Raw genomic sequence first — 124,746 nt, forward strand, 5'->3', positions numbered from 1 at the left:
AGCCAGGTGCGGTAACAGGGTCTCATTCCAGTAGTGAGCTTGAGTTACTTCTCTTCAAACACCAACTTACACCACAAGGAAGAAGTAAACCAGGTTGTCAACCTAGAAAAAATGATGGCTGTAGTAGCTGCCTCCTACCAATAAAGAAGAATTGGATCCCTTCTACCTGCAATGACTTTGGCAAGCAAAGGGAAGGACCCCTGGTGAATTTTCTCTCTGCTCCTCCAAGGGGCAGAAGGCATTTCTATTCCCTTTCGTCTTTCAACAGAACAAGATGTGAAGAACCCTTTCCAGTTTCTGCAAAGGAGCATTTTGATTGAAAAACTGGAACCAGCCACATTCAGGAAAACACAATTTTCTTCACGTTTCCTTTTCACATAAAGGATTTGTCTAATCACACGGGTTCTCTTTCCCTCCTTGCTGCATTGGTGTGGTCAGGGCTAGAAGTACTCCGATACTCCACTTCAACTGAAAGGTGGATGTCAAGTGCTGGAAGAAGAACTGTGGCTGTGAGTATAAAGAGGTAATAGGACACAGTCACTGTTTCGGAGAGCTGGTGACTAGTCTGAAGTCCCACAGAGAAAAGAAAGGATTTTGTTTTCTTTTCAAAGGATTACACTGAAAGATAGATGTAAAACACTGCATTCATCCTTTCTCATTTGGTTTTTAACATTTGCTACTCTTTGTTCCAAATTAACTTAAACCATTTAGTAAGCAGATTGATTGAAGAAACACACAATTCTTGAAAGAATTACATACTATTGAAAGAATGAACCAAAATAAGACATGTTTATAGCCCATTGCCAGTTCAAGACAAACACCGCGACTTCACCACCTCAGAGGCAGACTCTTTACAATCTATGCTTAATCTAGGAGTGATAGTGGATTAAACAATAAGGAGCGATTAGCCGAGAAAGATTTTTCCAGGTTGCTTTCTTAGGAAAAGAAATGGATATAACCAAATTGCTACAACTGGTACGAGCTTATGTAATTGCAGTGTCCTCTGGGCGTAGGTATCGCAGAGCAAAATAGATCCACCCTGAGAGTTTCCCAACTCAAACACAGTTGGAGTAGGTACTTGCATATGACTTTATAGCACAACACAAAACATCGCATAAATATTACTTCAGTTACTACAGTGAACAGAGCTCAAATATGGGTAATGGGGAGGACCGAGGCACGCAGCAACAAGGGAGTGGGGGAGGATAAGTTTCTGCGTAAAACGATGGGAAGGATGAGGGTAAGGACTTCTGGCTGGCACTGTCTCTGACAGACTCTCATTTCATTTTGCCTAACTAGCTATAGCAGCCTTTCACAGCTGGCTAAACAACAAGATAAAAATCTATTCAGACTAGTCATTATGACACTATTAATAGCTGATACAAGAGCATACAATGAACACCAGCATAGATATAAGGGCAGTTCAAGTCTCTCTGAAATCAGTATGCGAGTGTTATCTGCAGATCTATTACGGAGACGTATGAAGCTGTTTCCAGATACCAGATTAATAAATGTATCTGTTAAGCCAAACAGTTGCATCCATTCATCACTACACACAACACAACAGCAACCAGAGAGGATGTGATTTTCCTGAACTCAAATACAGCAGCCGTCAGAGAAACCCAACCAAGCAGAACCCTGTTATTTGATAGAGGTCCTGCAAAAGGGCAGCAGGGAAGCAAGGGGGGAGGACCCCAGAGGCAAATACAAGCCATACTGTAATGGATCTCACCATAAAAATAGAGCTCAAATGAATGTAAGCGGTGGTTACAGACTAAAAAAACCCAACAAACTAAATTACCTGGGGGGGTTAGGTCAAAGTTAGGCATACTAAAACCTCTGACTAAAAACTGTATACTAAAAACTAAGCTGTCTCTACTTAGCTGTCACCTAAAAAACAAATTCCTCAAATGCCTTCTCCTGTGTGGCTTTGACGTTTCCCAGATACTCAAATTTTTATCCTGGTAATAGGTGTGTATTTCACACATGAACTCATTCAGGATACAGAAACTGCAAAGTTCCCTAAGGGATGTGATACAAAGAGCTTTATGGGAGCGCTTCATCTGTTAGTCTACTAATGAAGGTGATCTCTACCACTTCTGCAGAAACTAAAACCCTGCAAGAAACAAATTCAAGAGAGAATCCAAATAATACTGTGTTCATAGCCTAGTAGGTAACGAGGGGTGAGAAGTGGTCCCTGCTTTAGAGAATGTGTCCAAGTTTTGGGGGAGAGTGAAAATGAATGTTACTCTCCAAGGAAATCATATTAAGTAGTAGACAGAGTAGAAAGGAAAGCGGTGCCACACCCCAGTTCTAAAATGTGTTGAAAACCATGCTGTGGGAACGTAGTCAGGTGTTTGAATGTCCCTCAGCTACAACTCTCTGTTTCTAAATCTTTACCCAGCAGCTCACGCTGCAAGGCTGAGCACCTCTCAGCAGGACCCGCACGAAGCCTGCTGAGGCAGGGCACAGCTCTGGGTCGGAGCTGGCTGACGTGCCACCGGCAAAGCCGTCCGGCTTCACGGGGTAGGTGTGAAGCGCCTGCGGTCCAGGACACCATATCGGCAGCCTGTCTGTTGGATTGCATGTTACGTACTACAACGAAAGGATCTCAGTCACAGGACACCTAATACAGGATAGCAGAATAGCAGGCTACCTACTGTTTGCCTAGTACAAATATATCTTGTAATGAGAAGCATTGGAAAAACTTAATACTAATAAAGCAGTGGCAGAAGGGCTGGGTGAATGACGCAAAGCCCTTCATCGCTGTGGCCTTCAGAGATAATAAAAAGACACCCCAGCACACCTCACCACTGAGACCACAGGGCATGAATACCATGACACAAGCCCAACTATCAGCAATTCCCTTCCTAGACCCACTGGATGGATGCATCTTTCCTCACCAGGTTCTCCATAACCTTTCCTTTTAGAGGGATTTTTCACCTTCTTAGAGGGACCTATTAATGTTAATTGGACCAATAAAATTGGACCAATTATTCTGCTCTGCTGTCCTTGAAGCATATCTTCCTTCTCCCCCATGAGGTGGTTACAGTATAAAAACTGAGGGGTAGACTTGGAGTACTGGTTTCGTTAGGAAGATGGAGGCGGCAAGTGCTCCCTTTGTGTATGTGGGATTGAGGTTGAGTTATCTGTGCTCACAGCTGGGTCTGAAGTTGGGGTTGTTCCTGGTGTACCAAAGTGAGTTCTAGTTTCTCTCTTTAAACACTGGGGAGGGGGGAGTTTGGGTTGTGCTTGTTAGAGAGGCTTGTTATCTAGTGTAGGGTGTAGGGTGATCTGAGGCTAATTTCATGTACTGTACCTGACGTCTCCCTACCCTGATCCGTTTGGTAAAAATACATCCTTGGGCTAGCTTAAACTTTGGTGTTAGGCTGCCTTGCCTGCCTAATCCCAGCCATAAGGATCCCCAAGCAGCTGAAAGCGTGCAGCCCAAGTGAGCTGTTGGGGAAGCTCACGTGGGAAGTGGGGAACGTCTGTGGCAGGGATTACCTCCATCTGGTAGGAGGCCTTTTTGTTCCGCTTCCTAGCACTTCTGTGGACAGAAACCAGGGAGAAAAATCAATTTTTCTCCTCCTACATCTCGAACGTTATTCCCAGAGGGTCCTACGGCCTGCAAGTTGCCTTCTCTTCCCTGTAAGAAAAGGGCAATGGATCCTTGCTGTAGTCACTTTAAAAAGAAATAATTTTTAAAATAGTATGTTGAATGAAATCTTAACTTTTGCAGGCCTCTGTAAAATATTTAGGTTTGCTTTTAAACTTTGTAAAAAAAACAACCCCTCTTATCTTCTGGCTTGCTGAAGGAGAGCATAAACAACTAATGCTTCAAATAGACAGAGGCACCAGACAGTTACATAAAAACAAACTGTCAGATTCCTGCACGTAGGAGTGTCTGCTCTCCATTCGGTCCTGCCTCTCCATGCCGGTGCCTGGAAGTAAGTCTCCCTGCCCTGAAGCGGGAGCAGCTAGCACAAAATGCCCGAACTGCAACTCGAGTGCTGAAGGCTTTGAGGATGTGGCCTCGGGCTGAAGCAAAGGGCCCTTTGTAATCGGGGTACCAAGTACTTGGGGTCAGACGTAGGAGCAGGAGAGCTACAAAGTTTTAAATCTTTACTATTTCAGGGAACAGCTGGAAAGACCTTGAAGTGGAACTCTAGGGATCAGTGCATACACTCTTATCTTAGAGTTACAAGTATTTCACTTCTTGTAGACCTGAAGAAAGTGGAAAAGTTACGGTGAGGAAAGTATCCTCATGACAATTTTATGCCCTCAGCTCTATCTCCCATTAAATATCTGCCTGCAAGAGCACTCATCATGCTTGGGACCCTTTGATATCAAGGTAGAGGAAATACATATATTAACGCCTGCTAAAATGGTGGGTTTGTGATTAGATTGGTAACGTGCGGGACAGATGGAGCTGGCCTTCCCTCTAAAGAGCTACTCAGCCGTTGAAGGGCCAGGGTTTCTCCCTGAGCTCATTGCATACTCCCAGATGAATGGAGTATGTCCCAGATAACAGGGATTTATGGTGTTCTGGAAGAGCACAATGAACTGTTGCTTTGGGGCAGTTGAAGGAGGTCGATTAACTGAGAACACCCCCAGCTGAGCTCTGAGGTTAAACGGCTAGCCTGCTTTTTTATGAAGTAGAAATGATGCTATACTGAAAATGGCACCTGAAAAAAAAAAGGGTGTGTGTGCAAGGTTTCATTTCAGGGAAATATAGGCAGGGATTTGAAGTGCCCAAGCCAAGGACATCTGCACTGCATTAATTAAATGTCACACTTGGAACCAAATCCACAACGAACAGTTTTTAACCAGAGTTGGTGAAATATCCAGTGAGACAAATGGGTCCAAGGCCGGATTGCCCTTGGTAATCTCGCGTCTCTTGCGTAAGACGGAGGTAAAAATAAAGACCCGTGCGGAGACGCTGGCCATGCTGGCGCTTCCCCGCCCCCAGCATCACCAAGGGCAGATGCGATTCCATCCTCCATCAAATAGCATCGGGCGGCCTGGTCTCTTCGCTAATGCCGTGTAATAGCTCCTCATCCCAAACCCGGGTCGTAATCTCCTTCAGGCAGCTTCCGAGGCGCTTTGTACGCCAAGTCAATTAACTTTATTGGGGAAGGCTTTACCAGAGGATCGAAAGTGACTTCAGTGAAAGGCACGGCACGGCCAGGAATGGGACCCGGCAATAAATAACCCCTAGTAAATGAGCTGGGGCGCTCGGTGTCTCCAGCGACCCCCTCTCTCGCCCGTGGTCCCTCCGAGCCCGACACCCACCCCCTGCCGGCGCGGCGGCCGTCCCTGCCTTTCCCCGAGGGGACACCCGGGTCTCCCCCCTCCCGAGGCCCGGGAGCCCGGCCGGACCCGGCCCTCACCCGTCGGTTTAGGGGAGGCGGGCGGCGGCCGGGCGGCTCTGGGCGATGGAGGGCCGGCGGGACGTGCCGCCCACCGCCTAAGGCGACCAGCGGGCGGCTGTTTCGGCTCCCAGCCCGTTGCGGGTGCCCTTGCTTTTAATCAATTTAATTTTATTTTATGTTATTCCCGTCAGACTCAGCTCTCGGAGGGCGAGACCCGCTAGCGGGGAGCCGTGAAGCGACGCCCCCGCCCGGCAGCAGAGGGCACGCCCCGAGAGCCCGCCCCTCCGCGGGAGGCGCCCCCCGACACCCCAGGCAACGCCGGGCCAGGACGTGCGGGGACTGCGCCTCGGTCCCCCCGCAACACCGGCGGATAGCGGAAGGGGGCCGGGGGGGTCCGGGCAGCTCGAACGGGGGACGCCAGGCGGAGCCCTGGCCGCCGGCGCTGGGTCGGAACACTGCCACTACAGCCGGGGCAGACGGAGGCCCCCCGAGCTGGGGTTTGCCGCCCAGATCTTAGCCCCCCCACCGCTCCTCTGGGCCGTCACAGTACAGCCCCCCCCGCAACCCTCCGGCGCCTGTCCCTTTAAATAGGGGCGGGCCTCTCCCGCACCCTGGATCGCGAGGCCCGCCCCTCCCTGCCTCGCCATTGGTTGTCGCTGGGGGAGAGCGGCCCGCCCCCGCCCGCAGCCATTGGCTAGGGGCGAGGCTGGGGTTCCCGGATGCAGGCACGCTCGGTGGTTATAAAGCGCCGGGGGAAGGCGGGAGCGGACGCAGTTTGAATCGCGGCGGGTCGGGGCAGGTCGGCGCTGTTGTCCGGGTTCCGTGCGTGCGGGACGCTCTTTTCTTCTCTGTTTTCTTCTGCCTGGACCTGCGCGGCACCGCGGCCCGGTTCGCCATGGTGAGGAGCGGCGGGAGCGGGCGGGTGGTGCCGCATCCGGTGTGTGTGGGGGGGTGGAGGTAGCGGCAAGGATGGAGGTGATGGCGGCCGTTGGGAGTGAGGGGAGAGCGCGCGCGGGGGAGGTGGCGCGCGCCGGGTGGCGCGTTACCTGCCGGTAGGCGGGGGGAGGGGGGAGAGAAGCGGGGGGGGTGTCGCACGCGCACTAGTGCCGCCGGGGAGAGGGAGTGGCGGCCGCGCATGCGCGCGGGCAGCGGCCTGTGTAGCGGGCAGTGCGCAGGCGCGTGGCGGCGCGCGTGCCGTCCTGCCGGGGGGGGGGGCGGCGCATGCGCGGGGGGGGCTGGCGCCGCCGGCCCTCGGCAGTATGGCCCCTGTGGTGGTGGTGGCGGGCGTACCGCCAGCTTTGGCACACCTCTGCTCTCTGCTAGGCTGGTGGTAAAGCTGGGAAGGACTCCGGAAAGACCAAGACCAAAGCAGTGTCCCGTTCTCAGCGGGCTGGATTGCAGGTGAGCAGGGACTGGGGCATGAGTTGGCTGCCTATCTCTTGGTTGGTTGTACCTTGTGAAACCTGCACAGTCTGCTGTCTGTCTGTTGTCCAGAACGGTGTAAGGATCTGTTCAGTCCTTGAGTGTGTTAATGTCTGGGTTGACTATTTTTAGACCTTTTGCATGTCTGTGCGGGAGGGGAGAGAATTCCCTTGTGGCTGTTGCTGCTGCTTGTGGTTAGAATTGTGAAGTTGCTGATGTGAACTTGGCATACAGCGTCCTTACTTGGATTCTTCAGTATTGAAATGTAGTCTGGTACTGGTTGTGTGTGTGCCACTGGGATTCTGTTGCCTGGCATGTGGTTAAGAGTAGTGGCTTTCTTTTTCTGTCTCTGTCGTCACAGCCTGTTCTTACTTCTGTTATTTTCCAGTTCCCTGTTGGCCGCATCCACAGACATCTGAAGTCGAGGACTACCAGCCATGGGCGTGTAGGAGCCACAGCTGCTGTGTATAGTGCTGCAATCCTGGAGTACTTGACAGCTGAGGTAAAGCTCCTGCAAGGGTTGCTAGCAAATTGGTCAGCTCTGAAACAGCGTAATGACCAGAGCTTACTGTATTTTGCCAGTTTGGACTGAGCTGTGAACTCTTCCCTTGCTTTGAGCCAGTTTTAAGTGCGTGCATCACCAGGAGACTGTGAAATATGCATGGGACCCCTTGCTCTGCATTTTGTGCAGATCTAATAGCTGTGACTTAAAGGAAAGATGGAATTATGAAGTATTTTATAAAATGTGCCATTACAGCATGTCATATCTGTTGTTAAACACTTACTCTGTTTTGGGGGAAAACTAAATGCAGAGCTCCAAAGGAGGAAGCCTTTCAAAGGAGACATTGTTTGCTTGTCTTGGTGTCTTTAACAGTGTATCTGGTGTAGAGAATAACATAGCTAAGACCATGCAATTGGTCTCACTTGACTTGTGTAACTGTTTAAAAATGATCTTGTCCTCAGGTTCTTGAGCTGGCGGGAAATGCATCCAAAGACTTGAAGGTGAAGCGTATCACTCCCCGTCACTTGCAGCTTGCAATTAGAGGAGATGAAGAATTGGACTCTCTCATTAAGGCAACAATTGCTGGTGGTGGTATGTAAATTGCTTGATAACTGTTTGTGATGGGTTGGGTGGCAAGAATCTGATAGACTAGAGGTTGCTTAATGCCATCATTTTATTTGAAGTGCAAAGTTTAGGAAAAATGTTGATGAGAAATAACATGGTCTTAATTGTTGCTCTTTCTTAGGTGTAATACCACATATCCACAAGTCTCTCATTGGAAAGAAAGGACAACAGAAAACTGTCTAAAGGATACCAGGATTCCTTGTTATCTCAGGACTCAAGTACTTAATTGTCCAGTGTTGGTGATTCCAGTGGACTGTATCTGTGAAACACGATTTTGCCTTTTTGTAACTTTGAGAAACTAAAGCTCCCTTGAGCTTTCTAACAAACCAAATTTCTGCATTGAAGTCTTAACCGTATTTAAGTGTTACCATGGCTTCAAAGAAGCTATTGTATTTGTAGTGGGTTTTGATTGAGCTGACTGTTTTTAGATTGGTTTAAGTAAAGGAAATGTTTGGGTTTGTACAGACTTTTCATCCACTAGAGTGGAAATATCCAATAAATGTTATATGAAGACTGATTGTCTCTTGTCCACTCACTGAAAAATACTTGGTTGATGCAAGAACATGCCACTGACAGTCCTGCTGCCGGCTGCGCTGGGGCTACCTGGAAGCAGTCCTAGGATACTGTGCTTGGTGAACACCATCAAGTGAAGTGGCGCATAGGTCTTATCCTGTAAAGTTATGTTCATGCAGTGTGACAGGCACCTTTAGCAGGGCATGTGTGAGGCTGGTGCTATTTAAGGCCACTTTTCCTTGATGTCAGCCTTCACGGAGGGGAGGGATCTATTGTGGAGGAGGAAGAAGGTCACTTGAATGGATGTTGAAAATTGGCAACTTCACTTGACTTTCTGTGTGGTAGAGCCTGACCCCCTCACTTTTTTTTTTTTCTTGTAAAAGGCCATGGAGAGATGCTGATAAAGGCAGGGGCTGTACTGCAGCAGCCTCCATAGGATGTGGGGTTTGAGGAAGAGTGTCAAACCTGTGTCAGACAGCAGCCAAATAGCACTGTCTTGGTTTGGCTGTGGGCTTTTCCTGTGCTGACTGCAGGGCTCTGACCTGGAAAGCACTTGCCCTATGGTGATGGGAGGCCGACCTACACAAGTGGAGCATAAGGATGGGAGTGTTGACGTTACAGTTTCAACTTCTGCCATGTGGCTGCTGATTAATGGGGCTTACGGCCACAGTGCTTTAGCTGTGCTTCTGCTCTCCATAAGTTGATTCCCTCTAGCGAAGGGCTGCCCCTTGCTGGGGTTTGGAAAGCCTCAGCCTCTTGGTGTGCAGAGGGGGGTCTCCAGCTTGGGCCCTGTGGTGGGGCAGCAAGTGCCAGGCCTTCCAGAGCTGCTCCCCTGGCAGTGGAATACATCAAATGAAGACACTCCTGCATTGAACAGGCCCCTGTGCTCCCACAACCCCTGTCAGGTCTCTGCTACAGCCGGAAGGCGCTGACCCAGATGGTGAATGTTGGCCAGGCCTCCATTACCTGTGCTCCTCCTTGGGAGCTGCGGCAGCACCTGACTGCTCGCTTCCCAGTGCTGCAGCTCTTAGCAGAAGCTAATTGATGTCGCTAATTATAGCGAGTAGTTACAAGGTGCTAAAAAGTACCTCAAAGCACAATTAACGTACCATAAATGACACCGCCTGGGCTCCGCGGCAGTCCGGGCCAGCGCGGCGCTCGCCGGGCCGCAGTGCCGGCTCCCTCGGGCCGCTGACGGGCGAGCGGAGGCGCTCCCGGCCGGGAGGAGCCTGGCGCTGGCCGGGCCCTTACCGGGGCGGCCGCCGGAGCCCCGAGGCCGACGGTGGGGCGGGCGGGGCGCCCGGGGCCCGGGCGGCGGCGCATGCGCGGCGGCGCCCCGGAAGCAGGCGGCGGGCCGGGCTGGCTGCCGGGGCCGAGCGCCGCGCTGGGGCTGCGGGTACCGGCGGCACGGTGGGATGAGCCCTGCGGAGTGAGGGGAGCCCCCGTCCGCCCTCCTGCCCGCTCCGCTCCTCTCTCTGCCCCTCTCCCCCCTCCCCGGCTCCGCTCTGGCTTCAGGCCCCTTCTCTCTGCGCTGCGGCGGGCGGAGGCGGCGGAAGGAGAAGCCGATGGAGGGGAACCGGGACGAGGCCGAGAAGTGCATCGGGATCGCGCGGGAGGCGCTGGAGGCCGGCAACCGCGACCGCGCCCTCCGCTTCCTCGGCAAGGCCCAGAAGCTCTACCCGACCGAGACGGCCCGAGGTGAAGCCCGGCCCCCTCCCCGTCGGCCCCGCTGCTGCGGCCGCCCCTCCTCCCCTCTCCCCGAGACCCGGGGGACGGTGGGGCCTGCGGGCGGCGGGGTCTCCTCACGGCGGGGCGGCCGTTAGCCCTAGGCGCTGAGGCGAGGGGCGCCCAGTGCTGCCCCCGCAGCAGCGCGGGCCCCCGGCGGTGTGCGGGGCTGGGCTGGCAGGAGAGACCGGAGCGAGGGCTGAAGTGCCTCGGAGGAGCGCTTAGGGCCAGGTGGATCTCCCCCGAGGCGGCAGGCGGTGGGGGGTAGTGGGGCTGCCTCGCTCCTCGCCAACGGGCTTCGCTCTGGGCCAGCCCAGCTCCCCGCCTGCACTTCCCCCCGCCCTTTAGCCGCCTATATGTAAGCGTAGCCGCACAGACCAGGCTTAGACCCGATTAGCAGCAGGACACCTCGGGCCGAGGCAGGCTGGGTTGGCTTCTCCTCTGTCGCTGTGAATTAGCCCTGGCTAGCAGCCTGCAATGAGAGCTGCTGCTCCCGGCTGGGCCGTGTCCTCGTCCGCTGGCTTACTTGTGGTTTGGGGTTTTCTTGGTTTCCTCTCCCTTTTGGTTGTACAGCAGCTACGCAGGAATTGCAGATGGGTTTAACTTTCCTGGAGAAAACGCTGGGACAAGTGGCTACCCCTATGACTTGATTGGCTCTTTAGACACTTCTGTGCTAGAACTTGAAAAATAATTAGGGTCTTTCTAGCAAAAGGTGTTTAAAATTTTTTTTTTTTTTTAAAGCAACAATAGTAAGGCTTCAGTGTAGCAGAACTGTTACCTTTCTTGGAGTCTTTCTGTCACACAGTGTCAGAAGTCGGCTCGAAATACATTTGAACCCAACAGTGACTTGTCGCGTTCCTTTGGTTCTCGCTTGCATTGTCTATGCCATGGAAGGAATAGGAGGGCTCTGTACTGGCTTACAGGCCTCAATATTTACCATTTTTGGAACATGACTTTGGGGTGAAGTCCTGACTGGAAGTGTTCTGTGCTGTATTTTATACTGTAGTGAAGCCTTTAGTCAGGTGAGCAGATTCAGTGAATGTTTTCCATCCTCTCTTATCTCCTGTCTGTTTTTTATCTGCAAACAATAAACGAAGGTCCCATCAGTGCTATTCTTTTTTATAGTATGTAGTGCTTTTGGGTGTCTGGTTTGTTGTTTTTTTTCCCTGCAAGACAGAATGGAAGTTGCTGGTAAATCACTTGGAAGAAGGTAGCCATTGCTTTGGATCAAGAATGTGGCACTGTTTATATTCTTGCCACGTTAGATACCTCCCTGAAATAAAAACAAGAAGTTTGCCATATTCCCCTAGATTTCTGTGGCTTAAGAGGATGACACACATGAAAATATTTTTAGCTTTTGGGGAGCTGTGTTGGTCAATAGGAAAGAAAGCCTGAGGGTTTCGATTCGGCTTCTTCCACCAAAGAGAGTGAATAGCTTTGCCTGCTTCACATAGCTTATTACCGTCTTATACCTCCAAGATAAGAGTTACAGTAGCTCTCAGGAGAAAGGGAAAAAAAAAAAGAAAAACGAAAGATACCTCCATCTGATCTATGTTTTGAGTGTTTGGGTTTTTTTTTTTAAGTAGGACTGCTACTGCATAACCACCATTGTAAAGTACTCAGTGCAAGAAATAGACGGCTAATTAGGCTATTGTCTGTAGGACACTTGTTTTAGCCGCTGTGGAAATTAGCAAAGTGTGTCACAAATGAGGTGCAGATCTGGTGAAAAGAAGATGGTCTTGTGTTTATGGCAGTGGACTGTAATCTGGGGAACTGTGCAATGAAACTAACTACTTCACAGAATTTCTCTGTGATGTTAAATAGGTCACTTTACTCGGTTTCCATTAGTGATGGCTAATTGTTTGTACTTCGTTTTTCAGGTATTCAGCTTGAAACAAGGGCCTGATTTGTGGAACTGGTGGGCAGTTAAACCTCCATCTGAAGCTAATGAGAATTGCAGGTGTCCTAATACCACTGAAAAAAATCAGGCCCTAGGCCCGATTTGAACTAGGTACTTAGAAATTAGGGGGCTCTGTAAACTTGTAATGTTTCTGTGCTTCAGTTTTCTAGCTGTGGAGGCTGGTAATTCTTTTCAACTCATCCCATTTCCTCCCAAAACAACACTCAATTAATTGAATTTAACTTTTTTTTTCTTTAAGTTTGTGGCACTTAAATAGCCCTGTTAAAAGTGCAGTAAGCTGCAAGGACACAGAATGTCCTGTTTTCAGGACAGGAACTGGAAGGTGTGCAATAAATTAGAACTGGAATTTTACGCTGATGAAGAACCAGTGAAATTACTGCTTCATTATCTCATTGTCATCTTTTACATATATTGAGCGAGGGGTCCACTTGGAAAAAAACCACCTTGGTAATTCATTCGATAATTAAAAATGCGTCATAGCACACACCCAAGAGAAAGAAACAGTTACGGTTTCGTGAGCTCTCTTAGTTCTAACACAAATTCTTATTTTACAGTCATAATGTGTTGGATTTATGTGGTGATAGGACAACATGGTGCAGCCCCAGTTGTTGCTGTGCTCGCTGATTTTCTCTTCAGGGTATGTCTTAGAAGGTAGTTCATACCAACTTGTCGCCGGAGTCACCTATGCTTCATAGGTTTTATCTTTAGTATCATTTTGGGAACAATTGCCCACCATTTCACAAATGATGTTCTGTCAGTGATAAAAGCAATGCGAACGGTAGCGCTGAATCTTTTACTGATGGGAGCTTCCTCCTCCCCATGTTATAGCGGATTGTAAATGGACAGGGGGCAGGTTTTAACTATTGTCTCTAAAACAATACTATGTGTGGTTTGGTTTTGGCGACATTTACATTTAAAGTGCATTCAGCACTAGTTCAGTCATCAGTGAAGTTCAGTTTTGCTAAACGAAGCTTCTGCCTGAAATACGCTGACTGCAGCAGTGCTATTTTAAGGCTTTACTGGTGTGAAATATAAGGTCAGTGCTCATTTAATGATACTTAGCTAATGACTTCATAGTAGCCGTGTTCATGTTGATGTCACTCTCTGCTAGAAAATTGTTTTACTTCCAGCTGTTCAAAATATTGTTTGATTATGAGTTTTACTAATGATTCATCTTGCAACTGAATGGAAACTAATTGCTTCTCTGGGGAAGATTTGTAAGAGTGGATTTAAAGATAACAAAGGACAAGATCTTTTCAAATTTAGGTGTCATTCTTTTTGGAGTTGAAGGCAGAAAATGACATTAAGGACAGCTTATTTTTTTTCAGTGCTTCTTAGGAATTTCTTGCACTGTTTCTGATGCTGCCTGTAAAAATGAACTTTTCATGAGTATGTAAGGTTAGGTTTTTAGGGTGTTGTGTTAGTATGAGATCTGAATTCAACAGTTCTTCCATTAGTGGAAATGGGGGTCATGTTCAATGCATAATGGAATCAAATGCAGTGCAAGGATCTCTCATTCAGCAGCAGGTAACAGTACACACCCTTGGAGATAAGATTCGTTGTCTTACCTGATAAAAAAATAAGTCTTTGGTTCGTTATATGTCCTGTTTAAAATATCTGTATGCACAGCAAAAGATTTCTTCGATACACTGTTAGTATTACAGTTCTGACAGCTGGTTTTACCACCAGCAGTTCATGGAAGAGTCAAAGTTGTTTCTGAATATCTGAACTGTATCTTTTATTTGAAGGAAATAATGAGCCCAGACCCTTTGCGTAGTTTTCTTTTTCAATGTAGAATAATAGCATGTTTGTATTTGCTGTGTCCTGCCATCTTAAGAAGTTAACAGTTACGGATTTGAATTTTTAATTTTTTTTTCTTTGCAAGTGTCCTGCACTGTCTTCTCAGCAGTGCAGCTCCATTATGGGGATGGGAGGTCTGGGAAGGTGATTAGGCAGTAGAAATGTTGAAAGTATAGTGCAGCCAAACCGATTCATGAAAAGACTTATCAGCTAAGGTAGCTGTGAAAGAGACACTGGGTGTTAAAAATGCAAACTGTTGTCTACACCTGCATTTCTACCATTATTGCTACTACTGGTTTTGCACAAGCGTTAGTGCAGGGATGGGGGAATTTCTAGAGCAGTACCAATATAAAGGCAGGATTTGCAAAACTGTCAAGTAAGCATTATTTCTAGAGGGTAAAGTCAGGGTCGTATGTTCAATTGGATCTCACAGGATACCATTATTAAATATCTAATGTCACAGAAGAGAAAAAGAATAATCTTGTTTTCTGTTATCACTTGTCCAGAGCATGTTTGGACCAAAGATGCTTCGTTCTGAGGGCACTATCTCTTCAAATCTCTGTTCTTGATTGGTTCTTAGCCTACAGGCACACTCACCTTGTTGGTGTTATTACTTCATTTACCTCATAACTTTGGATGATACTAGAATAAACTGTTGCAAATATTTGGATATATGCTTCAGCTATAATCCGTAGTGCAGCTATAGCTCTCCTGTTTTCAAGAACTTAATTTCATTTGTAGTGAAAGCATCCTCTCAGTATACAACTCAGTATGTAAATGTTAGCCTTTTCTTTATTTCTGCGGTAAAAAGCCAGATCTGATCAATTGATGAATCTTGCTGAGCCAGGCACAAGCACAGGACCGGCACTGGAGTCAGCTGACTTTCTCGTTCAGGCCAAGCATAGCTCTTCATCTGCAGTACTTCAGACTGCTTTGGCCAGTTGATGAATTAATGAATAAAAGCAAATACTGCAGAGTTTTAGGAAGCACATCTTATGGAAGTGGTTCTTCTCCTTTTAAACAAAGCTCCGCTTTGTTTTCTTTCCTGTGCTTCTCTGAGATACAAGCTATGGATGTGTAGGATCCCAGTTTTTTGCTTCTCTAAGAGAAACGCTAGTCAGAAGAGAAGTTTTTTTATTAGATTTAGGAGAAAATCCTTCAGGCTTCTTTTCACTAGCTTCTAGAAGAAAACGTTTGTAATAGCAAAGCTGTAACGTGCTTTCACAGTGAGTGGGATGTTTTTTGGGGGGGAATTTTTATTAGGGTATTTTTTTGTGCAGGTAGTAACTTGGTTGTTTATGAAACAAATTTGGCCTGTGTAGTTTGGCATCTTGCTTTGAAAGGATCTCTTTTCAGGAATGACAGACTATTTAATAATCTTTGATCCACATTACGCTTCATGTGCAGTCCCTTAAGTTAGAATGGTACTGTTTCTGATTTATTGGTAAGACAGATACCCCCAAAATACAGGCTTATATCCAGAAAGAAAAAGAAAACTTAGCGTCTGATGATTTATTGAAATTGCTGAATTTGAGATATGTTCGGACATGGAAGGAAAGAGGATTTCAAGATCTAGTAAAAGCGTGCTTGTTTTCAAGATCCAGGTCTCAAGAGTGGGATGTAGTTGTCTGGTCCTGACTTACCTGTGGCATTTAACAGTAGTTTGAATTTCGGCTGGTATTGCCTGGAAGAGGTATATAGAGCATCAGTGTTTGGCCACTAATGGCTCAGGTTACAAATATCTATGTACTGTAGCAACTGAAATGTGCTGGAGATGGGCTTGGTCTCTGTGTGGAATAATTTGCAGGTTCTTTGGAGTGTTAGGTTAGTTCCTCTTGTCTATTTACGGTTGCTTATTCTGATGTTTCGCCTGCAAAGAATGGGTTCGGTGCCTCTAAAAACCATTTAGAAATGAAGGACAAATTCTCTTCAGTATCAAATTACCTTGGCAGAGGTGAGTCCAGCTGCTAATTCTGAAACACTTTTCTATAGTTTTGCCATGAAAAGGAGTTGCAAGACTGTCTTCAGAAACATTTGTGCTACGAAGTGGTGATCAATAAGGAAGGAGGATGTAGCAGCTAGTCTCTTACAATGTGGTGCTCCCATTTAAGGTACTTGAGAGCCCCGACTTAATCACTAATGCCTATAATGATACTATGATATACTGTTGTTTTATAGTTTTGTTGGAAGCTATTATGAAGAATGGAAGTACAGCTGGGGGAGGCGCTTACTGCCGAAAACCAGCCAGTAGCAATGATCAAAGTAAGCCCAATAGCACGAAGGAGGGCAATGCATCTGCTGCAGGTGAAAGTGGAAAAGGCTACACTAAAGACCAAATGGAAGGAGTATTCAGGTATGGCCTTGTTTAAATACATAATTGCTTTTCATTCTGTTTATTATGTACTTATGCTTTCAGCTCTAGCATCTAAAGAAGCAACAGAAAATTCAAGGTTAGCTGAGAGGGGTTACTTGTACTGAACTGCGACTAAAAGGAAGTGGAGAGTTTTGTTGTGTTTAAACATGGTATGAGACATGCTCACTTTCCATGAGAAAGTTTATACTCGTCTTTATATAAAGTAACCTTGATGGTTTAAAAAGAAAATACTCAAAATAGTTATTAAACAGATCTCATGTTAAATGGAAGAAGTGATGAAAATTCTATAGAACAACTTGCAGCACAGTGTTTCTATTCATAAATATTTTTATACTCATGATATCTTGAGTTACATGCTTGCTCTTAAAGTTTATCTTCAAGCTAATCTTGTTGTACAGGCTGGTTTTAGACCAGTGTTAAAACAATTTCATTCTGGAAGTACAGGTATCTGAGAAGAACTGAAGCATGTAGTCCAAGTTGCATTATAAACTCTGTCTGAACTTCCTGTAGCACGATAGTATTAAGATGGGGTGACATCAGGAAAGGAGGATGTGCAAAAAGAAACAAAGATCAATAAAAATATCTTTTTGAGGCGAGTAATTCTTAAGTCACGTTATCGTAACACACTTTTTTGCTGTAGGAGTGAGAAAAATATTGTTGGATATGTGCCCTGATTTCTGCTGAAGAAATATGGATACAGCCACTCTAAAATTGCACACCTCATAACCTACCTGTATTTTCATATAAGCTGAGCCCAGGTATTTTCAAGGGACCTCAAAGAAGGGAAATCAAGAGGTCCTTGTCTCGTAGTTTGTGTAAATTGTATGAACTGTTGTGCAAAACAGAAATTTGTGTGTGATTTTTTTTTTGTGTGTGTGTGTGAAATGTGTGTTGCTCTTGATATTATCTTGGGATCTTTTCCTGAAGTTCAATAATCTGTTCAGCTGTGCTAACGGTGAGGAAAAAGCAGCTTTTCTGTGTTGATACAGCAGCTCTGCATTCAGGCAGGTAAGCAGCAGCATCTCTGGCCTGGTTATCCTCTTGGTGTTGCTATTTAGTAGAGCTTTTCATTTACCATCATCTCTACTTAATTAATGTTGTTGCCCTTCATGATACATCTAAAGTAAAACCGGAATAAGCATGTACATTTTTGGCCAGCTTGAAACATGAGCTGTTAAAATGAATGCACGGTGCCTGTGTGTGCGCACGTGTGAGACAAAATATCCAGAAAGAAGTCCTCTGTAAAATGAGGCTTAGATCAAATTAAGACAGGTAACACATGTAGCAGCAGAAAGCTGCTACAAGGAAGGCTGTATTTCTGCCAGTATTCGCTCACCCGTGACGTGCCATTCTGAGCTGCAGTCTGCTATCACATCAGGCTCCCTGCAAGTTTGTTGGGCTTTTTTTGTTTGTTTCATGAGAAAGTAATGTCGCCTACTTTTTTCTGAGTAAAATGACGTCGTAGAGCCAGCTTTTCTCCATGGTATGCTTTCATGGTATCGGACATTCTTTTCTTGAAGGGATTCGCTAGATACCAGGTAAAATTAATCCAGTTTGTTGAGATCGGAGGCAGAATTAGGGGTATTCACAGAAGTTGCATACTGAGGATAATCTTGATGCAACATTGCTTCTTAGTACCTATCCTAACAATCTGCTTTGTGAATATAAAATCCAGGTTTTTTAAAAGTACCCAGATTTTTGCAAATAAGCAATTGTAATAGCTTGTAGAACAACCCATGTTTGTTTGTATTTCATATATCACTTAGAAAAATCAGCTGTTAAAACAATATCTTGACCTTGGCTTGAGTGGTGTCACCATCCTTTGGTATAGCAGTTTATAAATCTATGGAGAGAGACTCAATTTTGGTTTAGGTGTGCGGTAATCAACAGAGCAAGTCCTCAGTTCTTGTTGGAAGTTTTGAAAAGTTTGTGATGTTGTCAGTTAGAAAATTTGTGGCTAAGAATGAAAAAAACGTGTGTGCCTTGCCAAGGAGAACAGGATTAAATATAAACAGTGGGCTAAAACTTAATGGAAAAATATAACATGCTCAGTGATGATATCTGAGGGAAAGCTCATGTTTAAACTGCAGTGAGAATGAGCTTTCGAGTTGGAAACATGACAGGCTGCATATGTTATTGCTTCAATCAGGCCCCAGACTTTCCCAATTAAATGAAACACACGCCTCTGGGGAGGGTATTCTTCGGAGAGTAGAGCTTGTCACCACTGTATGCTTCTGTTGTACCACAGTGGGATGGCTTTTGGACCTTTGAGTTGGTTAAAGAAATGCTGCATGAAAAGAGGTGGTTTTAAATAGTGTTTCATGCCTGATTTTTAATTCTTTTTCCTGTAAGGAAAAAAGCTTTGCTACCTTCTAGATAGCAAGGTAGCAAAATCTTCAATTTTTAATAAATTCTGAATCTTAACATGAATTTGACTCCGTCAAACTCAATTTTTTCTGTGCTTATGATTTGAAAGGTGGTCATTATCCTCAGGTATTCTTCCCTCTAGGTTTTTTTGGTTCTGTATTAGTAATTGAAGATAGACTGCGGGAAAGCATTCCTGATTTAACTACACATGCCATTTCCAGCCCTTTTTTATAAGCTGTAGTGAGCAGTCAGACAGGGGGACTCACTCTGAGCTCTCTGACTTGGATTACTTATTAGTATTCCTGGAGTTGTCCTGCTATCTTGAATTTGCTTGTGACAATAGATTTAAGAATCATAGTGAAGGGACACTTGGAGCAGTATACTAATTTAACTGCATTAATTTTCATCAGGGTTACTCTAGTAATGTTGGCAGCCATGAGTACAAACAAGCAGCTCTGTGCTGTTTTTATTTTTCCCACATACACAGGGGACACTGTTCACTAGCAAGCTACAATAACACTTGTGTAGAGCGTTACATGAGCTTGCAAACAAGTTGGTCGACAGGGAGAAGCATAAGATGCAATGCCTTTCCACTGAGTGCCTAAGTGCTGGCTGATGCTCTGTTCTTTGTGGGAGCGATGCTCACTGTTTCAGTGTGACAGTTTGAAGCTTGAGATATCCAAAAGCACTTTGCTACTTTCGAATTGAAATGCTTTGAAAGTACCATCTGTAGTACATGCATATTTTTCTTAATGATGCTTATCTTGTCACTGAGGGCTGGATCAAATTGCCTTAACGCTTTAGGTGACCTGCATATCAGAGATATTGACAGGAGACTAGCAGAAATATGTTAGGACCCACAGTAGACTTAAGTCTTTTTAAAGCAAGTGCCCTAGAAGTCTCTAGGCAATTGAAAGCTGTCTAAGCAATGTCAACTTAAGACAAGTGCATGGGAATCATGTACTGGATTAAAAAAGGGAGAATTTTGCTATTGGATTCTGTGGTCTTTGCTTTAAAGCAATTCCTTCACTGCTTGATGTAGGGGATGGGCGTTTTTTGCTGAGATAAACACAAAGTATTCGTGTGAGAAAGAAAATTTAAACAATTTTTTCTTCTAGTTCACTTAAAACAACTGAAGAAGAAGTGCTGATCAAAATTAAGTTACTAGAGTTCTTAATTACTTTCAAACAAATTCTGTTCAACATATCTGCCTACTCATACCAACTTCCCTTTGGAAAGGTGTAGTGGACTACTGTGAAATTAAAAAAAAAGAAAAAAGATCATTTGCCTGTTGTGTATTAGTCTTTCTTATTTCTTTTTTATGCTGTGAAGTGTGCATTATCTGTTGTCTGCTACATGATTTAAAAAAACAGTTTTGGAGATACTGATAGGTCATATACTTTATACAGACTCCCTTTAAATGATTGTGAAATTCATATGGTGTCTGATGTCTCTTTTTCAGTAAATAAGCTGGAGCGTATATTCCATATTACCTTTTTGATATCTGAAAGATAACTGCCATGAACAGTAGTATGCTAAAGTTGGATTGCTGTCTTGTGAAAACTGTGGTGGAATACTGCTTTTCCTGCCCTGCCAATGCCTGCTCCTCAGAAGAGAGCACAAGAACAAAATCTTGTATTTTGATCTTTAAGGTAGAACCAAAATGAACTAATAGAGGCATGAGTTCTGTAGGAAGCTTGCAAGGCAGTTAAATGTCATCCAGAAGTGGTCGAGAATAATCAGCAACTTTGAATTCATGGACTAAACCAAAAAATTGCCTCTATGCATTTCATGGATCAAACTAGAAGGAATGCACGTTGCCTGACTGCCTGTTTCCAGGCCTTCTGCTGAGACTTCTGCAAATACAGCAAAAAGAGATATATCGTTACTTTTTTAACATGGGGTCAAGAAGATAATTAACTGAAATTGGAATAATAAGAGCAATCAACATGTGCTAAAATGGAGGGGGGGGGGAAATGAAGCAAAGAAATCAGGGCATGGCTCTAATTAGGCTGCTAGAGCTACTGTGGTTGTTGAAATATCCAGTTGAATGGTTGAGAAAGTCAAGGTGGAAATCACAGTCATAAAGCCTGTCATGGAAAAGTGGCACAGAAGATTTGGTGGACTTTGTCAGAAAGCTCCTGCCTTTAATCTACACTTTTTTCAGCTACAATAAAAGCTTAAACAAAATTTGGATAAAAGTAGGTTGATGCAAACACGGCTTTGAATATTTCATGTAATAGACACAGGAGAAACAAACTGACCAACCAGGTACACCAAGAGCATGGTACTAAGACAAGCACCTTAATGTGTTGTTGAATCTGTCAGTATAACAGAGATCTGAAACTTCTGGTGCACTAATTTCAGAAACTAGGGATATGCTGGTACTAGCTTGAGTTCCTCAAGAACTCTGTGACCTTCTCTTCCCAGTCCAGAGCACTTTTTGCAGACCACACTTATGTCATCCACACTGTGACCAGGACATTCTCGATTCAGATGCAAGATTCCATTTGCATCAGGCCCCCTGCCATCATTGGAAACTTGAACCATGTAGAAATTGGTCTGCATTTTACTGTGTTTTTCTGCACAACTCTGGAATCAGAAGTCAATGTAGCTTCCTCTTGTTCAGTTCTTTGTAGCTCACATTCACTTTGCTGCTCACTGTGCTGCTCAGTTCAGATGACCATTGGGAGAAATAACTGCGTCTCCCATCGCAGGCTTTTGGAGATAGCGATCAAAGTATTTGTCTTTTGGGCCGTCCCTGTGCATGTAGACAGAGGCTTTGGAATGCCTTTTGAAGTACCTAGTCGTACTCAAAACTTCATGATTATGGATCCCTGCAGGTATTTGATAAAGAAATGCAAGCATCTCTGATAGGTTTTGTTAACTTGATAAAAGCTGTTGATGCTGACCTAATCTGAATTGTAGACTTGAAAAGTGAAACAAGCAGCACAGCAGTAGGATCACATCATTTCTTAGTCACAGGAGAACCAGTGGTGGTAGCCCCAGAATTTCTGCAAGTGTGAGCAGACGTTTGAGGACCTGAAGGGCTTCGTTTGCCTTCAGCCGTCAGAGCATGGAGGGGAGCCCAGCGTCAGGCAGAATTGGCTGTTATTGTGATTTGAAGCTGGCTGACCAGTTCTGCTGCAGGTGGCTTGTCAATTGCAAGCTGGGATAGTGGAGCTTTGCAAGTCATGACGAGATACCTCCGTCAACAGATTGTGGATTAATGTAGGCCATCGCTTGCTTTCATGCTGTTTGAGAAGTCTATGCTCTAAAAGTCAGATATTATTTCAGGAACATCCAGCAATGTGCCCTCCTATAACAGCCAGCAAATCTGTTAACCATAAGGACAGTGCCAAGGTGCTGGCAGGGGACTGACAATGCAGCAAGGACATAAATTAGCTAAACAACAGAAATAATTTGATAGTAATTCGGATACAGAAGTGATCCAACCAGGAATGAAAAACACAAGAAGAGCAATTCACAAAAAACAAAACCCTAAACAAATGAAGAGTGAACCGAACTTCAGATATGCCAGAAATAAACAATAAAAAAGCCCAATTCAATACAAAAGGGGCAGTCCATAAGCAAATGATATGTAAATTGCAATTTTAAAAAGAAACATCTGCTGGAATTTACATATGCAAGAAAACTAGCACCGGACAGTACAGTGCCCAAAGTGCAGCAAAACCAACCAAACAACAACTTGAAAAGCAGCTTTCAGAAAGGGAGTTGTTCAGGCTGAGTGCTGCAGGACAGGGGTTTCAGCTGTGGTTAAAAGCTGTAAGTAAGATCAGTGATCAGTTCTTCCACAGCCTCCACTGGTTTTACTCTTAATTTTTCCCATCTTCTGCTGGCCGATGTTGTGTGGCCTGCACTAGGGGACAAGTGGGAAGGGGATGGTTGCTTCCTTCCATCTGTCCTGTGACAAATCTCCACAGGACAGTTCAACGCTCCAGGCAAGGGATTCTGGCAGAGTGAGGATTGTCAGACATCAGTCTACTAGAGACAAGGGGTGAGGAATTATGTCCAAAAAGGCCTGCTTCTTCTGAGGGACAAGGATCAGGTTGGCCTTGGCTTCCAACAGCTCCTGGCAGCTGGAGAGAAATTTCTCATCAGGACAGCAGTAGTTTGGAGGAAGAAGACTTAAGTCTTGGAGAATTTCTGTGCAGAGCCTGTGATCCCCATCTCTTTAAGGTGGAGGAGGGATGTGGTGTGTCCTCCAACAGTGTTTGAGAAGTCTGGTGACTGCACAGCACATGTATGACCTGAGGATCTAGTGGGTTGCCCTGGTGATCCCGTATAGTTTGTCCTGCTATAAACTGACTTACCAGGTTAAGTTTGTGATGTGTTCAAGTTCTGCCTCTCAGGAGTGCACCGCGAATGCTGATAATTTTGTTTAATTGGAAAGCACCTTCTAATTGTCATTGCTTGTCCCATCATCCCCAATACAAAGCTGCTGCAGTACAAATTTTGGTGCAAAACTCGCATGGACTTTGCTGACAGGGGGGAAAAACCAAGCCGTTACCCTGTAATGATTGCCCTGAATTGTGCTCAGCAAGGGACCTCCTGGCAGAAGTCACTAACTCCCTCCTTGCAGGGAACTTTGCATTAACTAGATGCTACCTGCTCACAGTCCAGATGCTTTTTGCCTTGAAGTGGCAAAGCAGTCATATGAAACTGTTGTCTAATGGCAGGGTGTAGCCAGGGCTTCGTAGCACAAGGTCATTGCTGAGAATTCCAGGCTTAGGTATGGGGTTTGGTCCCTGTGCATTTGTATGGTCATTTAATGTATTTTATCTGTAAAGCTTGATCTGCATAATCCAAAGTCCTGCTAAACTCTGCAAAATTGGCATATGTGTATGCGTATTCCACATGACTCACCATGAAGTCACATGCAGTGCTCCCCAGGCTGCCCGGCAGAGAACTTGCAGCTTGTGTTTGCTGCTGAGGTTTGTAAGAGCCAGCGCTGACTTGGTTGAGGCCTGAAGATGACAGGGGGGCTAACCAGCGAGCAGGGGTTATGTATCTCGGCGTTAATCCTGTGCAGTAGTAGCGTAAATCATCCGGAGGATCGGTTACAGGTCTGTTGCAGGCAGTGTAGCTGTGAGTGTGCCCATCCTGACAGGAACACACAAGGGAGAATAAAAGTCAGGGGTGGCGGTCACAAATTCACAAAGGCTTCCTTGTTTGGGACTGGCCGTTTAGCCTAGTGTAGCAGGTCAGGGTATGAGGTTGATGTGATATAAGATGTGCTGGAAATATTACATCATAGCTTCATACGAAATCAGGAATGTTGGAACAGAGATGCTTGTGTATTTGTAGAATTTTTTGTTTAACAAAGCAATCACTAGCAAAGACTTGCTAAGAGAAAGGAGAAATGTGTTGTACCTCCTGTACAAGTGTACCAAAACACTTGTTTCTTGATATATAATAATAGCTCGTTTGTGGACCAGGTTCAGGATAGCTGTTGCATGGAGGGTGACTGCATTCATCCCTTTGGAAGACAAGTGCTGTATGACCCACAAGGCAGGTTTTGCCCTGCACTTTCTCATCAGGAAACAGCTCTGGTTTGATGCACTGGCTCTAAGCAGCAGATCACAGCGTCAGAAGCTGGTGGGTCGTGTGCTGACCTGAATGTCTTCTGGTTGCTACCCACCATTCCTGCTTTTCCCATGAAGGTTTCCCACTGGGCGACTTTCACTGGTTGTGAATGGGGAAAAAACTCTGCAGTGAGTTTTTGAGGGTTAGAAGAACAGGTTGGATTTTCTTGGGTTGTTCTTTCCCCCCCACACATTTTTCTCTTCTCTGCATCCGAGAGTTGTGAAATAAGTGCATATCAGGTCTGCAAAGAAGTAAACTTTCATGGTTGTGGTTTTTTTTTTTTTTTCATGTTTGTTACTTCCATGAGAAATAACCACATGCTGTTGAGGGGAAAAAGTTGTTGAGGATGCACAGTGCTTAAAAACACTTGAACAAACATTTAACACTACAGTTTTAATGCTAATAAAATAACAACATTACTGAATGTTGATGACTCGCTACCTAATTTTATATCAACCGAAGTTCTGAAGAGTCTGGTAAAAACAGATAATTCAGATACTGAATTATTGAAGAGAAGAACTTAGATTGGATGCTGAGATACCCATTTCTTGAAATAAAAGCTTAATTTGACACTATTACACTTTTAAACAAAGCTATCTGTTATTGATACAGTTCATAAGTAATCCAGGTCTTGAGGATAAGGATGAAGGGATCTGTACACTGCCAGATTTTTTTCTTGTACAGATTAACCAACAAAAGTTTCCAGTATTCAGAGTATAATTTAATGTATTTTCTTTCCATTCTTTCTTGATGATGGATTGACTGTGTTTTTTTCAGTTAGTTTTATCAGCGTCCTAACTGGAGCTTATTAAATGTTACTTCAATATAATGACCTATATTTATTTCACAGGATGTTCGTGTTGGCAGCTGCCTGCATACATTCAATTCAGTGCTCTTGTGAGCGTTACACTGAGACTTCCATAAAAGCTCGTGTTATTTGAACACGTGAAATTTGATTTGATCAATCTGTGAACTATGAAGGACCACACACGATGGTGTGGTTGTACTTCTGATCCTAGCATGCCCTTAATTACAAGGTACCCATTTTTCTTTCATGAAAATGCCAAAGGCTTGCTTACCCCCTTTTTTTCCACTGGGCTGCCCTGTGTATGGTCTTTGTAACGCTAAACCCATATTTAAGTAGAGATCTGTGCATTTAAGAGAATGTGGACACAGTTACAGCCATGTGAAGAGACTCACACGAAGCTTTTAAAATATTTATGGATGTATTTCTTGCTCAGACCAGCCCTTTTCTTTTGGTATGCACCAAATGTCAGCGTGCCTCGTTTCTGCAGTGCAACTTTGTGGTTCGGCCTTATTTTTCTAAGTTTCTGAATTCTGACCTAAGTAACTTGGTTTGATTTTAAGGTATATTTACTGGTTTGGTCAGTTCTTCCTGCCCACATAAAATTAATGTTCTCTCCTGTAACTGCTCTTTTTCTTTTCTGAGTATCGTAAAACATACCAAATCATTACATCATTTCCAGATTTTGCTTTTCCTGTCTGGGTGAGACTGCCTACAGGAAGAACATTTCCGAGTTTTCAGAGTTTTAAAAAATGCTATGTTGAACACATGAGATGAGCTGAATCTGTACTTGCTGGAGCTGTTATTGTTTCTTTGAATTTATATAAACACTTACAGAAAGTTTGTTAAGATCCAGGTGCATTCCCAGCAGCAGAGGTATTTTCACATGTCTTATTTCCCTGAAAAGTGAATGCCTGAATGGTGTTATGACTTGACTTCTACTTGTAGAAAGAGAGGTATTGTTTGTTTTGTTTTATGCTGTGCATACCAAAGCACCTTTGCTGTTGACAGTCAAAACAGGCCGTCCTACCCGGTAGCTCTGCAAAGTAAATTTGGAATCTTCATTTTATGCATTAGTAACAGCAATATTCGTCTAATTGGGAATTGCAAACTGAAACCTTTTCTTACAACTGTAGTAGTTCTACAGTAGGAGTAGTAAAATAAATACATGTAGTAAGTAATTTTGGGTACAATAGTTTATTGTGCTCAATAGTGAGTTTATTATGAAAAATGGAAATCTTTGTTTCTAGAGTGGAAATTTTGTTATATTTTATATTGAAAGTGAGAGATGTAATGTATCAGTGCGATGTATTACCTCATTTGCAGCTGTGTTCTAGCAGACTACTTCTACATTGGTTTGTTTACAACATTTTACTTCATTTTCTTTTGCAGTATAAAGAAATGTAAAAATTACTACGAAGTCCTTGGGGTGTCAAAGGATGCAGGTGAAGAAGACCTAAAGAAGGCCTATAGAAAACTTGCTTTGAAATTCCACCCAGACAAAAACCATGCACCTGGAGCAACAGAGGCTTTTAAAAGTAAAAAACCATTTTTACTTAAATTTCTTCTATGATTAAACTTTGTCAGATTAGAAGAACTTCATCTGCATTGGTCACTTGTATTTTTATGAAATTGTCAGTGAGGTGTTTTGTAGCTAATATTAAACTGACATTTTTAGCCAAGAAAATAGTTGACCTTTATTATCTTAACATATACATAGAAGTATAGATAAGTAATGTGGACTTCTGCAGTAGGGTTCAGTTTCAGAGGACTGACTGTAATTTTCAGGTACAGGGAGCGAATGCTTGATCTGTGAAACGCAATTGCACTTTTTTACTGGCTTTTGGCTTAATGTAATCAATTGAATTTTACTATCTTGAGTCTTTACTGTACTTGAGTTTGGAAAAAACGAAGTGATACTTGATAGCAAAATGCATTTTTTACTGAACCACATGCCAGGCTAAGTTACCTTTTCCTTAGAATTCCTTCTATGTGTGTAGTTTTAGTACTTTTTTCACACAGACCCACTTGGGTTCCAACCTGGCCTTATTAATAGTTGTCTTTGACCATTTCTTAGGTAAAACTTACAATCTGACATGACCTTATCTAAGGCTGCCAAGCTTAGCCCTGCACAAGGAAAATTGTTGAGGAAAAGCTTTTTAAAGAAAACTACCCCTTCATCTCAGACACTGGTGAAGAAAAATGTGAATGTGTAAGAAATAATCGTACATAAATAAACAATCTGCTTGTGGTACATCTTTCTTGTTTTTTTTTTCCTGTGCGAGGTTTACATGCAGACATTTGAAAAAATCAATCAGATAAAACTCTTACATCAGGTGAGGGGAAAAAAAAACAAAAAAAAACAAAGTCCTGAGCAAGACTTCTGATGCAGACTTTAAGGGATAATTATAATAAAAACATTAACAATTACAGATGAAAAGTAGATAGAACATAGCAGGAAAGTTGATTGCCAGTGTTTATTTTAATACAGCTATGTGATGGCTTTATCTAAAAAAGATTATATTTTTCAAAAATAGTCTCCAGCCCTATAAATAAAATAATTCTTCCTTGTTAATAGCATTTTAAATAATCTTTACAATGTAAGGAATTATTAATCTTTTATTTAACATTAGCACTTTGTACAAGTTTGATGTCTTTGGCTTAATTTCACTTTCTGTTTTTTAACTAGATGAGTAAATTAACAGAAAATTTTGTAGGGGAATCTTGTTGACTAAGAATTATTTAGTGAAATATAGCATTTTTTCTTGCATCAAAATTATTGTAATCTTTTTGTATGGCTGAGTAAATTTATGATTTAGTTTGCCTACAGAGGTGTCTGATGAGCTTCTAACATCTAGCTGAGAAAAGGAGTTTTGTAATAATAGCTATTATTTCATAATCATGCTTTATTTTAAGGAAAGGTCACATTGGAAAACAGACCTTAAGTTTGATGTTAGGCAAGGTAGTTACTTAGATCTTGAGCTACCTAGTACTATGCTTCTGTTGTGTTAAGCAGTCTCCCTGAGGTTATATTTTACATTAAAAAGTTTATGCAAATATAATCACTTCTAATGTTGTGGAATCTCTTTTACCAGCTTCATCAAAAATCTTTCCTTTGAAACTTTTGACAGTTTTTTTTCATTTTTCATGTCCTTTATTTAAAGAAAATTATATTTGAATCAAATCTGTTGTGAATTACCATCAAATAATCAAAAGCAAATAACAGATAGTCAAAAAAGATTGCTGACCATACCGTGACAGTATGGTGTCTTCACTTTATGTGAGTTGCCCAATTTATGTTTTCCTATTTTCTTAATTGTTGGGAAAATCTAGATTTTTCACTACCAGTTCTATCCTCATGCTGAGTAACAGGAGAACCTTGTAGTAATATTTGGTGTCCGTAGTGTGTCGTGCTCTCAGTGCACATTACCAGGCTTCATTTCTTTGGGTTTTCTCCTCCACTTAAAGGAATTGATAATGATTATTTCTATAAGGGCATCTTAAAAGGCATGTAGCTAAGATTCATTAACTTTTTTTTTTTTAGGTTGGATAATGTTGAAGACATTAATTATGCAAAGCCATAGTCTTATTTGCATGTGTTGAGGTTATAGTGTTGCACCTTTCACGAGCTTTTGATGACTGATGGCTTTTCGACACTGAAAAACGTAATCCCTGTGCCTTGTGTTGGTTGGCTGCAAAAGCAACCTGTTGTTGGAGAGCCCTGGGGGAGAGAGAAGAAAGGAAAGCAGAAGGGGTTTAATGAAGATATGAGTGAGTGAAGACTGTTGATTGAGTGCCAACAGAAATTTTCCTTCCGCCTGCAAGAGGTGTATGTCTGTGGCACAGCTAGGGTCAAAGCTTGTGAAGTCAGCAGAGCTTGTGGTCTTTTCACACTAACTCAATTTTTCCCTTTCTACTGTCAAAATTGAAGTTGTTAATTCGTGATAATGTAGCACAAAAGGGGACAAGCATCCAGGCCAGGCGCTCCTGGCCAAACACTGAGGTCGTATTGGCAACCTTGGGAACACACATGTTCCTGTCATGCATGTGTGTTGTAGCCTTCATGTTACGTCATGCAAAACTTTGTGTTATTAATGTAATCCATAAAATATCTTAAGAAGCCTATAAAAAAAATACATTCACGCTCTTGTAGACAATAAAGGTGATGCATGTGAAGAAATCACCACTTACTAAATGAAACCAAAGAAAACCTACCGAGTCTATGATGTTTTTAAGCTAGGCTGCGAGAGCAAACTGAACTTTGCAATTACCCCACTTCAAAGCTTTCATTGTAATGCCTGATGCTTTTTTTGTAATTACAGTGAGAGAGAACATTTCTATGGGTGTAGGTGTTCCCCTAGAAAAAGGATCATAGCTCTCCTGCCTCCTGTCTAGTTCTACAGGATAAAAGCACCTTTGAATAGTGTTGGTGGGAAACTTTGTGGAAGCTATGTTAAGAAAAGTAGAGATGCTTCTGGACCTTGTTGTGCTATAGCTGGTTTGTAACGTACAGTAAAGGACATAATTCACTGCCTATTCCTGATTTTGAAATTGCAATTTTTCATGCTGGAATAGCTCTTATCTTTCATTTACGGGAGTTGTCTTGTATTCCTTGCTTCAGAAATTGGAAATGCGTATGCTGTGCTGAGTAATCCAGAAAAACGAAAGCAGTATGACCTTACAGGCAGTGAAGAGCAAACATGCAATCACCCTAGCAACGGTAGATTCAACTTCCATAGAGGTTGCGAGGCAGATATTACTCCAGAGGATCTATTCAACATGTTTTTTGGAGGGGCCTTTCCAACAGGTATTTGTATATATGAGTATAATCATCGGGATATGGTGGTACTGCCCAGAGTGGCATTAGAGTTTGTGATATTATGAAACAGTAAAATTACTCCAACCTGCCACAGACCCCAACTCCTTAATCTACATCAGTTTATTTTTCCCCTAAGTGTTGCAAAATCCCCAAAATCTAAGTTCAGTTCTTTGCGGTTACTATGGTGATTCTGCATTACATGAAATAACAAATCAGTTGTCTTAGAGCTTAAAATACTTATTTTAAACAACTTTGAAAGTGTAAGTGATCTTAAACTTGAGTTATTTTATGTGTCATTGGGCAGTACTGTTAAATAGTTTGTGGTTTTGCTTCTGTATTGACCTCTAAATAGTTTGGGGGTTTTTTTTAACATGATTTAAATGTGGATGTTCCTTTCCTTAGGTAGCGTACATTCATTTTCTAATGGTCGTGCTGGCTACAGTCATCCTAATCAGCACCGTCAGAGTGGACACGAGAGGGAGGAAGAGAGGGGTGATGTATGTTTAAGCACCATTGACTTTAAACTGTATATTGTGAAATTTGCTGGTAGTCACTTTCAGTGATGTGGCTGTACAGGAGCTCTGTACTGTAGAGCAGGATTTGTACTTGTTGGTTGCATATTTTAAAACTTTGGCAGGTGGTGGTCTTACTGATTGGTATATAGGTGTGCAAATTTGAGAAAATAATAGCCTGGCTTTCTAAAACTGTTGTTCTGTGTCACTATCTTACTAGTGACTGGTAGGATTAGCCTAAATATGCCACTAATTGTGGTCACTAATCCTTGTCTGCATTTAAAAATTTATTTGGACTGAGGTAAGGATTGGAGTTAAGGCTCAGTATTCATCTCTATGAGTTATATATAGTCCTGTATAATTACATATCACTGTATGGATGAGATCAAATCATGATGTACAATGTAACTGAGTCCAGCTATTCATTTGATAATTGCTTGTGGCTACGTGCTAACCCATGAACTCTTGCAGCTTGAGCACTCTATGAGTACTGTGTATGCATTGGAAAGTTAAGATAACACCACAGTGTTTGCAAGTTTGTATTTATAGATTTCCTAGCAGCTTTTGATGCTTAAAGCAGAAAGTCAGGCTTAGCATTAAATCTTGTCAAATTTACCTGTTTACTTGATGCTGTTGTCTGAGATACCCAAATCTGTTTTGTTCCTTAGGGAGGTTTCTCTATGTTCATTCAGCTGATGCCTATTATTGTGTTGATCCTCGTCTCCTTGTTGAGCCAGTTGATGGTATCTAACCCTCCTTACGCCTTATACCCAAGATCGTAAGTAATACTTGATTACCTTAGCTTAAAACAGAGGGGGGGATGTTGTAATGACCCTCTGCCACTTGAAAGCATTTTAGAGAGCCTTCCATTAGTTGGTCCTTGACTTCCCACGGTGAGGAAAGGGAGGGAAGGTATAGATGAAGCAGAACAAAACTTGAAAGTTAGGTAGTAAGAACATACATGAAAATGTAATGGAGAGAAGAGGTCAGCAATACCTGGAGTTTAGGAGGCCTTCTGATAGAAGGCAGTGGGTCCGTGCAGCATAAGATGTTGTAAAGGTGCTTGCATATCCAGTGTGTTTAATCTCGAATCCTGAAACCTCCTAAGGCTCATTATTCTTTTAGGGGTCACCTGTGCCTGTAGCAAGTGAAGTACTTGAAAGCAGCTTTCTCATCCTTATCTAAGTTTTGAACTAGATGAGGGCTGGGGAAATTGTCTATTCTTTCTTCATTTTAGGTGATGGTAAAATCGTTTATCTTTGTTTTCTCGCAAAGGATTCTACTAGTGGAACTTAGCTGGTTTGTACAGTAGGATATATAAACCTTTCTTCCTTGAGAGAAATAAATAGCTTTAATCAAGCATGCAACCAGCTAGTAGACTTAGCCCACTTGCCAAAACTGTTTTAAAGGTCCTTAGTTCCTTGCAGAGCTCTCAGTCCCACAACAGAAAGGTTTCTTTTCTCTTCTCTTATGTTTCAGAGCTCTTTGTTTCCAGAGTGGGATGTTTTTCGCTTCTGCAACTAAGCTTTTGTGATGCTTATAAACACTGCTCTGCCAAAATATTTGCGCACAATTTTGATTTTTAATCCACAGAATACCAGCAGGAAAATGGATTTTTCAGGGCTCGCAGAAAATGCTTTAGAATGGAGATGCCTGTACTGGGTTACTACAGAATAGTAACCTGTTTTTCTTTCTGTTGAGTTTGAATGTAATTTTCTATTACCAAAGCTTATATTTGACTAAAGAGATACGAAAAACGTGTCTTACTAAAATGGGGGGTTTTTTTCAAGATCAAGGGTTTAAGCAGCAGAAGTTTAATGTTCAGGTAAATGTAGTCATTTTATTCTCTGGCAAATTATACAGCCGTTCATTTCATTACTTGTCTTGAAAGGGCAAATTCAGTGATGTGCTGTTCTTCTGGAATAGAAATATTTACTAAAGGCGTATTTGTGGTGGAAAAAAAAAAAATCAAATAAATATCTGGCCTCTCTCTCTCCCCCTCCCTCCTTTTTTGCAGAAGTACAGGGCAGACCATAAAAATGGAGACAGAAAACTTGCACGTTGTTTATTATGTCAACAAGGACTTTAGAAATGAATACAAAGGAGTGTCACTACAGAAAGTGGAAAAGAGTGTGGAAGAGGATTATGTGTCCAACATTCGTAATAACTGTTGGAAGGAGAGGCAACAAAGTAAGTTTGGTAATGTCCATAATTTCATGAAAGCATGCATTTAATATAAAAAAAAGAAAGCCTGAGACAAGAATCGAGTACTTGTACTACTAAAATATCTCAACGCGAATGCAAGTGTAAGGTTCCCTACTGTTTTCCACTTCTAAAGGCGTCCCCAGTGTCACTTAATTTCTGTGTTTTACTCAGTGACCTAACAACCATCTGCAAATCATCAGCAATTTTAACCTGCTACTCTATTGTCTGTGACCATTTCTCAGAAAATTAAAGACTAAAGCGAATTGATAATGAGAAAGAGATTGCTTTAAGTTCAGGACGAAAGCTAAGAATTCTAATCTTTTCCACATTATTTTATCATGGCAATATCTCATTTCCCTAGGTGCTTTTATATAAACAAACAAATGAATGAAACAAAAGCTTGCATAGTTGTTTCCAGAGAAGGAAAAAATAATCTGCCTTGGACCACAGTACAGACAAACACTGCTTTTCCAGGCGACCAAGGACACACAGCATGTTCTGTAGAACATCACAAGCTGTAAATCAGTGCTGAATCTTTTGCCAGTGCTGAATAATTTTTATCCCTGGACTTGGTACCTTGGCTATATCAGACCTTAAAAACAGGGTCGGTTGTTGGTTTTTTTTTTACTTCACCCTCTATTTTTCCAATCAAATTTGATATTATACAAGGAGCTATTTTCTTGCAGGAGCCTAGAATTCAGTGGTAAAGGATAGGACTAACAAATAGCATCGGCCATCTCCAAATCATCAGCAATTTTAACTTGTTATTCTATTATCTGTGGCCATTTCAAGAGCCTATCATGCTCTGTGAGAACAGCGCTGCTAAAATGTCATCAGTGTTGAAACTGCATGGTTTCAACTCTTCAGCTGGTAAACTTCAGTAATACCTTACTGGTTAAATAATCTGCTCACGAACTGTCAGTAAACTGACCAGAGGCAAATAGCGTGCTCTTCTCTGAGTGAAATCCTGTGCTCCTGCACAACTTCACTCTCTGCAGCCCTGTTGTGCCAAGCCTTCCAGCTGAGATGGCCCTGTAGCATCTCCCGGTTGTAAAAGACAGCCCGGCATCATGGCTAGTCAAACGCCTGAACAGGCAAAGGACTGCACGCATTCATTACAGTTGGCCTGTACACGTACAAATACAAACTGCCTTGCCTGTGCATAGCAGGCCCAATGCTTCCTGGAGGCTTTATGCTCCTTACTCATGAGTACACGTTGCTTCCGCACAAGTACATCTCAACAGTTTTATGAATTGCTCACAGGAAAGAACTGTGGTCAGAAAACTGTGCTGATGGGTCACATATATGCCAGAGAAACACCAGTACTTTGGGGGAAAACATTCAGATTATTGCCCAGAGTACTAGATTTGATCAGAACAATTTTTCCCAGATTTTTCAAATAGAGGAAAACATGAGAAAATTTTGGGGTATAATTCATAAGCAAATATAAAAACTCTTGTATATTTCCAGCTAGGTTGTCCTTTGATCATCTTGAAATGTTTGAATATGTTTACTCTTCGTGAAATGAGTACCTAATTTTTCATCTACAAGTGGTTGCTAGATGAATGATTGGTAGACCTAGAATAAAATAGTTCACAAAAATGATCATGCTTGTTAACAAAAAATTAAAGACAAGATATAATCCATCACAATAAAAAAAGGACATATTATTTGTGTATTTTTCTCAGCGGAGTGTAGATCTGGAAGGATAGTTTTTATTGACCTAGTCATTACGCTTAGATTTACTGGCATGTTACATTTGTGTTCCCGGTAATATATTTACTGTCTAAATACCTTTGAAAAGGTTTGGTTGATATGCAGTTTCCACCTGGCAAGGGAAAGAGGAGGAAAAAATACCTTTCCCATTTTTCAGCATCTGTTCTTGACATGCTTACTTTTTTTAAGCATGAACAGAGTCCTGGACAATGCAGAGAGGCCCACGGTTCCATATATACATATTTACTGGGCAAATGCAATGATTAGACAAACATCTGACCCTAGTATAAAGAAGAGAGATAACCTGAAGGTGGTGACTGTCATGTTGTTTGCTATTTGCAATTTATCATGTTGTGAAAACTACCCAAGCCCCTAATAGATTTTCTCTATTTATAGAAACAGCTGAGTTTGTGGGTTTACAGATTTAAAATGCCTGTTGTCTGTTGGATCTCCTTGACAGTTAAAATCTTGCCAGTGTTGATTGACATTTAAGAATGCCTTGCTAATGCATTTTGAGTTGAAGGGCTGAAAAAGATTTTATAGAATTAAAATGCTCAGCAATGTCAAGCTATTGAACACCAGTATAATTGAGAGAGCTCTTTTATTGACACCTCTGAACACTGGCAGTCTGAAGCAGCATCAGTTGAAGTAATGGGCTTAACATTCAGAATGGATTTTTTGGGTGCAGACAAGACGCTAGAGCTGTCAATAATACGCAGGATCACCGAGTGTGGCCTATAATTGTATTGTTTGATGAGGTCTGACAGAGGGAGTCGGGGAGGGTCGTGTGTTTTTTTTTTAATCAGGTACTGCTGTATGAAATATGAGGGTGTTGGAAGGCTGTTACCGCTCTTGCTGCTGAAAAAGATGAAATGCTTGTGAAGATCCAGCGAAGAGAAGCTGTAGCAGTGCTGTTTAGCTGGTGTCTGTGGGTAGTTAGAATAGAGAGAAGGAAAAAAGGGCGAGGATTAAACCTGAGGTGTTTTGGACAGCTCTGAGAAGGAATGTATCGTGTTCGCTTAACCTGAAAAATCTTTTCTCTTTTTTTCGTTAAAGAAACAGACTTACTTTATGCAGCAAAAGTATATCGAGATGACCGCCTCCGAAAGAAAGCAGACTCCATGCCCATGGACAACTGCAAAGAACTAGAACGGCTGACCAGCCTCTATCGAGGAGGATGAACTACAATTATACGCGTACATCTTTACGTATGCCGTTATCTCTCTTGTAAATTAAGAAGAGATTTAGTTTCACCGTGAATGCTGGAAGAGAGGGGTGGATGTAAAACTCTACTGTGTAGCTGTTTCCAGAAACCTTATGCTGAAATATCATTTAATGGCTTCTTTACCTACTGTGAAATATAGGTAACTTTAATTGTCTAGATTTTACTTCAAAGCTTCTGTGAATTCTTTCAGCAGAGAGAATAGCTCAGAAAGGATGCTATACTTGTAGAGACTTAGTCATAGTGGTTCTCCTCTAACATATTTGCCATGTAAATATCTGTGGAAAGAACACTTTGTGTATATACGAGTTAAATGACTTTCTATTTAAAATCTCAGAAATTTAGTTCCATACAACATTTTGTCTCACTGATGGAATAAATAGTCTGATTACATCACTCCTATTCAGATGTCAAGTGTGTGGAGTTGAAACAAGAATTTTTAATATTTTATCTCTAACTCTATGTAAAATCTTCTAGGTTTACCGGCTTAGAGGAACTTGGTATTTTTAAATATAATGGCATATATTCCTAAATATCTGTTGGGGTATATTGATCTGGTGTAGAGTAGCAGTTAGCTGTTGTAGCTTTTTAGCGTTTCTAAGCAATGCTGAGAAAACTAAGAACTACACTAATTTCTTTTCAAAGTAAATTTTTGCAAATGCTGTACAGACCATTATAGGCATTGCTTTTAGTACTTGCAACAGTTTACAGCAGCTCTACCATTTGGTATTCCAGTAGTAGTAAGTCCATACGTATGGTTAACATGCATCCATAGCTTCCTTCATTTTCACTGGAAAGGTAGAGGAAAACATGCAATAGTAAAATCTTAAAGCTCAAAAAAAAAAAAAAGCAACCTAATTTTTTTTTTTCCTGGGAGGCTTCCATTTTCTTACTATTTTTTTATTTCAGGCTAGGTCCCAACACTGATTCCTCAATGGGCACCACAAGTGGAACAGGGAAATATTGCTAAGGACAAGCTATGTGCCTTTCAACACTTTTGCCAACTATTTAAATGCTTTCCTAGTTTGCAGTGTGCTCCTATGGTCAGAGCCATATCACTTGTCCTGGGGCGGAAGAGCTAGGGTTTGCGTTTCTCTGGACCAGAATATTTGCTGCACCTGACTTCCCAGAAATGAGCAAACGTACCCTTCGGCTCCTACGTACGAGATCATGTAACTCCGTGGCCTGTACGTGGAAACTAGATGTAGCCACACCTGCTGATGCAAAGAGGTGTTTTGAAGCAGCTAAGTACAATGTACTTGAAGTTTATTGAAACGGGATTGAAAATGTTTTTTAGGTTCAGTAGCTGATGTTTTTACATTTTAACAGTGCTATGCAGCGGAATGTTTCTTGTATTTGCGAATGCCAGGTGGCTCGTGATACGGGCGGTACTTTTTGTTTGAGAAAGCTGCTATCTTTGAACAATGCTATCAGTTTATGTGGAGCCAAATTCTCCTCCTAAATTGAAAGTTTAAAGACTTGACTGACTTCATTGGAATTCCTTCTGATCTAGAGCAGGATTTGACTTTAGAAATAAGCTAAATGCTATTGCTCTAAGTGACCCAGAAATCATGTTGCATATATACCTTTTCTAAACTGTCCCACTGGAAATGTCCTCTATTGAATTGGTGTAACATGAGAAGGAGTAGCTGCGGGCTTTTAACTAAGCAGCTAAACCAGCATTCAAGGTGGACATCAAAGCCTGAGGCATGAAGCAGAACTAAAAGTTGCTGACACACAAAAAAAAAAGGTGGGGGGGATGCTGTAGTGGATGTCTTTACTAAGTTTACAGGAAAAGTACTGGAAAGGCACCCAAATGTTTGAAGTTTGCAATAGAAATTTATGGAGAAAATGTGATTCCAAGGATTTTGTAACTGTCCAGAATGTATTGTAATTATACTAATGAAAACAAACTATCAAAGTACATACTGGTACTCCTGTGTCTTCTTAATAGAAGAAAATTGTTCCAAAGGCTTTAACGAGTACTCGGGCCTTCCCATTCACAAATGAGTCTGAGCTTGCAGGTGATCTTTTAGTTACGAGGAAAAAGGATAAATAACGCATTTGTCAAATACCAGAGCAGTGAAGTCGGAGTGAAGAGATGGCATTAGCAAAGCTGCTTACAGTAATCGGGTGGGTTACGTCTGCCCTGCAGTTACTTCTGCTGCAGCCCAGAAGCAGGTGAGTGGAGGGATGCGGTGCTGTCTCGGGCTGGTTAGATTGCTAGCAGTATCTCAGCGAACTGGAATAATGCAGTGGCTGTGTCCTGTGGCAACGCAGACGTCCCAGCAGCTTAAAAATGAGACCTAGGCTGCTGCGTTTCATTGGATTATCTTTTGCAATTGCCATTTTCGAAGAAGGAAACAAATAATATGTTTATACTGGTGGAAAAATGCTACTTAGCCTTTAACGGATTAAATAGATGCACACTTCAAAATATGCAGTAGTATGCAGAAGGATGATGCTATTTCCTGTAGCATAAACATGAACCTGCTCTAAATATGGCCTGCAAACATTCTTTTAATATTCCAAGTGGGTGTTTCTCTCCTCATGCTTGTTCCTTTTTCCTCAAGTCTGAAGGTTTTTTCTTCAGAAATTACATTCCTTCAACAAAATCAAGGAAGATAATCTGCTGGAAAGTTCAGAACAAATCTTCTTAGGAGGAAGATGTTAATTGAAGAGTGTGACGTACTTCAATCTTTTCAGATGACCTTTCCTCAGAAGGTGAAGCTCTCATTAAAATAAGGTATCGGAAACAAAAGGGAAAAACAAAACTGGTTTTGAACAGCCTGACTAAAAATCCCTCAACTTTTCTGCCTACCTAAAATTAGCTTCTTACTCTTTTTATTTAATTCTAAATTAAATACAGGTCATAACCGAAGATAGCACAACCATGGGTTCTTAATTTCTCCTTTAAAAGAGCGAGCAGAACAGTCCTGCAAAAAGTGAAAAATCTTGGTGTGACGCTTTGACATAGCGTAATGAAAAAGGGAGATGATTTGCATCTGCTGAAATACAGCATCAGTATGTGTTCTATTTACGGAGCATCCTGAGTTACCAGTGAGTTCAGTGTTCACATCTGATGAACGTTTCCCTACAAGTTCTCTAACTGTTTAGCTAAAACAAGATTAAACTTGAATTTGCGACTTTTTTTTAAATGGTCTCTCTTTTTTTCCCCACAAGTTTCCAAGAAAAGGTGTAGAAGATTATAGTCACTAAAACGTAACAGATGCATTTAAATAGGCAGCAGAGATTACATACATTTTTAGTATAATTTTGTAACGAGTGCTGTAAAAGGATTAAAATGAGAGCACAAGAATGCGGAGTGGATTTTTTTGAGGTGGTTAGTTCCATAAATTTCATGCATCCCTTAAACAGTTGTTATTCTTTCTTCCTGTAGATCTGTCAAAGACAGCAGAATGAAAATGTGATAGTAAAAGCAAGCATTTTGTGTTTTGTTTTGTTTTGTTTTTTTAAAAAAAAATTGGCTAATACACAAATTGCTGAAGCTGTAACTTTAAAAAGTACTAGCTTCCCAGTTGTCTCAATCTGGTTGATCAAGTGCAGTCAGTTTTACTTGGTCAGAACGATTCAGGGCGACTGTCAGTCAGAAGCCCCGGTGCTGTACCTGCCATCTGCTAAGGGTTCACTCGAGCCATGCAAGCGCCGCTGATCTCTGTGTGCTGCTTTCCCCCTGCCCCTTTGGAAACCACCGGGTAGAGCCTGGAGAAAAAGGTACCGTGTAACAAATGAAAAATTTTGTGCCGTATTTGGCATATTATCGAGATACTTTGGGGAGCAAACAGTACAAATGTAATAAATATAGGAAAGAAATTTCCATTATAAACCCTCCTCCCCATACTTCAGGATAGTTGTGAGACTTCTCAGTCTGGCACGAACGAGGTCTGGGTGTCAGCTTTCTATGGAATTTTAGAAATAATCTTAAAATACAGTGTTTATTTACGATGCTATCCTTCACGGTGAATATACTTTTCCCATCAGTACTAGTTTGCTCTGTGTATAGAAAGGCTGTCATTGGAACTGGAGACAAAATTCCTGTTGGGATGGGGGAGAGAATCGGAAGGGTAAAAGTGAGAAAACTCGTGGGTTGAGATAAAGACGGTTTAATAAGTAAAGCAAAAGCGACGCACACAAGGAATTAATATGAGGACAGGCTGAGAGAGTTGGGGTTGTTGAGCCTGGAGAAGAGAAGGCTCCGGGGAGACACTATTGTGGCCTTCCAGTATCCGAAGGGGGCCTACAGGAAAGATGGGATTTTTTTATCAAGGACATGTACTGATAGGACGAGGGGTAACGGCTTTAAACTGAAAGAGGGGAGATTTAGATATCAGGAAGAAATTCTTCACTGGGAGGGTGGTGAGGCGCTGGCACAGGTCGCCCAGGGAAGTTGTGGATGCCCCATCCCTGGAAGTGTTCAAGGCCAGGCTGGATGGGGCTTTGAACAACCTTCAGAGCGAGTATTTAGGAGAATTTTATAGGGATCTCGCTGGAGGAGGAAAACTAGGACCACCCGGTCCCCGTCCCCCCGCACGCCGCCGGGGTCAGGCCGAGCCGGCGTCCGCCGGCTCGGCCTGACCCCGGCGGCGTGCGGGGGGACGGGGACCGGAGACGAACCGTCGGGACTAACCCGGTGGCGACAAGGAAGTGCTTCCAGGTCCGGGAGGGCGGAGCGCCATCATGTGACAGAGGCTTAAACGGGAAGCGGCGGCGAAGCCGTGCGGGTGGACGCCGAGGGCAGCGCAGGTAGGGTGGGGCGGGCAGCGCCAACCCACACCCACACCCCCCCCGCCCCACGATGGTCTCGACCCCTTCCCGGGGCGGGTGGAGGCGGCCTCTACCATGGCGGCGGGGCGGGGGGGTGGCGGACGGGCCTGAGCGTGACCGGGCGCCCTCTCGTCTCGCAGGCCCGCGGAGGCGGCGGCGGCAGGGCCCCAGCCATGGCCGATGTAAGTTGGGCGGCGGTTGAGCGGCCGTTGGCGGCGGTTGGGCGGCGGTTGAGCGGCTGAGGGGAGGGTCGGGTCGGGGAGGAGGGGGGACGACACCGAGCTCTGGGGCCGGGTGATGGAAGGAAGAGCCGGCCCAGAGCGGCCTGCGGGGCTGCAGCGGGGCCTGTGAGGGGAGCGGGGCGCGGGGAGCCCCCTCGGTGGCTGTGGGGATCAGTAACGTGCCGCCCCTCTCTGCCCCCAGGACCTGAAGAGGTTCCTGTACAAGAAGCTGCCGAGGTAACCGGGGGGCGCGGCGGTGAGGGCCCTGTCGAGGCAAAGGCCGTTCCCTGAAGCCTGCCCGGCCGCTCGGGGAGGGGGGGTTGTTCGCTGCCGGCCCCTTTCGGTGTCCCGGAGGGAGGTGGCTGTCTCGGTGGGGCTGGTTTGGTTGTTGAAGTGAGAGTTCCTCCACATGAAGACAGCGTCAGGTTTTCGCTCGCCCGAGAAGGAGGGAAGTGCGCGCATCGTGTCGTAATGGGTGTAAAAGGCATTCCTCGTGACTCGGTCGCCTAAGCCTTGGTAATTCCCTTTTTGGTAATTGCCGGTTGCCAGCATCGTTAGACAGGCTGAGGTTATGCGCAAATGTGGCGAAACTGGCACTCGTTAAGTGAGGACAATATGCGGAGGCTCTTGCCTGACTACGGAAACTTGATCAGTAGTGTCAGCCAGTCCTCTTTCTGAAGCTGAAAGTTCCCTGCGGTTTTCAGTAGTTTTATTTTGTATTTCTCTTTTTACCGCCCCAAGAGACCGCCTGTACTAAACAGAACAAGCCCCTTTCCGTGAGGTATTAAATTAGTGAAGGTGTCAGTTCTTTCCATATTTTCCTCTTCCCTGCACACTTGTTCAGGAAAAAAAGATCTTTGCTACTAACTATGCTGTTTTTAAAGTGGTGTGTCTCCTTCATTTTTTTGCAGCGTTGAAGGTCTTCATGCTATTGTAGTCTCAGATAGAGATGGTGTGCCTGTTATCAAAGGTAACTTCAGCTTCTCCCTGTGCCCTGCAACCGAAATCCTGATTGAACAGCAGGGGGTGGAAAAGGGCAGTAGAATCTTCTCTGGTTATGCCCAATACCTGAATATCCAAAATCGAAGAATGAAATTAGACTTTCACTTCGAGTTCAGTAGTTGATTATCTCTTAGATTTATCCTTTTGCTTGTGTCCTTAATAATCGTAGGCCACAGAAGGTTTCCTCAGTGTTGGAGAACTGTAGGGTCCTTGTATCTTCAAGTCACTTGTAGGCTGACTGATGCAAAGTAGGACAGAGAGCTTATCAGTATTTTGTTGACTTGGCTGGTCCGTGCTCAGAAGCAATTGCATCCAACTTTTACACACGTTACCTAATTTAGTTTGCCTTTTGGCACTGTAGTTTTTATCATATCTCTGTAGTCCTTGTTTAAGATGTTTTTACGTTTTAAGTACACTAGTTTAAGAATGCAAAGATTAAAGTGCTGCAGATTATTTATTTATTTTTAGTGTCCCAAAGTATTTAAACACCTGGCAGAACTTGCACATCTCCACCTGTTTTCATTTGAGCGACTGTGAGCCAGTAATCAGATCAAAGGCTGGAATTGGCACAAACAGAGAGGGACACACAAAAAACCAACATCAGCATGGGCTGTAAAGGAAAAGTCTGTTTCTTAGGTATGCCAGGGAGGACGCTGGTGTAACGAGCAGCGATCATGTACAAATTATTAATGATGTACTGCTCACGAAGATCGTCCTGTACTTGTTGCAGAAGCATGTGAGATGTGTTACGTGTTCCCCAGCAGCAGATCTGCTTTTGGCACAGCACTAAGCTGGGTAAGGACTTGTGATGCAGTCAGAAATACCATGTAAAGCTAAGAATTTTCTTGTTTTGTTCCAGTTGCCAATGATAATGCTCCAGAACATGCACTGCGACCTGGCTTTCTCTCCACCTTTGCCCTTGCCACAGATCAGGGCAGTAAACTAGGACTTTCCAAAAACAAAAGCATCATCTGCTATTACAATACATACCAGGTGAGTAACTGCAGCATGGTTTGTTCTCAGTGACCTGAGCTGTTCCTACATTACATTGAGGAAGGGAGAGAGGGTTGTTTAAGCTTTGCTGGATTCCTGCTTGGCTGCTGTGGAAGTATTTGTGTTTGTGTTTTGTTTTTTGTTTTTTTTTCTCATGATGCTTAAATGGCTAAGCTAAACTTCTGCACTATTTGTTAACCTGCTCTTATATTTCTGAAAACTGACATTTACTGGTTGAAAATGGTCAAGTTTTCTGACGGGAATTTGCAGTAGGTGCTGCTTATACAGCCTTCGGAGTCCATTATGAAGGGTTTATGTTCTCTTTTACAAACAAGATTTGTTTACACCTAAAGTTAAATAAGCACACGCAGCCTACTTAGCCAGTCTTGCTGCCAGTATGGCTTCGAGGTAAGAAAGCTTTGAGATATTGCACACGTTTTTTACAAACTGGTTATTTGTGTCCTGAAATTCATCATCTACTACGTTTCTGCTCCTTCTAAAGTTCTAGTGGCCTTGAGAGCTTTTTATTGTGACTGCAGTAAACTGCCCAGCTGTTTAGCCTACAGTGTCTGGATTTGTTTGGAAAATAAATGGGCGAATGAGTGAGTTTATACACTGAGTACCTTGCTTTGATTCTCTTGACGCTGTTAGCTTATTGTTATGCTCAAGGTTCCAGTCCCTATTAATGGGAGATACTGCTCTACACGGAGTAGTATTTTAAAACAATAAACCTGCCTGCCCTCTTGTTACCTGCAGAGAGTGTGGTCTCTGTTTGAACTGAGTTCTATTTCTGGTGGATAACACTGCAGAACACGAGAGGGAGGGAAATACCAGGCATTCCACGTGCAGCTCCTGTACTGTGGTGTAATTTCTGTTGGTGTTTTTAACTGTGAATCTTATGAAACAGCTCTGTAGCTCTTGCTCCTGCTTGTCCTTTAAACTGAGGAGGCTGCTTGTTTCTGAAAGAATGTATGTGGCAGAGCTCTGACATCCAACGTGTGTTAGCTGCTGGCTGAACTCTGTTCTCTCTCCTTGCAGGTGGTGCAGTTCAATCGCTTACCTCTGGTAGTAAGTTTCATTGCTAGCAGCAATGCCAATACCGGTATGTCTTCACATGTATTTTAAATACTGCAGTATGTTAAGGCCTAGGTCTTTAAATAATTGACAAGAAATTACTAGAATTTACTTCAAGGTATATAAACTTTGCTCCTGCCATGAGTTTGTCAGCGTATTGTGAAGGGGAGACGGGAAAGGTGTGAGTAAAAATTTACAAGTTTTCAGTGACTTGCTGAAATTGTTACTCTGTTAGAAGCATATTTCTCCTGTGATTAACCTTACCCTTGTTGCATCGGTGTTCACTGCAGGGGCAATGATTGTACTGTACAAACCAGCTGTTTGGTTTCTTTCCATCAGTTCCAAGTTACATTCCACAGTAACATGTGGTTTCATCTTCTCAGTCCTGTAGGGTGGGGGAATCCTTCAGCGAGGCACCTGGCCTTGCTCATGGGGACGTTGGCTAATGAGCGTGAGCAAAAGGGGTTTCATTCTTGCGCAGCTGCTTGTACCTTGGTGGCTGTGGGAAGCAGCAGCGGGGGGAGAGCTGGGCTGCACGGCTGTGCCCCTGTTGGTGCCGGGGCTGCAGGCACCCTCCTTCGGGCTGCTGCCCGCTGTTCCCGGGGAGAGTGAGCTGGGAAGTGTTTTGCGTTTTGGAAAACACTGCCCATGACTTGGGAGGGGAGGGGGCTGCGGGGTTTGGAGAGAGGCTTCTCAGTTATGTTGTTTGATGGGATGTTCTGTCTCTCCTCTCTTTCCAGGGCTGATTGTCAGTCTAGAGAAGGAGCTGACGCCACTCTTTGAAGAACTGAGGCAGGTTGTTGAAGTGTCTTAACCTGATGGTATAGCCGGAGCGCAGCATCCCTCTGCAGCCCAGTGGACAGAAAGATTCAATAATCCTCAGTCAAATAACATGTCTCGGAAGAAATACCACAGCTCCTTAGTATACTAAGTAAGAGTAAATTGTACATAGTACTGAATCTGAAATGATCTACTAGTGTGTTGTAGGCGGATGTTACTTTAGGCCACGCTTCTTGTATTGTGCAGTACTGGAGAGACCACCAAAATAGCTCCCATGGAGTTTAGCTGAGCCCCATCGGCACGATGCTGTTGGCTCAGATGAGCAACCCACAGATCTCTTGCTTTACAGGGAACCGGGCACGCGGCGGGGCATATCCTCAGGCCGGCTACCACGATGTATTGGAAAGCAGATCGGTTGTATAGCGTTATCAAAGATGTGGTTGAAAGAGTGTTGTGATAGCAGGTTTGCTAGCAGTGATGTGTCGGTACAATCAATAAATATCCTGGCTTTCTTACGTGGGTGATACTTTGGCAAGGGAATGCTACTAATCTGGATGTTAGCTGCATCCTGCTTCCACTAAGAAGAAAGCTATTTCTATGAAAGCTGTTGCTTTAGGTGTTTTCCTGATGCCCAGATAAAAGCACCCAAACAGTGTCTCACTTCTTCATGGGTTTTTTGTGTCATATGGTTTGTGAAGATCTCATGTCGCATAGTCTTTGTGTGGGTTTATCACTGGTGACAGTCTCGGCTCATTTACCCTTAGGTTTTCCTAAGTAAACAAATATAAATAAAATACAGTATTTTTAAATGACAGAGCCTGATCCACTCTTCTGTTGCCCCATAATACTCTACATCACATCAGCTCTTCTGTGGAGAGAACAGGTCTCTTAATTGCTTGCAAATGTACAAAATCCAGGAGTTTACAGGCTGAAAACTGGGGTGTCTCTCGATGGGGTGATACAGATACTGGGTTCCGTGCCGATGCAGAGGTTAGTGCCGACTGGCTTCCTATCGCTGGGCATCAATGCCGTGCTCTTTGCTCCCCACCTCGTCCCCTCCCACATGCCCCTTGTGATGACTCTGGTGTAGACTTCCAGCACTAAAACCGAGCACCACTGGTCTAAAGGAGAGCTCTTGGCAGGTCTCTGCCTCAGGCTGGGAAAGGGGCCACCACCGCCCCCTCCCTTATACCTCACCCACCTTCAGTGTCAGGGGAAAACGGTGGTGCTGGAAATAAGGGCTGGGAATACTTGTCTCAAAAGCTCTCACAGAGATTTAAAGACGTCAATCAACCCTTTTCCATTTAAACTGAACTCCTGGCTTGAGCTTTCTGTTGCTGGTCATTACAGAAGCAGCTGGGAACTGAGCCCCAAGGCATCTCCCTGTGTATTTCTGACAAAAAGTGTTGGTGTTCCACCTAGGGCCGACTGTTGCCGTGAGCTTCTGTTCAGCTCACCTGCCTGTGGCTCTGCTTCCTCGGCCAGCCAAGCGCCATTTCTTTTACTGGCTTCAGTTCATGGCACCGTGTGCTGAACTCGCTTCTCACGTTTGTAACGCAGCTTCTTCATGTGAAACAGGGAAGGCTGCTTTTGTGGTTACGCTTCAAGCTTCATCTCCAAGCTGTTTTCAGAGAACAGTGATGCTGTTGGAGAACATCGGCGCGCTCTTCCCATTAACACTGCCTTTATCTCACACAAACTCATCAGAGCTTTAACTAAATGGGAGATGCCAGTTAAACTTCTTTAGGGGAAAAAGGAGGGCAAAGCTTTAATACAGTACAGGAATAAAGACCTTTATAATGACATTTTATTCAGAAAACAGTCTGTATAAAAATATTTACAAATATTTTGAATTTCTAAGTTGAAATAAAATGCTATTCCTATGTCCAAATCTAGATTTTCTTTCTCCTTCTGGCATGTTTTTTCCCCTCCTCCTCTTGTGTTCTCACAGTAAAGGCACCTATTGAGCACTGACCTGCTGCCTGAGCAGTACCCAGCCCTGTGCCCAGCGATTGCATAGCGGGAGAGGTTTGTATACACTGTTTCAGCAGAAACTTGAGCGTTTGCAAGGAGACTGGGGGCCCTCCCTCTTCCCCCACCTCTCCCGGAGGAGCAGGATGGCTCAGGGGCTCTGCCAGGTGGGTCAGCCGTGAGGTCAGGCCAGGCTGGTCTTGGGACCCTCCAGTGTGTCAAATTTTGCTTCCACAATGTAACAATTTTGACTCAGCGCCAAAGTAGTGGGCTTCCACTTCTCAACTCTGTAGCGAGCCACAATGCTGTTACATTTGCATGAGTCTTCCAAAATACAGATGGAAATTCGCATCAGGTCACGTAGAAGATGTATTCTTTTAAACTCTTATTTTGAGTGTACATGGTGCTTTTCTGTTACTGATCATTTAATATAAAGTAAGCAGTGCGTAACTCTAGAACATAGTTCTGGATAAAACCTCATTTTGAGCTCTCTGCTTGAGGGAAAAGTACAAAATCCAGCCCATTTTCAAGGGGTCTTGTAATGCTGCCAACAAATGCTGGTGGCTGCCACGGGCAATGGCTTCTGCAGAGCCCCGTCACCATCCTCAGGGCCCCGTGGCAGCTCTGTCATACAAGCACTAGGAACCAGCTGCCCATTTCTCATAATCCTAGTCTGTAAACAAGCGCGCTTGTATGGCACTGCTCACTGTTACCTATATATGCCGTGAGAAACAACCGTTCTCTTGTAGCCATCACTGCGGTACAAATCTAAACCACACAAAACCATATTTGACCAGAACTAAACATTACTCATCCATCACCTTGAAAAGGGACTCGAAATACTCTCTGGATTGTAACATAGATACTATTTACAAAAAGGTAATTTACCTCTGTCATTTTTCTTTTGGTTTAGAGCCTAAACACATGATACAAAAGAAATATTTAATACTTACAGAAAGGACTGGCTTTAAATAACAGGCTCAAGGTTAGAGAATATGCTGCTAACGGTTAGTTGTGACGGAGCTTACAATAAATTACCGAGAGTGCTCTGAATAACCACAAAAGTTTTAAACAGCCACTACTTCTGTGATTAGTTAACAGGTGTTGAATTCAGCGTGCACTACAGACACACGCCATGCACGTCAAACCCACACTCTGATTTTGCAAACGCCTCTGCACGTGACTCAACAGCTGGAGAGCCCTCAGCTGTAGGAGCTGGTGTGCAGACCTGGACCCACACGCGTGCCCACTGCGGGAAATGGAGACATGTGAAACCGTCCTCTTGTAAGTGGCGCCTTCCCCTTGGCAAAGCGGCAGCTCCTGCCAACAGAGAAGTACTGGCGGTGCCGCTAGGAACTGAGGGTGGCGTTACGCTGCTCCAGCTGCTTCCGTATTTGTGACTAGAACAGAAAGAGACAATCCATTGCTGTTTGTCTGCATGCCTGTGGGTGTGGTTGAGCATGATCAACCCAAATACTGCTATTTTTAAGGAAGTAACACTCTTAAGCCTTTACATTGTCTTCTCATTGCTTCCTTCATGACTCGTCATGTGCGGTCTGTGCTGATGCTCCATAGTGTTTACCATCTACCCAATGACATCCTTAAAGATGGAAGTAATTTCTTCTTTGTAATGCGTATGTGTGTTAAAAGGGCATCCCAAAAATGCTAAAGCAGGTTTGCATGCAGCTACATTATGCAAAAACTGCGTATTCCAATCTAGTTGGCCTGGAAGCCAGAACAAGTACTCCCTTCTTGCAGATAGGGAGAACGGTAGCACTTGGGTGCTACAGAATCAGTTTTATGAGGTTTTACGATGGCAGCACCAAGGGCACTGCTGCCTGAGGTGTACGGCCACGGAACACTGCACGTCAACTTACCAGTTTCCATCGCAGTATTTTAATCCACTCGTCAGCTTCTATTCCGGTTTTTGCGCACAGATAGTACGTCCTTAGTGGGAATACTAAACTGTAAGTAAACAATTAAAACTATTCCTTAATTTGCTACAACAACTTGTAGTTCTTCCTAAAAGTGAACCCAGCTGGCCTGAACCAAGTTGTTTAGACAGAGGAGGCCGTGCTCCCTCCCATTCAGTCAGCGGGAGGGAGGTTAGGCAAGAACGGCTTACAGTCATTCACAGCTCGGGGAGCCGCTGCCCCAGCCCCGTATGGACAACACACCCGCATCTGGGCACAGGAGCGGTTACTGCATGCGCCGTAGCGATGTTTGAGCTGGGAACGGGACCGTACCTAAGTTCCATGGGTTCGGGTGATGATTATACATGCTTCCAGAATTAGGAAAAGAAATGTCCACTACACATAGGCCTACACCATTCGTCCTTGCCAAGAGAAAACCCTTTTGGCAGCAGTAATTTGGCAAAACATTCCAGGACAGAGGTTTGTCTGACAGAAACAGATTCGTGAGTTAGAGGACGATCAGAGTTGCAACCAGCAAGGGAGCTTTCAGAAGCACCCAGTGGTTACATTTCAAGCTTCCCTGGCTATTTTGACATTTCCAGCAAGGTGGAAAAAGCACAGCAACTTACCAGAAACAATTGACTCTTTCCTGGGAATAGTCAAATTGCACAGCTGAGCATTCAGTTAAGTCAAGTGCCCGGATCGGTTCTGTGGCCTTGAAAATAAAATCGTTTTAAAATAGGAACATATGAAAACAGTAGATAATGCTAGTTTGGTTTATCTTCAATGCACCTAGACCTTTATGGGCACACGAGGTTTTTCCAGGCATAGGTGCAATAGCTGTAAGACCGTAAACCCAAACTAGCAAACGTAACGTCAGGACTAATGTGAGATGAATTGAACTGAATATAAAAACACCAGAACAGTCAGTTCAGATCGAGAAAAAACACACAGGCAATGTGTACTGCGGGAAAGCTTGAGCTAGATGCAGACTGCTGAGGGCTTGGTTGATGCACTATAACCTAACTGGCACAGTATCAAATCTGGTATAATTTCCAGCTAAGGTTTACAGAGATATAGGGATGGTTAAAGGTCTTATCAGGCCTAGCCAGCTGTTGGAGATTTAATTAATTCCTAAGTGCTTTAAAAGGATGAAGCTGGGTAGGGAGAAATGTAGAAGCAGAGCTAGAGCAGTGCTTGCTGCAGGAGGGATGAGGCTTGCTGTATGAGCAGTGTGTGTATAGCTGATGCTCTTGGGACAGGCCCAGGAGCGCGCAGGTGCAGGGATGCAGACTGACTGTGTATGGCTACAACACCTCTCCCTTAGGAGTTTTGTTCTGTGTAAACTGTGAGAGTCCTCCTTTGATTCGTTTCACTCGGCCTCACCCTCTTGAGCTCCTTGCAAGGGGCAGCTGAAGTGGAAGAGCAGCTTGCCCTCTGCCCAGGTGGCCTTAGCTATTCTTGTGGTCCCTCATCAGATGCATGGAGGTGCCTGTTGTTCTCTCACCTTTCCTTATGTTTTCCTATGGCTTAGTAGCTGTCAGTTACACACTGCGCTAGAAGAAAGTCACTTATACTGAAGCCTGCTAACAAATGCCATCCCAGGGCCACCAGCAAGTTGCTCGCCTGTAGGTATCTGCAACCACACAGCAACAATAGCAGTGCCAGGAGCTGCTGCCCACAGTCCTGACAGAGACACCTTCTTCACCTGGTAAGTCACAAATGCTGCTCAAATGTTTGGAGAGTTGCCCTTTGAAATCTTATGCTGGAAACTTAACTCAAGTTGGCTTGAACTGAAATGAAAACTGATGGAAGGTGCCATAAATATGTAACTGTTTATAAATGGTAATGTTTGGTAAGAGAGGGCAGTTGTGTATGCTGTTGTGTTAAAACCTGTTGATGCTTGAAATAGGGCTTGGCAGAAGTAAACAGTTTGTCTGTGTCTACAGAGGAACCCGAACTAGAGGTTTTGCAAGGGTGGAGAAACTCTAGAGGTATTTCTTATTTTTACTCAGTTTAAGATTGAATGGAACAGCAACTGTAAGGACAAATTGTTTTTCCTGGATGCAGCAGGTTAACCTATGGCAGAGTGCTAGGAAGGAAGGTATTTTTCAGTGAACAGTTTTCTATGTATAGTGTGCAACCACTTGAAATAAAAGAATGAAATTAAGGAATGCAAAATATACTACTAGTATTTGCAGAAATATTTTAATAGCATTGCTATCTGTTAGGTTGCGTGTCAAAGCTACCAATAAAAACTGATAGCTTAAAATTCATGGTAAACAACTCTGTCTAGTAGGTAAGACTGACAGAGCACAGTAAATGTTTTCTAGCTGTAAAACTTTCTAACCTCCTCTCATTGAAGTCATCAGCAAAACTCTGACTTTATTAGAAAGGTGTCACCCCTCTGACAGCATGGGAAGCTTTAGCTCAGGAAGCTGTGATGCAGACGCGGGAAGCCAGAGAGATGAGGAGGCTGCAGCTGCCTCTGTAGAGGTTTAAAGAGTAGAACTGGTGTTTGCTACTTACTGTCTGATCTTTGAAATACTTAAGTTCATTCCTATGCAGTGTAAACCACCTTGTCTTCCAATTCTGAAAGATCAAGAACAGATGGTAATTGTCTTGTGAGAATTTAGTGGAATGCTTCTTTGGAAGGAAAAACCTTTAAAGCTGTTGACTTGCTCTGGTTTACAGTCATGCTTTGTTGTTGTTGCTCAAAACACAAATGGTTCCTCTCTGCAGGGGAATGCAGGTGGAGCTATTTCAGCTCCACATTGCCTCTAGCTTCTGTGGGTGACTGCAGAGTGAAAGCAAGGAGTAAGAGTTTTCCTTACCTTGACTATTTTGCCTTGTTTTATCAAATATCCTTCCTTTGTACCAAGCTGTGAAGTGAGAAGGAAAGGGATCGGGGTTAGTGACTGAGCTGTGCTTCTATTTCCCACATCTTTGCCTACACCTGTAAGATGAAAGAGTAGCCTGTTTTTGGGGAACCTTCCCGTGGCCGCACGCCTTGTCCTCACTCCCGTGCTCCCCTCACACTCTGGATCCACCACTAGGGTAAACACAGACCTGCACTAGTGCTGAAGGCAATCTCTGAGACCATGTCTCCCTCAGGAAGCTTCTGGCTTGCATCTTCTCAACCAACCACAGCAAAATACTTGCGATTACAGTTTATTTAGTAAAGCTAGTTTGTTGTCTCAGTGCATGTTGTAAACAGAAGTGCCTGGGGTTTACCGGGTAGTGGAATTACCCACAGAAATCACTCTTGAAATGCAAGGCAGCGAGGTGAATGATGTTTTACTTAGGCATTCTCTTCTCTCAAACAGCCGTACGTTCAAGAGGAAAAACCTGTTACATTCAATATGCTTACTGAGAAATTGTTTGTTGAACCGTTTCTCTGCAATGATGAGTGACACTGGGACCTTCTGACTTCTCAGATACTCATTGAAACTCTGTGGTACCGCCCTAATTGTGAGACTGCTGATCTCAGAAAACCAAATTCTTGCCAAGTTAATTACTACTTCCTCTTCAAAAAATACTGCCTTTTTATTGGTCGTATGTGGAAGTCAAGTTCCTTTGGAGGTTACAGTAGAACTCAGCCACGAAGGGCTAGTTGTGAGAGACAGAAGTAATACATATTAATGTAACTCTTTGTCTTTTTCTCCAAAAATATACTATGTCATAAAAAATTTCCTCTCTGTTCTGAGCAATACTGCTCTGGAACAACCACCTGTCTTGCTAGATATGAATTACTAGGGATTTAAAGTCTCTAATTACTGTCCAAGTGAGTCACAGATGTCACAGCAGGTGGTCCAAATGGATATGAAGATGTTCTCTTGTTTCTCACACCAGTAAGGTGTAGCTTTTAACATGACACAGCTTTTTACTGTGCTCAAAATTACTCAGGCTGAGAGGGTGGAGGCTCTTCTGTCGTATCGCTCTATTTTGGGTTTAAGACTGTGTTGGAACACAGCAAACTGTCTTCCTGCTTTAAGGCAAGGTGATTCTAAAATAATAAAATCCAACTATGGAAATGCCAAAAAACCCTTTTGAGTAATGTGCCTATCAGGCTACAGATATTATTAACTTGGTTGTACCACACTTCTGTTTGGGGTTTCCTTTTCCAAATGTGTCCCTGCCTGTCTAGCACATCTTTGAAAATTTTTTTCAAAAGGTCACTTTTTAACTGACCTAGAAAGTCAGAGATGCTCTTTCCTTCCTCCCAGTTGTGAAGGATGCTGTATATTGTGAACTGGGCAAAATAATTCTAACAAGCAAAGACAACTGCAAAAATAATAGTAAGTTATGAATTTATGTCTGTCAGGACTCTTGTTTCCTGTCGTCTAATCCTCATCATCACAGTGAGACAAAACGTGGTAAATCCTGTAGCTTTTACTGTTTTGCTATTTAGTGTATTCCTTCCCTCACCTGTGGGTGGAGAGAGAGACACCACTGGATGTAAAGGATGTTTGGCAAAACAAGGGCTTGCTGTGCAACCCGACATACCTATTGTTGCACAGAGCCTGACGAGTGTTGTCAGAAAGATGTGAGAAGTGTTGTGCTTGTTTTTTGTGGTGTGTTTGGTTTTTTAAAATTCCTGATAATGTTACTGGTAAGATGGCATTCTGAAAGGAAGATAATAGGAGAATGAAAAACTTTTATATGTTCCTTGTTTGGATGGTGAGGCTTACCTAGGTTAGCTGCAGACAATGTTTTGCCAGTGACAGCACTGTAGGTCTCAGTGACAACACCTGTGAAAGGCTTTATTTGTCTTGGGACTGTACCTGGTGAGGTCTGTGTTTGTTTTGCCTTGCTCGGCAAAGACTTCCTGCATTTACGAACCCATAAAAGGATGAATTTATTGGTGTTATTGCATAGTTCACTCCAACAGTCATACTAAACTCGAACCAGGAGAAGCACCCCTTGCACCAGAATATAACTTACTGAAGGAGCATTTGGAACAAGATCACTTTCTGTCCTTCCCGTCTGCATCGCTGTGTGAACTCGGACAGACTCATAAATGGAAGGTTCTTCCACTTTCCGTGGGTAGGGATGCTTCAATACAATTAAGGTTCCTGGAGAGAAAAAGAGCAGGAGTAAGTCACCTGGCAAGACAGTCTTAGAAAATAATTGTCACTAGTTCCCAGTTTGTAGCATGATTAACTTTAGCTCTTATATCTTTTTAATTTTAGGAAAAGGTAATAACCTCCCCAGGATCTCTGCGACACTGCCTGTAAGGGGTTTTCCTTGAACAGGGGCAGGACTCAGGCCACGTCCATGTCAGGAAACAATCAGATGCTACAAATGACTCTCCCATACTGATAAAACTAGACAAATACTTCTAATGTGCATCATCTGAATAGTTTAGACTTTATGAAGGGTATTTTCCACGAAAATCCAGACATGCAAACTACAGAGGGGCACTTGCTGTTGTATTCGTTTGCCCAGTCTCACTTCCTTGGCTCTACTGTGTTGCTCAGAGCCCTCAATGCCTTGGGCGCTTGGATCTTGCCTAATTCCATCCCTGTACAATGCGAGTCAATTTGTTCTTACATCTCTGAAACAATAGCGAAAACCCTCTTTGTTTCTTCTAAGCAGTAGGTAATTAAACCCCTTCTGCAATGCATGGTAAGTGGCAACAAAACAAGACAGCAACAGGACAGGACCATCAGACAACCCTCAAAGGCAGGTGTTTCCTACCCTGCTTGAACCTGCTTTCCAGCCAGGGAGTAACTAGGTAATGTGGAACAAGTTGAAACACAGATTTCATAGTTACCAAACACTTACAGCTGAAATGCTGACGCATGTGTGATCAAGGTTTGATTTGTGACTTTCTGCCTGACGTGGTAGAAAGGGGGATCTTTTTCACTGCGTTTGTGAAGATGTGACTACAAACATTATCACGCCTGTTCATATGCAACTGTGAAAACTGTAAATATATACTGTGCCTTTTTAAAACCTATGAAATTACTAGTGCTTGCAGGGAATCCCTTGACACATTAAATTCCTCTCCTGCACAGGAGGCTGGCTGGGGGGGTAAGCAGGAAGCTAGACGAGATATGAGGCTATAACAGTCGTCTTGGTTTTGCTAACAATCTACTGCTTGCTGCGTAAGTCACTTAATCTGTCAGAGCTTCGGATGCAGCCTTCCCAACAGTAAGCCCACATTACCATTGCCTATAACTGTTTTACCATAGGTCTTTCCAGTTAGTAACGTTCTGATTATAGCCATTCTTTGTTTTCCAAATAAGGTCATGTTTATTGCACGTTCTCTACAAAAAGCTGTGTTCTCGATAGTGAATCTATTACACTATTCACAATAGTGAAGAACCTCCTTAAAATAGTAACTGCTACACCACCTAATCTCATGCTTTAAAAATAATGTCACAGCATGCCAAATGCTGCTCCATTTGCATTTTATGCTGATATTGTCAGCCCTTAAAGAGGAGGGATGCTAGAATTGGTAAGAACTTGGACTTGAAACCTGCAGGTGACTGAATAATTTAAAAGTGAAATAAAGTTTAAAGTATATATTTTAATGGGAAGGGCTGCAAAGGGAAGTGGAAAAATTGTATTTGAAGTAACCAACTGAAATCTGTTTGCAGGCACAGGGGGTGTATGCAAATATGATATGTTCAACGTGCAATAGGTAAAAAGTCAAAATTAGTTTAATTTTCTCTGGCCTTGCAGGAAAAAAAATGCTTTACCACTTAAAATGAAATTGAGAACACCCCCATTACCAGTCTACAGAAAGTAATCTTAAACCGTTGCACAGAATCAGAATACCATCATCTGTACACCATGCATAAAGACACCTGTTGCCGAACTGAGAGGAATAGTTTAACATTTTATACAATACTTGTTTTCTTGTAAGTCCTTCATGTTTCTTCTCCACAAAAGATACTTGTACAGAATCATCTGGTAACTGTATAAAAGAAGTAGTAAAAGCTGCACTGAAGCAAGAGTCTTCTTGCATGTTTGTGCGTGATATCTATTTCTAAGGAAGAATGAAAATTAGTCCCATTGTTGGAAATGGTAGCTTCAAGTGACTGACTTTTTTGTCTGGGTAATGACTTAAAGTTTTTATGTTTTCAAAATAGCTTAAGTAAAAAAAACTGATAAAGCAAACAGGTAGGAATAATATATTGACCTTGTCACTTTGAATAAAGACAGAAATATAGAAATATGATAGAATATTGCTTTAACATTGTTACTGAATAGATTCAGCTTGCCTCTTCAATAAACCATCTCACAGAACACAGCAGCCCTAATTTCCTTTTAATTATCTGTAGTTCAGAAGGAAGAAGAGTACACATTATACTGCAGAAAAGTAGATGTGAGTCCATGTAGCAATCCGGAGTGGCAAAGCTGCAGTAAGACAAGATTTGTCGGTCTTGAAGCACAAACCCCTGCAGCTGTCCCAGCAGGAAAGAACCACTGTGCTCCATAGAACAGTTTGCAGAGGTGCAGGCCTGTGTGTTCAAGTACTGATCAAAGCGAGTCCGGTATGCCTCTTCAGAGACAAAACTAGCTCCAGCGAGACAAAATTTACATGGAAGATAGTGGAAACCATTACATATTCTGTCTCGTGGGTCTCTGTCTTATAAAATCCTGCCCATGAGCAAGGAGGAGATGAAAAATGCTATCATGCCCTCTCATTCCCGATCTCACAGTGTTTCTATACAAAATTGTTTGTAAGTACAACAAGGAATAACTTGTTATTGGTCCAACTACTTTCTACTAATGCCTGAGCCAAAGGTCACTTGTTGCTTTTCACTGAAAGTAAGCGTGGCCTAAGAAATCAGGCTGTATTTTTGGCCCTTCTGCCAACCTGCTGTGTGACCCTGTGTTGGGCTGGTCATTCTGCTGTGCTGACACTTGTCTTAGAGCGGGCTCTGATGACCCTCTACTCCCTTTTTGGTATAAATTGGTTACCACCCAGGAGACCTTTGACACCTGTATCTGATGGAACATTGCCTGAGCCACTAACTGTCTCTTCCACTCTACTGCTATCCATGGTAAGGTAAGGTGGAAGGTTTCTTGATGTGATGTTCAAATGGTTTTTCTTACTCTGTAGCACATCCAACTTAAAGAGGTTTCACAGAGCCAGCAGAATCTGATTAGGGAGCTTTAAGGTGACAAGTGAGCCCATCATTCAGCAGGGGTGATCCTGTGCACAGGGCTCACATAACACCGATGCCTTGATTACTAATGTCTGTAACACGGGCAGTGAAAGAATGGGGAAATACAAGCTTTATATGTCAACTGAAACCTTTACAGCGTTAGACCTGTGGGTGCATATCTGATTTCACAGGAAAAACAGCTTACTGGGACAAAAAGATACATGTAGGAACTCTGTGTTCAAAGCACTCTTTAAAGCAACTTAGAAAAATAATGCTTTGAAAGATGAAAGTGCCATATTGAGTGTATCACTGCATTTTTCTTGGAGGGGGAGGAGGGAAGTTGCAAAGCCCCCTTTGAATTTAATGCTTGTGTTACAAGAGCACTGGTGTGTATTTAGTGTGTGACATATTACAGTTATTGCATGTGACAGCAATTATTTAACTGGTCACTTGCATATATAATTAGTACCAGTCTATGCGTTATTTGCATACACATTCTACACAGGAGACTGAAGTTTCTGGCACTAACTTGTACTGATGCATCTTCAACTGTTACATTTGAATCTAAACCTAAAACTGGCATTATCATGATAATATGTATCTGTTTCTCCATGGAGTCAGGTCTGGTGGTGTTCAACACTCTTGTAGGAATCAAGTTTAATCTTTTGACTCTTAATTCAGGTAGCATGTTGGCTGCTAAAGAAGCCTGTGATTTTCTTTCTTTTTCTTAAAAACAAGACAAATCAATGTGATGGCAGATGGCATCAGCAGGCTGATCCACTGTAGACAGAAAGGGAGAGGTAATACAGGACACACTCCCTCCGGGAAACATACCACTCCAGACTTCTTCTTTGGATGAATAGTGTAGGTGAACAATTTCAAGTCCTTCTTCTATTTATTCTTACTGGGGGATTTCAACCTTGTAGATGAACATGTATTTGCTCACTAAACACCCCGCTTTGGTTTTGCCCTTTTTGAGAAGGTTCTGCTCCTCCCAGTACATGCGTATTTTGAAATGCTTCCTTCTGTCTCTGAGAAATCAAAAGGAGGTCATGCCCCTGGTTAGCAAAAACCCAGTAAGCTTACATGTAGTTTGTCTCCAGAGTACTTGAAAGAGTTTTTGAAGAGGAACATCTTAGATACTTGAGGTTAATACAAATATGAATTTCTGAAGCGGAATGCTTCAGCAGTAGAACTACCTGATAACACATCCAAAGCTCCTTTTGCCCGGATCTCCGTGAAGCATGACTACAAACGTGTTCATACAAACATATGGTTCTCCTTACCTGTTTCACTTCCAATTAAAGGCTGATTTGCAAAATGCATGACTAGTTCTTTCAAGCTAGAAAATTCATTAAATCCAAATTTGAATGAAGTTCCTGTATGTTCAATGTGGAAGTGTTTCACAGAATCTTTTCCCCTAAAAAAAAAAAAAAAGGGAAATTTTAAATTCTGTCAAGGCATAAATGCCAAATACATTTGGCATGTATAACCCTTCCATAGCAGCTTCCACTACAGGAAATCTGGTCCAGATCACAGGCTGACAGTCACTGTCCTAGCATTAATACTACTGCTATTACTGTCCCTCACTAATACTCAATACATCTCAGACTCAAATTTATTAAGAAAAATCTAATTGCTGCTTTACAGACAGGAGCTTATGAAAGTCTAGAAAGGCTAAGTAAATTAAATTAACTCTTATGGCAATCAATAAAAAGATTACAAACGAGGTTTCCAGCCTTCTGGCTAACCAGGATGATATCCCTTCACTTACCAGGCTTTAGTCTTGACGGTGTATACCTATATTACTCGTTATATGTCTTACTTCTCAGGCAGCACCCCAATCTCATTGAAAATATCTCCTGTTTCTCTTTCAAAAATAGACTGGCTCCTTTTTGCAGCCAAACAAGGTTATTAGGATTGAATAACCTAACTTTAGATACCTAAGGCTTTAGAAATTGTCTGCTTTTCCTCTGTACTCAGACAAATGGTTCCTCTATGGTGGGCAATGTCAAACATGAACCAGGGTCCTTAGTCAGGGAAGTAACAGCTTTTGTTTATGAAAGCTGATGGTATTCAGAGAAGCGTGCAAGGCCTCACTTCCTTGATGGGCAATTATTTTGACTTCAGAAGACGCTGAAGCACTTACTGCAAGTGTATCTCCCATGAAAAAGTTACTTCTGTTAATGTTACTAGCATCCAAAATAGTCCAGAGAGGACTTTGTCTCAGGAAACATGTATGTAGCAAATATACTGAAAATATGATGAAGAAGGGTATTCATAGCATCTTTTCCATTGTTTATTGCCAATTCCACAGGAGATTATAATTTCAAACAGGAATTTAAACAAATATTTATCTTTGAACAGTACTTGTGATATTGTAGAATGTCTTTCCATTGACTTCCTACACATTTTGTGCTACAGTCAGCTGGGACACAATGTGTGCAAGCTAAGTGCAGATGCCCTACAACAGCTGCTGTGACTTTGCTGCAGCGACAGGGGTTTCATCTTTTCATTTAATTTCACAATAATACAATGTTGCAATGAGAGCAGCCTCTACTCTATTTCCTAGCTCCTTTTTAAAGTTGGCTAATTTAGCTGGGGGAAGGGATTTCAGGCAATATGGGAACCCTCTTCTTACAGCTGTCAATAAAAACCTCAAGAGATGCCTAAGCATTGTTTCCTTTTAAAACAAACTATAATAATGACTGAAGTTCCTTGTGAGGCAGAAAGTAAAAGCTGTAGAAGACATTTTAGGAGAGAAAGAATATGACAGCTAGAATTGCCAAAGTCATCCTTTCTACAAAAAGGTATCAGAATTACTTATTCTAAAATTAAGTTTTAATATTAGTCAAAAAATGGAAAGGAAAACTTACAACAAAAACAAAGGTAAACAAACAGTAGAAAATTATTAAAACATTTTAAAATCAAAATCGGTATTTCAAAGGAGCTGTACCACCAAAAAACTAATGTAACAGAATAAAAGACCAAACTCCAGATGGGGATATTCAGTTCATATCATAACACAATAAATTAACTCTTGTTCCTACATGCAGAACTGAACAGGAGATTAGAATTGACCTGATGCAGACTTTTCTAGGTCTTCTAAGGCTAGAATTTGTTAAAGCAGCAAATTTATTTTCACTAACTAATAATTAAACTAACACTTTAGCTTTTGTTTCCTATTAATAGAACAACTATTTAAATTCTATTTTATTACAGTAAGCTGTTTTCTGAGTGCCTTTTAAAACTATCTTCCATATATATATATATATCTTTTTAAAATTGTCTGAGGTAGATTACCTCAAATAATATTTAGTTACATTTTAAAGTCAAAAAATATTAACCAGCAAGACAATGATTCATTTTAAATTACTTTTTTTAAAGGAAAGCTATTATAAATACTACTGTTCATTTTCCCCAAGACTTGCACTCAATTCAGTCATCGCTACTCTGAATACTCATTTTGTAACGTCACCTTCAGATCTGTTGGGCACCGCCCCAAGCTCGTGCATACATGTCTGTCTATAGTGGTAATAACTTCAGCAGTGTATGTATAGGCACACTTGCTCATGGGTCTTCTGTCAGAGATGAGTGAAGCATGTTTCTGTCAGTGTTAGGTTGATGGTTGGACTCAATGATCTGAAAGGTCCCTTCCAACCCAGGCAATTCTATGATTCTATGCCTTTTATACCTTTGGGTATAATCGCCTTCTTGGGAGATTCTTTAAACGTGATTCAGCAGTGAAGTAGCCAGGCCAGGCTACCTGTGCTCTGTATGAGCTGTGTCCTGAACTGATGTAAAATGCTGTCACTGACTTCAAGGGCCTGATGTCTGTCACTTGCAAAATGCTGTTCAAATCAGCCATGCATTACTGGCTAACACTGAGTTTTAGCCCAGAACAGAGGAGTAAAACCATCCACTCAAACACCAGATCACCTCTCAGAGATGATGGTTCCTGTTCAGTGATCCAGAAACTGGTGAAGGTAGCGTGCCTATTAACTGTTATATTTACTACTACCCTCACCATAAAATTCTCCTACTCCCATCAGCTGTTTCTTAAAGTCTTGTAACTGCCATAAAGAATTTTATCATGCAGACTGAAAATCCACAGCCAATCCATGGAATGATGTTTTTCACCACTAAGATTAATTCATAGTTTGGAAAAATGAGAACAATTTTCAAATCCAATCAAAAATATTTTTTTTCTTCTAACAAAATGTCATGCAGCAGAATTACACACGGATTAATACCAATATATTAGGAATACTTATTAAAATAGTTTGAGCCCTAGGAAGCAATCTGCAGGTCATCTCAATGCATGAGACATGCAAACAAACATGGGAGTAAGTGAATATTGTAGAACTGCTAGCTGTGCAGCATTAGATAAATCCACTTGTGTCATACTCTACCTTACAGAGAGGGAGTATAAATCTTCCCTTTCATTACTCTTCCTCAAGAGATAGCTTCCATCCTGCCCATTGGAAAGCAGCAGCGCTTCTGCTGCATGTCGGGTGAGATTATCATGATACCACCTGGGAAGACACAAGGGATTCAAGCATCATTCGCTCAGCTCTTAACTGACAGTTTCTGCCACGTTGTGGAGCCGAGTTAGAGAAAGAGGAAGGACTGCAACTAACACTTCTACAGTTTTGAGTTACCATCCTTTTCGAAGGCGCACACAGGTTAAACAGAACTCTGCCCCCTTCAGCATCCTCCTTTTGATGCACTCAGAAAACCATTTATTTTTGCTAACTACAAAGTTGTGTACAAACAGCTGACAGTTTGCTGAATCTAAAAAACCCCTGCAAATTCCACTTGCATGAGCAACAAATTACCCAGGTCTATGCTGATAAGGTGAAAGCAATTTTGAGGGGTATACAGGATCCTCTGTCTATTTTCAGAATCTGTACTTCCTGACATATCTACATGCTTTGGTACGCTTCCTCTTTTGGGGCAAACAGGCAACACTTAAATTCCTCCCAAGCTCTGTATTTCCCGCAACTCGGTTCATCTGCACTGCTAAGATCTGCAATCAAACACATTTGCCTAAGCTTAAAATTTTCATTTGAAGAATAACCTTTTTGGAAGAAGGAACAGAGGAAGGGACCAAAATTAACTGACAGAATTTGAAGTGAAAATTTAAGAAATTTCAACATTGTTGCAGGAAAACATCTACACGGCTGCTTCATTTAACTTCAGTTAAAACTGACTTCATTCATCATTTTTTTTAATATGAAAAATTCCACAGAAAATCCACAGAAAAAAATCCTGCAAAAAAGACCATGAAATATTGTTTATGGCTTCGTTTCCATACAGAATAATTCACAACAGAAACACTTGATTTCTTTCAATAGAAAAGGGTCTCATTAGAAATGATCCTGAGACCGAACACAAAAAAAGAGCCGCAGCTATAAAAGGCTGGAGTGCCAATCCTGTAAGAGATGCCACGTGCAGATATTAACAATAGTTATATACACACACCAGAACCTCTGGTGCAGAAGGAGGCGGCGATACTGTACCCAGGGCACAGCTCTGCAGGGAGCATGCTTCTCCCCTTGTCTCTATGTGGAATGGTGCCGAGTGTCTTTCCCCTTCCTTTAAACTGTGTGCACCTGCAATATTGGGGTCAAAGTCTATTACTGTTTCAGACAGAGAAATACAGTTTGACTGAAAGCAGAAGTGTGACTGCAGCACTTTCTGGTATTTGTATCATGGCAGTCTTCAGACTGAAATGAGGTGTAATTGTATACTCTTTCTCCTTATCTGTTCATTGCAAGTTGCCACTTGGCATCTCACACAGTTTTATCTCTGAATTTAGACGGCTGCCTACTTGAAAGGCCAGCTGGCTGACAAATTGCTTTTTAAGAGACTCCAGACTGTTAACCCTGTGGAAGACAAGATCCATGTGAAACTCAATACAGGCAGGGTGTTGCTGCTTTGGCTCTAGAACGTGCTCTGTGGACCATCTACACAGTAGAACAAAATAATGAATATTTAAAGATCAAAGTGCCATCCTCTGAAACACCTGTTAGGCGAAATCCGCTTTGGGATTAACTGCCCAAGTGACAGTCAAAGGTTAGATCCTGATGTGATGAGGATCATACCAGCATGTACACTTGGCCAGACACGCAGCCGAGAAGACAACGTTGTGTTTTGGGTGGAATTTCCTAACACTATCTTTCTCACTTCTGTGCAAAAGAAACATACGTTGGGAAAATCTGTAAATGGTCATTTTCATAAAGGAGGCATATTCAGTTTGTGGTTGCTCATAAGTGTGCTGTTACTTTATTTCCAAAAAGCCTTTTACTAAGATTTTAAAATAGAAGTCACAAGTATAAAAGATACCGTGTTTAAAGCTACTTTCTTTTTACACGTAGAAGGCCAGTGACTAACGAAATGTTACCAATATGCAAAAAACCCCAAACCATCCAACCACAAATCAACAACAAAAACCCACCCACTGAATTGGGAAAATAACATTGTTTTAAAGTGCAGTTTTAAATCTTTGCTGATGAGGTTGCACCACTCCTCTTGCCTAAATAATGCTGTCTCAGACAAAAATCCCTCAAATATTACCGTGTTCCTCTTGCTCAGCTTAAAAAATAGATGTGAGACAATAGTACAGATCTTAATGCCAAAGTGACTGTGTTACACATGGCTATTCTTCTCCTCCTCCTGACTGTCACAGGGGGTTCAATCAGTAACAACTGTCAGGTTACCTGGATATTCCACTCTGAAAATGGTCACTCAAAATTTGTTCCAATTGCATGAACGCAGGTAAAATTTTAAAATGCTGTGAAAAATTTAGCATTTGCACACAGACACCAGGAAGGTAAATAAACACACACCTATGCAAAAAGTCTACTCTCCCAATCAAGCCTGCCTGATGACACAAATACAAGTAAACAGGACTAAAAAGAAACCCAAACCCTAACAGTGGTTAGACAGTACTAGATAGACTTCTGTTAAACAGAAGGACTCCCCCTCTGACACATACTTAAATTTATCTTATTTACACAAAATCTTGTAGGCAGTTCTTTTGAAATTTGCAGGTAAATCAAGGTGGGAGATATGGCTCATTCAGCATGATGCTGTAAAGGGCAGTCATCTTTCACTTAAGTTTTGGTTGTCTTTTGAGTGATACCTGTGGGAGGAGACTGTTGATAGAAAATATAATACTATATTTACCTTCTTGCCTCCTTGAAACAAAAAATTAATGAAATCAAAAGGTTTTCCAAACACTCATCTGTTTGAAGCCCTTAGCAAGTCCTTCAAAAAGCTGAACTGTCTTAACTCTTTCATTTTGAACCATGGTGCATATCTTGCATATTGGGCTATTTCCAAAGGTCTTCCCAAAAGTCATCTTTATTTGACCCAACTTACAGAGTCTTGTATTCTCTACAAAAAAAAATCCAGAAATATGTCCTGTACTTTGACACTTGTCAGGCTGATAATCACTAGTAGTGTAGAAATTACCTGGGGTTTCTGATTCAGATTTCTCTGAAGAACACACAAAAAGAAAGATAGAACAAAGTCCTTCCCCTGCTTCAGAGCCACTTCTGCTGGCTGCCCCTGGCCTTGCATGCTTTCCTGTCTCAAATGCATACACACTTATGGAAGGTTTTTCTTTTCTAATTATTTCATTTCTCCTACAAAAAAAATCCTGCATGCTCCTCCTTTTTGCATTCCTTATCGACTATTTGACTAGCGATCTCAGTTTCAGCTTATAATTGCTGTCATTTATCCATTCTTGTTACTTTAACTTTGTCCTAAATTAGAGTAAATCTCTTTATCCCATATGTGTAAGCATGTTTGTGTTGTCAGTGTGTGTTGTTGAAGGACCGTGCTATTCTTCCTGCTCTTTGGAGTGGAAGAGTCTGCCAGGCCCATGAAAGCATGTCTCTAGATGGGCACACAGCCCTAGTGAGATTGCCTTTGTTTCTCTTTGGAAAATAAAGCATTTTCAGAAATCAGTCTACTCTCTAGATCAGGTTGCATCGGTGACAGTGTAGGAAGGGCTTTATGACACTGCTGTTAAGAGGAGGAGGAGAATGGAAGGAGACACACAGTGCCCCAGAGAGCCAAAGCTCATCAGAGCGCACAGCCTTGCTCTAAGGATCTGCCCACCCAGTCACTAGTGGGGCTCCCCCGTGGGGTAAGCTGGTGACTGCCACAGTATGAGCCATGTCTATGCTGGCTGGCTGTACCACTGCAGCTATGCTAATCATCACAACTCCAGAATAGGGGACACTCACGTTAAAATCTTCTCTTTCATTAAGATGTCTGTGTAGCTAATGTAGTGCCTAGACCTCCCTACACAGTGGTGATGAGGAAGAATATGTTACAGCAATGTTTGGGGTGGGAAACTCCCTCTTCGGGTAAGAACATCATCCTCAAAATGTGCAATTTTCTTTAATAATTCAAGATGTTTCAATGAAAAAAGTTAATGAAACTTCATTTCTCTGTCCCCTGTAGATGAGACAGCCTTTAGGTATGGCATCTGTCATTTCTGATCATGCTGTTGACAAAGAAATCGTATGGATATTTTGCAAAACATTTCTGCCTGTGTAAATAGGGGCTGGTGAATAAAGCTGTCGCTGGCATCAGGTAGATTAACTTTTTAACAACACCGGAATACACAAGGAACACAAGGATGAATGTTTAATGACCTGGATGATTCTCTTGTCAGCCATTTCTATGTGCAAACTGCGTAACACCCAGTAGAAACGCTTGCTTTTCTTCCTCGTAGAACTGAAAGACAGCTAGCGCCAGAAGAGAGGACAGATAGAAGTCCTGACTGGCTTTTGTTTTTATTGTCTGGAATGATGACTCTGAGGTACACCCAGCTAATCAGATAAAGCAGCAGGCAGAGGTCAGGCTTATTTTTTGTGTCCTTACCACATTATTTTCTCAGATAGTTATAGCCTGGATAGAGTTAGGAACTGCGTGCATGTTTGGCTTGCTTTTGTAAAGAGTCAGGCAATTCAAAGTTCCTTCTCTGAAGCAGGAAGGAGATTCTCAGTATTCAGCTGGGTGATCTCTCTGCTCCCTCCCCAGAAGCTCCATCGCAGAAGGTGCAATACTGATGGTGCTCCTGGGTGGGTGACCGTCCCTGCGGAAAGCACCTCGGCTGCCTGAGCTGCAGGAGCCCCGCAGAAATGCAGTAAATCTAATTAATCTCTCTTCTGTTTCTGAAAGGGAACAGAGATCCACACGAGGGAGAGATGGTCCGGATGTGCTCTCAGTAGGACTTCAATATTATTCAGAGCAGTTATTTACCCTGAGGGTTGGTGGGTTTTTTGGTGGTGTAGATGTTGGCAAGTTTTGCACCTTTTTTCATATTTTAAAAAAAAATCTTTGACCACAATGAGTTGAATTTTCTTGCACTTTAAAACTATATACTAGCCTCAAAGACGCATTACCATTCCTAGTTAAAAGCAGTAGTACACTGTAATGCTTGATGGAGTGAGTGGGAAAGCACTGATTTATCTACTTTGGCCAGACGCAATGATCTTCATGTGCCTGTCCGCCAAAAATCACTGTACAAAACAATGTCACTAGTTCTCTGTTATCTGCGTGCTGGATTTCAGATCAGATCTGCCAAGGCTTGTTTGGTTGTTTTTTAATTTTATTTTAACTTTTTTCCTAATATCAAACCCTAGAAGCATTACCTATCATCTTAAAGTCGCAAAGGGCTCTTTGTACCTCACATCAGTAGAAGTGAAGTTCTGGCAATGTTTTTAATAGCACATGAGTTGACAGAGCTCTAGAGAATCTACAAAAGGGTGAGAATGCTAAGATAGAAGTTATAGGTGGCATTCAACCAAAATTGCTATTTATTAGACATCCTTTCAACATGTCACACTGAAACACTTAGTTATGCACCTATGTAAAGTACTTCATTGGAATACAAGGGTGCCATATTCAGAAGTATAAGGAAGTAACATCAGTGTATCCAGCCTTAAAGTTCATGTCTTCTAACTGTAGGCTTTCACTAGTTCAGCTTCTGCTTTTCACTTCCATTTTCTCACCCCCTTCTCTCAACGGCCTTGGTTCTGATTTTCACCCAGTTCTTTTGCCCGCTCTCTAGCTGTTGTAATTTTACCCTTGTTTATATTAGAAATATAGATGAAGGAAAAAAATTCTTATGACCATTTGCCCTGTCCTGTCATATTAGTTCCTCAATTCTCCAACTCTGTCATCATCTGATCTAGGCCTGCGGTCTGATTTCTCTTCTCTTACTAAAACTAAGCATGAATTGTATTGTTTAGTCTTACCAAATACCATCTGTCATGGTACTGTCAAACCTGGAGCTGGAGGAACGTAAAAGCTATGCTGCAAGGGATGATAAACAACGTTTGGACTGCGTTACAAAAACTTGTTTCCTCTCGCCCCATTCTGTTCACCTCCAAAAGGCAAACAGTGTCACCAAAGCTATGCTATGCTGGGACGGAAGCTGTGTTACCAGACCAGCCTGTGAATACTCGGATGACGAGATATTCCACATTCTCACCTCTTGCGCAAATAAAGTGAACTGCAACGTGGAATTCCCCAAACTCGCATCGTATGTGATCAGCCACAGCAGTTTCACACTGCAGTGCGCAGGCTGTCCTTTTGGCAGTAACAGCAATAAATGCGATTGGAAAAAGACTTGACCTCAGCAATAGACAAAGGGACCTTCAAAGAAGAATCACAATGTCCATTTCCTTTTCCGTTGAGCCAAGATGCTTGTATCTCTTTTGTCAAACTTCAGTGCTCCCTTTTAAATATTTTCTTAGTTTTAGGGAAGAAGTTAATGCATGAGATAACAGGTTTTTAACAACTTGTTCTGATTTTCATCTACCTTTTCATTAGGCATTAGTTCCACCCATAAACACATTGACAATGAAGCTGACAGTAATCTGAATTTTCACTTTGAACTCTTGATTGTTTGACCACCCAAACTCTCCAAATAAATACAAGCCATCACAGACTGAATGAAATAGTTAAAAAAAAAAAAGGCTAAACACACCCCTCTTCCTTTCTTTTGTTGTGAGGTCAGAAAGTTCATCTTTACTAATACTGAGGCTCTGGAGAAAAACAATCCAATCTGATAAAACAGCTGTATATATGTCTAGATCTTTCAGTGACTGTGATTGTCCCTGATGATAACTGGGATTCTTAAATCTTATTTCTTGATCTTTTTTTGGTGACAGATGGGATACTTCTAGAGCAGGGGTAAAATAAAGGTGGGGTTTGAATATACGGATTTTTTGGTTTTTTCCTCTCCCTCCCTCCTGCCTTGCTCTCACCAGCTCTGATACTCTCAGTGTAATTACAGGGGCATTAATCTAGAACAGCCCAGCAAATACCAGGTCCTGCAAACCTAGCAGATAGTTAGACAGGTTTTACACTGTACACCCATCTCCATTGCTGTCAACTTTCCATTTTGATGAGCAGTGGAACTGGTAATTTACGAGGATACCCTGGTACCCCATCTCCTTTCTCTTAAAGAAAAAATGCTTCCCGTTTCACACTTCTTCAAAGCTTTAACTTCTTTGATTTTTGCACAGTAAAGCAGAAGCTCTAAAACAACCTGCTTCAAATTCCCCCCAAAGATATGTGAATGTCAAAGCTGCTCCTCATTTGAATGACCCTTGTCTCTGTTGGTCTTTACTACTTCCTCAGCAGAATCAGATCTCAGTTGTGCTAGACACTATGTTGGGTGTAAGGGGACCTCAGCACTGTGATAGCACCGGGGACTGAGTTTAGGGTTTTGGTGGCTGAGAATTTAATGTTATGGTCTGGAAAGTGACATACCTACTTCTCACAGCTGAAACATCATTTACAGTAAGAGATCTTTTAGACTATGCTACCAGAATGTTTGGTGTGTGAGGACTTCTTGGTCCTGTTCAGAAAAAAAAGCATTAAAAAGTGGCTTTACTAGTAGATGAAAAAAGGGCTTTGTTTAATGATTTGAAGGAAATCTTTCCTTGGCGTTGCTTATTCACCTTTAGTGCATTTAACTCAACACACTGCCCTGTGTGTTGCTCTGGTATTTTGCGGTAGGGTGAAAAGTTTAGGTTTTACATTGGAGTGGAAATAAAACAGAGAACCTACAGCTTTCAAAATGTGTATTTGTAGCCTTCTCATTTGTAGTCTTTCCTTCTCGCTGCTACCACGTCAGGTACCACATCAAGCTGCAGGCCCACAAGATCATCTATGAGGACGAAATCCTTGCCAAACAGCAAGGCTGTTTAGAAGTACAGGTTACTGGCATAAATCAACTCAGGCCATATATAGTCTAAATGAATAAAAGTCTGGCAATTGGAAATCATGCTTCCCACAGCAGCTGCAACACTTTTTTTTTTTTTTTTTTTTTTTTTTTTCCCCTGTAGATACTTTTGTAGGGTGAGTGTAATCTTACAGATGTAAAGGAAAAGTATATAATTGCCACTCTGGGTACCATTGCAAAGTGCTACTTCGTGTCATATGTGTTACATGCTTCAGTAACAGGCACTTAATTAACAGGTTCTTCTAAATATGGGAAAATACCAGCAGTGTGGGGATACTAATTCCAAGTCTCTTTGTTACACTCCAATTTCTTCACTAAGTGAATTAATCACAAAAAAACCCCATGATTTGGTCCTTATCCATAAGTACCCAGGAAGCAAAAACCTTTACTTTTTTCATCTGTTGTTTTTGAATGCAGACATCAGAGCCTTTTTGCCTTTTCAGTATCTTCACTGGCCCTTCTTCTGCTTTGCCTCCCCTTGCTTTGGTGTCACTGACTGTTCCCACCCTGGCCTCCCAGCGCCCACCTGTGCCGCTCCTCCAGCCCGCGTTTCTCCCCACCCACGGCAACACCGCCTGTGGAAAAAGTAGCCCGAGCCTTCCTCCAGTAAAAAGCAAAACTAACTGGCAGACAAAATGGGACAGGGAGCGAGGTCTGTTGCAACCTTCGGCCTTCCTTTTCGCTCCTCGGGTTTCGCTTTTGAGCGAGGGAGACGTCCTCGGAACGGCTCTGAACCGTCCACCATTCTTGCTGCCGAAGCCTGAGGCGCTCTGGGGAAGCCTGCTGCCTCCCGGGGCCCAGCAAGGAGCTGCCAGCATGGTGCCCGGGATGGCGGCCCTCTGGGCCAGGGCCCAGGCCAAGCTACGGGATGGCCAAGAGGACAGCACAGCTCTGCAGGCGGGGAGGACAGGCAGCTCTGAGGGCAAGCTCTGGGTCTGGTGCTCCCCTGAGACGCGGGCAAGCAGCGCGGCACAACCACAGGTGCTCTTGCTGATGGAGAAGGTTGCAATGTCGCAAAGATTCTGTGAGTGAAGCTGTAGCCCCCTTGCCTCTTATTCTCCACTACATTTGAAACACCTGCCAGCTCTGTAATCTTTCTATTACTTATTTCTCCCGCTCACCTGTGGCACACCAGCATCCTCTGTACATGGGAGCCTGCCACCCTTTCAAACCTGCCTCAGGGACAAGGTGCCGTGCTTCTGAGCGGCTGCACACTATGCACGAAGCCCTTTGGTGCACTCGTTAAAATAACCCCCAGTTTATGTTATTCCTCACTTCATTACCGAATCCAGCAGCAAGACCCAGCGGATCTCACCCTGCCAGCTCTCCTCGGGTAGCCCGACACCACCCGAGGGCCGCCATTTCGGATGGGGACTCCCCCGCGCCCCTCAGCCGCCCCCGGGCTTGGGCGGGGGCCGCCATTTCGTGACGCCCCTCCTGTCCGTCTACCCCCCGCGACGGCCGCTCACCCGAGCGCCTCCAGCTCCTCGTCCAGCGGCGCGGCGGGACGCGGGTCCCGGCGCTGGGTCATGGTCCCGCTGAGGGACGACGGCTGCCCGCCGCCGCCTCCGCGGGCCGCTGAGGAAGTGGGCGGACGGGGCGGCACCTCCCCGGGCGTTGCCGTCCCGCCTGGCCGCCGCGGAGCGCCCCGTTCCGGGGAGGCCCGCCCCGGCCCCGACGGCGGGGAAGTGACCCCCTTCTTCCCCGACGCTTTTCGCTCCCGCCCCGGCCCTGTCAGCGGGCCTGGCCCCTCAGCAGGGGCGGCCGGAGCCCCCCGGGTGGCCAGCGGTGCCCAGTGTGCGCCATGTCCCTCCCATACAATAATTCATATTTCCAGTTACTTTAATCCGTACATCCCAGAAGTTCATGTTCTTAAGCGTTACGTGCATGTTCATTTTTCTCCTGCCATGGGTGCCCTGCTGTGTCCGCCAAGGAAGTCGGTGGAGGTTTCTGAGTGTTACGCGGCATCCATCCTTTCAAACACTGCATACTAGAGGGTTTTTGTATTCCCCAGCACTTCATGGGCAGTAATTGGTACAGGTCTGCCAAATTCTTTAACAAACTTCTTTGGCAAAAAGGCAGGACTCCAATGTAAAAGAGAAATAAAGGGCAGAATGCTATTTTCCAGTCACACACACTGAAGTTTTTATTGGGTATCCAGTACTGGAAATAAGTTGTTTCCAGAAGAACTGATAATTAAGGAGGCCCGAACAGCCATTATTTTCTCATAAGCAATCATAATGGACAGCACGCTCAGTGTGGAGCTAAGGCTTATTTGGCACAGGCTCGTTAAAAGCCTGCTGCTCCTGATGGTCTTGGGGAATCAATTTTGGAAGAGCTTTTCTAGCCTCCCGAACGGGAAAAGCTTCGCAAAGTTTCCATATGTCAGATCAGACTGTCCTGCTGTTTGAGCCTGTAATTGCGCTTTCCCTGGCTGCAAAGTGCTCTGCTCCTGTACTTAACTGTTTGTCTTGGCAGCCAAACGTTCAGATACAGATTTCGCAAATAAGCTATTTCTTTTTCCTTATTAGGAAAAAATATTTGTTTTATTTTATTTTTTATTAGGAAAAAAAATATTATTCTTTCTGAGTTTGTCTATTCCTCTACCGCTTATTGAAAGCTTGTGATCTGACAGTGTCTTTGGTAAACCGATCCTGAAATCTACAACCTTTGGTCTATTTCTGTTGACATCTCCACATTTTGCTTGTATTTGCTGTATAGATTTATTTGTTATTGTTCTCCTCTTCTGAAAGCTGCGGTGTTCGTTTTCAGCAGTGCTGAACCCAGGTTATCTTGTTTATCTGTGTTATTGAAAGACGCAGAAAAGCGGTTATCGAAATTTCTGGGTTACAGAGGGAAAAGCAGAGAAAGAAAAATTAAGTAAATTCCAGGCAACAAAGAGCCACAACTAAATTTTAGTGGATTCTAGTTACATCACAAGTTGTCTTAAAAGTTCAACATTGCAGGCTGAAAGGTGGTTTCCAACCCTTTTGTACCACCGGTTCATTGTGGTGGTAGAGGGTTCCCATCTGGGAGCAGATGCTTCCCCTTACTCTGCACCTGAGAGTGCAATGTTTCCTCTTCATTTGCAGAAAAAAAAAAAAAAGCAGAAATTGTACTCTCGTGCAGCACAGATCAACCTTCCCTGTAATGAAGTCTGCTTGATTTTGTTTTTTTAACATGCATTAGCCACAGGACAGGAAGGCTACAGATTGCCAGCTTGCGTTTCCCAAAAGCCAACATACTTTAATGTCAGGGTTTTGGTCCCTTCCCCAAACATGAGCATCTCTGTTGCAGGACTTGGTTTCATGTCTGGTTTTAGCACTGCACAGAGCAGACCTGTAGATAGCAGCAGTGCTCTAGGGCTCGCTGCTCAGCCCAGAGCACTGCTGAGTTAAAAAGAATAATCTTGAAGTCTTACTTGAGTAATTGCCCCATCTCATGAAAAAAAGCCCAAACCAAACCCCATTGTTTTAATTTCAGATCATGATTAAACAGAAGGAAAACTATGGTCAGCGAAACGGGAAGGGGAAGGCCAATAATGATTGATACGTATGTAATTATCCATTGTCTTCCGTGTCACACCTAGGCTATTACGGAATGCCATAATTACCAGCAGACTTTAAACTCCAATGGATGCTTCACCTTGCGACTGCCAGGTCTCTCAGACTAGCAGGTGTCTTCTTTTAGAACAGTGGATTTGAAGATGATGTGCCTGTGTCTGGGCAGAAACTGTGGAATCGCTAGGTGAGGTTATATCGTGTGTGTCCTGCAAGTGGTCAGTTCCCAGGATCACCGTAGTTCTTCCAGGTTTTCAAGTTTTTTACATAGCAATTGCTTAAAAGTATTTGAAATAGTTTTAATTTTTTTCAGATATGTGTAATTTTGTACTTGGATTTCACAATATATTAATGTAATAACAGAGAATTTGGCTTGGATAGCCACGCAGATAATAAAGCTCATAAAGAGACACTATTGCTGCAAAAGTGTAATTAAGTAACTCCAGTTACTTGACAGAACTTGGCAGGAAATAATTGAAACTTCATTTTCTTTCCTTTTACCATTTCACCTCACTTTCTAATAATCTGAATAGATTACCGATAGCTGTGAACCACCCAAACAAACCATAAAGGGAGTGGCTTCATGCAAACGAACTTGAAAGGAATGGAAATATCACAAAGCCACCGTTAATGCTATTGGGATGGGAGCTGTAGCTCATTGCGGGTTTGGAGCTGCGGGACAGGGTTTGTCACGGCACCAAGCAGCAGTGTGTGACTGTAGGCACGCTGCGATGGAGAGCCCTCGGCAGCTTCACTCAGCAGCAAGCAGGAAAAGTCAGTCTCCCCTGGAGCAAAGTGGTCACCTGTAGAGTGCAGGTTTCCTATGCAACGTAGAGCTGCCAATTAATTTTTTCCTTTTAAGGTAATTGCATCTGACAATTTTGCAGGGTACAAGACATCTAATCCCTATTACACTTGGATGTCATCCCAGGGGATACCATGAAACCCACAAAAGCAACTAAAGAAATCCTTCCGCTGTGTTCACACACAGTATACGCACTAATGTAATCTTCTGCAATTAACCTGATTCTTCCCTTCTGAACGTGTCACAGATTGTCTTGGACTGTTTATTGAAAACAACTTTTTGTTGGAAAACACCTGACATAGTGGATATCAGCATAGTGATAAGCATTCTTTCCAGATTTTGAGGCACCTGAGGCATGTATATTTAATGTGTTCCAAATTTCCATAGTCAACACGTTTTCAAAACTTGCCAGCTAACCCTACGTTGTCTGCAATCCATTCAGAAAGACTGACCAGACTTGGATTAGGACCACATCTCCACCTAGCTACGGCAAGAGATGCAACAGCCATGTCCTCCCAAGCCTTTGTAGAGTTTCCTGCCAAGTAGGATGGGCCCGGCCATGTCACGCACGGATATGATCACTTATGGGATCCCAGAGATATTCATTTAATAATTCAGCTTTTTAAATCTCTTAACTCTGCCCTTAGTAAAAAAACTTACATTCCCCATACTCTTAAAGATGTGACTTTTGGGATCGAATGTAGTTAGCAATTCTAACCACATAACACTTTCTCCTCTTGTTTATTCAGTTGTAGGAAATTCGCTGCCCCTTTAGGGGTAAGTAAAAGGGGATTTTTTCCTGATTTGTGAACTTAATCAGGGACATGGAAATCAGTACAGGAAGTTTCCCTTGATACTTGTTAATTTTTTCTAGTCCTTGCTTGCCATGTACCTAATCAAGAGCTGGAGCATGTATATTTCGAGATGATAGTGGGAGATTAAATGCTTCTAGTTAGAACAGCTGTGTTATTGCACAGCTGTTCTGTTTTCACAGATTTAACAATGTGGATAATGACATGAAGATTACACGTTCCCAGTTTCAATTCTACAAGGAAAACTTTCTAGGAACTTTCTCAATCCACTCTTTAATATGTGCATGTACTCAAGGCCTTCAACATGTTTTTCAGGTCTCCTCAGACACAGCCAAAGTCTATTTAAAACTTCCCACCTTAGAGCAATGTTGCTCTCTCTAAATAGACGGGGTGTGTTAGAAAAGCTTTTTCTATCTAGCCAAATCGCAAGATAATCTCAAGAAATAAACCCAAACATCTAGGAATTATCTTTAGACAAGAAAATATGAGTTTCATTGGCTGTTAGTGGCGGTGTGCATGGGGAGGTGGAGGACAGCGGGTCTTGTTGCCAAAGGCCTGGGTGAGGGGTGTGGATAGAGCCAGGCAGCTCTTCTTGTGGGCCATGTGGTGCCTTGAGCCAAGTGACCTGCTGGCCGTCAGGTCTCTGTCCAAGAGGCATCACGCCTGGCTGGCAAGTCTGTGCACTGTGACTACCCGGTAATTGAAGATGTAGAGAGGAGGAGGCTCTCTGGACTCCCCCGAATCTGGGTCTGTGCTATAGCTATCTGGGGTAGGGAGCAACATCAGAGTTGGAGACTTGAACGTCCTCATACCTGGAGTTCCACCAGGGATTCCTGCTCCCCTATGGTTTGCTTGTGAAGGCAACCCATAGCTCTGTCCTGCAGCACAGCCCAGGGTCCCAGCTCCACATCTGTAATGAGTTACGGCTCCCACCTGACCACAGGCTTGAGTTCAGATCACACCTGGGGTTACAATACCTATCTGATGGGCTTAAGCTAGGGACTGTTAGTGCATCCAGTGCGTAACTGAACACAGACACTGGTGTCCAATTATACACGACAGAGTTGATGGAGATACAGCATATCCTTTTAGGCTTAGGTAAATGTGTCTTAAAATACAGAATGGAGCTTTTTAAACTAGAAAGGAGGTTAGGAAAAAAAGCTGAGAATAGTTTTACTTGCTGTTTTCTGAAACTCGGTTTCTTGTGTGATCTTATTAATGCTCATTTACATAAATCTTTTCTTTTCCTCTTTTTTTTTTTTCCCATTTGGAAATTTGCCACTTAGGCATTTTGCAGCTTCAAAGTCTAGGTTCAAATAACGAAATATATGCGTACACTATCAAATTTGATAGCCCTGTTATTTTATGCAACTATTTATGGATACAGGGAAAAACTTTATAAGTAACACTGAGATCTGAGTAGAAAGGAGCTAGGGAGAAAAATTACCTTACCCAAATAAAATTATGTTACATCAGTAGCTCTGAAAACATTTGAATGTATCATTTTGTGGTTTATGGCACCATTTCTGCATAAGCAGGATACTGAGAATCTGGGTCAAAAAGGGGATGTCAATTACTTTCTGAGGACAATGATTGCAATTGTAGTTTCTTTTCCTTGCTGGGGAAACGTGGGTTAATATGCTGCTCACATCTGTGTAATAGAAACCCAGAAGGCATCTTGCTGGAATTACGGATGCCAGACATTTTCCAGGGCCTTGTCACAAGTTCAGTTCATTGCCAGTTGCTAATTTAAAGCCACAAATGCCCTGTGGCAGGACAATTTTTTCTAAAAAGGATAAGAACCTAGCCTTAGAAACAGCTCAGGTGCTTTATAGTTAGTATTTCATGGACCCTAATCGGTTTAATTGGTGTTCAGTGCGCTGTGAATGCCTGGTATTGATGGCTTCTTCTCTTACCGGCACATGGCATGAATGACCATTTGCAAGCCAGCAGCAGTTTCATCTTTCATTCCGTGTTGAGGCATTTCAGCGACTCTAAAAACCAATACTTTGTCACATTAACACCCAAGAGCAGCCATCTAGCAGGGTCTGCGTTATAAATAGAGATCCTCTCCAGAAGCCTAGCCTTACCTGGGACATTCATCTGCGAGTGCCACCAGGAGTGATCCTTGCGTGCCCATTACAGGGCGGTTGCAGTGGATCTCTCCTGCAAAGAGGAGGGAGGAGAGGTTGCACGTGTTTCTGTGCATGCTGCGCTCTCCCAGCCCGAAAAGGTGAGAGCACGTGCTCTGTTGGTTTTGCTGAGTGGAAAGTCATGCTTAGGGTAGCTTTGGAGAGGACTGCGTGAAAAGAGGACAGGGCAGGGGAGGCAGGCAACCATGATATGTTCTCCTCCAGAGCCTTCAAAATGCACCAGCCTTGTTCTGCCAGGACCATCACTTTTCTGTGTTTAAACTGCAGATATTGTCCGGTTTTTTTGCAAGGCGAGTGCATTCAGCCAAGTAGCACAGTAGGTGGTATTAAAAAATCCTGCATGACCCTGCCGCTTCCCCATAGCTATTTATTGTACCATGGACTACAACAGCTGCACTGGGCTTCCACGTGACATACATGTCTGGTCTGTGCCAACATATCAGTCAGCCTGTCAAGTCCTCTTATTTATATGCCGACTCTCATAGCTGCAATCTCACTCTGCTTCACATGTTATAATTAGACCTTGAAAACCAGTTCAAATAAACATAACTCAAATGTTAAAAATCTCCAAACTGACTGACATAAACAAGTAAGGTAGTGAGGGGCTGGGGATTTTGGTTTTGATCTGTCCTTGCCGGCATGACTTTGGTGTAGTGGTCCAGCTCTCTTTGGAACAAAATACAGCTTTCGTGTAGTGGTTTCACTTTGCAGCAAAAGAATGTTTTTCCCCTTGGCTAAACTGAAGACAATTAGCTGTGCAAGAAAGGAATATCGCATGGCTTGTTTGCAGAATAGTGGTTATTGTCTTTGATTACATTACCTTACGGCAGAGCAGGGCTCACTCGTGTTTATCTGTTGCAAAGTTGGTAGAGCTCAGACCTTGTCAGCACTGTGGATGTGCTCCAAGTATAGTCACTGATCTAATTTCATTGCAGATAGGCAAAATTAATTAATAGACAGTTGTATCCTGCAATACAGATGACTGAAATATAGGTCATAATTGAAGAAAGAGAGGTTTTGCCTATGACCCGAGAATAATCCAGTGAGGATTTTTTCTGGTTGAAGTGGAAGAATTAAGGAAATCGAGATTTGAGACAAAGACCTGATACTGTAAAGAAAATGGAGGAGACTCTTAGAAACACGGGGGTTGTATTGTTATTATGGCCTGATTTGGTTTCAGGAAGTTAAGAATCTCCTCTCTGAGCTGAGAAATTCTATTTGTGCATGTATTCAGTCAATGAATCTGCTTTCTTTCCCAGTCCTCACAGACTCTAAGATGTAATACCTGGAATCATAATTTGGAACCTCTTGTTGGCCACCTTCATTTCTTAGCATTTCTACAATTTTTACATTCAGTGCATGACATGGGTTGGAGGGGGGACTGGATTATGTGTGGGCTCCCAGGAAATGCTAAGTTTGAGAGAAGTTGTTCATGAGGTGCTAGGTCTCAACATCGTTATTTTTATGAACATTATATGAACATTAAAATTTAATGAACTTCTTCCTTGCTTTGAAAGCATTTGACAGTCCAGGAGTCTGTTTGCCAGAGGTGGAATAAAACAAACCCCCATGGTCTGTAATCTGTTGAGAAGTGTAATCATGCATGAAAGCAAAAAAAACCCCACTTACATCCAGGAAATGTTAGTTATTTAAACTACATTTCTTGTCTGTAGTAACGCAGATCTTTGCAGCCTTAAAAAAAACAGATTGTCACTTCAGCCAGTGCTGGCCAAAGTAAATACACTATACCCACAGAAAGCATTTACTAACTGGTGTAAAAATTATATATCGCACATGTCTAAGTTACTACAAGGAGCTTCATATACTAAGCAGAAGACTTCCCTGCCATATTTCTGTAGGGACCATATGATCCTGCCCATGGGAATCATCCTCGCAGTCCTGAGAGCCAGATACAAGTCACTCTCTAATATAAGCAACAAACATACACAGAAGCAAAGAGGCTCCCTCCAGAGCTGTAGGGGCCCGTGGCACTTGGCCACATAAATGGTGCTGTTTTATTTGATAGACCCAGAAACGTGCCATCTGAGGGTTTCACAGGGTGTGCCAGTGCCAGACAGAGATCTGTGAGCTTTCATGCTTGTGGTGTGGTTCAAAACTGTGCACAAAATCACACCAAATATTGGAGATACATAGAAGTCCGGATGAGCTGCGTGGTTTGGTAAGGCCAAACAACCCGTACTGCAGCTGGGAGCAGAACCCAGGTGCTTCTACAAGCAAATCCCTTTCTGAATCACTAATGAAAGTTCACTGGCTTCTGGGAAGGAAATGGTATGGCAATGAAAAGTATTAATGAGATTGAAACTATTTTTAAGCTGCCAAAATCAAGCTCAGTTGTTTAGCAAATGCTGCTGAAACGCATAGTTATTTTAGTGTAGGTTTAATAGCAGTCCTGAGGCTGAGAGAAATAAATTGAAGCTCCGTAAAAGGCAAGTCCGTTGAACAAAACCATTCTGAATAAAAAATGCACAAATGATGTAGAGATCTCAGAATAGAGCAAAATGTTTATCTGTTTCAGGTAGTGAGAATTATTTTGACTTCTGTATTGGTTGCAAGTTGTGTCAAAGTTTCTGGCAAAGCTGGAGGCAAAGAATTTATAGCAATTTATTCAATCTGTCACAAAAAATATAACTCTGAGAAGCTGAACAGCATTTAGTCTGTGGCATATTTTGCAAGTGGTAAAAATCCATTTTAATAACAGATGCATGTTCATAATCACATTCGTCAAAGGAGAGCTGCACATCCAGCATACCTTGGAGATGTCTCACCAGTGCACAAATAGTGATCACACTCAGCATCTCCAGAAAAAAAACCTGTGGAGTCAGATGCGGGGGCGGAGGTGGGGGCAGTTTAATTGATGCCAAGAAGGCAAATGTCACTTTGATTCTTTGTCTGCTATCATGGTTCCAAGAAATAGCCTAGGCAGCAACAGCCCCTGTTAGCGCTTTGAAAAACAAGCCTTTGCTTGTTTGGGATTCAAGGTGAAAACTGATTTGGGGGGTTATAAGCAATAGGTTCTGCTCACATTTTTGTGCTGCTTCGCATTGTGGGGAGCAGGCTCGACTGTCTGCTCTGTGCTACCAGCATGTAGTTAAGTACTGAAAGCTTCCTTTAGGATCTGAAGTACAAGGAGTGTAAAAAATTAAACAGCCTGACACCAGAAAACACCTTATTTTTCTGTCCTGCTCTTAAATTTCATTTTTTTTTAATATTAGAAAAGTATAGAAATACAATACATTGAAGCAGAGCTGTGTCAGGCATGTCCAAGCACAAACATATGCCACTGGTGAGTAACAGCAGCAGGGGAGGAAAGAGGAAATCTTAACCAGGAGGAGCTGGCACATTCCTGTTACAGTGGGTACTGTCAGGTCCTTCAGACCAATACAGAGCAGATCCTTATCTACAGGAGTGTGCACAAGGAAAACTGCAAGGAAAATAAAGGCTGCATCAGATCTTTCAAGATCAAAACCCCTGGCTTCAGGAAGCCCTTCTATTGCCAGGCTGATACATAGATTTTTCTTATTACAGTTTTTTATCCTTACAAAGAAGTAGCATCCAACAGCAAAGTTGCTGTGAAAATTGCCTTTGGAGCCTGATGCAAAAATCGGGAGAAGATGACTAGGGCTGAGATATTTTGGAAAGATATCCTGTATTTGCAGAATAGTATTGAGTACGCATAGTGATGAAACCAAAACAAAGCAAGCTGGCACTGTGGCAGCTTAATCAGAGAAGCGAGCTAAGAAGGTATCTGTCAGAGAGCTCTTCCCAAAAGCTTTCCCACTGTTTGTATGCTGAGAAGCAAGGGTCTCACATAAAGCAGGGCTTGATTTTGCCTGCCTTGGTGATCCTCTACTAAAGAGTTTGGAGTGACAAATTAGCAGGGAGAGAGGGTCCTCAGCCAGGCTGTTAAGTGAATCAAGCCAGGAGGCACAGCTTGAAAAATGCTGTTCATGAGAAGTAGTGTCCATATGCCCGTCTGAGCGAGTCGCTGTGTAAAGAGATGAGTAGTCATTATAGTGCTTTCCAGCAATACCAGAGTTGAATGTTTCTTCTGTAAGAGCAGAAAGTCCTGAGGGAACTGGCAGATGAAGTTGCTAAGCCACTTTCCATTATATTTGAAAAGTCGTGGCAGTCTGGTAAAGTTTCCACTGACTGGAAAAGGGGAAATGTAACGCCCATTTTCAAAAAGGGAAAAAGAGGAAGACAAGGGCAACTACAGGCCAGTCAGTCTCACTTCTGTGCCTGGAAAAATCATGGTCAGATCCTCCTGGAAACCCTGCTAAGGTGCCTAGAAAATGAGGAGGTGATCAGTAACAGCACACATGGCTTCACGAAGGGCAAGTTGTGCCTGACATTTGGTGGCCTTCTATGATGGTGCTACAGCATTGGTGGATAAGGGGAGAGCAACAGACATCATCTACCTGGACTTATGCAAAGGTTTGACACCGTCCCGCATGACATCCTGGTCTCTAAATTGAGGAGAAGAGGATTTGATGGATGGACCACTCAGTAGATAAGGAACTGGCTGAATGGCTGCCCTCAAAGAGCTGCAGTCAATGGCTCAATATTCAAGTAGAAAACAGTGGCATTCCTCAGGGGCTGGTACTGGGACCAGTGCTGTTTAACATCTTTGTCAGCGACATGGACACTGGGATTGAGTGCACCCTCAGCAAGTTTGCCAACAACACAAAATTGTGTGGCATGGTCAACACGCTGGAGGGGAGAGATGCCATCCAGAGGGACCTTGACAGACTTGAGAGGTGGGCCTATGCCGACTTCATGAATTTCAACCAGGCCAAGCGCAAGGTCTTGCACCTGCATCCCAAACACAAATACAGCCTGGGTGGAGAACAGATTGAGAGCAGCCCTGAGGGGAAGGACTTGGGGATGTTGGTGAATGAGAAGCTCAACATGAGCCAGCAATGCACAATTGCAGCCCAGAAAGCCAACTGTATCCTGGGCTGCATCAAAAGAAGCGTGGCTAGCAGGTGGAGGGAGGTGATTCTGCCCCTCTACTCTGCTCTGGTGAGACCCCACCTGGAGTACTGTCTCCAGCTTTTGAGTCCTCATCACAAGAAGGACATTGACCTGTTGGAGCAGGTCCAGAGGAGGGCCACGATGATGATAAGAGGGCTGGAGCACCTCTCCTATTAAGACAGGCTGAGAGAGTTGGGGCTGTTCAGCCTGGAGAAGAGAAGGCTTCAGGGAGACCTTATAGCGACCTTCCAATATCTGAAGGTGGCCTAGAAGAAAGTTGAAGAGGGACTTTTTACAAGGGCATGTAGTGATAGGACGAGGGGTGATGGCTTCAAATTGGAAGACGGGAGATTTAGATTAGATATCAGGCAGGAATTTTTCACTATGAGGATGGTGAGACACTGGAACAGGTTGCCCATCCCGTGCTTTATAGGCACAGGTGGTATTTTTGTGAGATCAATCCATGTAAATGGCAGAAATATAATGCATGTATTATGTATGTATGCCCCATCCCTGGAAGTGTTCAAGGCCAGGCTGGATGGGGCTTTGAGCAGCCCGCTCTATTGGAAGGTGTCCCTGCCCATGGCAGGGGGGGTGGAACTAGATGGTCTTTAAGGTCCCTTCCAACCTAAACCATTCTGTGATTACGTGAAATAGCCCAAATTAGTAGCCAAATGGTAACAATTCCATAAACAGTAGATAAGTTTTGCACTGTAATTGCAGTCCCATGTACTCCTCGATTTCCACTGCTGCAGGTGAAAAGGGACTCCCAAATCTGATCTCACCCTCCCAAATACAGTCTTACCCTTGAGAACAGTTCACTCTAGCCTTTCTGGATATGCGAGAGGCTCTGAAGGCGTGATGAAAAGTAGTTGCAGAGTATTTAATCTGTGTGCTGGGGTGCTGCTGAGAAGTCCAGCTCCCTGCAGAGTGGTGGAGTCAGAAAAGAAACTGTTATGGTAGGAATCATAGCAAGTAGGTAGGCTGCTGCATCCGTCACATTTCTTCAGAAAAATATACAGTATCCTGGGTGGAAAAAATAGAACAAAGTGCCCTTCCTTCTCTGGCAAGGAGGGCTACTCAAGCATTGCTAGACCAAATGGTCCAGCTCCCCTAAGCCAGCTATGTGCTTGCAAAACCCCGTGGCGAATCCCATTTCTATGAGGGATTCTTCCCCGCTTATATTTTATTTCAAAGGTTTCATTTGGGAATAGAGAACTGTAATTTATTTATAGAGAAGAAAGAAGTCAACATGCAAAGCTCGTATTTCAAATTCTCACCGATTTCACTGCCAAAAGACCCTATTCAGAGTCAGCTGAAAATACTTGCCTTTAATGTGTGCTGGGAAGAAACTAAGCATATGACTGAGAGATGCACATCCAGAAAAGCAACCATTTCCATTTCCCTCATGTTTAAAGAGGAATATGTTTCAAGTTGCCATTTTAAAACCCCTGTGGCTGGATTTTGGGGTGAGAATATGAACCTCTCCTCTATTTCTGGCACAGCCACTGGCCTGCTGGGACAATGCAGTTTCCCTTTGTGTGTATTTCCCCATCTGTAAGACAGGGATGACAACTCCAACCTCATCTGCTGAGTGCTGCAGGCTGGAGGGCATGAGCCAAATCATCACTTTAGGAGAAATAGTAATGTGTTTATTATACTTTATATAATAACACAAAGTGCTGTCATCAGATACTCAAATAAAGAACCTTGTGGGCTCAAGCAAAGAGTGAGAAACAGGCTGTTAAAGCAGGGAAAAAAGAAAAATTATTTCTTTTAACCTTTCCGACCTCCACTCTGTGGCAACCCGCTGCTGAGGACAGCTGAAGGAGATGCACTGAATCAGCACGTCTCTCAGCTGCTTTGGCCACTTGCCCTCCTCGCCCACTCTTTGGGCTTCCCTGGCTATCACTCGGTCTGTATTTATACCGCACTCCCCAGATACTGCAGTGGTCGCTGTGGTATAAATACTGCTAGACAGCTATAAATCACTCTTGTCACTGAGAGGTCTGAGTATGGAACAAATATGATTTAGCAATGGGTCTCCATGGTGGAAAGGAGGATTTGGGGCTGCTTTCTGACACCATGACTTCTTCCATTGCTGAACTCTCACCTTGGGACTTTGTGCCTGCATATAGGTTGAGGGAAGTTGGTATAAACTTGGGGCAAACCTCTTTTCCTTAATGACAGTGTGATTTTGAGCGATGCCATGATAGACATGAACTGTTAGGCTTGTTGCTCCTATAGCATCTTTGCATTGCAGGAGAGCCTAGGGCTTCACAGGCCTGATAATGTAGCTATTTAGTTTTTGGGCGGAAGCCAGCTCCCCTCCAGGTTTCGTAGACTGCAGGTTGAGGCAGTCCTGCTTCACCCGCTTCCACTTCTGAAGTGCACACTGGGGGCTGAGTAGGAAAACCAGTGGCAGTCAGCCTCAGAGGGAGGTCATGGGGTGCTGGAGGGGGAGATGGTGGTGGTCGTGGCCAGGGTAGGGGGGCTTAAGCAGAGAGTACTCTGCTTTTGGCCACGTGGATGCTGTTTTTCACACTTGGCAGGTTCAGGGTATGAAAAGATTGGTAGCATAGGAAAGTTTAAACAAATAAGGTGCACGGTGCACGTGTGCTGAGCTTCTCATCTTATTTTGTTTAATTTTTCCAGAAAAAAAAAACGGCATCTTTTTCCATTATGATATACATGAGGGACTTGGAATAGCTTTTTTAAAATTCTGGGACTACTTTAGGAGTCTCTACATAGGAAAACATGTGTAAAACTTATAACAGAGTTAGAGGAGAAGAAATAATGCAGTGTTCGGCTTTAAATCTCCAGAAGTGTCCCTGAGGGTGGTGAATATAAAGCACTATGGTTTTATTTTGGAGAAAAGTTTCAACATCAGAACTGTCAAACACAAGAATTCAGGAGGCTGGTTCTTTTTTTATCAACTAGAAGTCTAACACTCTCCCCTCCAACATCACTAAATTTGTTTGGTTGTTTCTGTTAATTTAGTTGAGCAACTACACAGTGCAAGAAAAGAAGAGAGGCTATTTTTGGTGAAGCTAATTATTTTTTGAAAAAGCTAAAATTTCTTCTGGTCCTTCAATTATGAAGCTGAATCCAAAATTTCAGGAGTCAGTCATCCCTTTGTTTTTGCACTGACTTCTGCGCACGCAAGTTGGAGAATGGTATTTTAATTTCTGCTCTCTGAGCTCCTTTTGGGGGTGAAGTTAACGAGAAGGGAAAATAGCGTATGCACAAATGAAGGCATTTATGGTTTTGTGAGTAATCCTGAATATAATTTAAATATAGTTATATGGAATAAAATAATAAAATAGTTATATGGAGTGGACAGAGAGTAGAGGTAGCAGTTACAGTTTGTAATTTCTGTGGAGGGTATGAAAAAGCCCTGAAACTCTTCCAGGCGATACCTAAACGCTCATCTACTAAACAGTTTGATCTGAACCCCTCCCTTCCACTTGGGGTAACCTTGCAGCTGTCCAGATGAGCCATGAAGGTGGTCTGTCACCTAAATTTAAAGACCAGATTTAAATTTTTACAACTGGAGTTAGCACAGGATATGTGAAGGAGTGGAAAAATGGAACTGTCCTTCTTGGCAGGGCTTTGTCCAATAGCCACAGAGTTGCCCAGTTTTTCTCATCACCTAGTCTGGATTTTTTTTGTTTTATTTTTTAACGAGGAGAGAAAGACAGATGGGATTTCAGCTAGCAGTTGTGCTCTTTGTGCAGTTATCATATTGCAACATCCCTGCCTCATCCCGGTATCTTGTGAGCAGGAGGAGAAAATAAAGAATGCATACTGCAGCCCCAGCATACATGATGTGGCTGATGCTGTTCTTGACTTTGCATCCAGACCTCTGAGCTGCCTTGCTTCAGGCTGTGGGAGGTGGGCGGAAAGAGTGAGAAGTTCAGAGGGTCACATCCATGTCTTGGGGATTAGCCAGAGACTTCTGGTTTGCCTTTTTAATGAAGGGTGAGCAACCCTGTTTGCACCAGGCTATGCCTCTACCTTCTCCCTGAAGGCAGGATAAATCGTACCTTTCGAGTCAAGACACTATAAGTCATTCATCAAAAACGGCACAAGCACCATCTTTGCCGAGGAGGGGGAAATGCATTGCTTTCTTGCTCTCGTGCATAAATTTTCTTAGAAGAAACAACCTGACAGGCATTTCAAGAGGGCGTCCAGGAAAGAGCAGCGAGCGGGTGCCAGCAAGGGATTCTCCACATTGCTTCCCGCTGGTCAGCAGGGCTTGCAGGAGCCTCTCTCTTTCCCTTGCTCCCCGGGAAAGGTTGGCCGGGTTGGCACCTACAGAGGGAGCCCAGGAGTTTTTCCTCCGGCAGCCCTGTGGAGTTGAGTTGGCTGAAGGGTCACATGTTTGAAGAGACAGAGCAGGAGGAACTGGAATCAAAAGGACTTTTCATCTCAGTCACAGTTTTACAGTAAAATACTTCTTTTGCTTTTAAAAAAAGATGCTAACATTTTTACCTCTTCTAGTTTCTAATTTTAGCTTTAAAAATCAGTCTTTTCCCCTAGCTGAAAAACATGGAGACATTTTTTTTGCATTGAAATACTTTCTTCCAAGTGTCTTCCCACTGGTTCTGTTGCTTGAGTCCAGGCCTTTTGAAACCAAGAGTGAGGTGTTCTCCTTGGCTTGTGTGGATACACAGCACAAAACAACAAAACCAAAGCCTTTGGGCATTTCCGTGGTGCTAAGAAAATAAGAGTAGCATGAGAGGAAGTGAGGACAGAAACTGCTTTTCCAAACACACTCCTTTTTCTTACTTTTTTAACTTTTTGACCAACTCCTTCACGGTGTTTTAAATGCTTTTACCACTTCCACTTGAAACAGTAGTGAAGGAGAAAAATTGTTACTGAAAGAAAAATGCAGGCAATGGCATACTTTTTTTTTAACTAAGAATCAGAAAAATATTTTGTTCCTTGGTACTTTAGGGTAGATAAAATATATCTAATTCTGAAACTGTTGGTAGAAAAACTATGTAAAATTGATTTGTGCTTTGAGATTTAACAAAAAGCCTTTGAGATACCACATGGGGAAAGAGCCTTTAAGTCACTGAAGCTTTCTGAGGAAACAGGCAGAAACAATGCTCTGGAGATGTGTTTCCCTAATGTCAGCAGAGCGAAGATGGATGAGAGCAGCCCCAGGCACTGATGCAACGCTCCAGCTCGGTTCGGGGGGCTCGGGTGCTGGAAGCAGGTTGTGAGCTGGGGGGGCACGTGAGGGCAAGGGAAGGCTCAGTTGTTTTCTTCCAGCATAGGACATGCACCATCAAACTTGCAAGCAAATGGGCAGGAGCCAGACAAGCTAGCGAAAGGGTAATTACAGGGTAGATAGGAGCTAAAAGTACTGAGGAAGGAATGACGGAAGAAAGAAAAAACCTGGTGTGGAGAGGTGAGGGGCAGACAACAAAAAAGAAAGCCCAGAGCCTAGTTGTAGTTCTAGCAAGTACTTTGTCTGGACTATATTTAAATAGCTTTCAGTATCTGTGGGTCATGGTATCAACAGCTGCGCCTCCTCAAGGCTAATGTCATTGAGGAGAAAAACAAAATGGGAATTTGTAAAGACGTGTCAATCTGGGGGTTCCTAATGCTACCTATATATTACGAATATCAGATAGATTTGCTTCTGGCGTTGAGCAGGGATTAGTATTACCGTTTCCAGAATGCTCAGTAGGGAATATATATTTTCATTTAAAAGAGAATAAAAATCTTAAACTTAACTAAAATGATATAGCTCTTTAATCTTAACACTAAGCATCTCTGGAGCAGCATACAATTTGTGGTAGAGAAACTGCATCTCCACTGCAAATTCATAGCTTACCAAATAATGTTGTATGCCAAAGAAGTCCCCACGTGGGTGCATACATGTACGCATACCCAAGAGGAGGAAAACACCAGCAGGCGGGGGCTGTGGGAAGCTGTTTGAGATAGGTACAGGCATACCGGCCTGCCTGCAAGGTGCTGCCTGGGTGCTGACCAGGTAGTAAACTGGTGGATATTTGGAACATGAGAATTTGCTATTTTTAGCGTTTATGCCTCCAAAATGGACTGTGCCTTGGAAAACACAGGGACTATGCAAAGCTTTATTGCTTGCAGTGTTGGGAAGCAGGACAAGGATGGCGTTAGCTTAACGCACCGTGAAAACGGTGCCCATCATTCGCCGTGTCACGCTGCAGAAGGGCTAAGCTGGGAGGAACAGTCACTTTTAACAGATGGAAGTAACTCTCTTGCTTTTCTCAATAGCTGGAGTGCTTTGTTGTTTTATGGGCTGGAGCAAAATGGTGAAGAATTTCAGAAACCTGAGGGAGTCAGAGATACCCAGGGTCTATCAGAAGCGTGGTCCAGAGGCCACCGACAGCCATGGTGTGTGGGAGGCACAGAGTGAGCACAAGAGGTGTATGATGGCAGGGGGCAGAGCAAGCTGGCGAGACCCTGCTCAGTGCTCATTACCCTGAGCATCTCCTCCCATGCTGGAGAATTTCGTCGCAAGTGGGTGTGATGATGCACAGTGCAAGGAGAAAGCGAGGCTCGGCATTTGGAGGAACCATCTCTCTCTGCGGGTCATTTCAACCCAATAGCTGCCAGGTCTGTGCATCCATCCTCCCAGATGCCACCGCGGCTGAGCTCCCCGAGGACGGGGCTTGCGTGATATTTAGAGAGCAGCGTATCGCCTTTCCTTGGAGCTCAGTCTGGCGAGGCACAGGAGGTGATCTAGCAGAGGAATTTCAGCCTCCAAGGCCTGTCTGCCCCATGGGGGTATTTCTGTTTGGATGAACTGGCATACAGAAGGGCAATATTAAGTGTTGGCATATAAGTGCACATGTTAAAACGTCGTAGGAAAATTAAGGTCGGAAGGGGCCTCTGTAAGGCTGTTGCCCACTGTCTGTCCAGATATCAAGGGGTCTTGTATGAGTTTTTCAAAGCAGTTTTTGTCAGTGCAGTAATTGCATGGTAATTTTCTTATTATTTAGACATAAAAAGCAAGGGTGATGATAGAAATTTGGAGGGACAAGAAAACAAAATGACATCAGGGCCCTTAACTCTTAATTCCCAGCAACATTTGAGTTAGACCAGAACTTTGAATCCCTAATGTTACTCACAGATGCATGCGGGTTTGCATCTACTCTTTTGGTTAAGTATTCAAAATATGTGATGTATTCAAAATTAGTTATGTAGTCAGAAAGTGCACTGCCTTAGTGAGTTAAATAGTACTTGTTGACACTGGATTTGCAGACCTTATTTTCCAGATAGTGAAGAGGATGTGGAAAAATGCTGGGTTTTTTGTGAGAATAGTGAAAGTGTAATTGCAGAACCTTGCACCGTGAATAATATGATTATTTTTGGAAAGGACTGAGAGTCAAACAGCCTTTCAAGACAGGAAATGTGAGACAACGGATAACCAGTACTGTCCATAGCATGAGACACAAGAAGAATAAGAAAATATTATTAAGGAAGTCTTGCAGAGACTTCTTTCTTTCAATATAACCCTTCTCTGTTTGTATACACATATATTTACACATCCTTTTCTAAGACTCATATGTTTGCTGTGTAATACAAGCTTTGTTGCTGATAACAGAAAATATTTGGGGTTTTTTTATGATTTGTACTCCATTGTGCATCATGAATCCTATTAATCTGACTGGGATGCTGATACCTGAAGGAGCATGTTGCCTTTGTGTGTAGAGCAGCGGTGCTGTGTGGGATCAGGAGGTGAATAATGCCATACGGCTTAATGCAGACATTAGTGTGGTGAGGAGCTGGAGCCTGGTGGCTGGAGCAGAAGACAGCTCAGCACAGCACGGTACTCAAACCAGATTGCAACAAAAAAAGCCTCAGAAAAAATAACCTGAGCAATGACCAGATGTAATTCAGATGAGCCCAGGGCAGTGCACCCTTTGCACCCCTCCAGTGGCTAACCCACTACACACATTAATGACAGCTGCCTGTTTGCCTGCTGCACAGCTACCCAGAACTGCTGCAACAGGATTGAGCATCCATACACCTAAATCCCTCATACAGCCCCTGCACTACATGCTTTGATAGCCCTGAGGCCAGCACATCAATTCCCTTCCCTTCTGCACAGCGCTATACACCCAGCAGGAGGAATGTTTGAAAAAAAACAGAAATAATTACACTCTAGCAGGGAGCACAAAGTATTCCCTGGGGAGCCGAAATTGTGGGGTAGAAATGTGCTGAGGAGGAGAGGGCTGCAGCCCCGCTCCCCCATATTCTCTTCCCTGCCCAACACCTCCGTCCCAGTGAGTATTTTGCTCCCTGAGAAAGCAGGGAATTTGAGATGTAAATTCAAGTTTGTGTACCTAATAGTGCATCATAGCTTGCCACGTGCCAAGGAAAAATGTAGCCTTGGATTTGGGTAGTTAGCCATTTAAAAAAGCACTGTAGTAAGCTCTGTGATGGTATCAGCAGGTAGCTCTGATTTATGTGTGACATAACCGGTTGTGGTTTCTTCATGGAGGGATATCTGCATCTAAAAATAAACGTGGCACAGTTTGTGTTTTTGGCAAGATGGCACAAATACTTTTCAAATTACTCTGTTCACTAGAAAACAATTGCGCTTCATCCTCTGATGAGCGCCAGCACCTGCTGCCTTCTGAAGTTTATTTGCAGTGTGAATCATCAGCGGGGCCTTGAAGTGCCATCGGTCCATGTTAGGCTCTAGGGACCTGGAATGCACGAAGACCTGGCCTTTTAAGGACTCCACCTGGAAGCCCATCCTCTGCTGTAGCATCTGAATCTTTATTTTGCTCCTTGCCCTGTGTACCTCCCATGGGAAGGGAATATAACCTGCGTATCCAAACGATGGAGTGCGTGCTGCTGCGGCTGTGGTTTCTGTTCACTCAAGGGCAGTGGGTGCTTCATATGGCTCTTTATACCTCATCTGGGTGCTGAGGACCTAGCTTTGCAGTTTGTCCTCTCCCTGTACAGATGCCAAGCACCAAGCAATCTTTGCCACCCTGTGGTCTGTAAAGGAAATGAATGAAATGTGATCACATCCATGATCTGAAAGAGCAGTGAAAGGATATTTCGGTACAAAGACATATGTGTTTTCTCATCAAAACCATGGCAAAAGCTGGTCTGTCCTGTTACTTTCGGAGGACTTGTATGTGTTACATTATTCCCCAAACTGCCAGTGGCTTTGCAGCCATAAGCTGGTCTTTAATTCTTTCTGCATGCGTTTTACCATATTCAAAAACTATTTGCAACATAGAGCTGTAAGGATCATAAATGTCTCTACCTCAGAGCTGCAGAAACTCAATACTTCTAAATGCTGTACAGTAGGCATTAAATGCTATTACACTAGCATTTACTCCACTAGGCTGGCCTGTTGAACAATGAAAGGCATGCTAAGAAATATATTGGTACTATGGGTTCCTCAGGAAAGGGAGTGGAAGGCAAGTCATGATGTGGCATGTTTTCCTAGGCTGTAGGGAGAAAAGCTGCATAAACTCCACGTGTTTGTGTGCCTGCCTGTGGTTGTTTGCATTGGCAGCAAATTCAGGGTTTCCTATGAGTGAAGAGCACACGTGCAAGGGAGCAGGGTGTCGAGATACTAAAGTTAACACCAGATAAGCTAGCTCTGGAGATAGAAGCAATGTAACCACCATGCCAAAGCACTGTGCTGGAGGTAACCGCCTCCGCTGAAATGCATGCAGCTACAGTCTGATATCGTCTTTGTCTCTGGGGTCTGTGCTGCTGTACAGCAAGGTTGTGAGATGTAGGTATTGGGGGGGGGGGGGTGTCTTATCCTGCAATGCCTTGCCCAGAGTGGGTATGTTCTGAGTGTCCTTGCGTACCTCTCGTTATGCACGCTGATCCCGTGTCCAAAGCCAGAGCCTCTCAAATAGCTCCCTGAGAGCTGTACATGTGCCCTGCGCTCCTCTACGGAGACAAGACAGCTGCAGCTCGTCTCTCTTCCCTTTTGCCACCTACGGCAGCAAGACACGGCTGGCGAGGGTTTAGCTCTCCTTAAGATTCCCAAATGTCTTCTGCCTTGAATGAACGTGACCCATCTAGACCTCCATTAGATCGCCCACGATCCTCTTGTGCACAGCACTGCAATATGATTGACTTAAACCCCGAGGGCTTCAAACCTGCTCTTCCTGACATGGATTAGTGCTGCTAAAATATGGGCGCAACAGATGTCTCTTCTGTTCCACAGGTGCCAATCTGCCCCTTAGGTGCCCCTAAGTGCATCTCCCTTGTAGCCACTTAGCAAGGGACTCTGCAAGGTCCCTGCAGACACTGGCCCCATCTTGGAGAACTGCTAAAACTCTGTGGTTAAGCATTAGCTCATTTAAAATATGGTACAGCACACAGTATTGCAAGAACTTGCCTGTAAAAGGCGAACACCTAAACTGAACGTAAGCCATAAGTTATAGCTGGGAGACAAGAAGGTGTTGGGAGAAATCCGCAACAACCTGAATTTATCTGGTAGTTCCCATAGGCCTGGCAGACCAGTTTGGAAAAGTTCAAATAAAGCAAGCTGCCATCCTTACCTAGCAAAAGCAAAAGGAGCCTGGCTTTGCCTCATTGTAGGCAGAGGTCACTTCTAATCCCTCAGTGGGAAATGGTGCCTTCTGCCTCTTTGTACTCTATGGAAAGTTTCAAAGCAACCAAGCAAAGGATTCTAATTTAGGACCAGCACATCAGAAGGATTGTGTCTGGTTGATGAAGGCTACTGAAGCCTCCCTGGGACCTTCTAGCTAGAAATGTTTCATCTGCCCCTTCTCTGTGCCACTGCACAAGCAGACCACATGAAGGACCCAAGCACAGCCTGGCCACGTTCAGGTGAGAGAACAAGACCAGCCATGCTCACAGTCTTCATTGAAAGCCAGAACCAGGGGTAATGGTGCTAATGGCCCCACTGCCCAAGCAACTTCCCTGCTCCTGCGCCTGCCAGTGTTCTTATTGGAACAGGTCTTGCTACTGTTTATAGAGGCAGATGGGGTTTTCTGGATGAAATTCTTGATCATGGAAATGTGCAGGAAGCTTCAGAATCTGAGAATATTGTATTTTGCCTGAACACAACATATGCTATTGCGGTCTGCTGCTCAAACCAGCAGAAAAGGCTTATTTTCTTTAAGTGATTTAAACAAAACTGTGTTTCTTTTTTCTTATAGGCTTAATTGAAAATTACAAAGGGAGGAACTGGGTCAGATAGATTAAAGCCAAATTTAAAATGAAATGTCCTCAGAGCTGCCTGTTTGATGCCTGCAGTCTAGCAGGACGCGTGCCAGGTTCACTCCGATCACTTCACTTTCCTTGCTGCTTCCATTTCAGCCCTTCAAAGCTTTTGTTGGAGCTCTTCTGTGAGGTTTGGACTTTGCTTTTACAGCACCCAGCCCAGCTGGGACCCTGTCCTGAACGGAGCCTTTGGCAGGCTTTGGCATAGCATACTATGGGGAAGGACACAGCAGGGCACCTGTTCTGCTTAGTACAGCTAAGATGCTTAATTTCAGAGGTCTGCTAACTTGCCAATTGCTCATCTGATGTGTAGAGATACTACATGAGTTTGATGCACTGCTGTTTAGATTAATAACCTGTAATAGGCACGGACAAAAAGGGACAGAAAATCCTGTGTGGTGTTTTGCAAAATGCCAAGTCTGCATTTCGGGCATCACAAAACTCGGACCTATTTGGAAATGGGATTTTAGTTGGGTGCCTTTAGTTTGGCAGTAAAACTCTTCTCAAATTCCACTCTTGACCTGGGTCCTAGGAGGTGTTTCAAATTAAATCTTGGAATTCTGAAATCAGGTAGCTTGTTCTAGGCTGCCTACAAGTGCAGGAGGTGACTTTTATCAGGATGCTGGTAAAGTTAGCTGCTTCTAGCTCAGGGCTCTGTGAATGTCTAATGAAGGTCAGAATATTCTCCCTGATGGTTATCCGTGCTTCTTGTCGGATGTAATGAGAGATTAGTGAAAGCACAGGCTCTGTTCTCCTCCATGTGCTAAACTGCGAGCAGGGAAGGTATTGCACCAGATATTTCCTCCCATCTGATGTCTCTGAGAGTGCGCTCTCTAAGGGAAGCTCGCTTCCCGTATAGAAAGGCCACATGAACTTCACTCTTACTAGATTTTATTAGCCAATTTTTGAAATCCTTCCTGAGGGTTCTACCGCATGGCTAGCTTGAGCTCTTCATCCTTCATTAGTAGTGGTAATGGTGTTCATTTTCACTCTTTGCTCCCAGTTGCTACGAAAAAACCTTGACCCTGTAGATGCCTGATGACTGCTCAGCCTCCACTCCTTAATGCTTTTGTGCAAACACAGTGCATATATTTATCCTGTAGATTAAAGCACTCTGGAATAATTTACTGCTTAGACAGTTCACCTTAAAAATTAGGCAAATGTCTTTAGCACCTGTAGACACCAAAGAGGACTGGGTAAAACAAACCCAACTTCAAACTTAAAACCAATAATTATGTTTTTGTACTGACTTGGCTGAAACTTGCCTTGGGAGTATTTTGCAGACAGCCTCTCCCCAAAATGTTCATTATTTTGCAAGGGATACTTTGTATTTGTACTTTGTACTTACCCTGCCTTTTAGCAAAGCCCTCACAGCTGCATTGTAACTTTGCCATGAGGGTGGTAGAAGTGGTGGTGTGTTTTGATATGGGGGTTACTTTCCAGTGTCAGCTTTTATTAAAAAATTACCTGTGATTTAATAGTAAAATTTGATAGTGACCAATGGAGGCTCCAAACTAGCACATCTATCTACACTGTTTCAAAAAATCTGATTAATTTTGCATTTTCAATGTTTGGTATTGGCAATACGATTAACTTTCAATCTAGTGCTGAGAATTTAACATGTACCTTGTCTGAGGTGTTGCTGTGAATTATTGAAAGCATCATGACCTTTGGCTTGCTTTTTCCAGACTTCCATGTTTTAAATCGATAATTGATCAAAGACGTAAGCAGCCTACAACAGATGGACTATAAGAACAATTAACCTTACGACTGGTGGATCCTCCAGAAAACCTTAACAAGTCAGAGCTTTTATTTTTGAGTTTCTGCGTTACGGTTTTTTCTAATGCTCCATCTTCTCTAATGGAAATTTTTGCGAGTAACCATTGAAGTACATGGCTCTTCTGAAAACATCTGTTGATCTTTATAAAGTGCCTCTATAAATAGCCAGCACAGCTATTGCATCCTTGTCTTAACGTTTATGTCAGCATTAAAATGACAAAAAAAAAAATGTCTGTGGAAGATACCAGGTTCTTAAGGCAAAAAATTTTGGATGTCTTTCTTCACCTTCCTATCTTCTACTGAGATGTATTTCACTCCTGTCCAGTTGATGAGGGATGATAGAGATTATTGCTGTGGTACACTTCACTTAAAGTTAGGCTGAGGAAAGCTGTTAAAATGCTGCTTGATCAATACAAATCCAGCCTGGTACATTGCCATGCTCTTTTGTTTAGAAACTTCAAATCCTCTTCTGCTTTTGGGATGTCAGATAATGTCCAGCTGGGAGAAATTCTCCATGGCATGCCTGGTGAAAATGCTGGAGCGGTGCTGCAGGTTGTTCAGCAGGTGGAGGGAGCCTTTGATTCTGCTTTCATGGTCATGTAAATCTGGAGACAGGCTGTAAAGTCAACAGGACAGACACTCCTCTGGTCGAAAAGGGAGAAGGCTCGCCTTGTCCTGATGTCAGGGGCACCTGATAGATGGGAAATGCCCAGATAGGAGCCCGATAGGAGCCTGGGACCTGGTTTTATTTCTCTGGTGAGAATGAAATGAAAATGAAAAAGTAGATCAACTTTTTCTTAAAAGGAAGACGCCTTCTCTCTCTCTCTGTTTTAAAGAAAAAGTTATACTTTGGAATTCTGCATACGCAACCTATTGCATGTCATTTTAAAGGTTGTTAATTTTAATTAACAAGTCTGCTTTTTTGTTCTGCCTCGCTGACCAGCCGTTACAGCCATAAAGTACTGACAACCACTTTGCACTGAGGAAGATCAGATAATTTGTATTCTGGTAGGTCAGCTGATCAGTCAGGAAATTATAACCTTATTCTCTCAGGGATTCTAGATATTCATATCCAGGGAAACACTCTGCACAGGAACAGCAGCAAGGTTATACAATTGCAGAAAACTTTGTAAAGTACCATCAGGAATATTAATAGCTATGCTGACTTTTGTTATTTTTAATGAGGGGGTTCCCCCTAAAACAAAGCCACAGTATTCAACTTAAATCACATGCTGTATCATCCACTGATAAGCACAAAAGAAAAAGCTATTTCTTGAATTTTCAGTGTTTTCCTTTTTGAGATGGTCTTTTTTACCATAAGTGCATTTTTAATATGTTCTTACTAAGTATTTGTTCCCTACTTCTAGTACTTAAATTTATAAATATGATATCTGAAAATAAAACCTATGCAGAATGCAGTAGAGGACAAACATGTCTTCATCTCTTGAGCTTTGTACTGTGACAGTATTGAATTTTCAGCTACCCAATCACTTCCTGAGTAACAAAGCTTAGGAACCAGACTAATTTGTTAAAAAGGAGAACATAATGAACTTCCTCCACACTTGTACCCAGAGACCTCTGTGAAAGTCCAGTGTGACTTGTCTTCAGAAGGAATTAATACATGTGGGGGTGAGAAAGCTTTTGTACATGTATCTATGTCTTGTCTGTTTGGCTTTTGTGCCAACTTCAAAGCCATCTGCTCTGGGGTAGAAAAGCCTGCCTAACAGACGAAAGCAGCTGCCATGAAAGTTTTTGCATGCTGATCTCTCAGCTACTTCTCCCGTAACCTTGGATGACCATCTTTTCTAGGTAAAGAGAGAGAACATGAACCTCTGGGTTAGGATCTGATAAATCGTGCCTTTCCCCTAAACATATGTGATTAGTTATATTTCTCCTGGTAAGCAACGGACTAAATCATGTAACTTGAGAGCCTGGCGGCGTACATTAGAGATCAGCAGTGGTCTGGTCAGCTCAATCTATGGGCTATACTCCCTCTGTCACCTCACAGCTCTTCTCGGGTTGCCATCATATCCCCATAACTGCTTTTTGCTATATCTGATCACTAAAAACAACTGTACAGCCCAAACAGGATATGTGTTAACTAGGGCTTTATTGACAAGTGGTGCTTGACTTCAGCTCAAATCACTTTAAGTGCCCACCCTCTTCAACATATCCACAGGAGGGGGTATGAAGGTTTCAGCCAAGAGCAGTGATTTTTCCAAAAAGATCAGCGGTGTGCTTTCTTTTATCAGCCAGCAATAGAAAATCATTACTCTGTGTTCTCTGTCTGCTCTATATTCATCTCATATGACTTACTGCATGGAAAGTCAATTGGATTGGGCTGCTGGTGTACCAGAATAAGACCTTTGTGAACTCATCTTTTTCCAGCATGGAGATGAACATGCAGTAGTTGAACGCATTTGAACCAGGGCTCAGGAGTTCATTCAAGCTAAATATATCATTGCAGTGCTGTTTGACGTGTCAGGCACTAAACTTGTATATGACTACCTTTTTTCCATACAAACCCACTTGAACATTTGCATCAGGTTTGCCACCATTCACAAAACCAGCCCAAAGCCCAAACTAGTTTTCATTTGCTTTCCCTTTAACTATGTAGGCTCAGCGAGACCACTGATGCCAGTTCAGATGGAGGTACCCATCTGGCAAATCTTTTTACTGAAACCCAGCAGTGGGTTCCTAGTATATTACATACCTCTCTGAGTCCCTAAAAAAGACTCAGAGCAGCAGCCCCTCTGGAAACACCATTTACCTCGTAAATGGGAAGCAAGGCAGTTGTGTTACGGCCAGAAGGGGAATTTTGTGCTACAAGCCTTTATGCACCAAAGTAACTCATTTGGAGAAAGAAGCTAGTTACTGTAGGCTAATGACAGAGCACCTGGGACTTTAGGCGGGTTGAATTCCCCCTTTGCTGGATATACAAGGAGCCTGCGCTCCCAGTCTGAGCAGCTCTGAGCAGCTCGACTCAGTTCCTGACATGAAGCAGGATGAATTACAGATCAGTGAACCTCAACATTTGGCCAGACAGTCATTAAAGTGGAGAAGTCTCCCTGGAGTCTTTTCATCCTTAAAAATTAGTCTGGGAGGTTTCTAAGGGCATGATACCTGTTTGGTTTGAATCATGTGATTTTGGATTTAGGGGGTTGGAGAGATTGTTCCTCGTGTTTTTGTCCTTGTTTTCTGTTCTTTAAGGTTTAGGGAAGAGTCTTATTCTAGAAGCATTTTCTCCCATCCGTGCCTAGTCCTGGTGGGGTCAGGGCACAGGAGTGAAAATACGTAAATTGCAAAGGGATGAAACTCAGGTAAAGTTTCAGTTTTCCAGCAGGTGAGAAACAGCTTTAGTGAAAAAAATCTAGGCCTTTTTTTTTTTATGTCACAAATGCTTAAACAAACAAATAAAATCTCTCTGACAAGGACCACATTCTTGGGTTTGGCCCTTGAGGGTCTTCGCTGTTGCAGAGGAGACTGCAATGTGGCAATGAGATGAAAAAGCTCACACAAGGGTACCTAAAGGTCTGATATCCCAGCCCAACTTAACCTCTCTGCTTTTGCAGATGTATGAATGGCCAGTATCCCAGCTAGCCAATTTAAAGCTAGCTCAAGCATCTTGACCCTATGTGCTACCCTGCAGTGACAAGCTAATATAGTCATTACTCGTGTCACCGTGTAGCAACCTTTTGTGTCATCTAGGCTTGTACTAATAGCACAGGAAAGAAAAGAATTACTAGAGTGTGGCCAAATAAAGTTTCCAGATAGCCGCTTGTTTATTGAACGCTTCAGACCTATTTATTAATTTGGATTAAATTCAGTGAATAGTTTACATTGGAAAAAGAGGAGGAGAAAAAGTGGTTAGCGTTTAAATTTTCTGAAACAGAGGGTGGTTTTGTTTTTGTTTTTTCAGTCTTGATTCATGTGGAGGCTTGGAAACCATTCACAGGCAGGAGGGGGAAGTCTTTCTCTCTGATTTGTCTCAACCCAGAGACTTATCCAAAGCAGAAGATGAGCCATGCTCAGTTGCATGATTCCCCAGACGTTCTGTGCTAGTGTGGGCAGAGGGGTAGGAAGCTGCAGGGGAACTGCAGGAGCCTCTGGGCAGAAAAGCCTTGTTTGGAGGAAGAGCATTGCCCTGTGGGGTCGGTTTGGGCCAGGGCTCCGGGTCTGAGGGAAGGGAAACACCCTGTGGTGTCCAGCTGGGCTGTACGGGGAGCGCATCGCCCCAGCAGGTTTGCACGCCAGCCCTCTTTGCTGAGGACCTACCTGCAGATATGCTCTGGTCAGAAAGTGGACAAATACATCAGCATTTTGGCAGAGTGGTCTCCACAGCAGACGGTATTTACCCCAAATCCACCCTGCCTCATTACCAGGATGAGCAATCTGAGCGATTGAGAACCTCCAATGCTGGAGGAGGAGGTTGGCGCGTGCTGCAGAAGGGAGGATTCCCAGGAGGGTGTCGGGGGAGATGTGGTCAGTCTCTGCCTGGCCTGGGGATCCGAATCGCAGGGATTTCAGAGAGCTCATCGCTTCCCTGGAAGCGCTCAACACCTCGCAGGATCAGGCCTGCATGCTCGGTGCGGAGAGCCCTTCTAAACCCCAGCCCCTGGGTGCTGAAACACCACCCGCGTTTTCAAGATACTGCAGTAAAGGGAAATAGTAGACCTAGTCAGAGAACCTTGGATTGCTGGAGAAAAGAGAATAGAAAATTTTTATGTTTAAAATATTCCTATTTCTTCATAAATCACTGTTGATTAAAGGAACTGTGGGAAATGCGGGACCATATAAGCAAAAACCTAGCATTGCTGTAGATAGATATTGTATGTTTTACATAACGACAGATAGATATTATGCTACAGCGTTTCTATAGCTAGTTACAGATAGATATTGTATGTTTTGAGGCCGAAGCTTGAAATTGCAATTTAATGAAAACTGGACTGTACTTCAGCATGACAAGAACTGCCCAGCTGATGAAGAATGTGTCCAGGGCTTCTTAGAGTCTTCTAGAGGCTGACACTGCTATTTGAAGAAACAGCATTAAGATGAGAGAGATTTTTAAGTTGCAAATGAAAAAGTACTTTTGCTCTGGTTAGATACACATGTGCCTGTTCTTAGGGTGCACATCTGAGGCTGCACAGGTTATGCTTGTACGCGTCTCTGCTAAAAGTGTACATTTGACCCTTCTGGACAGCTTGTCCTCCTGTACCACAACAGAGAAATACAGTTTCTCTAAGTTAGAACTGTGTTAAAGTTTGTGTAACAACTCTTACTATTTCTATTTCTGATGCTAGCTATTAAGAATTGATTGTTTATATATATTTTTACAAATTATAGACGTTAAAATTTGTATAGCTTTAAATTACATATACTGCAGAAAAACATGTAAACTTTTGGAAGATAAGATTACACAATAACGCTTCACTTATGTAAATAACCTTTTCTTACCTCAGTTGTTCAGCTGAACGTGGGGGGGGTACTTATACAAGTAAGGATTTCTCGTCTCAGTGAGATTTGGCAGGATCAAGGACAAAATTCAAAATAAAAAAGTAGTCCAATTTAAATAAATCCCTTGCTCTAGTATTACTCGGCTTAAGGCAAGCTATCATTTTCCAGCCTCATAAAACTGTCATGTCATTAGTGTTTTGGGATGGTCTCCTTATAAACCTGACCTTTACAATGGATTTTACACCTGGGTTTAAAAATCTCATTCTTTCTTTCCCCCGCAGCTGCCTCGGGTACAGACTTGAAGGGGTTTGTTGGATGGGAGCTGGTTGGATTTGTAACTCCTTGTTATGTAGCCAGCTTCTCACCTGTAATTCTTTAATGTGTAAGCTAAGCGAGCCAGTGGAGAAACATATACGAAAGTATGTATGTGACCTTAATTCTGGGCAGGCGATGCGCATGGGGTTCATAATGGTGTTTATTGAGGTCCCCTATATATAGAAACTCCAGCCCGAGAGAGGCTTCACTCTGAGGGCTGCTTGATCCTCCTTTTCATCGCCATGTGGTGGGAGGCACTTTAGATGGCTTTTACTGTAAGCCCAGGGAGAAATACCCCCAAGACGTTTGCTGCACGAACTTCAGCTCGGTGACCAAACATAGGCCCCGTGGCAGGGAGGTGTGCATAACCAACAGGGATCACTTTTCATGTGGCCCTCCGAACATTATTTATTGAACGCTGCGAGCAAATTAATCCCAATCCGACGCTGGCTGCTCTCCAAAGCATGGCAATTTCATGTTACAGTCTCACGACACCAGATTCGCAATTTACTGCTTGGGCTAGCATTCGTCTGTAGTTCTTCTTCTATGTCAACAAATTGTTGCCAGAATTCAAAACCCCTCTGCGAAGCAGTCAATTGCATAAAGAGATTGTATTAGCCAATATAAAATCCAGCCCAGCTATGTGTGTTTCTAATTCTAAAGTAAGTGAAAAACAGTAGTACTCCTTTATGTTTTCATGTGATGGCCCCAGGCTAGTTAAAAAGAGATTTATATTTTTAAAAATAAATTAAAATTATAAAAATAGATGTCATAACATCTATTAATAAAAATAATAAAGTAATAAATGAATAAACTATGAGAAAATTAATAAAAGTTATTAAATAGACATAATAAAATATATTTTAAAATCTAATACAAAACATGATAAAAATATGACAAAATATAATCCAGTTATATTCACGTTGCTTAAAAAAATCATTCCTTGTTTTCCCATGTCCAAACACTATGAAGAAGATAGGTTTTGAGCCTGAACCTTTCAGCTCAAGTCTACCTCTATAAATAATCCATTTTGTGTAATTTTAATGAATGGTCATAAATCATTGCTCTTGTCCCCCTACCAGCTTGGCTGATAACACCTCGAGGAAAGGTCACGGTTTCGGGTTTTGTGGCAATCGCCTCCACAGTTGCAATAATCAGATGTATCTGCAGTTCTCAGGTTACCCGATAATACTGTACAAAGAATAGGGTCAGTCCAGAAAGTTCATTTCCAAAGGCTGGCCCGTGATGGGAGACTGAGTGGACCCAGCGACCTGGAAGAGGTGGGCTGTGGAACCAGGGACCTTGAGAGACTCGGGGGAAGGAGCAGCAAAGTTGAGATCAGTCAGTGTAACTTCAGTGCCTGGAAAAATACTGGTATAAATGTGCAATCTGTTGGCCCTTAAAAGACAGCAGATAGATGACAGCCAACATTAGCTTGATAGCGTTTGTTCTTGATGAGCGCCTCTAGCTTCCTTCTAAAATAGGGCAATGGGCTTTGCAGAGAGCTGAAATGGTGTTTGGCTTTGGTATGGCATGATACTCTTCTTTTAGCCAGCTGGGGAAGCACTGTGCAGGTGAAATTATGAGGTGAGAAATGACTGCTTGGATTGTGCTCAAAGGTCAGTTATAAGTACTGGATCATTTATATTAGTAGTGAATTTACAGGGGTCAGCATGGTTGTGTTTGTTCAGTATTTTCATTATTAACTGGAGGATGAATGGAAAACGTGCTGGCAGTAGGGCCTGAGCTGAAGGACACGGTCGTGCCAACATGAAAACAGCAGATGTTACTCAAGGGCGTATAAGCAGGACGCAAAGTCATCCCTCCCCTCTTCTCACTAGAGGTGAGGCTCCACCTTGCATCTTGTGGCCACTTTGTTGCACTGCACATACAGATTCACTAAAGAAAGTCTGAAAAGCAGCCATGGGAGATCTAGCATGTATGTCCCACAAGTAAAGACTGAGTGAATTAGGGCTGTTACGCCTAACGAAAAGATGGTGAGAGAGGGAAACACACTAGTCACCTTTACATGTGCAAAAATTTGCAGCATGGAGAGTGGGAAAAATCTCTTTTTCCGCCTGTGGCAGAAATAATGGCTTTACAGCAAGAAAGACTCAGACAGACCTGAGGACCATTTTTCTAATCACAGAATCAGAGAATGGTAGGGGTTGGAAGGGACCTTCTGAGATCATCTAGTCCAAGCCCCCTGCCAAAGCAGGTTCACCTAGAGAGCAGGTTGCACAGAACGTGTCCAGGCAGGTTTTGAATATCTCCAGAGAAGGAGACCGCAATGTCTCTAGGCAGCCTCTTCCAGTGCTCTGTTACCCTCAAAATAAAGAAGATTTTCCTCATGTTGAGATGGAATAATAATGGTATATGGATAATCAGGTACCGGGGGAGGTGGCCTGGGGAAGGTGTGGAGTCTCTGCATGGGGAAGCTGTGGAGTCTCTGCAAGCAGAAATTTGTCAGGACAGGCTGGGCAGGCACCTGTCAGGATGTTCGTGAAGGCAATAAAGTGTTTATAAATAGTCTTATTCAACATGTTCCTGCACATTGCATGTGCTATTGCTGTCTACATGTAATAGCTACCAGAATATTCTCTTGTATCAATGACATTGTAGACGCTGTTTAACCTGACATATGCAAAATTCAGCAAGTATTTAATTTATTTCGTCTGAGTAGCAGACTCCCCATATAAATACATGAACTCATATTTAGACTGTATTTGCAGCACGACTGAAAAGTACCAAAGTAATCTAAGCTCGTTCTGGGATTATGTTCCTGCCTGTTTGTTTTGGCATGAGATTTTGGGGTCTGGAAGAGAAGGATGGGTAGCGAGGGGGAGGATCTGTTTTAAAAATATATGCATCTTCTGCAGACCTTGTAAGGCATCCAGCGGGAGCTGCTTATAGCAGAGGGAGCCACGGCTTGGTTTTTTTTGTTCACTGGTGGCACTTCAGCCACCGATTCTTACAGGGGCTCAGTTGCATGGGACCGCACTGCAGAGCCTACAACAATGGCCAGAACATGATCCCATCCCATCCTGGAAGGAAAAGTGGCCTCCCATTCAGAGGGCCACGCCAAGGCCTTTGAATCCTGCAAGCTCAAGCACTCAGGTTAGGGTCTTGAAATCCACCCAGCTCCATAATTTCTTTCCTCAGCAGAGGGTCTGACTTTCACTAAAATGGAGAGGTCTGCCAGGATGGAGCTCACATATGGTTTAAATTTGCAGGTTGAGTGTTTAGGAGAGCCCCTCAATCTCTCCAGCAGGCTCGGGATGGAAAAGAAACGATCCCCTCGACTGGTGTAGTCTTCTGTGTGCGAGAAGGGATTGACCTGTCCAGGTGTTGGTTTTCACTTAGGACTCAGTACTTTGTCAGCCAGGCCCTAGCTATATCCCAGAAGAGGCACAGGTTTAGTGCAAGCTCTGAAAATCTCATTTTATTTCCATTCGGGTTTGTTAAAAAGTTTCCATACCCAAGTGCATGTGTGCATATTGTATTTTCTTTCAATATATCTGGTAGCACTCAGAGATTTATAATGTGTGCTGGGCTTCACTGTTTATTGCTAAACCACAAGTCCCATCCTCCTTCCCAAAGTGGCTCTTTCTCCCTCTTTCTTGAGCACTATTCCGGAGGGCAAACCAGGGTGCCGGTTTCGATTTTCCTTTCTCCTTAACACACACATCTAAACTCTAGCCAATATTTATTTGCTTTGATTTCAAAGACGAGAAAGATGATGTCTACCACCAGGCTCATTTTGACAATGTACAACGTTACCAAAAAACCTACTGAGAGAGAAATCAAGTCCAGCAATATTCCAATATTATGCAAAAGAGACTAATCAGACAAAATTAAAGCTTCTTCCTATGACTGAGTCATTCTTTGTCTCTCTCTGAACCTATAACAAAACAAAGTCTTTTGCTGTGTGCACAGAACGCAGCAGAATCCTTCTGCTGTTTCCCCATTTTCTGCAAAAGCCATCATTTCTTTCCATGCAAGAAGTGTAACCTCTCCTGCAGGCCATCTTAGTTACTGGAATTGCGTCTGTGCAAAAAATATTTTTATTTTCCTTCTGTATCGGCCTGATTTTATTAATGTCTTCATGATTTTTATTCCTACTTTGTTTTTTAAAAACTGTGACTCAATACTGTAAGAACTAAAATGTGTAACATGGTATTAACATTCCTTAATGTTAATTAACTTTCCCTTTCCCTAGTCAAAGAAAGCTCAACTAAATCCTTCCCCTCCTGTTGTTCCTCCACCAGTTGTTCACTTTTCTGTCGATGTCTCAGTTAAAGGAAAAAACCTCTATGCTTTCTTCTGCATGGTCTCCCATGCAGAGTATAGTTACTGTCTCCCTAACCTCATCCTTAACGTCTTTATTCTGTTCTTAAATGCCGCCTCTTAAACCCCCTGTGAATCCCACTTCCCTGCTGCTTCCTTGAGTGTTGTATTTTAAGGTGCACAGATAATTCAGCCTATCTGAATTTTTCCCACCACTTTTACCTGTCTGATCTAACCTTGTATTACCAAAGGGTAGAATGTGGTTGAACACTGTGTGTTGTCGTTTTTAACAGTAAGAGCTTAAAAGAAGAGTAGCTATTACGTTATGAAAGGCATTCTCATACAGATTTTGTGTGGTTGTCAGGACGGCTTCATTAATGCTTCGTGACAGATTTGGATGCAGAAATCTTGGACATCGGTAGCTGTAGTGAGTGAGAGAGATTTAAAGGCGGAAAACACAAAAAACTCAACTGAATATTACTAGGATCATGAGGGTGACATGCATTAGTTACTGATATCTAACATTTTTAAGTAAAATCACATTGACCTTATTATTAATCATCTGAGATGTCTTGCCGGAGTAGAGTGAGAAATTGCTATTTGCAAAAAGGTGTGATGGAGCCACAGTTTTCTTGTGTACTTTTGGTTGGGAGCAAACAGTTCTATCACTTTACTTTTGCTTGGTGTAGGGCTCATTTGACAATGGTAACAGACATAGAAAAACTTTTAAAACAATAAAAATCTACACCTTTGCAAAGCTGTTGAAGAACTTTGATCCTTTGTAGGCAGCCCTAGAGGAGAGCGCTCCCGGGGGAGTCAATACCTATGTTCAAGCAGTGCGCCCAAGCTTCGAATACGATGTATGGGGGTTATTATGCACCTCTGAAACAGGCTCTACAAAAAAGCTGACACTAAGATAGCTAAGAGGAAAGGCTGAGGAGAAGGAATTAAGTTTAAACCCCCATGGAATTTTACACTTTGCTCTGGGCCAGACTCGCAGCAATGCATCTCTGAGGGGCTGGCACTGTGTCAGGGCAGAAATTTCTGATTAAAAAAAAAAAAAAAGCAAAAAAAAGAGGAGAAAATCCTTCTCATTTTTTCCCTCTCCTCCAGTATGCGTACAGTGATTATTAGAGCACTTAAGCTGGATGTTACAGCTTCACTTTTTTTTCAATGGGCAGTAGGATTGGGGTGGCTCTGTACATCGTAACAACATCTCAGTGCCATGGGAAATACGCTGATCTGACTGCCTAAGGCACGCAGGCCTCCAGGGATAGCTGTCACTGCAAGTGGGGAAGAACAGGTGTGGATTTTATGTATGTATTTTTGTCATCAGGGGCATAAATTCCCTGTGGTGGAAACATAGATGTTATAAGTGTATGAGTGCTCCATTATGGTCTGATCTTCAGTTGTGAGAATCATTGCCTTGTTTTCTAAGATTGAGCAGATTCAGTTCAAGGTATCACCAAAGGAAAACAGCAGAAAAACCATCTCTGGACCATAGCTGGAAACTAGATCATGGAAATAGATAAATAAAGAGTAAAGTTTCAATGCTTGTTTTGGTGGGGAACTTGTCTGGGGATCTTGGCAGGAGCATACAAACAACTGTTACAACTTAAAAAAAAGAAACAAAACAAAACAAACCCCACTTTTAATTGTGTGGGTTTCACAAGCAAAGATCTGATTTATTGTGCTTTCTTAATGCAGCAAAACCAAATACTAGAGAGAAGAGTTAGGTATGAGAGACTGACATGCAAGACCCTGGTTTGTGTGATCAGAGGGTGGGGGCAGTGAGAACGCGGGGTGGAGATCTCGTTTGAGAGGAGGCATCTTGATAGAAGAGAAGCAGAGCAGGAGGCAGGGATACGACTGCTGCCAGCGCTCTACCCAAGTACAATGAATGATCAGGGTTTAAAACCCAATATCCCTCTGCATCCCAAGCATTTGGAAAGGACTGTATTTGAGGATCTAGTCTTGTCCCACTGCCAGTTGAAACCAAGATCTCTCTTTAATAAGGTGCTAAAAATACGGTCTTTCTCTAGTAATGTCACGTTTTTGTTATGGATGTTTGGGACAGAAGGGCAAGTCTAAAATGGGAAGGGGGGTTTCACAAAACCTGATGAAGTTGTATTTAGGGAATGCTGATGCCATTTACCATAGCTTTCTAGAGGACTGCACAGTCATTGTGTGAACAAGGGGAGCTGACGCTATGTGAATCCAGGCTAAGGAAATATTAAGGCTGGGTAGGCTTAGTACTCCCGAGAGATGGTGGCCAGCTTCTCATTAAAAGCACACTGGAGGTAGGAGAGCCTCAAGAGGGACAGGAACCACGCAGTTATCCCTCACCGTGCTTCACCTAACTTGCTCCAAACCCTCCAAGTTTTGGAGGATAGGTCTTTCTGTTAAAATACCACCCGGTTCTTCAGCAACAGTTTTCACACTGTCACTCTGCAGCCAAAGACACTACTGCATATCTATTTAGGGTACTAAGAGCTGGAGCCACCTGGAGCCGGAGCTTGTTCTCCCCCAGGAAGAAAAGAAACTCTTAGCGGAAGAGGGAGATGAAACCTGCCATTGCTGCAGGGACCCTCACAAGCCGCTGCTTGGGCTCAGTAAGGGAGGTAGGCCACTTTTCCCAGAGGCAGTGGGAACACTGCAAGCTTGTGGGGCAGATGGCAGCAGAGCTATGGGGTAGGGTGAGGAGTTGGGGCCATCTCAGGGCTGGGAGAACTGAGAAACCCTTGTTTTAACATAGACAGTGCTGGAGAGAGGTCTGGGATGGCCTCTCCTTCACCTCTTCATCCCTGCATCCCTGTGGCATCCCTGGGAGAGCCGCACACCATGTCCCCCATGCCAGTGCACGCAGTTGTAGGGTCATGGATCCTGGTACTTGCTTTAGGGTTTCCCGCAACTCTCCTCTACCTAATGTTTGATGTTACTCGCCCAACGCCATCTTGCTTGCCCAAGCGTGCGGGAGCTTATTTGTTTTTTAATCTGTAAATTTAGGCTGTTATCTGCATTGTATACCTGAGGGGTGCTCCTCAAGGTTGCTTGCCTTCCTCCATTTCCCCTCTCCAGTGTTTTAACAGTTTGCCTTTTTCTTCCATGACTCTGGAGCGATTTTTGGTGTGTCATCTTGGGGACCGCTCAGTAAAGCCCTGTCACCAAAGGTCAGGCATACCATAGAAATGCCTGTTAATAGGTCTTAGGTGCTGGTTATGTCTAGAACGGCTTTTCCTGGAAAAGGGCAGCTCGCAGCCCCTGGCCAGTGGCTCTCTGGGCCGCTGCGAAAGCACAGTGCACCCCTCTGCAACGCTGGCATCCACAGTGCACCCCTCTGCAACGCACCTCCTGCGAGTGGGGATGTGGGGTGTAGGGGAGTAGTTTGAGGAAGAAAAAAGCTGTTTAGCCACTGCTGCGTGTGGGACGAGGGCGCGTTCAGAGTAGGCCAGCCTGCATGCTCGGCCGGTGCCCTGGGAGATGCTTTTTCCAGCCAATGCCGCCGGCTCAGCAGCAGCATCTTTGGAGGCAGGGGCGGCTCTCCCCTTCCACGGGGGGGCCGGGCGCCTTTATTCCGGCAAACACAGACGTTTAAAATAGGGTTTTGTTCGACCGGCGTAAGTGACGCCGGCTCTATGTATAGTCTGCGCCTGGGACCGGACAAGTGACGCCCACCTCGGAAAAACCTGGGCCCGTTCGGGACCCCCCCGCAGGGCGACCGGCCACCCTCTGCCCCCTCCCCTTTCCCCGGGCGACCGCTGTCCCGCGGCTGGCTACGACGCCGGGGGGGGAGCCGAGCCCGGCCCGGCCCGACCCCTCCGCCCCCCGGCGGTGATGCCCTCCTCCACAGAGGAGAGGAGAGAAGGAGGGGGAAGGGAAGAAGGGGAGGGGAGGGCAGGGGGTGGGCGGCCCGCTGCCACCCCCCCAGGTCCTGCCCGTCCCCGTGGCGCTGCCCGTCCCTGCCGGCACGTGCCTGCCCGCCCCCTCGGGCCACTGCCGCGCCCCGACGGCCCCGGCATGGACGCGCCCGGCCAGTCGCCCGCCGGCCTCCCAGCCGGCCCCGAGGGCACGGCGGCGGGACGGGGCCCGAGCCCGGAGGCGGCCATCAAGGAGGAGGAGGCGGAGTACGTGGAGATCCGCGTCTCGCCGCGGGGGCCGGAGGAGAGCCGCCAGACTCCCGAGCTGGCCCCGGCCGGCGGCGAGGAGCGAGCGGCCGGTCCCGCACTGGAAAGCGGAGCCGGCGGGACTGGGGATGTTAGCGGCTCGGCGAGCGGCGGGCCGCCGGGCGGGGCCGCGGGGCCAGCATCCTCGGACGGCGGGCGAGATCGCCCGCCTTCCCCGGGCGCGGCGGTGGCGGCGGGATGCGGCACCGAGTCCGGCTCCGGGGGGGCGGCGGGGAGCGGCGGGCCGCCGGAGGCGGGGGGCTGCCCGGAGTCCTCCTCCTCCTCCTGCCCTTCGCCGGTGAACAAGGCGGGCAGCTTTCCCGCAATGGGCGATCCGGTGTCGACGGAGGGTAAAACCTCCTCGTCCTCTTTCGGCTACGAAAGCGAGGAGGACGCGGACGCGGGGCGCAAGGCGGCCCCCCCCGGCGCCCCCCCGGGCATCCCCCCCGGCGGCGGCCGCGACGAGGCGCACTATATCAGCACGCAGGAGATCCAGCTGAGCGAGGTGGACCACGACATGGACTTCGACGCGGGGCTGGCCGCCCGCTGGGACTTCGAGGACAACAACGTGATCTACTCCTTCGTGGACTACGCCTCCTTCGGGAGCGACGAGACCCCGGGGGACACGCAGACGGAGGAGGAGGAGGAGGAGAATAGCTGCTACCTCAGCACGACCACCAGCGACCCCAACAACCAGACGGACAGCATCGACAACACCAGCAGCACCGAGATCATCAGCCTTACCTCCGAACACGACACCCCCGGCGGGGACAAGCGCGCCAGCTCGGGGGAAAGCCGGTCCAAGCAGCCCGGCCGCCCCGGCGGGAGCCCTGCCGCCCAGCTTCTCCTATCAATCAAAGCCGCTTCCCGGGCTATAAATGAGTCTAGCAACGTGCGCGGAAAGCAAAACACTACTTACGCTGCCAAGCATGAAGGCGACATGAGCCTCCGTGTCCCCGCGGCTGCTGAACGCAACGCGAGTTTAAAACCGGACGCGGTCCGCGACCACGCGAAAAAATTCATCGCGGTCCCCGCGCGGCTGCAGACGCGGTGCGGGGCCGGCAGGGCCGGGGAACACTCCAGCGGCGCCTCCAGCGCCGTCAGCGAGCTGGACGATGCCGACAAAGAAGTGCGAAACCTGACGGCCAGGGCTTTCCGCAGCCTGGCGTACCCCTACTTCGACACCCTGCGCCCCAGCTCCCGCGCCTCCTCCGCCTCTCTGCCCGACAATGCCCTGGGCATCAACCGCTGGTCCACCTACCTGGACCTCAAGTGCGGCAGCCTGGGGCCGAGAGCCGAGCCCAGCCTGCTGCGCTCCGGCCGCTCACAGACCAAAGCCCTCGAGTTCGTGGTCAGCAAGCTCGACGGGGAGATCGCCCACGTCGAGGCGCCGCGGCGGCTGCGGGCGGGCTCCCGGGTGGTGACCCTGCTGGACCTCGGCCATGCCCCCGAGGCCGGGCAGCCCCCCGAGGCGGGCGGTGGGGAGCCGCCGGCGGCGGAGGGCGGCGGGGGGGCGCCCAGCAAGAAGTCCAAGTTCGCTTCCAGCCTCCTCAAAAACGTCATCTCCAAGAAGATGCAGCTGGAGCACGAGTTCAAGATGGAGCGGGGCGAGATCACCGACACCTCCTATACCGGGCTGAGCGCCGGCCGGGAGACGGAGCCCGCCGGCAGCGGCGGCGGCCGGGAGCGGCAGCGGGAGGGCGGCGGCGTGCAGCGGCAGAGTTCCCGGCACTCGGAGGGCGGCTCGGACAGCACCGCGGCGACGGCGGAGGAGGCGGGCGAGGGCGGCGGCCGGTCACCGGCCTCCAAGGCGTCGACGCCCCGCGAGGGGAGCCGCAGCCTGGACCGAGCGCTGTCGGAGGAGCTGTGCGAGGTGAAGCGCAGCGCCTCAGAGGCCATCAAGGCCACCTTCCTCCGCAGCCAGAACAGCGCCTTCAGGTCGTGGAAGGAACGGGAGGCGGAGAGGAAGGAGGAGAGGGCGCCCGTCGGCAAGCTGAAGCTCTCCCCCAGGCACGACTGGCGGGCCGACCTGGGCGAGATCTCCGCCGGCAAGTCCACCAAGATGTCCCGCCTGTTCGTCCCCGCCATCCAGCACACCCCCCGCGAGAAGGAGCCCGGCAAGCGGGCCACCAAGTGCTCCGCCACCGCCGCCTCCTCGCCCCCCGCCGCCAAGCCCAAACCCCCCGAGATCAAGATCAGCCTGGGCAGCCTGCAGCAGCCCCGGGACGCCGCCTTCAGCATCGCCCAGCTGCTGACGCCGCGGATCGCCGTCCGGCCGCCGGAGGAGGGCAGGGGCCAGCAGCCCAAGCTGCCCAAGGCCGGCGACGGCCCCGACAAGGTGCCGCAGTTCCTGGTGCGCGACGTGAGGGACGGCAAGCACAGAGCCCAGGGACCCCTCCACCAGGTGCGGGACGTGCGGAAGCTCATCAAAAGCTCCTACAGCTGCGACTCCGGGGATAACAGCAGCGACAAGGGCAGCGTCGCCTCCGACCAGGGTGGCCAGGAGCAGAAGCCCCGGCAGCAGCTGGTCATCGCCGGCGTCCCCAGGTCCCTCTCCCCGGTGGTCATCACCTGCCAGGCGGTCGGCCACGCCAGCACCAAGCCCAGCGAGGCGGGGGCCAAGGCGGCGGGCAGGGCGCCGGCCTGCCCCCCGGAGGGCACCGTCCTGGTGCACCGCACCTCGGGAAGGCTGCCGGTGGCCACCATCGCCCCCAACAAGAGCGACCCGCGCCAGCCGTCCGTGCTGAAGATCGTCTCCAAATCCGCCGCGCCCTGGCGGAACCAGCCTCCGCCGCCTCCCGCCGAGAGGGGCCGGGGGCCGGAGGAGGACCCGCGGGAGGAGAGCAAGGCGGCGCCGGTACAAAACGCGCTGGAGAAGCTGACGGCGGCGGTGCGGAGCATGGAGGAGCTGTACAGCTTCAACAAGCGCGAGTGGAAGCGCAAGAGCGACCCGCTGCCCATCACCGACAGCCACGTCCTCTCCCTCATCGCCAGCCAGGAGCGGGGCGCCGGGGCCCGGCCGACTCCCCCCGCCGCCGCCGCTCCCGCCCCGCCGCCGGCGGATAAGGCGGAGGAGCCGTCGGGCAAAGGGCCGGGCGGCGAGCGGCTGCCCCGACGGCCCTCCAACAACGCCGCCGACAAGGTCTCGGCCAAGGCGGCCGCCTTCGAGAGCCTGGCCCGGCAGCGGCAGCGCGGCCCGCCGCCCCCCCGCGCCGAGCCCCCCGCCGCCCCCCGCGCCCTCCTCACCCTCCGCGGAGGAGCCGCAGCCCCTCCGCCGGGCAAACCCCCCTCCGAAGGCGGCCTGCGGGGCCAGGCGGCGCCGCGCTCCCCCCGGCTGCCCGCGGGGGGCGGCGATGCGGAGCGCGGCCCGGACTGCGGGAACTACCTGGCCCTGCCGCTGAAGGCGGCCCCCGAGCCCGGCTCCCCCCCTTCCCCGGTGCCGGTGTCGGGGGCGGGCGGCGGCGTCCGCCCCAGCCCGGTGTCGGCGACGGCGGCGGCGACAGCGCTGTGCAGCCTCCAGCCCTTCGGCACCGCCAAGCGCCCCGGCAGTCCTGCGAACCCCCCCGCACCCCCGCCCGCCGAGGAGCCCCCCGCCGCCCCGGCCCCGCCGCCCGCCGAGGGTCCCCCGGCCGCCCTCTACCGCCCGCCGCTGCCCTTCGCCGCCCTGCCTGGCGCCGCCCCGCCGCCGCTCCTCTGCTTCTCGCCCTCCGTGCCCGCCGCGGCGACGGCGGCCGAGCCCTTCCCGCAGACGCAGCGCAAGGTGCTGCTGGACGTGAGCACCGGGCAGTACTACCTGGTGGACACGCCGGTGCAGCAGCCCCTCAAGCGGCGCCTCTTCGACCCCGAGACCGGGCAGTACGTGGAGGTGCCGGTGCCCCAGCAGCCGGCCGTCGCCCCCGTCCCGCTGCCTCTCTCGCCCCTGGCCCTCAACGCTGGGGCCTACGGTGCCACATACATGCTCTACCCCGGCCTCCTGCCTGCCATGCTGCCCGCCAGTGCCCTGCCGCGTCCGCTATCCCACCCGGGCAGCGATGCCAGTGCCCCAGCCGAGCCCGGCAGCCCGGCGACAGCAGAGGCAACTTTTGCCGAGAGCCCCTACTACGTGGCCACCGGCAAGGGCCCACCACCACCCCGACGTGGGGCAACTGAGGCAAAGCCAGTCATCAGCATCACGGCGCCAGCCACCGGCCCACGGATCGTTGCACCACCATCCTTCGATGGCACCACCATGCGCTTTGTGGTGGAGCACCGGTGAAGAGCACAGGTGAGTCAGTGCAGGCTGTTGGGCATGGTGGTCACCAGCAACGCTTAAGGGCCAACCAGGTTACCAGCTGAACGGGAGCTGTGCCACAGCTTCTCCTCAAGGCGGGTAAGTAATGGTAATGGCCTGGGGGCTGCAGGTAGGCCCTCACTGGGACTTAAAATGTAGGCGTAACATAGAAATGCAAAGGTTACACACACCTGTAGATGCAGTTTAGTGTTCCTCAGAGCAGGTAAATAACCCTTCAGTAGAAGCACAGTAGTTGCTCGTCACACAGCTCTTATTTGCACAGCCCCATGGCTGGAGGGCCCTGTCTCGGTGGGGTCCCCTTGCTCCTGGTGAGGGGACTGCTGCTGGGCATCTCCTCTGGACCCACCTTGCAAGCCACGAAACGACCCCTCTGCCTCAGCAGCGCATCCCGAATTCCTCACCTCTCGGTGAGGAATTTCCTCTCTTCCTTTCCTCTCTGTCCTGAACCCCTGCTTCTCCCCATCCTCGGGAAGAGCAGGAGGGGGATCTGATGGAGGCAAACCCAGACTTTGGGTCCTTCTTGTTAGCGGGAAGAGGGAACAGGATGCGTGGGGTAGATGCTGGCATCTTCCCCCAGTGCTGTGGGGCTGTGGACAGGGGTGCCTGCAGCTGCCTGCACTGCAGGAGGGCTCCAGCAGAGCCTACACACAGTGCTGCAAATTACAATTTCGCACGGCTACTCCGAGCTTGGCCCGCCTCAGTCCCACCAGTGTCCGGTTACCTGGAGCTGTAACCCAGGGACAGCATCCAAATTCGGGGATGCGCGTGTGGGAGCGTTGAGTGTCCGGTCTGGAGCAAGAAGGAGGGCACGGGGCTGGGCATACAGCATGCATCGAAACCAGGGTGCAGGATGTCTTGCGCAAAATAACCAAGGAACGATGACATTTCGTTTTAAAATAGCTGAAATATTAGCAAGGTGCCTTCAGGATGGGTGTTGCTGCTCCTCTTGCCTCTTGCTTTAAAACACAGGGCTCATCTTTGTCATGGGTGGTATTGGGCAGAGCTGCCAAAGTCCTTTGTGGCTTACTGAAGACTCGCAGAGTTTCTTCTTGGGGTATATCAAGAGGCAAAGAGAAACAGCGGCAACAGTCAGAGGTTTGGATTTGTCACCAGTTTGGGCTGAGTTTTGTTCAGGTCACATGCTTGAGGGTAAATTTTTTCTGCTGGTGTTTGTGTCATCTTTTTTTGCTCCTGTAGTTCTTTTAATTTGCATCATTACTACAGCGTAGTAGATTACTTGTTGAATGAAGCCTTACTGAAATGATTTATGTGCTTACTTCTCTGCTTGTAAATACTTTGTCTCAGAAATGCCATTCTTTTATCTTGGGTAGAAACAAAGTTATTTTTATTGCCCCTTATGAGGTCACTCAGGATAGGCAAAGTACCCATTGAAGTTGAGCTCTGCGGTGCTACTCGACTTGATCTTGTCAGTGAAGTCTTCAAAACTGAAGACTAAACTGAAGGGTAGTTAGATAAAATGGCAAAAGGCATTTGTTTTTTCCGTTTGCTCTTAAGGCCAGATTCAGACGGCCAGCACGAGGAATCTTATTTCACTCTTAAAAAGTCAAACATATTTCCCAGTGTGATTTGCCACTCGTTTCCCAGGGGTTATCCTGCCATGCCACGCAGGTAGCTTGCCTGCAATGCCTGGTGTACCACTGCGGCAGGTGATGCGCTCGGCAAGTTGCTCTTTCTTATTGGTGATATTAACTGCGTCCGTGCTCTGCTTTTCTGTCGGAGCCCTACCGTTGCAAGGCCGGTGTGAAAGCTGCCCCAAAAGATCAGTGACGCAGAAACTTTTGTAGTTATTACAGAAGGTCTTTCAGCAGTTTGAAGCCTTTCATCTCTTACCTTTAGTGATGCCCAGATGCATGTTGTCAAATACAGAGAGGGATGTCCCCTCCCTGCCGTCTCGGACCTGCTGAGGTAGGCGGGTGTCCTGCCCATGTATAATGGATGCGATGTGGGGGGGTTTTTCTTGACCTGTTCTGAAAGTCAGTAAAACAAATCATTTTAACTGTGTGCTACAAGACGCATTTAGCTTGTCATGAGACCTTGGTTATTCATATAGCTCTCAGTGGAAAATAACATAAATAACATATATGCCAGTGGGGAATCACATCTATAACCTCTTCCTGTTACTCTGTCCTGTCCTTGTACCTACTCAGCATTTTCGTTCACCTACATAACTTTCAAATCCCTTTGGATGTTTTTTTCTCTTCTTCTTTCTTTTATCTGCTTTTTTTTGTTTGTTTCTCCTTCTTTTCCTGTATCTTTCTTGTCTTCCTCTTCCTAATTAAACACATTCGTTTGCTTGGGGTAGTGTTTTTCCTCTAACAAGGACAGGAGTATGATTTCATATGAATGAGAAGGTGAACTGTTGATTGTTTTTTCATTCTAGTTGCTTTCATATCAAATCACGTTTTTTTTGATTGCAGCAATGCTGTGCATATCCTAAAATGAATTTTAAAACAGCCAGATTTGATCACATGAGCATGAGGTTTGAATAAAATACTGTCCTTTCAGGCCTCTCTTTCACTAGCCAAAATAAGTTGAATGAATGCTCTTTCTTTCCACTCTTGTATTTCCTTCTGCACCAGGCATAATCTCTGCCTTCCCTCTTTACTCTATTTTGTTCACGTGTCCATTCACAAACTGTGTCACCGTGTCAAGGACTGCTCCATTTTTGCTCTCTGTCACCTCTTGGAGGTCAGCATGACGGAGCTGACTTGACGCTTTGGTGGTGGTGCGATGCCCGTGGCGCTGTCGGCACCGAACCCTCCGCACGTCTGCTGCTCTTCCAGCACTTCTCCCTGTGGCCGGTGCTCTTTCCTGCATAGTCAATGGGATAAAATGGATCCTATCAATTTGGATTCTGTCAAAATCCAAGTTAAAAGACGCAGCTTCTGAACAATTCTTGAATTTTTGATAGGCGGCAAATATTAGAGAATACGTACGTGTTTCTGAGAGATAACACAAGGTCGCTTTCCACCCTCCTCTTTGTTCACGGTAGTTGGTGAGCTTTTAGCAGGATTTTCCCGCTGCACTTCTTCCTTCATATAAAAAAAAAAATGCTAATTTTCAGTTCTAGTAAACTTGCCATATCTGCCCACATTAGCATCCAGACAGCGCCGACCTGTAGCAAGCAGTTTGCCTAAAGGGAGCTTGTTCCCAGCCTAAATGACTGAAAATGTCTTTTTTTAACTTTCTTATCTATTTCCACAATATACTCTGTGGAGTTTATGCCCTGTTTTAGGTAAACAAATGAGAAAATAACATGTAGCAAAGTAGAAAGTAACTGTACTAAGTTGTACTGCCAATATTAGAGGGGTATTTTTCCTTGCTCTGTTCAAACATGTGCCTAAGCTGAAGCCACCTGATAGTTACAGGAATACGTGGGGCATTTATTTTTGTGGTGAAAGTAGGCAAATGTGAGCAGTTCTTTCACCAAGGCATGCAAATGTACTTATTAGTTGTGTTTCTTCCTACCTGCCATCAGACCATCTGTGCCTGCCTTTTAAAAGTAATTTTGTGTAGATAGCATATACGAATTCTTTTTTTTTTAAAAAGGCTTATAAATTGGTATTTTTAAACTCTGTTTTAGTTGTGCCCTATTCAGCAAAACGTATATTCTGCATTATTAAGTCAAAAAGTCAACTTACAGTGAAACATGCAGTACATAGGATTTACTTATGCTGATGCCTTCGCTGAGAATTTAGTAAAGCACCTGCTCAATTTTAGTGGGAAATACAGGAATATTCCAAGAACTAAAAGGGCTTTAGCATTTGATTTAATAAAGCAGTCTATAAATGGAAACTGAGGAAACATTTAAGGGGGCCTACAGGAAAGATGGGGAGGGACTTTTTACAAGGGCATGTAGTGATAGGACGAGGGGTGATGGCTTCAAACTGGAAGAGGGGAGATTTGGATTAGCTATCAGGAAGAAATTCTTTACCGTGAGGGTGGTGAGACACTGGAACAGGTTGCCCAGAGAAGCTGTGGATGCCCCATCCCTGGAAGCGTTCAAGGCCAGGCTGGATGGGGCTTTGAGCAGCCTGGTCTAGTGGGAGGTGTCCCTGCCCATGGCAAGGGGGTTGGAACTAGACGATCTCTAAGGTCCCTTCCAACACAAACCATTCTATGATTCTGTGAAATAGTGCTTAACGTTGATACCAATGAAAGTTAATTGTGAGCTTAATTACTTTTCTTGTCCGGGATGCTTTCCTGGGCCAGTATTTAAGTCTTAACTCTACAAATCTTACAACACATGATTACGGGTTGTTCCTCTTTTGCTTACGTACACCATGCTGGATGCTGTGTTTGTAAGTGAAGTGCTCTGGTCTTTAACTTCTGGAGGGATCGCTTAAATCCAGGATGGAACGCTTTTCTCTCTGTCTACCTATGTGTGGGGGGCTCCCCAGGAACAGTCCGTGGGGAACTGCAGGGTCATAAGGCACCACACATTTCACATCTCAGGCAGCAAGGATCGGTTCTGCTCAAAAAATAAGGCTGCTCGAGCACTGACTGGGTTTAAAAAGTCAGATGCCATTGTCTGATTCTTGGCAGTAGCTTAGGAAATTAGTAGGAAGAGTAGTATGACAACGGAGGTGATACTGTGCACTTCTCTGGAGTAGTAAAGATTGCTCAAATGGTTGTGGCAGCTCTCTAATAACCTACTTTTTATTAATGATGCTTTACTGTTTGTTTGGGTTTTTTTTACAGGGATAAGGAAGAAGAATCATGCTCCTTTAATCTGAGTCACACTCGGTAACTCTAAACATTCATCCTAAAAACTGCTTCTACGGTTTTATCTTTTTTTTTGCTTCATCATACAAAACAAACATGTAAGTTTCTTGTTTTCTCCTAAATACCCCCCCAATTTTGGAGTACGGATACATTTAATTATGCAAGCGACACTAAATTTACAGCATTATTTTCTGCAAAGTTGTTTTTATACGGAAGCCAATCCGCAGGCGCTGGGCGGTGACCCTGTGCTGGTGGCTGGCGGCAGTAGTGCCACTACAGCTCTTCGTAAAGCGCGGGCTGTAAATGCAGCAGTGTTTCGGTGTGGACCGACACGCAGCTTCGTCCAGGTCCCTGGAACGCGTCGTGATGATCCAGGGCAGCCCTGCAACTCTTAAAAAAAAAAACAAAGAAAAAAAAAAAGCCCTCAGCGCTCTCCCATTGCAGTAAATGAGGGTCTTCCCCATAGGTTTCGGTGACAATTTGCGATCCGACGGCCGTTTTGTACTCTGTACTTCTGCACTTGGAATTGCAAACGGAGAGATCTGTAGTGTTAGGATTATCGTTAGTGTTTAATTTTTGGCATGGTTCAGAACGGATTGTGTAAATGTCAGAAGACACACTTGATTGATTTCGGGTTTTGTTTGCTCCTCTGTACTGTGTTGAACATCACAAGTTGCCTTAATTATGACAGTGTTTAAATACTGGAAAGCCAGAAATTGAATGTAATATTTTCAGAACCTGATTCTAAAGGAGAGGACAGCATTTATTTTTCTGTAAGACTGCACTGCATTCTTCCTTAAATTGCAACATTGCTGAAAACATAATCCTGGTGATTCCCCTGTGAGGGGAGATTTTTGATGTTGCAGCCCCAATGGTATGTACTCTTTTCTTTAGCTGTTGTTTGGCAGGTTTATCTGAGGGCTACATCCACGCTATCTGTATTTGCTAAGAAAATATTTCTCTTTTGAACAGGAAATATAAACTAAGATTACTCAAAATGCAGTGATATATATGTCCATATGTCTCTACCAACTCTGCCTAAACTGATTCTTTTGTTGCCAGCAACCAGTTCGTCTCAGCAAGAGAGATTTGTTATCACGACAGTAAAACTAAATTACAATGGTGTGTTCCCTGCCCAAAATTTCGCTTCAGTGAAGCACTTTGGGAAGCCAATAAATGTAAGATCAAGCCTGAATTATTTAGTATAAAGCTTTCTTGAGGAAACGGGTTGGAAATTTAAAATTTAAATGCAAAACCCAAAAGTCTGTACTTAAGCATTTTCCTACAGCAGGATTTCCCTGCACCTGTTCTCAAGGTTTCCTGCTGCAAAGGAAGTTTCAGGGTTTCCCATTCTTAAAGAAAGCCCCAGGTTTTAATTTTCCTGAGTAACTCACAAGGTACAGAAAACTCAGATACAACTGTCTTTAACCATACGCGTGAGATTCTATTTCAATGCCATTTATTTGTTTACAGGCACAAATTGAAATTGCCCTCAGGATGAAAAGCACTGCAAGTATACAGATAGTGAGTGATTTAACATGTGTCTTCTCATTTCTCTTCATCGTTGCGAAAATCCAATGAAAAAATACTATGCTAGCCTTTTTAAAAGAGCCTGGCGTGCCCGGCCGGAGCACGTATCCTGTAAGCTTAGTCCCCGTGCTCTTCGCTTGCCGGGTTTACAGTTACAAGCTCTAACTTCCTACGGGGATTTGGGCTGGATGCCTCTTACAGAAAATGAATGCATCTTCGCTGTTTTCACGACTGATAAGTCCGTACAGGTTACTAGGAGAGTATCGGTGTTAAACGGAACAGTACTTGGGACTGCAGGGCAGTGCAGGTACCAGAGTAGATCGTCCACTGTGACATACATGTGCGCGGTACGTACTTTATAATACTAGCATCTCTGTTTAAAACTGTTTTGTCCTATCTTTTCCTCTATCGGTGCTTGGGGCGAACTTTCACGTTGCAGTTTACAAGACACGGGTTTGCACACACGGACTCAGGGTTTACAGTTTCACCCGGTGTACTTGAAAGGAAAAAAATGTCGAGAAAACAAAGTGCCCACGATTTCGACATTTATTTGTTGGAGGAAAATTTTGCAGGGTTTTTTTTTAACTGCCCGTGGAGATGAAAGCCATGAAATGAGGCAATGCCACCAGCTATTTATTTTCTCAGGGGAGATTTCTTCAGTGGAATGTGTCGATTCTAATGTCAAACAGCGTTTGCTTAATTTTGTCTGTTACTAAAGACACTCCATGTTTACATCAGGGGGTCAGTTTTGCAAGGAGCTGCGCTTCGCAGACCGAGTCCAGCAAAGCCTTCACGTGCATCTCTTAACTTCAAAAATCGAAGCAGATGCCTGGGAATTTCAGTGGAAGTGCAGTCTCTTTGGGTGGTTTTTTTTTTTTTGACCCGTCAGCACAACGCTTTGCTGAACTTGGCCCAGAGCGCCTTGCAGACCCGAGTCCCGGGTTCTTCACTTCATAGGTACAAAACCGGAGCTCCGGGCTTGAGTCTAGCCAGACCCAGCAGATAGAGCCGTGAAAGGTTGCCAGAAAAAAAATATCCGGTAATATGGTGCTCCTCCATGTGTATCCCGTGGTGAATTTCTCCAGCTGATGGGGTGATGTGTGACCACATATCTTGGATCAGAGTCAAGCCCTCCGTGTCAGGGTTCGCAGGCTGCTAGTATTGTATGTTTCACGGTGCAGTTATAGTACGTTACAGCTGAAACTCACCCCGCGTGCGAAGCAGGGCAAAATCCTATGCACCACTCGAGCTCCCCCGCCAGCCCTGCCGCCGGGCTTCCAGGTCTGCAACAGCCCGACAGACGCTTCCCTGCTTTTTAGGTCAGGATCCAATTAAAAGTTTGCGCGGGACTGGAGTGATGCACAAATGTTGTTCTGCTGCCTTCTCGCAGGGTCGGTTTCACTTGGTTAAATTTAATCCTTGGTGAATCACTTGGTGAATGATTTAAAATGTATTTATGGGTTGTGTGGTTGGGGTTTTTTGTTTTCTTGTCTGCATTCAAAGCTGCCTTTACTTTCTAGTGTTGATGGCTAAAGTGTCATTCCTTATGCTTATAAATTACCACTAACTTGTGGCTACCTGAGAACACATACACTACTTTAAAAATGCTTGTGGTTTTTTGCCCCTTTTTCTTCTTTTTTTTTTTTCCTCTTTTTTTTCCGCCCCCTTTTTTAAGGGGGTGGGTTATCATTGTAAAGATATTTAAAAGTGCAAATGTGACGTAAGGATAATGACTGTTAAGAGGATGTGGGTGGTATGTCTGATGAGGGAGCGGTGGGCTACAAGGCAAAGGGGAAAATGCCGTGAACACATTGCGTTGATGATTGTTGCCTGTGGGGGGAAAAAGATTTTAAAAAGAAGATATATAACTGGAGAAAAATGGACTCTTTGAGCTGCTCTCAACGTAGACAACACTGTGGCAAGTGCGTAGCCGAAGCCCCAAGTGGTGCCGCTGCAGGATGCCATGAGCCTGGGATTGAAGGACCAGGGAATCGCTCCAAGAATTGCACTAGCAGCGTGTTGCGCATCGGGAACGCTTCAGCAAGTCACGACCACGCGAGAACGGACTGTCTGAATCCGCCGAGTACCAAAGTTTGTAACTGAACGAGTTAGCATTTGTTATCATGTTGGGGTTTCTTGTTTTGTTTTGTTGGGTTTTTTTGAATGTTATGATAAATAAAATGTATTTTTCAGTAAAAGACACACTGCAAGTAAGCCTGCAGTTCCCTGCTTGGTCCTATGTTTGGGAAGTCGCCTTTGCTGTTGTGCGGAACAAGTGATAACAGAGGCATTGGTTCAACGTGTAAACAGTAACAGAAGAGAAGGTTTCACTGGAGAGCAGATCCGAAACCCCGCATTCAGAGTCTCCCCAAGTTTGTCCCAGTGTTGTAAGTCTCTTTCTGACCCAATCTCCCTGTTTTCTCTGCCCTCTTAGGACAAGGGGAAGTGGGGGGTGTTGCTTCATTTGACTTTCTTTGATTATTTTTTTCCCCCAGCTATAACTTAAACAAAAAAAGGACTCCCCAGTTTCAGCGGACTAACTTTGAGTGGTGTATGAGTTTGGGCATCCGAAGAACTGCGTCTTTGTCTGTTGTAATGTGGTCAGAGAGAGCAATCAGCGGGGTGAATAACTTTTTTCTGCTCGTTCTCTATGTTATTTTCATTGTCTAATATTGTGATACCATCAAAAATAGGATCACCTCATTAGTGGAGAGTGGTATTGCTTGAATTAATGCTGGGAAAAATCTTTTGCTGCTTTCACGTGTTCCTTCTGTGCTAGTGGAGATTGAGTAGCTTTATGATGTTAAGTCAAGTCCAAATGTTTAAAAAAGCACTAGTAAAACACCAAAAAAACCCCACAAAATGGACTTGAAAATTAAAAGATTAGTTTTGCAGTTTAAAAGAACAATTTCACCTCTCAGTTTTTAGTACATAAGGGGCACATTATAATGGTCTTCCTTTTAATCGTGTGCCTTAGATGCTTAAAGGAAAAGAGATTCCCACCTCATTCTGTATTTGCAAGTAATACAGTATGAAGACATCTACTGTGAATTGGCCATATCATTCCAAGACATGGCTACACGGCCGCCTTACCTCGCTGGAAGCACAAGTTTACTGGTAAAGCAGTGGTTTGGTGTTGGTGACGTTCTCTCTCTCTTTCTGGATTCTTTGAAATTTGTACCTTAGCATTGCATTTAGGATAGACGTTACCAGTGGCTTCTCTGCCAATGGATAGTTAGTGATTCCTGTACAGAGGTACAAATGGATTAATTGTCAGAGCCAAAAGATTTAAGAGAGGAATGAGAATAGATATTGGAAAGAAGAATTGGGAAAAGGGGAGAATGAAGTGGGGAGAGCACAGCCACACAGCCTGAGCTCAACAGGAGCGAGTTGGGTGACCGCAGGAGATCAAAGGATGATCAAACCAGAACCAAATTAATAGTAGGTGTGCGGAGTGGAGAGAAAGGCTTTAGGTCACTTTGTTCAAACTAGAGGAGTCTGAAATTGCAAAGGGGCCTGGGGTTGCCATCAGGAAAATTTGGGAACTGCTCCTTTACTTTGCTCCAAGAAGAGCTCCTGAAGCCTGATTTCAGTGGACCTCTGTAACGAGCTCTTTGCTGCTGTTTCTCGCCATAGATGGACCTTTTAAGCTCACACCTCTACAAAAGAGAGGTCAAAATTAAATACGCTGAGAGACACGAACTCAAACCCTTCCCTAAGGGGCTCACTCTTGCAGCCAGTGTTTGTCCAACAGCAATGGGCTTCGTGCTACAAGAACCCACCGAGATTAAAGTGAGAGCATTTCTTAGGATACCTTAAATTAAACTGAAAAGACAGGTGAGATATGTCTGGGATTTTCAAGGATTGGTGGAGAAAATCTTACGAGTTTCTAAATAGTCTTTAAAACATCACTGGTAGGAATGACAAGACCAAAAGGTAGAAATGCAGCCGTTTTTGTCAGGAGGAGTGGGAACGAAGCAAAATGAGAAGCAGATAATTCCCGTAATCTGCCTTGGATGCCAGATCTAAGCAAGCCATCCCAGATAAAACAAAACACTTCTTAAAAAAAAAAAAAAAAAAAGCACCTATTTTAGAATTGCTGTCATCTTGGACTGTCGCTCTTGAGAACAAGTAATCTTGTTGTCAAACCCAAACTGTATCCCTAGTCCATCCAGCTGTTTTATTTTTTATCATCTAGTTGCCAAATTCACCCCGACGCTGCAGCACGGTGCCTGCCAGCCCAGCCCTGCCGCTGCCCCGCTTTCCATTGACCTCTGCTGGGCAAGGCGCACAGTTCAAGTTGAAAACGTGGTTTAAAAGCCTTGCTCAACCAGGACTTCTGTTTATTTTGCTATTTTTAACAAATCCCCCTGCGTGCTAAGGTAGGGCTGCAGCGTGCATTATATGGCCTTGCCACTCCTAAAATGTATCTCTGCTTAAGGGCTGCAGTCCCTTCTACGCTGTGTAGCCAGACAAATTCTCTGCCAGACGCTCTCAGTAAGTCAGAGTTGCCTTTATAAGTAACGTGTAGTCACTGGAAACCTGGGCTAAGTATTTCACCGGTTGTTGCATGTGTGTTAACCCTAGCACCTTTCACCAAATGTCAATTAATTTTATTAAAAGTAAAATAGTTAAAATTATGATCTTGCTCCCACTAGCAAAGGGAAAGGCAGGCGCTGTCAGCGTGGTTGCACGCTGCTCTGAGCTCATGCTGGCTTACACCCATGCACCTCCGGCTGGTAGCCGTTATTGGTAGGAAAGAATGCGTTTTACCGGCAGTTATTTATGGTCAGGTGTTCCAAAAATAATGACGTTCAGGCCTCATACCTGCTAAGCTGTGCTGCGCTGATGGCTTAACTCATAACCTCATGGGAAGGTCTGCCTCCCAGGCCATTGATCTTTATATTTCCCTGTGCTTTCTGCACCGGAATATCTTCAGAAGTGGAGTGAGAAGCTGAATCTTGTAATTCGAATATTTTTTGAAGAGTATATGAGAAATATTCTTTAAAAATCAGCACTCCTTGAAACTTTAAGCAGGAAGTTTCAAAATCTCTGGGTTGCTTTTTGGACTTAGCTGAATTATCGTTGCACTGTGCTTTCTGTGGCTTCCAATTAGAAAGGATGGAGCATTTGTTTACTTCTCTAAGATTCACGTATGAATTATTGTTTAATTGCTAATTGCTACTATTACTGATTATTTAAAAGTACATGTAATAGCCATTATTAAAGACGTACGTTGCGTGTTTGTGATCAGCCCCCACTGATTTGATAAATGCTCGTAGTGTTTGCTTTGGTTGTAACCCCAAGTGTGTTTTCACTTCAAATGCAGGCTTAAGCGATGTATTAATTTCACCTTATTTTTAGAAGATTGTCAGTTTTGTTGTTTCTGTAGCTATGGAGCCCGCATAAGGGAGCCGCGGCTTTCCATTGCCCAGCTGTTGGACTAAACCCCTTCTGGAATCCCCATTATGTCCAGCTGTTGGGGTCGGATAGCTTCAGAAGCAAGTGTATTGCTGCGGTACCGGGGGGTGTCCACGAGGACATGTATCACTTCTGAGGGAGCAACGTGGTCCTCAGAGGATCCGTTTGATTTCGTTTCAAGGGATGTTGTCAAAGCTGTGGAAGCCCCAGAATTGCCCTTACGGGCTGGTTGTCCCATTGTGAAAGGCCAGGTTTTCAGTCATTTTCCTCAACAAGCCGTGCCAGGGCTTGATGAGTAAATAAAAAAGGAAAACACACAGGCCAGTATCCCTGGGAGACTTGTATTTATGTTAAACAGACCTGTGCATTTCACGTGAAATAGAAGCAAACCCGGTGTCATTGCCTAGACACTTGGTAACATTCAGATTATCTTTCATAATTGGAAAGTATTTTATGTTATGATTTTATGTTATTTTATGCTTTTTTAAAAGTCAGCATTGATGTCACATTATTTTTATGTGCCAAAGGGCCCCATTTTACAGGCACGCGTTCATA

The 124,746-nt window shown here is 44.4% G+C and overlaps 5 protein-coding genes across 8 annotated transcripts; 4 read left to right on the forward strand and 1 right to left on the reverse strand.

Annotated features, from left to right (window-relative positions):
• Positions 1-5,930: 5,930 nt before the first annotated feature.
• LOC134516564 (histone H2A.Z) lies at positions 5,931-8,437 on the forward strand. Its single transcript, XM_063336883.1, has 5 exons — positions 5,931-6,273; positions 6,699-6,776; positions 7,186-7,299; positions 7,761-7,890; positions 8,045-8,437. The coding sequence occupies exons 1-5, from the start codon at positions 6,271-6,273 to the stop codon at positions 8,104-8,106; spliced, it is 387 nt and encodes a 128-aa protein (XP_063192953.1). The 5' UTR covers positions 5,931-6,270; the 3' UTR covers positions 8,107-8,437.
• Positions 8,438-9,752: 1,315 nt separating this feature from the next.
• DNAJB14 (DnaJ heat shock protein family (Hsp40) member B14) lies at positions 9,753-37,433 on the forward strand. Of its 3 annotated transcripts, none has more exons than XR_010071169.1 (8): positions 9,753-10,134; positions 26,428-26,573; positions 29,657-29,842; positions 30,257-30,351; positions 31,035-31,144; positions 32,384-32,556; positions 35,344-35,651; positions 36,419-37,433. XR_010071169.1 is itself a non-coding variant. In XM_063335551.1 (8 exons), exons 1-8 carry the CDS (start codon positions 10,002-10,004, stop codon positions 35,466-35,468), a joined length of 1,143 nt encoding a protein of 380 aa, XP_063191621.1. In that variant the 5' UTR covers positions 9,865-10,001; the 3' UTR covers positions 35,469-37,433. The 3 variants fall into 3 exon arrangements, 2 of the variants coding, with proteins under 2 accessions (XP_063191620.1, XP_063191621.1); XM_063335551.1 differs by adding an exon at positions 16,061-16,235 and having other exon boundaries at positions 9,865-10,134; positions 35,344-37,433; XM_063335550.1 differs by having other exon boundaries at positions 35,344-37,433.
• A 2,751-nt stretch (positions 37,434-40,184) lies between these two features.
• Positions 40,185-45,176, forward strand: LAMTOR3 (late endosomal/lysosomal adaptor, MAPK and MTOR activator 3). Its single transcript, XM_063336174.1, has 7 exons — positions 40,185-40,273; positions 40,435-40,476; positions 40,718-40,752; positions 41,427-41,485; positions 42,377-42,510; positions 43,549-43,612; positions 44,325-45,176. The coding sequence occupies exons 2-7, from the start codon at positions 40,468-40,470 to the stop codon at positions 44,396-44,398; spliced, it is 375 nt and encodes a 124-aa protein (XP_063192244.1). The 5' UTR covers positions 40,185-40,273; positions 40,435-40,467; the 3' UTR covers positions 44,399-45,176.
• A 780-nt stretch (positions 45,177-45,956) lies between these two features.
• DAPP1 (dual adaptor of phosphotyrosine and 3-phosphoinositides 1) lies at positions 45,957-70,219 on the reverse strand. 2 transcript variants are annotated; one of them, XM_063336172.1, is made up of 9 exons: positions 70,118-70,219; positions 60,784-60,906; positions 57,658-57,791; positions 53,193-53,323; positions 51,083-51,130; positions 50,778-50,840; positions 48,878-48,963; positions 48,213-48,300; positions 45,957-47,735 (listed from the first exon to the last, which is right to left on the reverse strand). In XM_063336172.1, exons 1-9 carry the CDS (start codon positions 70,177-70,179, stop codon positions 47,685-47,687), a joined length of 786 nt encoding a protein of 261 aa, XP_063192242.1. In that variant the 5' UTR covers positions 70,180-70,219; the 3' UTR covers positions 45,957-47,684. The 2 variants fall into 2 exon arrangements, with proteins under 2 accessions (XP_063192242.1, XP_063192243.1); XM_063336173.1 differs by lacking the exon at positions 60,784-60,906 and having other exon boundaries at positions 70,118-70,209.
• Positions 70,220-108,057: 37,838 nt separating this feature from the next.
• Positions 108,058-112,458, forward strand: C5H4orf54 (chromosome 5 C4orf54 homolog). Its single transcript, XM_063336171.1, has one exon. It carries the CDS (start codon positions 108,058-108,060, stop codon positions 112,456-112,458), a length of 4,401 nt encoding a protein of 1,466 aa, XP_063192241.1.
• The last annotated feature ends 12,288 nt before the right edge of the window (positions 112,459-124,746 follow it).

This window comes from Chroicocephalus ridibundus, chromosome 5 (assembly GCF_963924245.1).
Source record: "Chroicocephalus ridibundus chromosome 5, bChrRid1.1, whole genome shotgun sequence".
In the NCBI taxonomy this organism is placed as follows: Eukaryota; Metazoa; Chordata; class Aves; order Charadriiformes; family Laridae; genus Chroicocephalus; species Chroicocephalus ridibundus.

What these genes read in the sequence shown, in the direction of transcription:
- LOC134516564 (XM_063336883.1), top strand. An exon ending in CTCAGCGGGCTGGATTGCAG is followed by an intron (nt 6,777 to 7,185) that starts GTGAGCAGGGAC and finishes GTTATTTTCCAG; the next exon opens with TTCCCTGTTGGCCGCATCCA. An exon ending in GGCAACAATTGCTGGTGGTG is followed by an intron (nt 7,891 to 8,044) that starts GTATGTAAATTG and finishes GCTCTTTCTTAG; the next exon opens with GTGTAATACCACATATCCAC.
- DNAJB14 (XM_063335550.1), top strand. Translation starts at nt 9,758, where the DNA reads ATGCGCGGCGGCGCCCCGGAAGCAGGCGGCGGGCCGGGCTGGCTGCCG. An exon ending in TACGCCTTATACCCAAGATC is followed by an intron (nt 31,145 to 32,383) that starts GTAAGTAATACT and finishes CCTTTTTTGCAG; the next exon opens with AAGTACAGGGCAGACCATAA. An exon ending in TTGGAAGGAGAGGCAACAAA is followed by an intron (nt 32,557 to 35,343) that starts GTAAGTTTGGTA and finishes TTTTCGTTAAAG; the next exon opens with AAACAGACTTACTTTATGCA.
- LAMTOR3 (XM_063336174.1), top strand. An exon ending in CTGTACAAGAAGCTGCCGAG is followed by an intron (nt 40,753 to 41,426) that starts GTAACCGGGGGG and finishes ATTTTTTTGCAG; the next exon opens with CGTTGAAGGTCTTCATGCTA. An exon ending in TAGCAGCAATGCCAATACCG is followed by an intron (nt 43,613 to 44,324) that starts GTATGTCTTCAC and finishes CTCTCTTTCCAG; the next exon opens with GGCTGATTGTCAGTCTAGAG.
- DAPP1 (XM_063336172.1), bottom strand. Translation starts at nt 70,179, where the DNA reads ATGACCCAGCGCCGGGACCCGCGTCCCGCCGCGCCGCTGGACGAGGAG. An exon ending in GAAAGAGTCAATTGTTTCTG is followed by an intron (nt 48,301 to 48,877) that starts GTAAGTTGCTGT and finishes GTTTACTTACAG; the next exon opens with TTTAGTATTCCCACTAAGGA. An exon ending in AAATACTGCGATGGAAACTG is followed by an intron (nt 47,736 to 48,212) that starts GTAAGTTGACGT and finishes TTTCTGTTCTAG; the next exon opens with TCACAAATACGGAAGCAGCT.
- C5H4orf54 (XM_063336171.1), top strand. Translation starts at nt 108,058, where the DNA reads ATGGACGCGCCCGGCCAGTCGCCCGCCGGCCTCCCAGCCGGCCCCGAG.